At 29.2% G+C, this 128,209-nt stretch overlaps 4 protein-coding genes across 11 annotated transcripts; all 4 read left to right on the plus strand.

Annotated features, from left to right (window-relative positions):
- The first annotated feature begins 449 nt into the window (after nucleotides 1-449).
- LOC132939754 (multidrug resistance-associated protein 1-like) lies at nucleotides 450-25,864 on the plus strand. Of its 3 annotated transcripts, none has more exons than XM_061007104.1 (29): nucleotides 450-1,162; nucleotides 1,267-1,443; nucleotides 4,986-5,111; nucleotides 5,342-5,479; nucleotides 5,572-5,694; nucleotides 5,761-5,951; nucleotides 6,641-6,862; nucleotides 6,924-7,101; nucleotides 7,163-7,483; nucleotides 7,543-7,680; nucleotides 7,812-7,958; nucleotides 8,035-8,119; nucleotides 8,199-8,395; nucleotides 8,472-8,648; nucleotides 8,729-8,896; nucleotides 8,975-9,158; nucleotides 9,230-9,323; nucleotides 10,348-10,441; nucleotides 10,547-10,766; nucleotides 17,413-17,633; nucleotides 21,588-21,677; nucleotides 21,736-21,935; nucleotides 22,008-22,134; nucleotides 22,200-22,298; nucleotides 22,361-22,510; nucleotides 22,577-22,735; nucleotides 22,802-22,968; nucleotides 25,088-25,282; nucleotides 25,351-25,864. In XM_061007104.1, the coding sequence occupies exons 1-29, from the start codon at nucleotides 1,118-1,120 to the stop codon at nucleotides 25,463-25,465; spliced, it is 4,548 nt and encodes a 1,515-aa protein (XP_060863087.1). In that variant the 5' UTR covers nucleotides 450-1,117; the 3' UTR covers nucleotides 25,466-25,864. The 3 variants fall into 3 exon arrangements, with proteins under 3 accessions (XP_060863087.1, XP_060863086.1, XP_060863085.1); XM_061007103.1 differs by lacking the exon at nucleotides 17,413-17,633 and adding an exon at nucleotides 20,779-20,996 and having other exon boundaries at nucleotides 453-1,162; XM_061007102.1 differs by lacking the exon at nucleotides 17,413-17,633 and adding an exon at nucleotides 13,395-13,615 and having other exon boundaries at nucleotides 455-1,162.
- Nucleotides 25,865-26,999: 1,135 nt separating this feature from the next.
- On the plus strand, nucleotides 27,000-70,008 carry LOC132939756 (multidrug resistance-associated protein 1-like). 3 transcript variants are annotated; one of them, XM_061007106.1, is made up of 35 exons: nucleotides 27,000-27,692; nucleotides 27,787-28,067; nucleotides 32,144-32,227; nucleotides 33,512-33,639; nucleotides 34,735-34,897; nucleotides 35,320-35,445; nucleotides 51,044-52,104; nucleotides 54,167-54,343; nucleotides 56,070-56,195; nucleotides 57,575-57,712; nucleotides 57,796-57,918; nucleotides 57,992-58,182; nucleotides 58,388-58,588; nucleotides 58,656-58,833; nucleotides 59,419-59,739; nucleotides 59,793-59,930; nucleotides 60,531-60,677; nucleotides 60,754-60,838; nucleotides 60,936-61,132; nucleotides 61,192-61,368; nucleotides 63,080-63,247; nucleotides 63,320-63,503; nucleotides 63,593-63,668; nucleotides 63,748-63,841; nucleotides 63,914-64,133; nucleotides 66,608-66,828; nucleotides 67,117-67,206; nucleotides 67,290-67,489; nucleotides 67,565-67,691; nucleotides 67,762-67,860; nucleotides 67,939-68,088; nucleotides 68,154-68,312; nucleotides 68,376-68,542; nucleotides 69,263-69,457; nucleotides 69,537-70,008. In XM_061007106.1, exons 7-35 carry the CDS (start codon nucleotides 52,057-52,059, stop codon nucleotides 69,649-69,651), a joined length of 4,512 nt encoding a protein of 1,503 aa, XP_060863089.1. In that variant the 5' UTR covers nucleotides 27,000-27,692; nucleotides 27,787-28,067; nucleotides 32,144-32,227; nucleotides 33,512-33,639; nucleotides 34,735-34,897; nucleotides 35,320-35,445; nucleotides 51,044-52,056; the 3' UTR covers nucleotides 69,652-70,008. The 3 variants fall into 3 exon arrangements, with proteins under 3 accessions (XP_060863089.1, XP_060863090.1, XP_060863091.1); XM_061007107.1 differs by lacking the exons at nucleotides 27,000-27,692; nucleotides 27,787-28,067; nucleotides 32,144-32,227; ... (5 more) ...; nucleotides 56,070-56,195; nucleotides 57,575-57,712 and having other exon boundaries at nucleotides 57,802-57,918; nucleotides 57,977-58,182; XM_061007108.1 differs by lacking the exons at nucleotides 27,000-27,692; nucleotides 27,787-28,067; nucleotides 32,144-32,227; ... (7 more) ...; nucleotides 57,796-57,918; nucleotides 57,992-58,182 and adding an exon at nucleotides 58,222-58,316.
- Nucleotides 70,009-80,504: 10,496 nt separating this feature from the next.
- On the plus strand, nucleotides 80,505-94,560 carry LOC132939755 (multidrug resistance-associated protein 1-like). Its single transcript, XM_061007105.1, is given in 29 exon segments — nucleotides 80,505-80,812; nucleotides 81,007-81,183; nucleotides 82,394-82,519; nucleotides 82,856-82,993; nucleotides 83,081-83,203; nucleotides 83,277-83,467; nucleotides 83,677-83,877; nucleotides 83,935-84,112; nucleotides 85,687-86,007; nucleotides 86,097-86,234; nucleotides 86,808-86,954; nucleotides 87,031-87,115; nucleotides 87,201-87,397; nucleotides 87,457-87,633; nucleotides 88,148-88,315; nucleotides 88,391-88,574; nucleotides 88,646-88,739; nucleotides 88,812-88,905; nucleotides 88,983-89,202; nucleotides 89,881-90,101; nucleotides 91,251-91,340; nucleotides 91,424-91,623; nucleotides 91,695-91,821; nucleotides 91,889-91,987; nucleotides 92,066-92,215; nucleotides 92,285-92,443; nucleotides 92,507-92,673; nucleotides 93,458-93,652; nucleotides 93,732-94,560. Coding segments are annotated over 29 exon segments (4,527 nt in total). The 5' UTR covers nucleotides 80,505-80,767; the 3' UTR covers nucleotides 93,847-94,560.
- Nucleotides 94,561-96,373: 1,813 nt separating this feature from the next.
- LOC132939296 (multidrug resistance-associated protein 1-like) lies at nucleotides 96,374-109,498 on the plus strand. Of its 4 annotated transcripts, XM_061006387.1 has the most exons (11): nucleotides 96,374-96,595; nucleotides 96,739-96,917; nucleotides 97,281-97,487; nucleotides 97,662-97,808; nucleotides 98,909-99,019; nucleotides 101,818-102,015; nucleotides 102,073-102,419; nucleotides 107,080-107,425; nucleotides 107,490-107,656; nucleotides 108,267-108,461; nucleotides 108,539-109,498. In XM_061006387.1, the coding sequence occupies exons 8-11, from the start codon at nucleotides 107,339-107,341 to the stop codon at nucleotides 108,651-108,653; spliced, it is 564 nt and encodes a 187-aa protein (XP_060862370.1). In that variant the 5' UTR covers nucleotides 96,374-96,595; nucleotides 96,739-96,917; nucleotides 97,281-97,487; nucleotides 97,662-97,808; nucleotides 98,909-99,019; nucleotides 101,818-102,015; nucleotides 102,073-102,419; nucleotides 107,080-107,338; the 3' UTR covers nucleotides 108,654-109,498. The 4 variants fall into 4 exon arrangements, 3 of the variants coding, with proteins under 3 accessions (XP_060862370.1, XP_060862368.1, XP_060862367.1); XR_009663967.1 differs by lacking the exons at nucleotides 102,073-102,419; nucleotides 107,080-107,425; nucleotides 107,490-107,656; nucleotides 108,539-109,498 and having other exon boundaries at nucleotides 96,375-96,595; nucleotides 101,305-102,015; nucleotides 108,267-108,397; XM_061006384.1 differs by lacking the exons at nucleotides 96,374-96,595; nucleotides 96,739-96,917; nucleotides 97,281-97,487; nucleotides 97,662-97,808; nucleotides 98,909-99,019 and having other exon boundaries at nucleotides 101,889-102,015; nucleotides 102,073-102,267.
- The last annotated feature ends 18,711 nt before the right edge of the window (nucleotides 109,499-128,209 follow it).

The raw sequence follows: 128,209 nt of genomic DNA on the forward strand, positions 1-128,209 counted from the left end.
ATAAAGGTGGTTGGATATTTGGATTTTGGACTCGATATCGCGGTTGTACATTTATGTTCTATAGTGATGTTTCGCGATTACTTTTTATCCGGTACGCAGCGACACTGTTCGCAGAATTTTGTGGCGCGCGTTACGTAACGGCTGCCGTAAAAACTCAATCATCGCTGGCCGAAAATATGTCGAATTAAGCCGTAATAATTGTATAGTACCAAGTACCAACGAGAGTTGTAGTGTTGTACATTCTACGGAGTGCGTGTACGCATAGTACGCACGCAACACGCACAGACGCACAGTACATTTCCGATGACCATTGCCATTTGCCGCGAGAGTTGGCACAAATAATCAAAATAATAATAATAATAGTAATATAGTAGTGTACCCATAATAGTATAGCGGGCGGATTGTGCGCACGCGCAATCATCGCCGCGGCCGAAAAACGCAACCGAGTCCGACGTCCGGACTCGTCTCCAATCTCTTTCCAATTTCCAATGCACGTCTCAGTCAGTGTTCGCGTTTCGTTCCGTCCACACCACTGGCGCCCGCACGTTGTCGCCGTTGCGTACGCATTCGTTCGCGCACGCCGATTCTAATTGTTGAATTCCCGGAATTCCCGGACTCCGGCCAGTACCGATAGGCGATATAGTGTATTTATACACTTTATTACGACACGGCACACCCGTGTCAAGGACCAAGGTACACCGATTAATAATAATAATATTGTTCGCCGGCACATTATTATATAGGACATAGGTAGTATAATAACAAAGCATTTCAACCATAACTGCCGTCACGGTATCCGTCATTCTCCGATTCTCGTTGGACATCGCGAGTTTTTCGATCGTCGGAAAAGTCGAACATTCAACATCAGCTGCCGTAGTTGTCACGACTGTTCGATACCGGGCACACGCCGGATAACACGCGCGGCACTACGGACGGACGGGCGGTAGGCACCACCGTACTATTGCACGCGCGGCACTACGGACGGACGGGCGGTAGGCACCACCGTACTATTGCACGCGCGACGCCGGTAACCTCGCCGGTAACGTTTGTTTGAATTACCCGCACGACAAGTCAACCGAGCTCGTCGCTCGAAACTCGTCATCCGCGACGTTCATTTATGGAGTTGGCCGATTTGGATGGTTTTTGCGGTTCGCCTTTTTGGGTAAGCGGCGCACGAGCTACTCGCATTAACACTTACCTCAAGCGCTAAACACTAATTTTCGCGATTTTCGCACCGTCACGGGCCATTTTGGTTTTTATTTTTAGGATTGGAATACGTCGTGGAATACCACTGATCCCGATGTCACGCTTTGTTTCGAGAAGACCGCCCTGGTCTGGTCGCCCTGCCTGTTCCTGTGGCTGTTCTGTCCGCTAGAAGTCTACTACCTGGTGCACAGCAGGTACAGGGACATACCGTGGAATTGGCTCAACTTGACCAAACTGGTGAGAGTTTCGATATATTTCAATTTGTTGTTGATATTATTAATTCATTGTTGTGTGCTTAAATAATGTAATCTAATGTGCACCGTAATGTAATCCTAGTGGCCTGGTGCATACTATGAGTTATCGAGTTATGATATAACATAATATTGAGTAACGCACAATACGGCTCTATGACATAATGTATTTATGACTCTTGCAAGAGAGGGGATAATTTATTATGTTTAACAGATAAGAGTATTATGAATAACAGACTATCAGAGATTATTCATGCAATCATATTTTATGCCTAGGTATGTGTCTCAAATTGACTATTTTGCTCGGTAGATTACAAGATGTACGGTTAAAATCTGGAACAATCAAATCTATTGTTGTGTTATCCGAGAATTGTATATTATTATGTTACACCCAACAATTACTGATTAGTGATTGCTATATTTTCTACACTATTATATATATATATATATACCTGTGTAGAGGTACCTACTATAAATTAATTATGTCTTTATCTTATATGAGATTTTAAAAATTTTATTTATTTAGGTATTGTTCAATTAATAATATAGCATTTATAAAATGTATCTTAAGTCATATAGGTACCTACTTGTATTCAGAGTAGACCTATCTTAAATTTAGGTAGGTAATTATATTTAATTAAGAATCATTAAACTGAAGTAAATAAATATTTAAATTTCAAAAAATAAAAGATATCAGATTGATAGTACAACTAAAAGTTTAACTAACTAGTAGGTACCTATGTATTTATTACCTGATTTAAACCTATCTACATAAGTAATTTTTTTATTAAGATTATCATTTTTCAGGTAATTATTTCATATATTATGTTCTTTCTAAAAGTTGCATTACGGGGTGCCACCATTGAGTGACTTCCCTTCCCGCTAATCAACCCACATCCCATTTACTTATTGTAACCTACATGTAAATACAGATTGTAAATATACATTTTTGTTCAATAAAAAAAAAAGTTGCATTGCCACATCACAATTTTTCTATAATGTATTTATTTATTTAATGTATCATCACATGGCCAATTTAAATAAATATGATATGTTGGGGATAAACAAAAATATGTATCTAAATCAAATTATCTAAATTTTCTATTATAACTGAACCATGATTTATAATATCTAAATTTTAATTCACAACAAAATATTTACATTGTTGTATTAATTGGTAATACACATTAGGTTGTTATGTCGATAGTAAAATATTTAATATTAAATCTGTCATTTAGCATTTTTAACTGATACTATTTATAATAATATTACTTTATTGGTATGTATTTATCACCCATTAAAAAGAATGTAAATAAACAATTCATTTTTGTGTTTTGGTCACGGCTATCTGCTGCTTGTAATATTATAACTGTGGTTTTGATTATATTGTCAATGACAGAATTAAAAATTATTATATTATTGGTTCTGTACATTCTTAAATTGGTCTGATAGTTAATCGGATGGTATGGTAGGGTATTGTATTGTGACAGCAAGTAGTTCAATTAGATGTAGCAATTGTTCACCAACTTTTTGACATATAAATTTAGGAACATAATAACATAGATATATCACTTCATAATTTATGTAATAGGTACTTAAGCACCTACTTAATTAATGAAAGTGTTATATAATATTTTTTTGATAAAAGTACATGGTTATTATTTATTTTTGATCCATGGTTAACATGCCTGTTAGGATTTTAGTGAATAATTTAGAATTAAGTCTTCTTAAATCATAACTAAAATAAATAATTTAATTCAAATTTCTATTATATTAAAACATGGTCATATGTTTAATTTTTATTCAAAATATGATTATTGACGTTTAAATCTGATATCTCTAATGTCAACTAAATGTCTAGTGCCATATCAATTTAATTTAATTTTAAACAATAATTTATGTATATAAGCAGTTTAGATAATTACCTACTTGATATACATTTGTATTTATCCAATTATTTAAATAAGTAGGTACATAGGTAGGTATTATGTTGTATTAATATAGATATTAAAAAAAAAAATTATATAGGTATTATATTATAATAAGTATATTATAATACTCTCAATCCAAACTAATATATGTTTAATGAATAGTTATCAGTAATAACAAAGAAAAATATGATATAATATTCTTTTATAAACCCAAGTAATTATAAATAGGTATATGAAATTTAAATTGTAAATAAAGTTGCCTACTTGCAGATAAGTTATACTGTAAACAATAAACTTTATCTCATTTAAATAATATTTTATAATGTACTATTCAATTTATATACATACCTATTTATTAATGTACTAAAAAATATGCAGAAAAATATATTTCCAATAATTAGTATATTTTACTAAAATTGATGAATTCTTATTGAACACCTTCATTTTTTTAAACTTAATTTATAATTTATTAACACATACACTTATCTATTACAATTAATGTTTCATTCTTTTTATAAATATTATATTATATTTAATGCCTAATCATGTACCTATAGTACAGTTAGGTAAATAGGTCAATGACTTTAAATGTCCTTGGTAATTTTCTACAACTGTACTTATTACACTAATATTAATTATATGACAACCTAAGTCTATTATTTTTATTTGTTATCCCATAAACTAATTTCTAGGTTTACTTATAAAAATATATTTTTATTTATGTAATAATAAACTATTTTTACCTACCTTTATAAATTTATTTTATTGCCTTAATTTGTACATGAATATGTTACGGGCAATTTTGAATATCCAAGAATTCTATACATTACCCTGAAGTTTTGGGCCAAGTTATTCAGACATTTTATGTATTGTCCATGCAATGTTTAGAATGACCGATTTGTAGTGGAAAATTAACTTTAAAAATAATATTCATATATTATGTACAATATTACCTATCTATTACCTATTTATACCTATATTCATGCAAATAAGTGATGTAGTGTTGAGCAACTATTTAAAAACTATTTAAACTACAATTCTTATTTACCATAGTTTTTATAAGTATTGTTAAATGTGTACCTTACATTTAATAAAAGACGTTAGCCCAGGGGGCATATCCTCCACCTTATTTAGTTAGGAAATATATATATTTTTTGAATATTTGTAAAAAAAAAAATGTTATGATCTATTACCCTTATCGTATTACCCATATTTTAAACTTTGTTCTTACTCCTGTTTTATATTTCTATGATTGCTATTGCATTTAATATATATAAAACAATAGATCACATTGGTAGTTGTAAATATTTAGTTACTAGATTATAACCAAACCTTTTTTTATATTCAAATAATATGTTTGTTGAATTAGGCTTTAGTCCACAAATTATATTTATGATTGATAAGTTATTATCAAATTATTATAATATATTAGGTGATTATATTACTGAAGTCTAAAAGTCTGAAGCTTATATTACTTTGTATAAGGCGTGTAATTTAACTTACAAAATAAAAAGGTTTAAGTCTCTAGTTGTATAATATCTTTATCCATCAATAATATTTTAGAAATTTACAATTTTGGTTTTATGTTACTTTATAGGGTGGTGCAGCTATACTATGTCTTCTTTCAATAATCGATATAGCATATGCAATAATTCAATACTCATCGGGGATGCCTATATATTCCGTGGATTTTTACACACCACTTGTAAAATTAATCACATTTGTAAGTATTCAATTCCAAAATATTTTTATATGTTTAAGATCTTTGATCAAACCTATTTTTTTGGTTTATAACAAAAGATTTTTTTTTATAATTATCTTAAGATTAAAATATGACTTAGTCTCATATATAGAAATTAAATTAACTTGTACACTATTTTACTATTTTACTTTTTGTTTGTACCTAAATATGTCTACATGTTAATAGTGTTTTAATTGTCTTTTAATTTACAGGGGTTTATAATGGTTTTAATCAGTGCCAATCGTGCAAGAGGATTAAGGTCATCTGGGTTAATATTTTTGTTTTGGTTATCCTTGGCATTTTGTGGGATGATTCAATATCGAACAGAGATCCGATTAGCATTTTCTGATGTAAGATAATATACTATAAATATAAACTAAATGTATTAATAATAATACTCAAAATACAATATTTATTAAAATATATTTTTATTTATATTTAGGTACCATTACAAAAATACCAATTAATTAGTTACATGGTGTATTACCCTCTTGTTCTAATACAGTTTGTTTTAAACTTTTTTGCCGATGCTGATCCACGACTATCAGATTATCCCCCCGTTGAGGTAAATTTTCCAAAGTATTTTTATAATTATTTAAGTTCTTATTTCATAACATTGAATAATTTCTAGAAACCATGTCCTGAGATGAAAGCATCATACCCGTCACGGATATTATTCACGTGGTTTGACGCTTTAGCATGGACTGGTTATAATCGTCCTTTAGAAACTAAAGATTTGTGGAATATGAACTATGATGATAGTTCACGAGAAGTAGTTCCTATCTTTGATAAACATTGGGAACGTTCATTAATTAAAGCAAAGTGAGTAAACGATGTGTTAATAAGGAGCAATATTTAGGTAATATGCAATTTCGTTGTCTCTTCCCATGTAATTTGTGTTAGTCGTCAATAGTAATTAGTGTGATTGTGATTGTATGCAGGTACCGGGCCATCTACGCACACACTGCATGCGTTCACATGTCAAACCGCACCGTTGACTAAAAATAAAAAGTGTGTTTTTTCTCAAAACAAACATAATAAAAATAACAAAAGCTTTTGAAAATTGGTCATATTCAAAATCGTATTATATGGTTAAGAAATAGAATTTTGAAAATCCAAGTCCACTGCGCCCTGTAAAAAGTGTTTCTCTTCACAAAAATAAAAAAATTATCATAAATCGAATCACTACAAGGCATGAAAGTTTTTCCTGTGAAACATGTTTTTGACCGATAATACAGGTCACGTGCTGGCTCTTTAACTATTAAAATAATAATTTTGATATACCTTAATACATGGTTTATGTATTTGATAGGTGAAGATAGGTATTTTATACATTATCTCTAAAAATGTTATTAATGAAACAATGTATCATAAATTAGTTACTGAATAATGTGAATAATAATTGAGTAATGAAATTGCTTAAAAATAGTAATATTAAAAATTCTTGTCGTACTATGTGTTATTATGATAATTATGCATCTAAAATAAATTTAAAAAAATTATACTTACAGGTTATTAGATAATGCAAAAGCATCTTATATAAAACATAAATCAGATGGAAGTATTGAAGTATCACCTACTGAATATACAAGAATAACTCGTGGTACTAAAAGTCAAAATGAAGCATCCATTCTTCCTGCTTTATGTAAATCATTTGGTCGTACGTTTATGTTTGGAACATTTTTAAAAGTAATTGAAGATTGTTTAGTTTTTGTCAGCCCTCAAGTTCTTAAGTAAGTTTCACTTAAACAACTTATACAGCCAATTACAAGTATTTATATATATTTTTTTCAGGTATTTGATAGCGTTTGTAGGAAATTCAAATGAACCGTTATGGAGAGGATATTTCTATGTTTTCCTTATGATGTTAACAGCAACATTACAGACATTAATATTATCTCAGTATTTTCATCGTATGTATCTCGTTGGTATGCGTGTACGAACTGCACTTACTTCTGCTATATATCGAAAGGTAAAAACGTCCATATAAAGTTAATAAGATGAATATTAAATTAATGACATTTATTTTTAAGGCTTTGAGAATTTCAAATACAGCTAGAAAAACTTTTACTGTTGGTGAAATAGTTAATTTGATGGCTGTTGATGCTCATAGATTTGTTGATCTGACAACTTATCTGAATATGATTTGGTCTGCTCCATTTCAAATTGCTCTTGCAATATACTTTTTGTGGCAATCACTTGGGCCCAGTGTACTTGCTGGTCTATTTGTAATGATAGTTTTAATCCCAATAAATGGTGTTGTGGCTGCTAAAGCAAGAAATCTTCAGATCAAACAAATGAAAAATAAAGATCAAAGGGTTAAATTAATGAATGAAATTTTGTCGGGAATTAAAGTAATATTATTTTTCACACAATTATAAACATAATTCATTTTTACATATTTATTTTTCAGGTCTTAAAACTATATGCTTGGGAACCAAGTTTTGAACAAAAAGTGTTGGATATACGAGGAAAAGAAATTAAAGTACTTCGTACTGCAGCTTATTTGAATGCAGCTACCTCATTTATTTGGGCTTGTGCACCATTTCTGGTATGAAAATGTTTTATTAACCTTTTTAATTTAAATTAAAAAAAATTGTAGAATTTTATATTTAATATATATAATAATTTTTCGTTATTTGTCTGTCCTTAATTAAATAAATTGTACTTTATTATATTTAGGTATCATTAGTAACTTTTGCAGTTTATGTACTATCTGACGATAGCCATGTATTGGATGCACAAACAGCTTTTGTTTCATTATCATTATTTAATATTTTACGTTTCCCATTATCTATGTTACCAATGTTTGTGTCAAATGTAGTTCAAGTAAGTTTTCTGTTTAGCATCGTAATAAGTGTATAAATAACTATTGTTTACTTTAAGTCTTATTAAAATTTTATAGTCAAGTGTATCTGTAAAAAGAATAAATAAGTTTATGAACTCTGAAGAGTTGGATCCAGATTCAGTTACTCATGATTCTGATGAAAGTATGTAACATTTTTTATGTATTTAATATGAAAGATTTTTTATTTTGTTGTAATTTTACTAATTAATTTCTGTTTTTAGAGGATCCTCTTGTTATTGAAAATGGTACATTCACTTGGGGTGAACCAACCGATGCACCAACATTATCAAACATAAATTTAAGAGTTTCGTCTGGACAATTGGTTGCTGTAGTGGGTACTGTTGGTTCTGGGAAGAGTTCTTTAGTGTCAGCTTTTCTTGGTGAAATGGAAAAGGTTTCTGGTAGAGCTAATACTAAAGTAAGTGTACAATTATTTATTATTTAAATTATTGTAATTTGTATAACTTGAATATTATTAATACATTAATTTGTAGGGGTCTATAGCATATGTTCCTCAGCAAGCCTGGATCCAGAATACTTCTCTTAAGGATAATATATTATTTGGTCAGACATTAAGTGATAGAGTTTATAATAAGGTCATTGATGCATGTGCCTTGAGAGCTGACTTTCAAATGCTTCCAGCAGGCGATGACACAGAAATTGGTGAAAAGGTTATACTTATAATTGCTTATTTTTACATTTAAAAATTATAATTTGTATAGATGCCTATATCAAATTGATAATTTTATAGGGAATAAATTTAAGTGGAGGCCAAAAACAAAGAGTAAGTTTAGCAAGAGCAGTTTATAAAGAGAGTGACATCTATTTTTTGGACGATCCATTAAGTGCAGTTGATTCACATGTTGGTAAACATATTTTTGAACACGTTATTGGACCTACAGGATTGTTGCGAAAAAAAGTAACTATATATTTACTAGTAACTATGTCATTAAATTAGCTTAATCTTGATTTCTTAACATGATTTTTTATTTTAAAGACACGAATTTTGGTGACTCATAGTATTACTTATCTCAGAGAAGTCGATTTAATTGTGGTAATGAAAGATGGTCAAGTATCAGAGTCTGGCACATATAAAGAATTGCTGGACAAAAAAGGAGATTTTGCTGATTTTTTAATTTTGCACATGCAGGAACAAAATGAATATAAAGTTGATGAAATAGGTAATATAAATGTAGCTTTGGTAATTGTTAAATTTTCTAGAAAAAGTACTAATTGAAATTAATTTGTTTAGAAATTGATAAGTTATTAGAAGACGCACCGGCAGATTTAAAAGAAAAATATGTTCGCCAGAGAAGTGAATCCAATTCAAATTCTTCAATGCAAAGGTATATATTGATTCTTAAGAGTATGCTATACCCGCATTAGTGGTTTGACATGTATTTTTATATAAGGCAACCAAGTATTAAGTACTCAATTACTCAAACACAGTCTTACCATGTATAATATTTTTAAGTATTCTTTAAATGGTAATGTGATATGGATAATGGGAGACAGATTAGCCAGTTTCCAGTTATGATAAGATTACAAACAGATGATAGACTGCTGTAGGCCCATGTATCAGTGACAAAAGTACCCAGGCCCAGCTGTGTGACAAAAGTCCCCCACCTAGCGAGTAATTTATAATGTAATAGCAATGTGCCGCCAACCTCACGTTTCATGCAAGTTCTGTAAAAAAAAATAATTAAATGTTCCAAAAATTTTTGGCGGCATTGAACTTCAATATTTTAATCTCAAACTTTATAATATGTCTATAAATAAGACAATTTTAATCTTTTTCTACAAATTATTTTATACTATTATGTAAAATAAATAAAATAAAAAATTTGAGTTCAATGCAGCTTGTAGAATGTCTTCTTCTTTCAGTTAAAAAAGTAGTTATCAAAATCTGAAAATTCTACAAGGCTTGAGAATTTTTCCTGTAAAGTAATTTTTGTTGATATAATAGTATGTAACAACCCCCTCCCCCTCCCCCTAAAAGGTATTGGGCATTAAATTTGTGGAAAAGTATTATAACTATGATGGCAACTAAAATATCAAATATAATTTTTAAATTTTATAGAATTGCTGAAACAAAATTATACATGGTAAGAAAGACAGCAATAACTGTGTCGTAGCAATTAAATTTTTTGTGATATCATGTATACACAAATATTTAATGATATCAAATAAATAAGACACCATGACATAGAAAATATTGACTTATATATTGTGTATACATTTGGTTTCTCAACTGTGACTGTAACCTGAGTGGTTCTTTTTTTGCATGAAACAGTTTTCTCAAACTATTTAGTGTGTTAGCCTAGTATTGATTATATTTAATCTGATTTATTATTTAATTTTATATTTTAGGCAAAGGTCTATTGATTCTGATAAAAACATTCCTCTACCTATAGTTGAACAGCAAGCTAAATTGATTGAAGTGGAGAAAGCTGAAACAGGCAGTGTATGTGTAGTATATTTTAATATTTTTATCAACATTTTAATTTTCAAATATTTATTTAAATCAAAATATTAACTGTAATTTAATTATCTTAATTCCGATTTCAAGGTTAAATGGGAAGTTTATGTACATTATCTGAAGTCAATTGGACCTTTTTTGTGTATATCTACAGTTGTTCTAAGTATTATATTCCAAGGATTTTCTATTTCATCTAATATTTGGCTTTCTGTATGGTCTAATGATGATAGTTCTCATGTCCATGGAACAGAAAATATAAGCAAAAGGAATTTATATTTAACTGTTTATGGTCTTCTTGGATTTGGTCAAGGTAAGATTGAAAACTTTTTAAGTACAAATATAACAATTTTATTGAAAATGTATCTTTTAGATAGTAAATCCAACATAATTGAAGTGAGAGCTATATTATATTTTTATATATAATATAAATATTATATTAATGAATTTTTCTTCCAAATCTATTATAAACATTATTAGTCATTGTAATTAATAAATTTATCATGACAAATATAACTTATAAGTATAGTGGCTGAATATAGTGACCCCAAAGAGTTGGTCTAGTTTCTAGAAAAGTTCATTATAATTATCTTGTTGGCTAAATTATTTTATAGAATTAATTTAATTTATGGTGAAACAATTTTAATGGTAAATTCACAAGATTGTATCATGTATTGTGACTTAAGCACTTGGTGGATATTTGTTGTGCTTTACGAGTCTTATGGGAGGTATTTAATTGTAAAGCATGGCGTTAATTTTTACTCGTAAAGTCACTCGTGGTTTCCCGTCGGTTGTCAGTAAAAGCAGCACGAGTCAAAGGAAAATTGGTAAATATACGAGTCGTATAGGAACATCATAATTGTAAAGTCAAAATACATGCAAACTTCGGCGATTACGATGCTCGCCGAGTACATGAGTCATATGCAACTGGCTTGATATTGAATTATTACATATCATTATGATTAACATATAAAATATTGTAGGCTTGGGTATTGTTAACATTTTTTTTGTCACTTCCCATTTGATTGACTCTTATTTCCATGTAAAATGATAGTTGATATTTGTTATACATAATATGTTTGTATAAATGTTGTTGATATTTAAAATGATTGGATATTTATTTAATTAAAATGTAGTTATTTAACTTGTAAATCTTAAAAGCAGTGATGTCATTTCCTGATTGGTTGTTGCCGAACAATTATTTTGAATCTCAATACATAATCTAAACTGTTTTACAATTTCAAACATTCAACTAAAATAATAAAATACTTTATACAATTAAAATCAAACTTGGAAGAAAATATGTTTATAATTTAAAAAAAAAAATATGTTGAGCTATCCAAATAAATTAAATTAAATTTTAATAATAGTCATATATATTGATCCTTAAGTAAAATGGAATGTGTCAATTTTGGCAATTTTTTTGACATAAACATATTATTTTTTGGTCATGAATTTATCTATAATTTGTGATACTTGTCATCAGTTGCTATGGTAATGTAATTGTTACTATTATACAAGTTTGGATATCTCGCCAAGTCATTATCTTCTTATCACTTATCAAAATTTGACTCTAAAAATGTGCAAATGTTTTATACATTTTTGTATCTAATTATGCTTTCTCAGATAAAATATATGGAAAAAGTTGTTTGCGGGATCTTAAGTAAACATATTAAGATGTTAAAATATCAAATCTGTTTTCAATAACAAAATTCATAAAATGTTTAATTTTAATACCTAAGGCATGAAATTTTAATTCAAGGTTCCTCTTAAGTTTAACTCTTCTGCAACTAAAAAAAATAATTATACAGTAAAGCAGCAAATTGCTTATATATATTGGATTGAAATTGTTCTTAACACCAATGGGTGAGAATTAACCTAGATTCACTTATTTTATGATATAATTTTGGGCTTTTACAATAATTTACCAATTTTTTAATCTTCTGGATTGATAGTGTATAAGGGGTATGAATACCGACTATTTTTAGGGAGTTCAATATAGGCAATTTTCTATTTGTGTGCATGCGGGTTGTGTAAATGTGTGCTAGTAAGTGACCATTAGTGTGAGTGGCACTGTCTGTGTATAAAATAATTAATGGAGCCCACATGTACGCACATGTCAGTAACTCAGTATTTTACACACTAATTACAAATGTGAATTTTAGTGAAACACTGAAACTTAGTTTCGTATTTCTTACAATATAGCTGACTGAGTGACATTATAGTATGAACACCTATTATACAAATTGAAGAGAAGAAGTTTCTAGGTTTGTATAGTAGTCAATTTTTGATATTTTATTTTCAATGTCCAATATTTAGCTCAAAGACTTGTGATATTTTACTTTTTGAGTTTTAGTTATTGAGTTTAGTAATTAAAATATCGTAAATTGACATGTATACAAGCATAGATTAACTTATTTTCTATAATATTGATAATAGGTGTATTTACTCAAACCGCTCAATAAACAATATTGGAAATACAAAAATATATTTTCATAGAATTGTTCAATACTATTCATACCCCTTAAGGAATGTTTTGTTATAATTATATGTAATACATAATAGTTCAAATTAATAACTTAGTTTTTTATAGTGAAGTAAACAGTTTCTTATTGTACAGAAAATATATTCCGTTATAAGTTTATTTTCTTATTTTTATTTTCGAACTGATTTATTGTGTTAAGTTTGGTTTGAAGATTAAATAATTGTCCATTTCACTATTAAAATCTTTACAAGTTATTCAATATGAATAGTTAATGTTTTTGTAAATACACAAACACATACATTTGCTAAATATTGATGTATATTTATGTATGATTTAATCTTTAATTGTGTTAATAAGGTAATATAAAGGAGCTATCAACCCAAAACAATTATGTTGCTTTATTTGAACTAATCTGTTATATTTTAGTTTATTTTATATATTTTTGATTTGGTGTAGTTGTATCGACGGTGACAGCGGCAATAGCTTTATCGTTAGGCACAGTAGTAGCTGCTGAAAAATTATATGAATTGATCAATGCACGGATTTTCAAGAATCCATTGAGCCTGTTTGATACAACACCTATTGGTCGTATCTTGAACAGAGTATCGAAGGACATTGATACTATTGATAATGTATTGCCGTTCATATTAAGATCAACCATCCAAACTGTATTTTCGGTAAATTCGAATTAAAATATAAGTTTTTTGTATATAGTATATACTTTAGCTTGGTGTGTCCAATATTTTTCTACATCTTGCACATTATACATTTTATTTTAATACATTATTTTTAACGTATTTATTAATTTATTATAACCAGCACTAGGATTTTGTTTCTAGTTTATTATACAACTTTTTTAAAAATAGAAAGATTATAATTTATCTATTGAATTCCCTAAAATCCCTCCACATTCCTTTCTAAACATTTTAAATTGTGTTTCTATCTAAATAAAGATACAATTTTTAATCAGCAGTTTACATTAAAGCCAAAAATACAATTTTAAATGCAACAAATTATAGTAAAATACATTTTATATTATTTTATGCTCTATGAAAAACTTGTTAATTAACAATTTTCATTTTTATGTTTGTTATAATATAAAAACTTAGTTCTGGTTGAAAATTAATTTTTAATTATTGTATATGTGTGGATGTAGTTTGAGAAGCATATATTTTAATTAGATAAGCTTTTCATTGTAGTGTTTTAGTTCAAGCTTAACTGTAGTTTTTCATAAATATTTTTGCTTTAGTTACATTGCTTTTTAAATGTATCAATTATAACCTAACCATAGGCATAATTTGAGTTTTTTTAATTGGTTGTTAAATTTTTGGAAATAATCTAATTAGTTATTATTGTTACGGTTAAATTTTTAAAACCAATGTTGGCAAATAAAATGCTTAAATTATGGTTTTTGATAGTTGAAATATTCAATATCTCAGTGTATAGTTGATTTGTCAGTTTTATCTGGAATTTATTTGTTTATCTATTTATCATAATATTTGTAAATGTTTTTTTTTTTATTATTAAATTTAGTTTTGCACATGCACAGTAAATGTTATTATTTTTAAATGGCAACCACCCATTTTCATTACCAATTATTTTTTATACATTTTAGTTGTTGAACCAGCTTCTTAAGCTTAAATTTGGCATTTTAAATTTTAGATATTATTTGCATGTGTAATGTAAAATAATTTCCATCAATAAGTCATTTTTGATCTGGGTTTTCCTATATATATATAAATACATATATATATTTAAAGAAAATTATTCTATAATGTAAGTCCTTATCTTTATTATCTAATAAACTATTAACAAACAAAATATTACCTTATTTATATTTTCATATTGTTATTTATAATCATAGGCCTTATAATAATTAACCAATAGCGTATATACTAGTATCATGATGAACGAAAGAATCTTGGATAAACAACTCTATGCTGAGATATTAGGTTCCAAGTTTTTTCTTATCTTAATTTTAAATTACTATTGTTTAAAAAAAAAAAATCAAATTTGGTAGATGTATAACATTATTTCACCATTTTTGTATTGTTGAAAAGTAATTGATTGTTTAAAGGAAACAAAATCGGCTACGTAAAAAGAAACTAAAATAGTGCTTATGTATGAGTATAATAATTAAAAATACTATTTAAATCATCAAATACTTGTGGTTTATTGCTTTATTTCATTTTTTTTAAAAATTTAAACAACCTTTTGGATGCTGTTGGATTTTGATACTTAAAGCTATTATTTCATTACATGTATAACTGCCATTTACTGTTTTGTGTATTACTATATTTAACATATTGTGGGAATTTGTATGTTAGGCAAAAAAAAATTCCATGCTTATAAATATTTAATTATTTATATTTAGGATTTTTGGATTTTTACTAGAGCAAAGAATATTGTATTGGTTTAATAATAAATGTTTGTCTGTTTTGGAGCGTAAGATTTTGTCTAAACTCAACAGGTTTTTGACAAAATATATTTATTTTTTGTATCTCATTCAATTAGGAATTACTGACAAATTCATAAAATATTTGTATTAGCGCTTATGCTATACGTGTTATGATATAAAATATTTTGAATCTTTTTGAATTATTTAAAAAAAGTTAGTTTAATGCACAATAATTTCTTATGAGCAATTTGAAGTGTCTTAAATTTAGATGATTAAAAGTTTTTAAATAACATTCAGAGTATTAATTGTGGAAATATGAAACACTTCACTGTTCCTTAAATTATTAATTTCTATAATCAATAAAATTTGCAAAATATTTAGTCTAATTTTAAACTATTTTTAGAAATTTAAAAATTTTTTTGTGTTGATACAAATTCTAAAAATATCAAGCCTAAAGCTCAGTCAAATAGTTTGAAAATATAATACAAAATCCCACATAAGTTGCTTTTATAGTAATTTAAAATACACGTGCTCAATTATTTTTTATAAGCAATTCAAGTTCAAATGTTGACTAAATTCGTCAAAATCACATATATATCATATATGTACAAATTATTTTAGTTTGAAAATTACTGAAACCTAAGAATCTAAAAAATATGTTCTCACAATTTTTTTTTGTATATTTATTCAAATTGGGATAACATTTGATATTTAAACAAAGAATAACGATTTTAGTTATTTTTTTGTAATTTAACAATATTTGTGGGTACTACAAACTTTCATATACATCACTTTATTTTATTATACACAATGACATTTTCAAAATATTTAGTTTAATTTATTTTCTGCCATTGCCTATTATAATAGTTCATTTTATACTATACCATACCATACCATATTATATCTTCTGTATCACCAATAGTAAAATAAATTACTATAATAGCAATATAAATAATGCTTAGTAATAGAGGCTAAAGTATAAGTCTTCGCTGACAATCGGTTTTTGTGTGTATTAATTTATCATTGAATTTAAATTTAACACATCTATTACAAAAATTACTAAGTACTCAAACTCCTACTGTACACCAGAGCTGTTACTAATTTTATAACTTTTAACAAATTTGGATATTTGAACAAAAAATATTGATTTTATTGTAATTAAAAAATATATTCTTTGTAGGGACTTGAAACTTTTTGTCATTGTGTGTATAGTGTATCTATTATTATTTACCAATACTATACACAATAACAATTTTAAAACTTATTATAAAGCTATCATTTTTTAAATACAATAAACGTCTTCACACTATTCTATGGTACATTGGCGATTGGCTTATAAGTTAATAATAATAATTATATGATATAATATAATAATAATAATTTTTTTAGGCAAAAATTAGCCAATCTACAGTATTACTAATAATATATATTCTTAGAAATAGAGATTAACACCACGCTTCCGCTCAAAGTTTTTGGATCAAATAATTTATAATTGAGTTCAAATTTAACACATGTAATGGACAGTGCCTCATCAATAATGAGTTACTATTAAAATCTATTATACAGCAGAGTTCCTAGATTTTTCAAGTTTGAAGTTTAATTTTAGGATTGCCCGTAACAAATATTTTAAAAACTTCCCATGTAATGATTACCATCATTCCTAATACATCTAAACATAAAATTAATTTTTATAAACATTTAATATTTTAAAATATTTTATTTCTTTTGATGGTAATTTTAATTCTGAGTATTTTGACTTGGGGTGTTCATACCAAGTTCCATTATTAAATACATTTACATTTACAATTGCATTAAATTTACATGTCATATTATTAAGTATAATTACTTCTAGGTTATATTGCACTTAAATGCTTAATAAAATGGCTCAAAAATTGTTAATTGCTTATGAGTATTTATATCTTATAATTTGGCTTAAGCTTTTATACTTGAACAATTTAGTTATTGTAATTGCTATGAAGATTATTAGAACTGCTTTAAAACTTAAATTTGATTTGGGTTTTCCATTTTTATACTTTCTTTTGCTTTTATTAATACATTTTACCTACAATTTTGCAGTTTTAACCGTAGTACTTGGCACCACCACATTATATGTCGGTTGTCTAATAGCTTCTCGAGTTTTGCATGACAGCATGCTTAAGAATATAATGCACGCCAAAATGAGCTTCTTTAATGTTACGCCCAGTGGGCGTATATTAAATAGAGTTGCAAAAGATGTTGACATTATTGACATAACATTGCCTCCAATATTGCTGTCATGGAATAGATGTCTGATCATGGTAAGTGCATAGGATAATATCTATCATTTGCCACTAGTACATGATTTGAGTTATAATAAACTTAGTACAACAGAAATGCATTATTCTTGACTAAAATAAAGTTAAATTAAGTATGTTAGTTTTGTTTAAAATATTTATTTTTCTGTAAATATCCATTTTGTAGATTGTGTATACAATTTATGTATCTTCTACAATCTGATAAATTTTAATTTTGATCGCTTATGCATGGTTCAAATTGTTTTGAATGTATTTTTAAATTCTATTCTTAAGATAAATGTGTATCACTAATCTTATTTGTTTTATTCAAAGTGGAGGGTTATTTCTATAAAATTAATGCTTAAATTTGCTTTACATGTGGATAATATTAATTTTTCTGGTTCCTAACAGATTTGAAATGTAGTTCTAAATATCAATATCTAAATATCTTATCGTCCAAGATTGATATCTGTTAAAAATTGGCTACCTATATTTCACTTATGCCTGCATTTGAAATTTAGTATTTGTTTTGATTATAATATTTATGTAATATATAATATTATATTCAGTGTATCTGGGTATTGAATGTACCACTTAATATCTTGGTCAGACAACCTTGAATTTGAGTGGTGCTTTTTAGGATAGCTAAGGAACTATCCAAATATAATTGGTAAATATTCCCATTTTAACTCATTTGGTACACACATGCTCAGTTCAACTTGCTTTGTTTTAAATTACAATCTATTTTTAGACATTGGATTCAGATTTTTCAAAAAATTAAAATGCTCGTCCTCAGTCATTTGCTTATTAACTTACAGTTTAAGTTAGTAGACAACAAAATTCAAAATTTACATCTTATCGTTTAGGATCTAACATCCTAACTACCTTGTTGTACTTCACGCATTATGGTATATAGATTCCAAAAATTAAGAAACTTACTCTTTGGAAACGTTGAAGTAACATTTTTTTTTTTTTTTTTTTTTTTTATTCAAAAACCATCATAAATTATATAGGATACAAAAATATTACGTTAGGTTACATGGTTATCTATCTCTTTTAAGCTTTTAGCTTGTGTTAGAGATAGAGAGTAATAATATTTAATTAATTAAGAACTATATACATTAAATTATATGAGTAGCACAGTAAGTGATGAATGAACAATAGAAGTACCTAATGAGAAAAAATAAAAATAAAAAAAAGATTAATACAGATAAATAAATATTTTTAACAATAGAAAAATTGTATGAATGAGAGATGATATTAAATATTACATATTATAACATATTAAATATAGAATATAAAAAAAAAGAAAAAATGATAAAATAAAATAACAAAATATATAAAATATAAAATATAGCAAAGGATATGAGAAAGTTAGGTTAATTGAGAAAATAGCCAATGATACATACCTTACAACATTTAAATATGATACTCTAGTATAAAATTAAAATCTCAAATTATCATAATTTGTTTCAGGATAGTTAACATCTATCATAATATATTGTACAAAAAGATATTTGAAATTATTGCACGTATATGGTACAGTTTAAAATTTTTGAACAATTGCAAAGAATAACATTTTTAGAACAAAAATAATTGAATCAAATGGTAGTTCCTTAGCTATCCCATAAAATGCCATTTAAATTCATGGTCGTCCAACTGAAATGTAGTGGTACATTCATTAAAAACCGCCAACCGTACATAATGTATATTCTATATATTATATTATTTATTCTCATCAGTTTTTTTATTTTTAATTTAGGCTTTGACAACTGAGGTCACTAGCCTAGTACTGTGGGGGAAGGGATGGAGGGTGCGGTTAGTTTCGATACGCATATATGTAGCAAAGGGTTTGTCACTGAAAACTTGGGTGGTCACCCATCTAGGAACTATGACTCCGGCAGGTGCGAACACAGAACATATTTTGTGCCACACCAAGCCATATACATGATTTATGTATCAAAAAATGTGTGGTGTTAAATACATTTGTTCCTTACCGTACAGCATAATAATAACTACTTTGAAAGGGCTTAAAATATTTTATGTTAAACAATAATTACTATCCAAGTATTACCGAACTAAAACATTTAAATTGTTAATTAATACAGTCAAATCTTGATAAGTCAACAATCTCAATAACTCAAATTCTTTCCTTGCCCCTTGAAGTATTTGTGTTTAAGGTATACAATTTGAAAAATACATAAGTCAAATTTATATTTATTCTCCTTGAGATTCGAGTTATTGTGACTTGACTGTATAATGTTCAATAATATCCAAGTATGTATAGAATAGTTATAGTATAATAATTTAAAAAATACCCAATCGATTAGAAAATGATATTTTTGATTTATTTTGATATTTGGTGAACAAAAAAAAAAAATCTAAAATAGTGTCATGTATAATTTTTTATTTATTGAAATTAAATAAATTGTTTTAAATCAATTTATATATTATGATAACTATCAGATATTAACAGAGTTATAGAATATACTGCGTTATTACATACCTACTGTGTAATTTTTGTGTAAATTATTCAAAATAACTTAAAAATGAAATAGATATATTATTTATTTTTAAACATACAATCTGAAGTGTTTTTCCTAAGATATACTAAAAGAAATTGTATTAGTGTATATGAAAATCAGATTTTTTATGGTAATGCCTCAGTTCAGAATTGTTTTTAATAATTGAGAAGTTACTAAATCATAGCCACCTATGAAATTGCAAGGACTCATTGTATTCAAATATTGCACCGGTAAACAAGACAATGGTCTGAGGCCTCCATTTTCTTTTTAGAGGATGCACATTTTAGAGAAATATATATTTTTAAATATAACTTCTATGATATGTATATCTACAAAAAGAAACATATATTGGTACATGTTATATTATGAAGTTTAAATTAGGTTAGAGCTTAGTATGGCTGTTTATCTTAATCCCATCACATACCCGGCTCAATTCACACAGCATGTATTTTTACAACATTGTAACAAAATACAAATAAGTAAATCATTTGTGTATTGGTATTTATTAAATATTCATGAGGTGTGTAGGACCTTGGATAGTTTTTAGCTCTAGAAATTTTGTATTATCGAAATATTATATCCTATGGTTTCAAGGGTATTACCGCGTCCCAATAGAAATGATAGATTTTTATCGATATTTACAGGATTATTTGAATTTTTGGCTGACCTATGTTTGTGTTTGGGCGCATGGATGGCGTCTGTCTTTTTGCATAATTACATGGCAGCAAATGTTTTTCGAAATCCAATGAAATTTTTTGATGCTACTCCAACTGGTCGAATTTTGTCCCGTTTCTCAGCAGACGTTGAAGTCGTTGATACACTTTCTCAACAGCTATCTGATACAGTTTATTGTTTCATGGATGTACGTGTCATTTTTTTTATTGTATAATTTTTGCGACTAGAATATTGATTTATTAATTGCTTTGTAAAAAATTTGTATCTGTTATAGGCTTATAGCATTGATGATTTAATACTAATTTACCTTGATATATGCATTGCCCAAGGATAATGTATTTCGTTGTAAACTATGAGTGTTAATAGTACTTATTTGTTTACTATTTTATGATTTATGGGTTTGCTGTAAATAATAAACACTCTCTTTCTCAGTATTTCAATAGTTTTGATTGTATTAGTCTAATAAAAAAAAAAATTTATTGGACTATAAATAAATTAAATTTATGTAAAGCAAACCTATCAAACATGAAATTATATATTAAAAACTAAGTGGTGGTGTAAGATCTTAAAAAAAATTTAAAAATAATATCAGAAAATTTGTTTTTGAATTAAAAACATATTATAATGTCTTCATTCTTTCCATGCTTTGCTTTTTCACATCATACTACAATCTAAAATGCTTGTGTATGGACTTTGTATTGCTAACTCACTAAAAAAAAAATAGCTTATACAATTTGAAAACTAAAAAAATATATTAATTATATTTTTCACTTAATAGGTTGTTGGTACTTTGGTTGTAATCAGTTACAGTACTCCCGTGTTCACAGCTGTGATAATTCCTATTGGTATTCTTTATTACTTCATACAGGTAATTATACTTTTAATCCATAAATATAATTTTTATTTAAATTTCATTTTTATTACAGAGATTTTATGTTGCAACATCACGTCAGCTCAAAAGACTTGAATCTGTATCTCGTTCACCAATTTATTCACATTTTAGTGAAACAGTTACAGGGGCATCATCAATTCGTGCTTATGGTGCAGAATCCAAATTTATAATTCAATCCGAACAAAAAGTAGATTTTAATCAAACTTGTTACTATCCAAGTACAGTAGCTAATAGGTACAACTTATTTTGATTGGTATGTGATATAAATATATAATAGTATATTAATTGATTTTTATTTTATCTTAGATGGCTAGCTGTAAGGTTAGAAACAATTGGTAATTTTATTATTTTCTTTTCGTCGGTGTTCTCAGTATTGGGAAGAGATACATTAAGCCCAGGGATTGTTGGTTTGTCTGTCAGTTATGCTCTACAGGTATGCAATAAATTTTATTTAAAATAGAGAATAAGTATTCTTAAATATAATTTTGTTTTATTAAGATCACACAAACGCTAAATTGGTTGGTTAGAATGACTTCTGAAGTTGAAACTAATATTGTAGCAGTTGAACGTATTAAAGAATATGGAGAAACACCTCAAGTAATTTGATAAATATAATTTATTTATTTGATCATATACAAATAATTATTTTTACTTTATAGGAAGCACCATGGGATGTACCATCAAATTTGCCAGCCAAAGATTGGCCAACAAGTGGAGAAGTTCAATTTAAAAATCTTAAAGTTCGTTATCGTGAAGGCTTAGACTTAGCATTGAAAGGCCTAGATATTTTAGTAGAAGGGGGCCAAAAGGTATTTATCTAAATATAAAATATGTAGATACCAATTAAATTTTGTTTCTACTTGAAAAAAATCTAGGTAGGTATTGTTGGACGTACCGGAGCTGGAAAATCTTCTTTGACTCTAAGTTTGTTCCGTATTGTTGAAGCTGCGGAAGGATCAATTCTTGTTGATGGTGTTGACATATCTAATATTGGTTTGCATACATTACGTAGCCGTCTCACAATTATTCCACAGGTAACATATAAATTTGATCTGATTGAAAAAAAAAAAAAAACTAAGCCGTGTATTTATTATTGATAGGATCCAGTATTATTTTCTGGTACATTAAGAATGAATTTAGATCCAACTAATAGTAATACAGATGAGCAGCTTTGGAACGCCTTAAAACTAGCCCATTTAAAAGCACATGTCAAAGGACTAATAGGTGGTTTGGATTATGAAGTATCTGAAGGAGGAGACAATCTTAGGTATTTATTAATATGACAGTGCTAAAGGAAGTCATTCACTTACTTTTAGGGGCTGAAGTTTTAAATTTATTTAAATATAGTTTTAATAGTAATGCAATTCAGAACATGCCATTGCAAGTACCACTACAAGGTTGTTATTTTGTGGCATAACTTTAAAAGTATAAATAATAATAGTTTTGCTTAATCTAACACCACTTTCTTATTCATAATATGACCAATTGTTTTTAGTAAATATAAGAGAATTAACTCTGTATACTCTTATGTATGTTTATTTAATATTTATTATTACTGTATGAGTTGCAGTCCAACAATAAGTGCATAATATATCAATTGTATGTACTAATTTATCTAATAACTTAAAAATGAAATAACAATTTATGCTTGAACAAAATAAACATGGTTAAAAATAAAAATATTAAAAAATTTTTTTTAAATTAAAAATTATTGCATTACCACGAAAGTTCTCTTCTATATTTTGCTAAACGTTTGGTCATTTTATTTATTATTAACACGTACTGGGTAATAAAGCTGTTCTATTAACAAAATATAATACAATTTATAAACCTATCCCAAGTTGGATAGACATGGGATCATGAAAATGTATTTTGAAAATTAAAAAAATAATATTATGTGCGTTACATTCTCACATACATCATACTAATGAATTACTTCACCATAGCAACTAATAGGGAAGTGTAACTAAAGTTTTAAAATTTCAGATAGACTGGGGTTCCAAGAGGGCCCTAGGGGCCATGGTCCCACATCCCAAGCCTGTATAAAAGAAATCGTATATTGTTAAAAACAAAATTACAAAAATAAAAAACATACTATTGATTACAAGTGTGTAATTAGGCCAGGAGTCTCCGGGTTTTGTGGCTCTCGCCTACCGCCGTCCGTCCGTGCCTTAGCGCTGGGCGCTACTAACGGGCGGAGGTGGAGCTAGGACGTCGACGGCTAACTGCCTACGACCTAGGGTCGTCTGTGGACCACCAGCACCGGGCCCCGGGGGCCCGTACCTTTTCTGAGGGCCGGGATGACTCAGTTAAGTGCCACCTTGGGTACCGGACCTCCCACTAGGTGTTGTGGTTTATATACTACTATCTGGCGCCTGTCCCACAGCCACCACGTTTCAGCCGAGGTAGGCTCCTCAACCTTGAGGGGCACCACGCACAGCTCCGGCTAGCCGTATCTGAGCGCAGTGGGGCTCCCCTCTCCCGTGGTACTGACTTAAGTTTTTAGTTGATGTCAGTGGATCAACCCGGGGCGTAGCCCCTACCACTATTTTGGCTCCCCAGCTGGCTAGTGGTGGGCCTTTGTGTAATTAGGCCAGTAGGAGGGGTATGTATTTACTTATATAAACTATTTATACTGTGAAGTATAAATAAACTATAATAATTTAAAATATACTATGTTATGATATTATTCAAAACATTAATTGCGTAGCTCACATTTCTGTACGAACTACGGAAATACCATGACAAAATAATGTGTATTCCACATCCAGTGATGAATAAACTCGAACTCCTCTTGTCTCTAGCAGATAGAAGAGTTATAGCTAATTTGGTGTTTTTGCACAAACTAATTGATAGACGTGTGGATGTTCCCTCTCTTCTTTCTCTAATACATTTTAAAGTTCCTTCTCACTCAACTAGGTCTAATTCTTCCTTTGTTGTTTCATTCCACAACACCAACTGTGGTAGAAATAATCCCATTCACCGTATGATGCACATTGGTAATGAGCACCTAAGCTTCTCTTAAAATGTTTTTATTAATAATAGTACTGCAATCTGTTTAAGAATATTCTCTTGACAAGAATTTTTATAATCTTACTCTATAAATAATGTTAGTCCGTCGCGTCGTTGCCCAATGCCCACCGTCTAGTGGTTTACAGGCTACTGACTCTATTACAGTAAAAATTGTTATACAGTTTTCTGAAAATTTTGATTTAGCCCTCCCTCATCTGCAAGACTGCAACCATGTCTCTGGAGCTGCCCCTCTGGGGGTCTATCTAAAATTTGTAAAACTTTAGTTACACTTTTTATCAGTTGATATGGTGAAATTGTCAATATTAAGTATTGACAATAGGTGAACTATTTTAACATTAATTGTTGTATTTCAGTGTGGGCCAAAGACAATTGGTATGTTTAGCTAGAGCATTGTTAAGAAAGACAAAATTATTAGTGTTGGATGAAGCAACAGCGGCAATAGATTTGGAAACAGATGATCTAATACAAACAACCATACGATCAGAATTCAAAGACTGCACAGTATTGACAATTGCTCATCGTCTAAACACAATCATGGATTCTGACAAGTAAGCTTTACAATGTTGTATAGGTATATGTTGTTAGCTAAATTATTAACATATGTTTTCTTCCATAGGGTAATAGTTTTGGATAATGGTTTCATGGTCGAATACGACTCGCCTGCTAATTTACTGCAAGAAAAGTCATCAGTTTTCTACTTGATGGCAAAGGATGCAGGTCTAGTTCAATAAATGTGTTCAACCTATATTATGATGAATCTCATGTGCCGTATCAGCCTGAATAAATTTGTTCATTTTGCGGTTAAATAATCATGATTTTGTTTTTATAATTTTTTGTCACAGATTGATAATCAAACTATTACATAGTATACTTATAACAGTAAGATGATGTTTTATGAATGAATTTTTTTATTTTAAATTTTGTTTTTAATATTAAGCCGTCCGTGTTATATCAAATACTTGCCATTTGATTAGGGTTTTTCAATGTTAATTTTTATATCTATGTACACAAGTGGCATACATATGTTACTGTTATAAATTGTTCAGTGTATATTTTATTCAAAATAACAGTGATTTTTTTCTATAAACAAACAAATTATCAAATTAAATATATGTAAATGTATATTTTTACACTGTCCATTATTTTATTTTTTATTTGTGTTTAAAAGAGTCCAGTATATACTTGACAAGCAGGGCTCGTAACTTCATGCACTAAAAAATGCCTAAATAAGCTGCATTCATGCACTAAAAATTATCAAAATATGTATTTATATGCCCTAACATTTTTAAATTATGCACTCAAAATATGCATAGTGTAAAGAAATCATGAGCAAAATTTAAAATAATAAGAATAAATCCATGAATTTATAAAATTACTAATTCCGCCAAAAAATTTTGCAAACAGCCCGCAACAGTTTGTTTTTCTTTTGGCACTGACACACTCTCACACGAAAACACTAAAACAAGAAATTGAACGGACGAACTCATACGAGTATACGACTAATATGAGTAAACTCATCGGCGAGTGCAAGAAAACTATACTGTTATTACTGTACCTATGTACAAAATTATAAATGATGATTGGTGAGAAGCTGAAACGTTAACAATCAACCAGCGGTGCCTAAATATTAAAATTGAGAAAGGGGTAACTTATATAAAATTCATAACTGTCTGTTCATATTCTGTCTCCACCAAAATATTATATAAAAATTAGACACCTATTGTTAGGTAGCAGAAATCATTATTAAATATTGATGATTAATGAGTTATGAGTAATTACTATGTAAATTCTAATGAGTAATGACAATATGACTGGAAAGTGGTTAAGGTCCCTGCAAACCCTATACATTTTTGATCAAAACGACCTTGGCGACTAACAACAATTAAGGTAGTTCTACTGGTTTGATTTAAAATATTATGTAAAGATTTTTGGTTTGATAATGAAGTTAACTTTGCATCGTTTGGGGCATATATTCAATATTTTGAATTGTTTTTAATATATTTAATATAAAAAATATATATTCATACGACACACTGACTGTTGTTGTACTGATGTTTTTTTATGATAATAGATCGATATTGTTATATAGAAATTAAAAAACGAAAAAAGACGTGTTTCTTTATATTTAACTGGTAATTTCTTTATTACAATTTCAATATTGTAAAGCACGGAGTTTTACCAATATATATTTTTTGATGGTTTCTGGTAGAGCTTATTTTTCTGAAAATGTTGATAGTCAAATATTAAAAATATTCGTACGGCATAGTTTATTAACTACGGCATAGGCACAATTTTAAGTTTAGACTTAGAGGAGCTTACATATTTAAATGAAACGGACACGTGGGAGAAAAACGTTTTGCAGGTACTATTATAACAAACAAAACACTGTTCAGATGAGGGTATTAAAAGTCAAGTCAATAATTATATAGAAAATAATATGATATCGGTACAGGCACGTATACATTAGGGCCTAACCGAAATATTTTCAAACAATATTATTTTTTGACATGCAGCTATAATCTATGTAAAATACAATTTTGAATTTATTTTAAATATTATTTTGTTAAACTATTCGACTATATTTATTGACGTTCACGCGTTCTACACAATACATATAGTTTTCAATCCTTGTATAGTTTATATACCTATCCTTGCCGTATCCGCCGGTGTTATGCGCTATTTTATGATTTATTTAACAATTTTCATCGCATTTAATGTAATATGATAGTTTAAATATTACTTGGAACATAATATTATATTTGTGTAGCGTTAATGCTAACGGTCAGTATATACTATTATACTAACGATAATATCGACCAACGAGTAACGAGTTTATTGTTTAATATATATAATTTAACGATGTTTTAGTTGTTAAATCCGGATCCATTGATTTATACACTCAAATATATGAAAAAAAAGAAACAATAATTTTTGTGACAACAAAAATATTTTGAAAAGGTAAAAAATAATGTTCAAAAAAGGAAACAATTTTTTGTTTAAAAACATTAGCGCAATGGTTATTATTAATATTTTATATTATGTTCATAAAAAGGGTAGAACAAAGAAGAAAAAAGCGAAATTTGCAGAGTGAAAAATTTTAAATTATTTATGGAAATTTAAGGAAAAACAAATACATCTGTCAGGAGACACAATTAACCAGGAGGGGAGGATATGAGACTGCGAATCGGTGCTGATATGCAAAGTGTGAGGCCACTGGTCACCTCTGCAACGTTCTCGCAACCACCGGTTCCGCGGGTTGACGAGTACTTCGGAAGCGTTTGCTCGGGCGCGTCGGCAAGGCCAGACCGACCTGACCTATTATAAAATTTAAAGGTAAGGATGTAACGTTATTACTTAGGGCATCTCATAGGCGTTTTACTATATTATTTTAATTTTAAAGTTAGTTATGAGCATTTTAAGATGAACAAACAATTTACAATTGTAAAATACTCATAACTCGTTTTAAAATTAAAATATAATAAATAGCCTATGAAATTCCCTAGATCAGCTAACCTCGGGGTTGCATCGGTGATCGGTCAGAAATAATTAAACGCTGATGTAGAAAAACAACCTTTTATTTACGTTAAAAATAAAATGTATGCAAACCGCACCTAGCTAAGGACATGCTTGGGGGACTTGTATAAGACAAGTTTAAAATGTGCTCCCCCTCAAAAAATAAAGGACTCCATTATATTTTGATCAATTTGAAGTAAAAATTATCAATAAATACAAAAATGTTGTACTATATACCTATATATTGTATATTGAGGAATAAAATATGTTGATAAGTACTTCGCTATTATGTCCCCTGCAGTTATAACATAATATTATGAAATAATCCTTAGCTGCTTATTTAATGTGTTGTACAGAATAGGTCACAGATACGTAGTTATTACTTATTTGTGTAACAATAGCCATAATATTATTATATTATCAGTTGACGAAATAACTTCGAACAGAGGATAATGATATTTTTCTCTTTATCTTTGGCAGGATGAAAGACTGCCTATGAATGTGAGCGCCAGTGCCGCCCTATATGCCTACATTTTTTTCAGAATTATTGTGGTTTTCCCCTGTAAGCCTAATCCGCATCGCAAGCGAGACGACGCGAATACCGGTCGACTACAATAATATCTGAGCGCACGGCAGTGCGCCAGGCCAAGTTACAGCAATGCCAGTGTATCTTTACACGAACCAATTCGCCCTTTTTTTCTAACCCATATATCTCTGTTTCCTCTTAAGATAAACTTTTGAAATTTAAAACACAGATTAACCTCTAGTAGCATAGGACGCTGTAAGAAAATGAGCCCTTAATATTGTGCCATTTCAAAATGGCAGGATTTCAAAATTTGCAATATTGTTACTGACTCACTGACTGATCATCAAAATTATAAGACACTTCCCGTATAGGTAGAAACGTGAAATTTGGCACAAAGGTAGATTTTACAGTGTAACTAAAGGGAAAAATCTAAAAATTGAATTTTTTTCAAAATGAATGCCTCTCCAGAGTGTGTATTTCTAAACGTATGAAGTGGCGCGCTTAGCACGCATAAACGTTTACTTTCAAACAGCGTTACAATATGGTAATAAGAAATTGTTTGTAGTTGACTTATATATATATATATATATAAAACATAATCATGTTTTCGTACATTTATTTTATTCAAATACAAAATATAATATACTCATACAAATACAGAATAAGGGATGATAATAATGGATGTCAGGGATTAAGTTTACCAAATGCTTTGTTAGATGTTGGCAACTTAACTTTCTCGTGCGGTCAAGCGTACGTGGCCCTCTCCAGGGTGACGAGCCTCCAGGGAGTTCACTTAATTAATTTTGATCCCTGTCAGGCGAAAGCCAAGAATAGTGCCATTGTTGAATATAACCGTCTAAGAACTTTGTATAGGCCAGACTTAACAGACATTCCATCTAAAAAGTCTCGACGACGAAAAATAAAAGACCGTACTTGGGTATCTTTACCTGATATTGACAACGCTCAAGAGTCCAATTTCTCAGCTCCTCAACAGAAACCCAAACGGCCTAACAAGAGAAAATCTACGACGTATTAAAAAATAAATTTAAAAAAAAATGAAAAAATAAATAATAACAACACGTCGTCCACGACGCTGAATCCCGCAAAAATAAATGATATCCCCAACAAAAACATAACAGTGAAAAAAGGCCAAGTTCCAAACTCCCTCCCAAAAAAGTCGGCCTATCAAAGTAGTGAAATCTACATTGTGGCCAAGTCTGCTATTTTTTAATTCATAACCTCAATGCACTCCTACATTAAAGAGCAACACTTCTCTTTTATTTGTATTGTTTAACACTTGGTCAGTTTCTGAATGAGGAATAAAATATCATTATCGAATGTGCTCACTTATGACTTACGAGGGTGATGGGGAGAAGAAAATTCAGAAAAAATTAAAAGGTTTAGATTTCTTCTCAAAAAATACAGCGAATCATAGTAAGTAGTGATATCTACATTGCGGCCAAGTCTAGTTTATTCCTTTTTTCACTGTTATTTTTTTGTTGGGGATTGTAATTTACATAGATCGAAAACTGCATTTCTCTCGTATTCGTATAACATTTTTCGTTTATTTATATTTTATACATCAATTAATATATAAAAAATAAAAACATTAACATTATTATAAACATATTTTAACATAAATAAATATTGAATTTAACGTTGAATAGGTTTTAATTTTGTCACGGAACGGCATTCGCACATTTTCGGCTTACTATATATAGCGTTGAATTGCCCGTTAAATGTATCAACTCTATATGACTCAAACTTTGTTCAATTCTTTATTTAATATAATATTCGGTGTATGGTGTTCAAAATGTATCTTAAAAAAAATTGCACAGTTGTCGTAGCAGTCAGTTGCTAGATCAACCCGTGTGACATCAAATAGGAATTATTCTTGTTTTTTTAAATAGTTTTTTCGAAAAATATATGTAACATGTATAGCTCATACAATTATGAATTTATAGTTAATGGAAATGCGGATGTTTATACTTCATAGATATTTTTTTGTTAATAATCGTGTAAATAATTTGATTAAACAATAAGGTATACTTACCTACTCATCACTAGTATCAATTTTATTATATTACGTGTAAAATCACCAACACAAGGTGCAGACTTCGTTTAAAAAATTAAAAACATAAAATAAAATATAAAATAATGTTGTAGTAGAAGCTGGAAACTGTAGTTTATTTTAATTTATAATCCAATTAATGTAACCGAGAATGTAACTATTAAATTCATCATTGAATGATTATTCAGAGATCACTTTGGGATAAATGTAAATTAAATTAAAAATAATTAAAAAACATTTTGTGAAATGAACAAGATTACTGCTAATATTTAAGTCTTAATTATTATTAACAAATAAATACAAATAATAGATATTTTAATAGCTTTTTACTATTAACATTCAGTGTAAATATAGTTTCTGATCGACTTACCAATATGTAATAAACCTATATGTAATAAAATAATTATTCATATCAAATAATCCTAACAATTTAATGCAAGGATTCTCATAAATTGATCTTACAGCAGCCTTAAAACACCAAAAATACATTTGTACATCATTTACAAAATTTTAGTTCTCTATTATGGTGTAGGTATTAATACAAATAATAAATTGCTATTCGAAAACACAATTTCGTATACCTATTATTATTTACTAAATACCTACAATTAAATTAAGCTAAAAATAAACATATGATTACATACTGAGTGCCTATAATATAATATTATATATGAAAATTGAATCTTTATTACAAATACTTATCGTTTACACAGACCACAAGAAAAAATAATTAAAAATATTAATAAAAAAAAACACACATCGTTGTAAAAATATAGTTGGTATTATAGTATTTGATGAATTTACTGTATACGTTTATGGCTTTATGTTAACTCTAAAATCCAGTTATCACATTTTTATTTAATAATTCATAAAATACAATATGCTCTTATAAAAATATTCTTGTGCTTCTGATATCTATTCACCACCTTAATCAATAATTAAATTGATAAACGAAAATAATAATTTAAATAATACCTATATCAAATTATTATAATTCAAATTCGAAATTATAAACTATTTTGGTTTATTGTCATATCAAATTTCAATGAACAAATTGGTCCTTAACACAGAACTCTTTGATATAAAAAGTTGCATTGTATTAAATCCGTGGATTCATCATATTGACGTACCTAGTATAATAGCTATCATTTATTTATTTAATCTATGGCAAATCTCAAAGTCGTTGCAGAAGACACAGTCGATTAAAAATTCTAAAATTTCAATAAGCAAAGAAAATATGAGCAAAAAACTTACTGCGTTTCGTATAATTTTATTTTTCATAAATCACAATATTCTAAGTTCTGGCTGTATTCTGGAGCGTTTCCTCATGGGCGTCGCAATTCACACACGTCACGGATTCCGCCGAAGGAGTCGATAATTAAAGTAAGTTTGTTTTTATATTCTTTTGGGGCTTAAATTTACTTTTAAGACTTAAAACAAATATTTAATGTCACGAAAAATGTGCTATCCAAGTGTTGTAGGCGCATATTTTAGTTCCGGACTAGAAATGTATAAAATACGCGAGATATAAACGCCGTCGTCGTTTTTCATACCATGACGCGTGTGTGAAAAATTGTTTATATTAAGTGTTTAAGATGTTAGATTTCGGTTCGACTGATTGTCCACCCCCTCACTCTTCCGCATCAATGCATCAGAAATTATTATTTATAATATTTAAATATAAATCGAATTTTCTGAATTTTCTAAAACATTGCTTTCCAAGCAAAGAATTCGTTTCATATATTATCAACGAATTGAAAAATGAAATTAGAACATTTATATGGAATAAAGTCAATTTTATAAAAACTTATTAGAAAAAAATTAAATACAATTAAATAAAGGTAATTTTTTTTCTTATATTTCTATTTTTTTACGTACCCATTATGTTCGTTTTATAATTACACAATAAAAAATATAATATTATTGATGGGTTAATAGGTTGATAACTATTATGTAGGTAGGCATAGTTTTGTACGTTCAATGTATCGTTCTTAATTCATAAAGTAGCTAAATGAGTCAAATGATTTTGTCAAGAGGTGGGGGGGGGGGGTGGGGAGGATATGGCTGATTTTTTAACATGCACTATTTCAAGGGCTCATAACCTAAGGGGCGCACCACTCTAAGGAGGAGTGACACAATTTCGTAAGGGGGCGGGGCGTGAAAATGTTTAAAAAAAACACGAATTTATTTAGTTATTTTGTTATTTAGGTAATACATATTAATTAATAGGTATTTCTTAAATTTTTTTTATTATTTTATTTGAAACATTATTTTTAAATATTGGGATCAATAAAACTATTTTTATATAATTACTATTTTATATCAATTAGAATTTGTTTATAAACCAAGTAATAAATAAATGGTAACCAAGTAAAAAAACCGTTATCTATATTATAAATTTGAATTCAATTTACTGCATTTGCGTCTAGTAGAAACAAATAAATGTTTTTTTGAAGATAATGTAAAAATATCCATAATTCATCGGTTAGGACCATATATATATTTTCTATGATTAGGACGGTGAGGTTATAATTATAAATAATCTATGGCAAATGACAATCGTCTGAGACGAACAGCGATTCCAAACGTACTCACATATTTCGTTCCATTCTGGTTATTAACCTAGGTGCCTATTTTTATAAATGTCATTAATCTCAATACTTCCAGACTGAACTTTTGGATCGGAGATATGAAGACGCGCGCTGCATTTTCCTTGACGGAGACGCACAGCTCTGACACTAGACAATATTATACTCTCAAAGGGACCGCGTTTCGCCGGAAGAATAAATAATTACGTAAGTTTTGTTCTACTACTCTGTTGACGCGGTAGACCTAATGTAAATATTTATTGTCAGACAAACTTATATACCCGCTAGACGTAGAGTAGTTTTTAAAATCCAGTTGTTATAGGTGTACAAAAATTAGGATATTATGAAAAATACCTTAAATTATAATACTTTGCCTACAACTGTTAATTTATTGTTATAGTAGAATAATTTTTAAAATTTTAAATCAATGATTAGGTAATGCTTTTATAAGTAGGAAGATAGGTTTTTATACCTACCTAACAAAATAAGAAAATACATAATGATTAATGTTATTTAATATGATTTGTAAGTACATAGCAGATTATACCTATCACTTGGTGACGATTATTTTTGTTTTATACGTTCTTCGTAATTCAGTTCCGTCACGATAGTTTTAGTTTTCGTTAAATGTGAAACATACATTTTCTATGCATACGGGATACGGGCATTAAATATTTGGGTTTTAAGAGATCACCTCAAACGTACGTTTTATTTTGGGGGTTTTATGGGATATATCTATAGGAAATTTTCTTCAAATTTTCACATTTCACTATTTGATATTGTGATATTATTTGTACCTAGGTTAAGTTTCTGTTTTAGAATCGATCGATATGTTACCTAGGTATATCACATTCTTTAATTTAAATTCTGGTAGTCGAGTATTGGACAAGTACCTACGTAACTTATAATTCGTATCGTAATTTAATTACTAAAGAAATGTAATTTCCCCCACAGTGTCTAGGGCCACCGGCAGCAGAATGCATTATAGAATGTCTATAAACTTGTGGTCTAGTATATGGTTAAAATTGGCATGCGACCAACAACTGGGGGCTTGTTCTGGAAAATGTAAATGATCTAATAAGGTTCATCTCATTATTTGAATTAAATTAATTTTTAAGCGATTGTTGTGTTAATCAATTTTTAAATTTATTTCATTCAACACACTCGTCTCAGTTTTCTAGTACCTCTAGATTTCTCACAAAATTCTATCGATCATCTCACATCTTTCATATTCAAAACCAAAAAAATATGTATTTTTATCTTATTTAAATCTTTTTCATCGGACACCAGAATATATTACAGATCATAAAGGTACTAGTATTGTATACTAGATAAGTTTCAATTAGCGAGATGTAGAGAGAGATGGAGATGGAGCGAGATGTAGACGGATGAAGATAGCTGTTTCTTCGACGACAGCGTGTGCTGCAGTACAGCTAGGTTTCACTGGAAGAGTCGATGTTTATGCGTAAGTTTGTTTTTATATTATTTTGGTCTTACATTTACTTTTTAGACTTGAATTATCAAATATTTATTGTCGCGGAAAATCTGTTAACTAAGTAACGTAGAAGCATATACGTTTACTACTGCCTACCAAAGGCGCAATGTATAATAATAATAAATTATACGCCAGTCCGAACAATCCAAACGCTGTCTTACTCGTAGTCGAGTTCTAGTTGATAACTGACTTGTGAATAAATGTAATTTTTGTTAGGTATAAAAATAAAACTAATAAATCCTTGAATATAACATTTAAAAATACAAACTCTGTGTAATAAAAATTAATATTAGGTATTTATTGGTAGGTTTATATAATATCTGTAGACTGTAACGCATAGGTCATTAGAATATTGTAGAACATTTTACTGCATAAGATGCGTGTTATTTCAGAAATGGTATTCGTCAGTGAACATTTTCAAACTGGGAATAATATTATATCATAAGCAGATTGAAATGTGTGAACGTTTCAGTGCTTCGAAGACTAAGTTTCGTAGCAGATTTTGATTCCGTCACGGGGTATGTATTTTCTTATTTCTCAGTAGGTTTTTTTTTTATTATTGTTAATTGATCAAAGGATGTATTGCCCGAAATTTTTCAATATTTGTATTGTAATTATACTGGTATAACACTATTCGGGCTATCAATAAAGTCGTGTTCAAAATTAGAAAATTGGTGAGGTATGATATTTTTTTAAGCAATTCTTTCGAGTAGGGAATTCGCTCAATGATATTTAAATATTTTCACCGATAATCAAGTACGATGACTTGTAGGTAACTAGAGACTGATTGAATAGGAATTAGGAAGTGTGTGATATGGCGAAGATAAGGAAATGGGTCAACAGGACTTCAGAATGTTTGGTGTATGAAAGGGAAAGATGAAAAAGAAATGTAAGGTTAGGGTAGGTAAGTGGAGTGAGAGTAGCAGATATGAGAATAATAAGTAAGGTGTTAAGGTACAAAAGAGGATAGAATAAGAAATTAAATAATTAAGGGTAGTGTAGGGTAGTGTACATATTGTAGTGAAAACAAGAGAGAATAGGTTTAGGTGGTTCGGTCACTGTATGATAAGAGATAGTGAGAGTGGCTATAGAAGTTAATTTAGGGGAGAAATGACGGACAAGAAGACTGAAGAAGAGATGGATAGACAGAATACCGATCATATGGAGGTGTGGAATGAGAGTGGCTGAACCTGTATATAGCTGTGATAGACGGGGGACGAAAAAGTGTACAGTTAGAATAGTTATGTTAACAATGCCGACTACGTAGGAAAAGATCTTGAATTGCAAAGGCCCTATTGACTCTTTGGCTTCAACTAACCATAGGTTTACCTAACTAACCTTCTTATGACTCATTAGGACACTTTGAATAAAAAGATCCTGAGTTGCAGGTTGCCGAACTTAAGTGTTTGATTATCAAGTTGATCCTTTGATTGTTGACACCTTAATCCATGCTATGGATGAAGCCCATAGATAATAAAGATATGGATAGTCCACGCCTATGTCAAATACATTTGAGGCCGCGTTCCCGGAGGGGAAGGCAATTGAGGCTCCTTTATATTGATAGTCGATAGTCGATACTCGATATAAGTATTATTTATTTGGCCTCAATTTATTGTTCCGCTCGAAGACCGCTGATAAGACCATTATGTCCTATCCATATCTTTATTATCTATGATGGAGCCATACCCAGCTCACTCGTGTAAACTTGTTGCCGTTTGGGATGTCAGCGCACTATTTGTTTTCCATATTTGACCCACGCTTAGCATACCAAATGTACGATTAAGAAAACACTAAAATTATTGGGTCAGAGAGAGAAATAAATGGTGCGCTAAAAATCTGACATCCTCTTAGTGTTATCAAGTTGAAGAAGCAGTTGATTGTTGACAATTTCATATTTAACATTATCTGTGGTAGGTATTATGATTGGAAGTAAAAGTAATTAGCAGGGCTGTTAATTTAATGCAATGAAAAAGTGTTAAATATTTGCCTGCATGTATGCACTAAAAACAGGCAAATATATGAACTGAAATATTCAAAAATATGCACTTAAAATTCAAAAAAATACTGAATGAAAACGTTTTTATTAAAAATTTTTTAATTAATAAATTATAATTCAAATTGGTTTACAAAAAAAATTCTTTATTTACATACTTGGTAGGTAGGTATGTAGGCAGGTAACGGATGAACCGAAAATATAAAAACATTTTAAGAAAATAAGCATAAATACAAAGAAATCATGAAAACATGCAATTATATTAACTAACCAAAAAAAAAAAACGCATATTGGTAACGGTGTTGTAATAATAGGGAGATAATTGGAAGACTTGATTAAGTATTTTATCATTTATCTAAAAGAGATGTGCCGGGTCACCACATTACTATATCGAAGGACCCTGGTGCAAGTGTCGTCCATAAATATCATGACATATATTATATTAGAAATACAAACTTTTTTTTTTTCTGTTTGAACCGACAGCAGAGGAGGATCTGTGTGAACACTACTACTCCTATGCTGCCATCGTCTATTAATGTTAAATAAAAACGTTAATACATGCACATTCTTAACACATAACTTATTATGGTTGCTTCACCTTGAAAATAAACATTAATACAATAGGTACAATACAATGCAGTACAATGCGATACAATAAATAATAAAGTCAGTCATTTGGAGCGGCTGCCACTGCATTCGCTCTTCGTGCGTTCTCAGCTATCCTTTCATCATGCTCCTTGCAGCTTAAAATGTTGTCAACCATGTCATAAAAGGACTGAGTAGCACGTTGGGAGGCAGCCCGTAGCCTCCAGCCCTCGCTGAACGGGACATCAGAGGGGCCGCACAACAAATCCTGGACGTCTCCCGGGGTTATATTTCGGTTACCAACAAACATCTTCACTGGCAGCCGAAGCGGATCCCAGTAAGCACAATCAAATATCGTGTGTTCCGCAGTGTCCTCATGGTGTTGGCAGTACAGGCAAGCCGCATCAGGGGCACGCTTCATCCTGTGTAGGTAGTACCTGAAACACCCGTTCCCCGTAAGGGCCTGCGTTACATGAAACGTGAGGTCTTTGGGGCATCTTTTCGTCCATCTTATCAGGTCCAGAAGAATCATGCGCGTCCAGGCTCCTCTAACGCCCCGACTCCATCTGTTCGACCAGGCAGCAAGCAAGATGTCTCGCTCTGCTCTCCGGATCTCATCCTTTGAATCTGCTCTGTCCGGATCGTCAAGTTTACTTCGGACTCTTTTGCGTTCCAAAGGAAGAAGATCACCCGGAGGAGTTCCCGCCAGGAATAAGGCTGCCTCAGCAGAGACTGTGCGGTACGCCCTCGTGACTCTGAGAGCCGCAATCCTCTGTGCCCGGATCATAAGGTTTTGACAGATAGCGTACTTGCATGCTCTTTCCGAGAAATACAAACTTAATATTTCACTAACTGTAAATATTATAAAAAAATATTACGAAATGTACTATACTCATATTATATTATGATTGTATTAGTTACAAACTCTTAAATTAAGAGTTATGTTTGAGGATTTAATTAATTTCCTTAAAGGAAATGCCTCAAGGTTGCCTCAGTAAGTTGAGGGACCGTAGTTAAAGTGCCGTCCACCAATAAAGTAGATAGCTTTTATGTGCTTCAAATTGTTTACACGAGTGAGCTGGGTATAGCTCCATCATAGATAATAAAGATATAACATAATGGATAGGACATAATAGTCTTATCAGCGGTCTGATCTTCGAGGGGAACAATTGAGGCCAACTCGAGTATCGACTATCAATATAAAGGAGCCTCAATTTCCTTCCCCTCTGGGAACGCTGCCTGAAATGTACTTAAAATAGGCGTGGAATATCCATATCTTTATTATCTATGGGCTTCATCCATAGCATGGATTAAGGTTGTCAACAATCTAAGGATCAACTTGATAATCAAACACTTAAGTTCAGCAACCTGCAAATCAGGATCTTTTTATTCAAAGTGTCCTAATAAGTCATAAGAAGGTTAGTTAGGTAAACGTATGGTTAGTTGAAGCTATGGTAATGATAGACGACTACCATCACCGGTCGTGAGCTTGGCGATGATCTTTTCCTACTAACTATCAAGGTATTCGATATTGTAAACATAACAATGAAAGAAAATATTTAAATATTATTAATTTGGTTAGGTTAGGTTAAGTTAGGATAGGGCAGAAAATTAGATGTTAACTAATTATCATAGTTTTTAACACGGTCTTAAAGACTGTCAGCAAGAGTTGTTCCAGTATAGTTATTAAAAACTTAAATACAGCCCACTTTAAATAATGATTTTTTTACCACAACAAATTATAAAATGTATTTAAAAATATAACAAAATAATATTTTATTAGGGTTTTATAAGGTTTTCGATACTTATGACTTATGACTTTTTGTAAATAGAAAATGTATAAAATCAATAGTTTTAATTTAATATAGGTATGGTTTTGTGTTTTAATATCCTATTGTCAAAGAATTCTCAGGGTTTCCTTTCCACATTTTTTTACATTGTACTAAATCTAACTTTTATCCGTACATATTTACAAAGACTAAAACAGATATCTGACTGTTTTTATTTGCATTTAGACTTTATAGTTTGTAATTTAATATTGACTGTAGACCCACCAAACACAATATTATTTTAAATTAAACATTTTATGTCCTTTATAAATTACAATCACATAGTAGAGTCCGTGCAGAACCTTTTATCATTTAATTTCTTTACATTCATTTTTATACATTTTCTAATACATATATTACCGTGATACACCTCTGATCATAATAACTGTTCGCATTATTATAATGTAAGCAACACCTAGTTTTTGGATTGTAGTTAATATGTATTGCAGTATTTAGCTTCCAGCGTATTCTTTTGTTTAGTGTTATTTCACCCAGATTTCTCAAAAAATATTTTTTTCACTTCATTGAACTCTAGTAGAATTTTTTGTATAAAAATGTTTCAAGATTAACCGGCTATACCTGGGAGTACGCTGAGTACCTGTGTACATAATATATAATTTGAAAAGAGACTGGCTAGGTTCTCTCACGTTCCCCGTTCAATTTATTTTTTTTATATATTTAACTCTTTTTGATTCTTTTATATATATCTTTTTTTAAAACATTAACAACTTGGTGCCATATGATATTTTTAAAATTTTTTATCTGCTTCCTAAAATGCGTTTGCCTGCGGTAGCCCACGATCCCCTTTCAATTTTTTTCATAAATTTAATTCAATTGGTTTTTAATATGAATATTTTCAAATTTGTGAGTCTTCAAAGAATTTTTTTCTGTTATTTAATTCCTATCTAGATCTTTCTATATAGATTTTTTAAACACTGACAAGCCGGCTCCAACACCCTCCATCATATTTTTTTTTTGTAATGTAACTCTACTTGAAAATTTAGTATTGACGTGAAAATTGATAACTTGGTGCCTGTAAATAATCATTCTTTAATGAACTAAATATTTCAAATAGTTTTTTCTGTTTAAGATTCTGGGCATTTTCGTTTGAAATTTGTAATGTGTATTCCTACAGTAAATTTTTTCGAAATTTTTTTTTTTGTTTTCTAAAATGCATTTGCCTGCAGGCGCCAATACCCTTCTTCAATTTTTTTTTTTTAGTAATGTAACTTTAGTTGAATATTTTGTATTGACTTGAAAATTGATAACTTGATGCCCTATGAATAATAATTCTTTAATGAACTAAGTATTTTGAATAGTTTTTTTTGTTTAAGAATCTGGGCATTTTAGTTTGTACTTTGTAATGTGTATTCCTACAGTTACATTTTTTTAAAAATTTTTTTTTTCGGTTTCCTAAAATGCATTTGCCTGCGGTCGCCAACACCCTCCTTCAATTTTTTTTTTAGGATTTAACCTATACCCAAATTTTTTAAACATTGACTATCGAGTACCCTTGAATAATCCTTATCTTTAATGAACTAAATATTTTAAATGGTTTTTTCTGTTTAATATTCTGGGCATTTTAGATTGTATTTTGTAATATGTAATCATACAGTTAAATTCATTCAAAATTTTTTTTTGGTTTCCTAAAATGCATTTGCCTGCGGGCGCCAACAGCCTCCTTCAATTTTTTTTTAGGATTTAACCTATACCCAAATTTTTTAAACATTGACTATCGAGTACCCTTGAATAATCCTTATCTTTAATGAACTGAATATTTTAAATAGTTTTTTTTGTTTAAGAATCTGGGCATTTTAGTTTGTACTTTGTAATGTGTTATCATACAGTTAAATGTATTAAAATTTTTTTTTGGTTTCCTAAAATGCATTTGCCTGCGGGCGCCAATACCCTCCTTCAATTTTTTTTTTATGATTTAAACTCTAGCCAAATTTTTTAAACTGACAATCTGGTACCCTTTGAATAATCTTTGTTTAATGAAATAAATATTTTAAATGGTTTTTTCTGTTTAATATTCTGGGCATTTTAGTTTGAACTTTGAAATGTATTTTTCTTCTGTAAACTTTTTTCCAAATTTTTTTTTTGTTTTCTAAAATGCATTTGCATGCAGGCGCCAACACCCTCCTTCAATTTTTTTTTTTTAGTAAAGTTACTCTAGTTGAATATTTTGTATTGACTTGAAAATTGATAACTTGGTGTCCTATGAATAATCATTCTTTAATGAACTAAATATTTTGAATAGTTTTTTTTGTTTAAGAATCTGGGCATTTTAGTTTGTACTTTGTAATGTGTAATCATACAGTTAAATTTTTTCAAAACTTTTTTTGGGTTTCCTAAACTGCATTTGCCTGCGGGCGCCAACACCCTCCTTCAATTTTTTTTTTAGGATTTAACCTCTAGCCAAATCTTTTAAACATTGACAATCTGGTACCTTTTGAATAATCCATGTTTAATGAAATAAATATTTTAAATAGTTTTTTCTGTTTAAGATTCTGGGCATTTTAGTTTGTACTTTGTAATGTGTATTCCTACAGTTTAATTTTTTCAAAATTTTTTTTGGGTTTCCTAAACTGCATTTGCCTGCGGGCGCCAACACCCTCCTTTAATTTTTTTTTTAGGATTTAACCTCTAGCCAAATTTTTTAAACATTGATTATCGGGTACCCTTGAATAATCCTTATCTTTAATGAACTAAATATTTTAAATAGTTTTTTCTGTTTAATATTCTGGGAATTTTAGTTTGAACTTTGAAATGTATTTTTCTTCTGTAAAATTAGGAAACCAAAATTTTTTTTTGGTTTCCTAAAATGCATTTGCCTGCGGGCGCCAATACCCTCCTCCAATTTTTTTTTTATGATTTTAACTCTAGCCAAATTTTTTAAACTGACAATCTGGTACCCTTTGAATAATCTTTGTTTAATGAAATAAATATTTTAAATGGTTTTTTCTGTTTAATATTCTGGGCATTTTAGTTTGAACTTTGAAATGTATTTTTCTTCTGTAAACTTTTTTCCAAATTTTTTTTTTGTTTTCTAAAATGCATTTGCATGCAGGCGCCAACACCCTCCTTCAATTTTTTTTTTTTAGTAAAGTTACTCTAGTTGAATATTTTGTATTGACTTGAAAATTGATAACTTGGTGTCCTATGAATAATCATTCTTTAATGAACTAAATATTTTGAATAGTTTTTTTTGTTTAAGAATCTGGGCATTTTAGTTTGTACTTTGTAATGTGTATTCCTACAGTTAAATTTTTTTAAAAATTTTTTTTTCGGTTTCCTAAAATGCATTTGCCTGCGGTCGTCAACACCCTCCTTCAATTTTTTTTTTAGGATTTAACCTATACCCAAATTTTTTAAACATTGACTATCGAGTACCCTTGAATAATCCTTATCTTTAATGAACTGAATTTTAAATAGTTTTTTTTGTTTAAGAATCTGGGCATTTTAGTTTGTACTTTGTAATGTGTTATCATACAGTTAAATGTATTCAAAATTTTTTTTTGGTTTCCTAAAATGCATTTGCCTGCGGGCGCCAACACCCTCCTTTAATTTTTTTTTTTAGGATTTAACCTCTAGCCAAATTTTTTAAACATTGACTATCGGGTACCCTTGATTAATCCTTATCTTTAATGAACTAAATATTTTAAATAGTTTTTTCTGTTTAAGATTCTGGGCATTTTAGTTTGTACTTTGTAATGTGTATTCCTACAGTTAAATTTTTTCAAAATTTTTTTTTCGGTTTCCTAAAATGCATTTGCCTGCGGTCGCCAACACCCTCCTTCAATTTTTTTTTTTAGGATTTAACCTCTAGCCAAATATTTTAAACATTGACGATCTGGTACCTCTTGAATAATCCTTGTTTAACTTTTCCGTTGCCCGTAATAAAAATTCTGATTCACAGCAGTTTATCATCAGGTAGGCAATCTACCTGCTGTTGATCGCGGACACCGTGCTGTTTGTGCGTAAGTGTATGATTATAGTGTATAACTCTAAAGTATTAAAGTTACACCAAGTTTGTCGTTTTTACTTAGTTCCACTTACAGTGGATCAATATAATCTATTTATACAAAATCCTATTTTAACCTAACCGTACTAAAATCCGATGAATAAAAAGAAAACAAATTTAACCCTTTGTAAATTAACCTATATTCTTCCCAGGTATCCAATCTACCCACAAACATTAATTTATATATAGATCTAACTATATAAATACACAGACTATAACTATACAGACTAAACTCTGGAACTACTTATCAGATCTTCTTGTGTATATTATAAATGTCTTGATTTTTTTTTTAAACGAAAGAGTATTTCACGGAGAAGGTTTATATAATATATTGGTTGCTATTGGTTATTCGTGCATATTTATTACATTATATTATTGTCTTTGTCAATATACATATAAGATCTGATAAGTAGTTCCAGAGTTTAGTCTGTATAGTTTTAGTCTGTGTATTTATATAGTTAGTTGGTAGATTTGACCTCTTGGAAGAAGATAGGTTAATATTTACAAAGGGTTAAATTTGTTTTTTATTTCATTCATCGGATTTTAGTACGGTTAGGTTATGAAAGGATTTTGTATACATTGATTATATTAAGTAAAAATGACAAACTTGGTAAAACTTAAATACTTTAGAGTTGTACACTATAAACATACACAAACATCATAATAAAACAGCACGGGGTCCGCTATCTACCGCAGGTAGATTGCCTACCTGATAATGTACTGCTACGTATTAGAATTTTTATTCCGGAAACGGAAAAGTTAAGATAAATTTTGAATACTATACACCGAATATTAAATAACGAATTGAACAAAGTTTGAGTCATATAGAGTTGATACATTTAACGGGCAACGAAGTGCTCGGGATCAGCTAGTCTATACTATTATATTACCATTGTTGAGGGTAATCTCTGGAACTACTAAACCGATTTTGAAAATTCTTTCACCAATAGAAAGCCACATTCGTTGTGAGTGTCATAGACCAATTTAAAAAGGGAATTGATCACCCCTGGTAGGTTCTCAAACAGGAATTTTGAGATTTACGATAAAAATTGTTGTTTATTAATGGTTGCTATGGGTTTTTTAGGAGTTGAAAATAATACTGATTTATTATTATTATTTATTATTACGTAAAACATGCCATTATTTATAATAATTGATAACTCCTTTGTTTATTTAGAGAATCAATCAAATGCCATAAACCTTCTCCGCAATAAGCTCTTCAATTTAAAAAAAAATAATAATGATCGGTTCAGTAGTTTCCGAGTCCATAGGCCTCAAAGGTTTTCATTTTCACATTTATATATAAATATATTATATTTTATTTATTATTATTTAGAGATTACCAAAGTCATATTTCGAAGTCTCCTACCATTCGCCATTCCTATTGGACCTCTTTATTCAACCTGTTTTAAATGTCGTGAAACTCATTCATAAACATTTTTTTACGGTCCTGGAACAAATAATGTCTGTTTTGTGTGTGACCCCGGGGGGCGATGTGTTTGGTATAGAGATGAAATGGTGAGGGGAAGACAATATTAAATAAATACATTTTATAAAATACTTAAAATCATCTTACTTTGTTTAGGCATCTATAGTTGACAGCATACTATATTGAGCCAACATATCTATTATTTATTATAATATTAAATATGAATAACTTGTTTGTGTACCTACGTTTGTTTATATTGTGTTTGTGGCCAACACACGATACTAAAAATTAATACCAAGTAAGTATAGCTCATCTCCACTAATGCTGCCCCTATTTACGTCCATAGTAGGTACATGTTAAAAAAAAAACAAAACTGGGTACTTTACAAGAAACAAACGATCTAAGTCTTCCAGTTTAAATCTATTATAATTCTAGTTCAAATAAACTACTCTACTAGTCTACTTAAGAAGTACCTACTTAACGGAATAAAAATAATTGTAATGACATTATTGATTAGGATAAAATTGAGAGAGGAGAGATGGACCACGTTGTCCAGCAGTCTGAACTAGTAGTAATTTAAATAAATATAATTTACTGGCCGAAAAATCATGTAGTAGTCACAATTTACTGTTACTGTTTCACAAAAATATTAAAAATATAGTACATGCCTAATACATTTAAAATTATTGTTAATAGATATTATATAGTGTTAAGAGAAAATTACACAGGAAATATTTACAATTTGACATATGTGCACCCCTAAAAATATCGGTCTAGTTGTGCCTATGGCTGAAATCAGCAATAATATACACACTCTACAAAAACATTAAAAATTATTCAAGTTTGGGATAAATGCCTACAAAATAATTGGAAAACTTAGTTCATTATTTTTATTTAAATATACTATCATAAAATAAGTAATATTATTGTACCTATAATCAATAATCACAATTAATTGGTTACTTAACATTTTTTCTCTACAGAGAAGAAGTGTATTCTCCAAACTGACGATATTAGTTTGACCCTAATCCCCATGTAATTGAAAAGGAATGCGTAATAGACTTATAGTATGATATAGGCATAAATACATAGGTACAACATCTAACTTATAAGACGTTTTTTATAATTATTGATAATTAATGGTTAGTAGTCAATGGGTTAATAAGTTGAGGTTAGGTAACCAACACTTTACGGACACTTTAACCGGACATTGTAAGAACGGGCCTTAATCTAATAATATAGCGGTTACCTATTGCATATTTGTATAAGATATAAGTTTATTTCGTTGTTAATTTTGAGAACCCGATTTGAGTCGAAACGCGTCGAAAGAGAATATTATGTTATATTCAATTTGAAATACGAGTACCTACTTATATCAACTTCTTATATGCGATTCCTTGATGTCAATAAAAATGTCAGGGTCGAAGACGTTGAAATACATAGGTACTAATCAATAAGTCTAGGGATAACAAGTAAAACAATTATTGTTTATGGGTGCATTAAGGTAGGCATACCTAACCAATATTTAAAAAAAAGTTAAAATTCTAAAAGATCACCGATTAAAACTCGATGGTTTTCAAGCTCTTGAGAAATGATTGTTTCAAACTGTTTGCATTCACAATTATATGATTTACAAAACTTTTACAAAATAAAAACAAAATGTGGTCAGAGTAAATTTATTGTGAAAAAATTCCCATTTACGTTACGAGATGCTGTATGAAAATTTTTCTTTAAACAGTTTAACGCAAATGCGAGTGCCACGTGGTAAAGATTTAACTAACATAATATCACAAATAAATAAGTCATTCGATAAACTGATAGGTATTCATCGCTCCACACCGAATTTCAGGGTGAAGGCCTTCCCGGAATCGGTTTCGAAAGAAGTCTCTGCACTGAATTATCTATAATAATAAGTTGTCTGTACTTTCGAATTCTGAACGAGGAGGAGGTAAATTGTGCGTATATGGTAAAATAATATTTTATTTTGAAATTTGTTCTATATCTATAGTAGGGATAATAAATTCAATCAAATGATGACAATATTATATTACAAAAAACCATGTTATGTTAACGTTAACGTTTAGGCCCACTATCAAATCCGCTGTACTTACTATAACGTATGATGACTGTTCATTAAATCTGTCAATAAATATCCATTTTATGATTTTTGAACAATATTCTTATAAAGTATTTTTAATTTTTCTAAGGCCATAGATATTGCTGCTAATAAAAACTTCCCATATAATTGTGAACATCATGGTTTTGATCAATTAAAACAAAGATAAAATGTTTTTAATTATTTATTATTGCTTTTAAATTTACAATTAACTATATGATATTGTTAATGTTAATAAAATGTTAAGCATAATACTGCAGACTTGCGCATAGGCGAAGAAAGTCAAATTTTATGAGGTGGGGGAGACATAATTTTTAATTTTTTTATAAAGATTACATTTAAGCAGATGAAGCAATAATTCAAATTAACAATATAAACTAATATGACGTTTCATATTATTTTAATTATCATGATAATTCTGCCCTTTACAGTATCAACAATTTTAAATATTGCCCTTACAACCGTTGTGCAATAAAAAACAGTGCATTAAAATTGACAGCGAGACATGCTAGAAAAATATTGCTCAATGGACCTTGGGTTTAAGAAATATGCGATTTTTAAAGTTCATACTTAGTACAAATTATCACTTGAAGTCATATAATTTATTATAGTTGTTGACACTTGTTGTTTAAAAATTTAAAACATTGTTTTCATCCGTTATGAACTTATATATACAAGGTGGGGCACTGAAACAGCCGATTTTGAAAATAGATTTTCTGAGTAGTAATTAAGATAAGAATTCTCAATAATATTATTAATAGTTCTAAGACAACATGCCATTTAGTAAACATGGAACGGCGGAGTGGTAAACAACGAGTTTATGCGATAAAATTGTTTTACAAAAATAATGACAGTTATACGTAGCCACACAGCGTGCATTTCGTCTTCATTTTAATCTTAAACGCCATGATTCGGTACCATCGGCTAAGGCTATTCAAATATGGATAACCAACTTTGAAGAAACGGGTTCAGCATTAAAAAAGAAGCCTGTACGACAAAAAACCATTCGCACACCTGAAAACGTCACTGCTGTCAGAGCCGCTCTCATAAAGAGTCCGAAACGTTCTGCACGAAAACATGCGTTATCATTAAATTTATCCAGTAGAAGTCTACTAATAAATGGCAAGTTATGTACTTTATTATAATAAATAATAATTAATTTTTATTCGTTTTTTATTTTATAATTTGTCTTAGAAATTCGGCCGTTATAGTGCCCCACCCTGTATTTTGTTCTTTATGGTATTGATAATATATTCTAAAAATGGCCATAAGTAAATGTGACGATGGTAAAAAATATACAAGTGGAAAATTTGATTAAATCATAATACCAGATACCTATATGGAGTTATTTAGTGGGTTAATGTTATAAAATACTCTATAAGAGTCTTGGAGGATTTCTTGAAATGAAATAGTTAGGATGGTAAGGTAGATTTTATAGAAGTATTTTTCTTCGTCACGTAGGTACTATAATTATTCAGAGAGCATTTATGGACTGTATGTTTAGAAATGTTGTGAGAAGTATTAATTCGTTTTCTAGACGTATAATATTTTGAAAGGTTTGAATTTTTTTTGCACATATCCAATTATGCTGAAATGCATAGGTCCAATAAACTTAGTTCAATTAAAAAAATAAATTATAGCCTTAAAACGTTTGTAACCTTGTGTCCGTTATCCATCGTGGTTATTAGACATTAGTAAAACAGACAATCAGCAAAATAAAAAAAAAGGTAAAATTAAAATATGTAATATTTTATTCACGCTAACGGCACTTTATACTAAACAGCTAGTAAATTTACATTATACAGATTAATTGTAATTAAAAAAATATCATTCATCCGTTTATTTCCTTTGTCTTGTTGACATATTAATTGATTTTAATTAACATTTGATCTTTAAGTTTAAACAACTAAAAAAAAATGTATATAATGTAATTTCGATTTTTCAATGATGTCTGTAAGTATATCTAAAGAATTATGAGGAACATCGAATTAAATGTTGGAGCTTTTTGACGGACAAAACAAACATTTTATCATACATAAAACAAAAAAGTCAAATTTTCAAATTTCTTTAAAAAAAAAAGCCAAAATATTTTTAAAATGTAATTTTTTTTTTATTATTATAAATAAGGCTTCAACATCACCGGTGATTAGCCTAGTGTAAAAGAGATAAACAGGCGCACATTAAGGGTTCATATATGGAAGGGGGGGGGGGCAAAATTATCTTGCGCCCCTGGTGTATTTTATGAATATAATATATGAAAGTATAAAATGCTTAAAAAAAAAGGTGGATAAGTGGATGTCGCTCTGCTGTACAGTAGGTTACAAGTGGGTCACTGTAATGGATGGTGTTAAATTTGAATTCAATGATATAATATCATTGTATAAGAAAAACGATTCTGAGCGAAAACGGTCAGTCAGCCTATGATATTACCAAGTATATTTGATGATATTATTGTGAATAAAGTAATTTATATATAACCTATTTACGCGGAGCCTTGTTTTAAATTTTCAATCCTTAGCCATAAACATTTTATTTGTTGGGTAAAAAAGCGTAAAACAGCTTAAAAAGAGTCAAAATATTTTCAAAATTTTAAAGTGTATAGAAAATGCTAATATAAACATTCAGTGAAATTTTCATGTATCTACAGTCATTCGTTTTTTAATTACAATAAAATAAGAAAATTGTTATATGAGAAATCAAGTGAATATCAAATGTTGTAAAAATATAAATTTCAGACGCTCATAAAAATTTAATTTAAGTTTCTTGTAGACATTTTTTTTTTTATAAAGGTAGACAAACTTATGAGTAATCTTATATTACATTTTCAAATCTTAGATTTTAAAAGAAAAATTTTTATGAATTCTCATCAAAATAATTTGCTATTTTTCGTGTTTTTCCCGTATTTTGTCAAAATTTGAACTTTAAATGCTTATAATTAAAAACTGTGACTAAGGATTTTTAATTTTTTTCATCTGCCTTTGAAACAATAAACTAGGAGCCTTCTATTAAATTTTCAAGCTTTTTTACTCAACAGATAAAATTTTATTGATATTTATAGAAAAAAAAACTAATAAAATTGAAAACTGACAATGGCCGTAAACAGCTCAAAAAGAGTCAAAATATTTTCAAAATTTTATGGTATATAGAAAATGCTAATATAAACATTCAGTGAAATCTTCAAGTATCTACAGTCATTCGTTTTTTAATTACAATAAAATAAGAAAATTGTTTCATTGTATTTAATATAGCCAATATAGGTTAGGTACCAGAGGTACCTATACTGCCTACATATATATTTAAACTTTGAACATAGATTTGTTTTTAATTTAATTTTTCTTTAATCTCTACCTACTTGATTTTATCAATGATATACAATATGTATAGTTTAAACCTATACTATAACTTATAAGTATATATTTATAATTGAATATTATTAGTGTAATATTTACACTAATTATAGCATTTAAAAAATCTTTTCTCAATCATTTTCATGGCGTGTTTGTGAGGAATATAAACTAATATTGTAGTCCGGTGATTTTTTTTTTATTACCACAGATATAGTATAATATCATTGTGAAAAATTAAATTTGAGTTAATAAATATTTTTTTTGTATGATTTTTTATATTCTTATGTGAATATATATCTATGGGGGTGTGGGCCCCCACGGGTTACTTTTCATGTAATATCAGGGGGGGCTACAGCAAATTTTAGCCCTAGTTGCGCCACTGAGGAACGGTATCCCAAAAATGTTGCCATTTAGAATATATTTTGAGTTTGATGGATGATTGGATGTCGTTGGTCGGTAGATCGGAAATTGTTGGGTGGAGGATAATTCTGGTAGCAAGGTTAGCTTTGTCGACCATAAAATGTTATTATGTATAGAAAATCAAATTTAAATGTTCAGTGAAAATGTCAAGGCTTTAACTGTTATTTATTTTTGAACTACAGCAGAGACATAATCGATTTGTCGAAAACTGGTATTGAATTAATATTACTGTTTTTACGTATTTTTTCTTTGTATTTATTTAAAAAATTAGATACTGGAAGCTACCTATTTACTTTTTACTTCCCAAAGTTCCAACCAAATCAAATTTACAACTAGAAATTATCCTCAATGTTGATAATTGAAACATTTTTAGTGCTCCAAAAGGCGGTAAGAGACATACAAATAATCACACATCATTATAAAACAACAAACGAAAAATACGACGTGGGCGCTTCAAGTAGTATTATACACTATAGAGGTGGTAAGTTTATTTATTATGGATTCAATTGTGTGTCCGTTAGATGAGCCCCCGACTTTGTCCCAATCGATTCAAAAAATCATCCAATTTTTGCAAGAAGACTGCAAATTTGTATTTAGAATTTGTAAATTTGTTAGGTCAGTTATAGGTATCCGCTAATAACAATCTTGTAAAATTCGACAAATACAATATAGGTACCTAATGATTTAAAAATTCTAAAAACCAATTAACAATTTTTATAAAAAATTATATCACATTTTCGAATTGATTGTCCAAGTCAGGAGTTGTGTGAAGTTAGATCTCCGTAATCGTTTTCAGCTTATACATCAAATGGCTCATTTGCATATTAAAAAATCGATTTGCAATACAATGGTGAGTTATTATAAGATCCCAAGCCATTGGACTGGGAACTAAGGAAGATTATTTTTAACTTTAAGTCCCACGAATTCCCACTCGTCATGAATCTCAATTGCGTTCTATACTTCTATCTCATGTGTAGGAAGTGGGCTGTCCCAAAAACGGAAAAAAATCACCCGTCGAAAAACGCAAGCAGTATTATATCAGCTTAAAGACAGACCGTATATTAAGCTATACTGTGACAGTAGTAGAACTACAGTTGCACTCATCTCGTCACTAATCATCACGGTTATCGCGACCGTTTGCAACGTCATGGGGCTGCGGCTTGGTCGGTCCCGTAGATTAATTATCACTGTTTATAGTATTTACTATTGATGATCAGTCCCGCCAAAGCGTGTAAGCGACGAGCACGCGATTCCGTTTACCGATTTTACTATCTAATCTTTGCACTATAACCATTGAGTGTCTTCGTGTATATTATAAACAACGATATACATTGCAAATGGTAGGTACTATACATAATACAGTCGTTCACTCACACACCCGATCAAATGGAATCATCCGGCACGATGGACAGATTTTGCGGATCGACTTTTTGGGTAAGCCTCAGATTTTTGTGCAGACTCTGTAAATGTTGTCATCAGCCATTCGAACAACCTTGAAGTCCATAACATAATGTATATACAGGGTGTTCCAAATTTCAAGTGACAGCAGATTTCAGCATGATCTACTTAAATTAGAAAAAAATGACCTATGTGAAAACCTCTTTGAATCATATACTCTAATTTGATATTAATTATTTTTTTATTAATTAAAAAGGGGAGATTTTAGGGCTAACTTTTAAAATTCAAATGGGAACCTATATTTTAGAAATATGATTAATATAGGATTTTTTTAAATTTATTTTGACGTATCATTCATAATTATGGGTTGATAATTAAAGAAGCTGTTTACATTCGAATTTTGTATTTATTTTTTAAAAATGCCATCTATGAATAATAATAATAATATACTTTGGTCTACTGTTATACGCCGATGCATTGTTGTACCTACAACCTTTGTAATCTGTACGCTATCTAACTACCAATTTACTAGTAATAAAACGTGTATTTGGTATTTTTATTTCATTTTTTATTACATAGGTTAAATCACATGATTCTATTGATAATAAAAAAAAAAAACAACGCATTAGATAATAATATACCGTCTACATAATATTATTATGTATATTGGATATTGTACTATTTATAATCAATGCTATGGAACGGGTTTTGTCTCCTCAATAATTTTACATAATATTTATTATTTATAATATAAAATTAGAAATAAATATCATTCAGTTGACAAATAGGTAATAGCTAATTATACCAAATTGTTGTATAAATGTTATTATACAGCATAAAATTATTTAAAATGTATACAAATAGGTTATAGGTACCTATCTGTATTTTTGACTAATGTAGGTGCCTATTCATATTTTATAAATTTAAATAATAAATAATAACCAAGGCTAGGAACTTAAAAATATGCAGTAAACATTTGGAAAATATGCATAAACATGCAATTCATTGAATAAAATACATTTTACATACAAAATTTAAAAATTTAAATTAGGTAGGTGTCTGAAAAAAATATTAAAAGAAATTAAAAAAAAATTAATATTGAATACTTATGTATTTAATTACCTACGATTATACAATTTATTTTTATCATGGTACAAAATATTAATCCAGTGGTAAATTTGAATAAAAATAAATACGGGCCGGTCAGCGGTCACTATTACAAGTTCTCAGTACCTACTATAGATATTATAATATTATTTTTGGGAGCAATAGTAATAGCCGTTGATGAATTAATTTATTTTGTCAAACAATATAAAAGTATAAATTTAAAAAAATTGTTTACGTTAAATCTATGATATTATATGCATATAATTAATGTTCTTAAACCTATAATATGTGAATTTGTACAAAAAAATCGCAAAATATTCAAAATTATGCAACAAACATTTTTGTATTTGTAATATACTTAGGTACTATGAATCAAATTTATATCGAATCAGATTTTCAATATGCACTTTTTAAATAAATATGCAAATGCTTCAAGTTCCGAGCCTTGGTAATAACTAATAACATAGGTACTTACATACCTATACTTTCATATTTTGTTTGAATCAACTTAATATTAAATATAACATTTCTAAACACTGCAAAATGACAACATTGATTTCAAAAACTTGTATGATTAAACCTCGCGTTCAACTTAATGTTGAATGATGCATATAAAATCAAATAGATTTTGAAAGAACATCACCTTTTCACAACATAAAGATATTATGATCAATCTAATATTAAATTATAACAACTAGGACTTGGATGTTGTTACATTAATTAAAAGTTGACCCTCGAACACCCTATTCTAATTAATAAAAACAATATTTAATATCAAATTAATTTTGATTATATGACTCAAAAAGGTTATCACATAGGTCATTTTTCCCTAATTTAAATATATCATGGTGAAATCTACTGTCACATGAAATTTGGAACACTGTATATATTATTAACCGTGACGTGTTAAAAATACATGTATAATGTATATAGATACCGATGTGTAGACGTCGATACCGATATTATTAAATCATTGTTTTCGTATATTTAGGACTGGAACTTATCCTGGAACACCACCGATCCGGATGTTACACCGTGTTTTGAAAAGACCTTTCTAGTCTGGGTACCTTGCCTGTTTTTGTGGCTTTTTTCTCCACTAGAGATCTATTACTTGGTGAATAGTAAATACAGGGACATACCATGGAACTGGCTGAATATGGTGAAAGTGGTAAGGTTTTTTTTCGTTGGCCCTTTTAAGTTTTTTTAATCGGGTTTAAGCGTTTCATTTGGATGTACTAACAAATGTGAATATTATGATTATTCATACTTAATTACCATTGTAGGTTTTGGTTAAATTCTTCGTTTATCCCAAAATAGTTTAATAATTCTACTCAATATACCTAATATTATATAATTAAATATTAAAATATACAATTTACTCAGGATTATTATTCTTTGGAAATAATATATTGTTTTTTCTATTATTGATATTTCTCAATGTTCAAGGGAAGAAAATCGAAAATGATGTAAAAGACCCATTTCAAAGTACCCTCCTCTAAGTGCAAAGTTATAACTTATAAGTATTAACTTATTAAATAGGTGCTTAAAAAAAAGCACATTCAGAAAACAAAAATATACCAATCTCTTTTGCTTTGTTTAGAGAAATAATTTAAATTGTTAATTTATTAGGTACCTATCATTGAAAATTTTAAGTTTCCCAACTCTTAAAGTTTGTAAATGAAAGTTTTTGAAGTAATTTAAATATCATGACAAATAAACTTATTTTTTTTTGTGAAAGCGAAATATTATTGTATCACGTACATATTGACGACTGTCCCGAAGGCTACAAAGTTCCTCGCCGTTATGAATTCTGATTATACTTAGATGAATTTTAGTATGACATTTTTCATATTTGTTTAGTATGAAACACACCTATAGTTTTTGAAGTTATCTAAGTTGTAACATCGTGTGAATAATATTTATAATTGGAAACATTTTTAACTTAATTTTGTGAATATATAAAAACTATAAATTCTGAAACTACAATAAAATGATTTATTTAAACCCAAGAAGCTTACATTTTTCTAACCAGTAATAATGCAGTTAATAATTATTGGTCTATATACCTACGTTAAAATCACATAACTTCGATATTTTTATTACTAAATATAAAGTATTAAGTGGCTTGGTGTAGAGCAGCACTGTACACTCAACTGCGGAAACGCACTGAGTGTACGTAACGGACGGCGTTGCTAGTTCTCGGATGGGTGACCATGCGGGATTTTTAGCACATACAAAACGTGTTTTCAACCGTTTTCCCCCTACTATAGGCTACTAATACCTATAAACAAGCAAACAAAAAAAAAAAATAATTATTTTATTTCAACTACAAATTACTTAAACTCACTGAAAAGTTTTAACTAGATATTTATGTAATGTTCATTAGTTCCCAAGTTTTACAATTTTAATTTTAATTTGTTGTCATTCATTTTATGTTAGTTTCTTTAATACATTCAAGTAGTTACTTACAAAAATACTTACTGTTTATATTGACCACAGATTAATGTATTATTATTATTATTAATAATTTAATTATTTATTAAAATTATTTATAATCATGTTTTATTTTTAATTTGAATACTAGTAAACATTAATTATTGTTCTTTATTAAAACTATAAGTATGATTATACAATTGAAATATAATATTTAATCCTAAAATTATATTCTCTATTTTTCTAATAATAAATTGTATAATAACACACGAAAACTACACTCATACATTAATCAATTGATAGACGGTAGAATAGTGTATTGTTATGAAATGAGTATTGTTATTAAACTAACTTGTTATCTGAAGTGTATAAGTATGTACACTTGTTTTTGGTTTGTAATTTATTTTATAAACATCAAATATTTTTTTGATATAATATTTATCCGTTTATGTATTTTATAGGCTGGTTTATCTATATTATGTATAATATCAACACTCGATTTTGTATATGCAATAGTCCGATATTCATCAGGGATGGCGGTATTTAGTGTAGATATCTACACACCACTTGTAAAACTAATAACATTTGTAAGTATTCTGATTCTAAGATATTTTTGTACCAAGATCATATCCGATCATTAAAAATAATATTTTAGTGGACATCAATGTTTTCTTTAGAGTTAAATAAAACCAAACTTGGTTAGAAATCATCAACATACGTTTAAGTCGTTAATATTAATTCACACACATGTGAAGGTATATAGGTACCTATGTGCATAGGCGCAAATAGCGTTTGAGATTTGGGGGGGGGGGGCTGAAGCCCTAGCTACTAAATGAAGCATTGAAGCATTTATACAAGTAATTAACACCAAAAAAAATTTTTAATACAACATATAGGTATATTGTATACTGCTTACTTAATTACAATATTGACAGAAAATAACACTTACTAAACATTTTTTTTTTAAATGTGCTATTTCATGTAGGTACTTATAATAGTTGTCAAAATTATATTTATAATATATAATATACATTATACACCACATAACTTTTAGGAAAACAATAGGAATTATTACTGTAAGTAATGGCTTTAGAGTTTAGAGCAACAATTAACAACAAAATAATATAATTATAGAATACATTTTTAGAGCTTAGATTTAGCAAACGTGTTTAATATTGTTTCAGTATCTACTTTAATATCTTTTTCGATATTCAATATTGCTAAGTTACTAAATCGGCGAAAATATGTGGTACATCATTGCCATGTGCGGTTTATTTGGACTCCCCGGATATTCTATTTTTAACAAAGGTGCGTTTAACGCATAAATGCACGTCCCCGCGGCCCGCAGCTCACCACAGTGAATAGTGATACTGTCTATAGTCTATTAGTGATAACTGATAACCTATTAGTTATTACTTATTATAGTATAGCCCGTATAGGCGTATAAAATATTACGTATAAGTATAACAGCCAAATGGTATATCAATATGAGCTGCAACAACAGACTCCGTAATCAGAAATAAGAATGCTTATTAGTTATTCCTTAGTACTTATTATCCTTTGTTCTTGGTAGGTATTATGGTTTATTATGGCTACAAGTCTTCAATGTACAATAATAATAAAAATAATAACACGATAAATAAAATTTGTTCATTTACGAGGTGCATAATCTTAAAAATACGAACACGAATTTTGCATCATAATCCATGATAAAGCTTAAAAAAATGTAGGAAATGTTTGGGAGGGCTATTGAAGTGTTTGGGGGGGGGGGCTTAGCCCCTAAAGCCCCCCCCCCCCTATTTGCGCCTATGGGTATGTGATATGACAGATACTGATTGTTTTGTAGTTTTTAATATTTAATATTTTGGTGTATGATTGTAATATAGCATAGTCCATCATCAGAGATTATACCTCTTTATATTTTTTTATACACTTGTACCTATTGAATTGAAAATTTGATTTACAGGGATTTGTCACTGTTTTAATCATTGCCAATCGAATAAGAGGATTAAGGTCATCTGGGTTAATATTTATGTTTTGGTTATCCATGGCATCTTGTGGGATGGTTCAATATCGTACGGAACTCCGATCAGCATTTAATGACGTAAGAAAACTTATAATCAATACCTGTCGATTGATTAAACCACAGAAGATTGTCTAAATTAGAATATTTTTCCTACTGTTTAGGTGTCATTACATAACTACCCACTTATAAGTTACATGGTGTACTACCCAATTATTTTAATAGAGTTTATTCTAAGTTTCTTTGCTGATGCTAAACCTAGGTTATCTGACTATGACTCTGTCCAGGTGAATTTTTTAAAACATACTCGTATTAATAAATTGTTTTGTTAATATTTCTAAACAGTTGATCAATTTCTAGGTGCCATGCCCTGAGATGAAAGCATCATTCCCATCAAAGGTACTATTTTCATGGTTTGACTCGTTTGCTTGGTCTGGTTATAAACGCTCCATAGAATCCAAAGAATTATGGAATATGATGTATGACGATAGTTCACAAGAAGTAGTTTCGGTGTTTGATAAACATTGGAAATGTTCATTAATTAAAGCGAAGTGAGTACTTAGTACATACCTATAAGGAATGATTATAATGCAGAATGCAGATCGTTGATTCGTATATCTCATGGTACCAATTCCAAAACCTCGTAATGTTTACTAAAATATTAAATCAATGTCACGTAAAAATTGTATGTTTATTATTATAATTAATAGGTATCTACTTATTGTTGTAATAAATAAAATGAAAAATAATTTACAGATTACAAGATAGTAAAAAAGTACATTCCATTAAAAATAAACCTAATGTTAGTGTAATAGATTCAAAATACACACACAAAAAGCAATACAAAATATCGATTCTTCCTGTTTTATGTAAATCATTCGGCAGTACATTTTTATTTGGTTCATTTTTAAAATTAATAAGAGACTGCTTAATTTTTGTTAGTCCTCAAGTACTCAAGTAAGTATTAAATTTATATTATGTTCTTTACGGCATGTTATAAATAACTAAATAAGTATTTTTTTAGGCAATTGATAAGTTTTGTTGAAAATCCAACCGAGCCTATATGGAGAGGATATTTTTATATTTTTCTCATGACGGTGACAGCTATGTTGCAAACATTAATATTATATCAGTACTATCATCGTATGTATCTCGTTGGTATGCGTGTTCGTACTTCACTTACTTCTGCCATTTATCGAAAGGTATAGATTTAAGCAACCATTTGTATTTACCAAAGGTAAAACTTGTTAAAAAGTTAATTTTTTTTAAACTTTTTAACTTAACTAGTTAATTATTTTTGTTCTTACCTTATGAACTTCTTCAGTTAAACGTTTTATGGTTGTAACTTAACTTTTTATGTTAATTATCATTGTCGTGCAGTTGAGTTATTTTTCTTTTCATGTCATGCGAAACCAACTAGATAATACTGAATCGATGACTCTTTTTCGATTTTTGTAATTTTTTTTCTAATCATATATTATAATAATCTAATTTTTACACAGAGTTAAACGTCTTAACAAATGTTTGTGTAACTCAAAATACTAAGGAAGTTTATGATTTAAAAATACTGAGTTAAGTTAAGTGTATTTACTATCTCAACTTTAAACTATTCTAATTAAATTTATTTTGTTAACTTATCTTAATTGGCAATTTAATTGAATTAATTTAACTTTCCACAGTTATTTATTTTCTTTAACTTGCCCACCTTTGGTATTTACAGTTAGTATAATTCATAATAATTGCGTTCTATTTATTTGTTTATATATTTCTTAACTAATTTTTTTAAGGCTTTAAGAATTTCAAATACTGCAAAAAAATCATTCACAACTGGTGAAATAGTTAATTTAATGGCAGTGGATGCATATAGATTTATTGATCTGATAATGTATTTAAATAGTATTTGGTCCGCACCATTACAAATTGCTCTTGCAGTATACTTTTTATGGCAGCTATTAGGATCAAGTGTACTTGCTGGTCTATTTGTGATGATTGTATTAATTCCAATAAACGCTGCTGTGGCTAATAAATCAATGAAACTTCAGGTCAAACAAATGGCAAACAAAGATGAAAGAGTTAAATTAATGAATGAAATACTGTCCGGAATAAAAGTATGTTATTTTAAAAATAATTATAAATAATAAACATAATATTTATTTATCAGGTCTTAAAATTATATGCTTGGGAACCAAGTTTTGAACAAAAAGTATTGGATATTCGAGGAAAAGAAATTAAGATTCTTCGCAGTGCAGCGTATTTGAGTGCAGCTAATTCATTTATTTGGGGTTGTGCACCATTCCTGGTATGTAAATTTATCATAATTTTTCATAAATTTTATTTAATAACTAATAATTTATCAACACTTGTGGAGCAACGATTAAAGTTAAAATTTTTTTATTCAGCTTTGTTAATAATTACTAATTAGTTTCAGTGTTTTAAAGAATGAGAATTACTTCAAAAAAATCCATATTGTACATTATATGACTATTAAAATAACTTAAAATATGATATTTATTTTTACATTGTTTGATAAAGTACATTTTTTGTGAAACATAGGCAATGTGTTTGAATTGTTTCAATTTAATTAATCAGAACTAATTTATTTTTGATTTCTTAAAACCAATTCTATAATAGCGTTGACTAAGGAAATATATAGCGTTATTTGCCGTTTAGAGTCCCAGTAATATATTATGTTTGTTTAATTAAATATAATATTATAAAATGTCTTTGAACAAATAGTATAATTATTGGATGATATGCCAAATATTATAATCCCTAACCCTATGTATACCCAATACATTAAAAATAATTAAACTATGATATATTTGTATATAGGTATGTATATTTGTCATTTATCCGTCTAATAATTATTTAATAATATATGGTATTTTATTATATTTAGGTATCATTAGTAACTTTTGTAGTTTATGTATTATCAGGTGATAGCCTTATATTGGATGTACAAACAGCTTTTGTTTCATTATCTTTATTCAATATTTTACGTTTTCCATTAACCCTCTTACCAATGGTTGTGTCGAGCATTGTTCAAGTATGTTATCCGTTGACAGTCATCATAAATGTATAAACAAATATTGTTGTCTTCATGAATTTATTAATTGCAATAGGCTAGTGTATCTGCAGAGAGAATAAATACATTTTTGAACTCTAAAGAGTTAGATCCAGATTCCGTCACTCATGATTCTAATGAAAGTAATTAACACATTATATTTTTATTTATATAAATATTTATTAAATAACAGTTATTGCATATTATATTGATTTCGTTTTATTGATTAACTTTGAATAGATGATCCAATTGTAATTGAAAATGGTACATTTACTTGGGGGAAACCAACTGAAGCACCAACATTATCTAACATAAATTTACGAGTTTCATCTGGACAATTAGTTGCTGTGGTAGGAACTGTCGGTTCTGGAAAGAGTTCTTTAGTATCTTCTTTACTTGGTGAAATGGATAAAGTTTCTGGCAGAGCTAATACTAAAGTATGAAAATTAAATATAATATGTGTAATATGAGTAATAATAATGGATTTTCTTTTTAGGGATCAATTTCATATGTACCACAACAAGCCTGGATTCAAAATAAATCACTTAAAGATAATATATTGTTCGGTCAGCCCTTTAATGATAGAGCTTATAATAAAGTTATCAATGCATGTGCATTAAAAACTGACTTCCAAATGCTTCCAGCAGGCGATGACACAGAAATTGGTGAAAAGGTATTTATCAAATTTAAAAATTAGTGTTTGTGCTGTACGTGGTCGTTCCCCCGACCAGTTAAATATAAGATATCCAGGGAGAATCGTAGCATCCTATAGATATAAATACCGTAGCCAGGGGCAGATATATAGATATCAGGATCTTAAACATATTTAAATTACTAGGATTCCTTTTCAGTTATAATTATGTTTTATTGTCTACTAAACACTTACAAATATTAATACTCACAAAATTATCAACTATGTTCTATTATACTATGTAACTGTATCGTAGTCATGCGGAGTCCGGTAATCGTAGTGTGTATTGAGGTCTAAGGTGCACAGCGAACTAACTTACTAATAAATTGTGTGTGTTGGCCAGCCGCGGATCTAGAACATATTTACGGGGGGGGGGGGGGGGGGGCATCTTAAATAAATTTTCGGCCTAAGTCTGATAAAAACATTGTACATACCATGTAAGCTAATAGACAAATATTATTATTTAAATCCCAGTTTATCAGTACAATAAAATATATAAAATTATTAGATAATTAATAATAAATGATCACAGAACAAAATCCTTTCGTCTTTTAAATAATTAGATAAGTAATATAAATTGTTTAATTAATAATGATACGTAATATATAATAAATAATAATTAATAATAAAATATAATAAATATTAAAAAATGATCACAGAACAAAATCCATTCGTCTTTTAGATTTGGCAAATTCGTCAATTACTTCTTCACAGTCAATAGTCAATACTAATATTTCTATAACAATTAAGTAATGCAAGTCGGGCGCCAAGTCCATTTAAGCGTTCTTCGGATATTCTTGATCGCATCCAAGTTTTTAGTCGGCGAAGAGAAGAAAAATTTCGTTCCGCAGTTGCTGAAGTGGCTGGTAATGTCAGGAGTATAAGAAAACAATTATAAATAATTGGAAAGGTTTTGGAATCACATCTTTCAAAAGCTTCTAATGATGTTTTTGGAATTTCTTTTTCATTTGTCCAGTATGTATGCCATAATTGAAGCTCTCCTTCTACAGTACCTTTGTTTTGATTTGATGTTGGATCAATGTCTACATTTTTCATAGGTTGATTTGACGAAATGGGAGCTGGGTCGTCTACCATTTCATTGTTTTCAATGACACATTTTTTTTTAAGAAAATTTTGCATAAAATCGGCACTACGCTTTGACATTTTAATAAAATAATAATAACTATACACGTGTCACGTTTGATGTTGATTATCGACATTTACAGCGGCTGTGTGCGTATTGTATCGTAACTATGTGTCAACTAACAAATTATCATTACACAATAAATATCGTCAATAATAAAATAGATAGGTACTACAAACAGCCAGACATTTTATTGCATCAAACAAGTTTAAATATTCGATTAGATTAGATTAGCTTTTTGACGGCGAACGATGAAAACGGACACGACCGAAACGCTATAGGCAAAACAATATATTTTATCGGCTGCCGAAAATAGATATAATAGAAAATCCACCAGTTTACGGGGGGGGGGGGGGCATGGCCCCTTGGCTCCCCTCTTGGATCCGCGCCTTGTGTCAACCTTACAATCATGTGTGTGTTTTAATATTAATGTATCGGTCAGCAGTTAATCGTACATACGGTAGAGTTCGTATTATACACATAGGTGTCATGTGACATATTTATATTTATAATTGTTACAGTACCTAAATAATATTGATAATGTTATAGGGAATTAATTTAAGTGGAGGCCAAAAACAAAGAGTAAGTTTGGCAAGAGCAGTTTATAAAGAGAGTGACATCTATTTTTTGGACGATCCGTTAAGTGCTGTTGATTCACATGTCGGCAAACATATTTTTGAACACGTTATAGGATCTACAGGGTTGTTGCAAAATAAAGTAACAATATATTATTTTATAGTACATTATCTTGATTTATTTAACATATATTATTTTTTTTTTTTTTCAAAGACACGAATTTTGGTTACTCATGGTATAATTTATCTTAAAGTAGTTGATTTAATTGTGGTTATGAAAGATGGTCAAGTATCAGAGTCTGGCACATATAAAGAATTGCTAGATAAAAAGGGAGATTTTGCTGATTTTTTGTTATTGCATATGCAAGAACCAAATGAATATGAAGTTGAGGAAACAGGTAATATTAATGTAGCTTTGGTAATTATATAATTTTCAAGTAAAAGTACGTAATTAAATAAATTTAATGAGAAATTGATAAATTATTAGAAGACGCACCTGCAGATTTAAAAGAAAAATATGATCACCAGAGAAGTGAATCAAATTCGATTTCTTCAATGCAAAGGTAATAAAAATAACTATAATAATGAAGTTCCTAATAACTAGTATAAACTCATTCTTGGCAATTAATTAAAAATATTCAGGCCAATATCTATTGATTCAAATAAACCAATTTTTCAAACTGCTGTTGAAGAGAAAGCCAAACTTATTGAATTAGAGAAAGCAGAAATTGGCAATGTATGTGTGCAGGGCTTTTAAATAAATATACAAACAAAAAATGTTATTTCCAATGATTTTTTTTACTTTTAGGTTAAATGGGATGTTTTCTCTCAGTATATAAAGTCCATTGGACCTATCTTTTGCATAACTTCAGTTTTACTAACTTTTCTATTTCAAGGATTTTCTATTTCATCGAACATTTGGCTGACTGTATGGTCTAATGATGATAGTTCGCTTAATCGTAAAACAGAAAATGATAGCAAAAAGTGTATGCACTTAACAGTTTACGGATTACTTGGTTTTGGTCAAGGTAAGTGAAACATTACATTTTTTTTAGATTCTGAGGGAAGCGATGAATGTCTTGATTTTACAATGATGTCTGTTTTTTTTTTATTTTTTATTTTAATTTTTTTATTATTTTTGTGTCTGTTATCACCTTTTAGGACAGTAAAAGTGCTTGGATTTTCTTCAACAGTAATTTTTCTAATAGGAAAAGTGAATCTAGTTGGTACTTTGGCGGGCCAAAAGTAAAAATTTCCTAGTAGTTTTCAAAATCGATTTGGTTTTTGGTGTAACTCTAAAACAAATGACCGTAAGGACATGACATTTTGACTGAATGTTTATAATTGCATTTCCTATACCTACACCATAACATTTTCCAAATATTTTGAACTGTTTACGGACATTGTCAATTTCCATTTTTTTTTAGTTTTTTTTTCTATAAATATCAATAAAACTTTATCTGTTGAGTAAAAAAGCTTGAAAATTTAATAGAAGGTTTCTAGGTTATTGTTTCAAAGGCAGATGAAAAAAATTAAAAATCCTTAGTCACAGTTTTTATTTATAAGCATTTAAAGTTCAAATTTTGACAAAATACGTAAAAATCACGAAAATTAGCAAATTATTTTGAGTTGAAAATTCATAAAAATTGTTCTTTTTAAATCTAAGATTTGAAAATATAATATAAGATTACTCATAAGTTTGTCTATCTTTATCAAAAAAAAAAAAAATGTCTACAAGAAACTTAAATTAAATTTTTATGAGCGTCTGAAATTTATATTTTTACAACATTTGATATTCACTTGATTTCTCATATAACAATTTTCTTATTTTATTGTAATTAAAAAACGAATGACGGTAGATACTTGAAAATTTCACTGAATGTTTATATTAGCATTTTCTATACACTTTAAAATTTTGAAAATATTTTGACTCTTTTTAAGCTGTTTTACGCTTTTTTACCCAACAAATAAAATGTTTATGGCTAAGGATTGAAAATTTAAAACAAGGCTCCGCGTAAATAGGTTATATATAAATTACTTTATTCACAATAATATCATCAAATATACTTGGTAATATCATAGGCTGACTGACAGTTTTCGCGCAGAATCGTTTTTTTTTATACAATGGCATTATATCATTGAATTAAAATTTAACACCATCCATTACAGTAACCCACTTCTAACCTACTGTACAGCAGAGCGACATCCACTTATCCACTTTTTTTTTTATTTGTTTTTGTGTAGTGTGTACATTATATTATTATAAGTAGTCGAAAGAATACTTTGATTTTCAACTTCAGTATCTTTGAAATGTGAATCTAGACATCTAGTGGATACATTGGGGAGGTCAAAATGTAAAACTTCCAGTAGTAAAACGCCGGAAAAAAAACGGTAATTTCAATAAAAAATCAGTTTTTGACAATATCGATTTTTGTTTTTGGTGGAACTCTAAAACAAATTAATGAAAATACATGCATTATTCCCTGATATTTATATTAGCATTTCTATAATATTTCTATAGGTACTATCAATTTCTATACTTGATAAAATGTTCAACATTTTTTGACTTGTTTTAAATTGTTAACGAACATTTTCAGTTTCCAACAGTGACCCACTTGTAACCTACTGTACAGCAGAGCGATATCCACTTACCCACCTTTTTTTTTTTTTTTTTCACATTCGCACATACACAATCTATACAATTTTGTACAATAAGCATATATAGGATAAGGGTTAAAAAAAAACATGGATTTCTTGAGTAAGATGCCACCTAGTAGTGACACTTAGCTTGTTGTTAAACATAACAAATCAAAAAATAAAAAGTACATTATTAAACTATGGATTTAATTTAGATTTTCTAAACTATTTAAATTTATTTATTCCTTTTCTGTTTTTTTAGCATAATATATGGGTCTGACATTTATTTAATTTTATCATTTTGATACTGAAAAAGTTATAGGTTATACAATGTATATATTTTATTTATTTTGTATAATGTGTATAATTGAACATAATATACGTGATGTAATTATGATTTATGGCACAGTTGTCTGGTAATAGAATTCCTTTGTATATTCTTTGAGCATTTCTTCAATAGGATTATGGTAACACAGCGTCCTGGATATGCAATTTAGCTACACTTGAACCTTATATTTTTCAACAATTTCAAAATACGAATGTTTTTTTTGGAATTAAAGAAAAATCGAATCCATGAACAGTTTGAACAGTTTCGGAGGTAGGTCAATTTGGTTTTAGAGTCAGGATTAAAAAATATTGATTAATTGACGCTTCTGAACCCTAAACAGCCCAAAAAATGTGTGCAAAAAATATTATTTGTCTATAATTTAAATATTTTCAATTTTACGTAGAATATATTTATTGTGAAATTGTAGCATGTTTATTTTGTATTTAATTATTACTCATTAACATTATTATTCAAACAAAATGTGTTACTATTTTTTTTTAAGTTTTTGTATTTACGTTAATTTATATTTTTTTTTAGTTTTTTCGTCGATAGCATCATCAATAACTTTATTGCTGGGCACAATACTTGCTTCAGAAAAGTTATACAAATTGGTCAATGCACGCATTTTTAAGAATCCTTTAAGTCTGTTTGATACAACACCTATTGGACGTATATTGAACAGAGTATCTAAAGACATAGATACCATTGATAATATATTGCCAGAGATGATTGAATCATTTAAACATATTCTAGTTTCGGTAAATTTAGATTTTTGTGAGGTGTACATTTAATGAAATTATATTAATTGATTTAAATGTCATAGTGAAAAATTATACTTGGAATATAAATATAACGTCTTAAATTGTGAGCTACTACTTGCCTTGCATTTTTATTTTTATATAAATTAACACTAAAATATGATAAGCTTATATGTACATTGATTTCGTGACATACTAAATACACTAGATTATTTATTTAATTTAATAATATATAAAAATTACAAATCTACAAAGGAAATGATTGTGTTTTTTAATTCTTCTTTTTAGATCATTGGTACTTTAATCGTTATAAGTTATAGTACACCCATATTTACAGCAGTGATTATTCCTATTGCTATAATTTATTGCATAATACAGGTAATTTATATTTATAATAATATTTTTCAAAATTGATGACAATTATTTTAAGATTTACCCATTATTTTTATTTTTATTCACAGAGATTTTACATTGCGACATCGCGTCAACTGAAGAGACTCGAGTCTGTGTCTCGTACCCCGATTTATTCGCATTTTAGGGAAACAGTTACAGGAGCTTCATCGATTCGTGCTTATGGTGTAGAATCCAAATTCATATTTGAATCCGAACAAAAAGTAGATATTAATCAGTCAAGTTACTATCCAAATATCGTGGCCAATAGGTATAATAATAATAGTATTTTCAATCAATTTATGTACGTGCTTTGAGTTTATTAATATTCTTGGAATAATTTTAGTTGGGTAGCTGTAAGGTTGGAAACTATTGGTAATTTTATTATTTTCTTCTCTGCATTCTTTTCGGTTATGGAAAGAGATACGTTAAGTCCTGGTATTGTTGGTTTGTCCATCGGGTATGCTCTACAGGTGTGAATTTGTTTTATTTTAAAAAAGAGAACAATTATTAGAATTTTTAATATAATTTTATCTTATTTAGATCACACAATCACTCAATTGGTTAATTCTTATTACTTCTGAAATCGAAACTAATATTGTGTCAGTAGAACGTATTAAAGAGTACGAGAAAACACCACAAGTAATATATTTAAATAATGTTTGTTTAAACTTATAAACTCCATTAGTTGTACACATATAAACACAAATATAATTTTAGGAAGCTGCGTGGGAAGTACCGTCAACTCAGCCACCCAGAGAATGGCCAACTAACGGAGAAGTTCAATTTAAGAATCTTAAAGTTCGTTATCGTGAAGGTTTAGATTTAGTATTGAAAGGTTTAGATTTATTAGTGGAAGGAGGCCAAAAGGTGATTATAGAGGAAGTATAAGAAATATGCCTGTAAAATAACGTTCCTAAATTAAAACAATTTAGGTGGGCATTGTCGGACGTACCGGAGCCGGAAAATCGTCTTTGACTCTTAGTTTGTTCCGTATCGTCGAAGCTGCCGAAGGATCAATTCTTATCGACGGCGTTGACATATCTAAAATTGGATTGCATACGTTACGCAAACGTCTTACAATTATTCCACAGGCAATTATTCAGACATAATTTATTGGTTGAAAAAATACCTAATAAATTAAATTTATTTGATAGGATCCAGTATTGTTTTCTGGTACATTGAGAATGAATTTGGATCCAACTAATAGTAGTACGGACGCACAGCTGTGGAGTGCTCTAACACTTGCCCATTTAAAAGCTTATGTTGTAGGGCTGGACGGTGGTTTGGATTATGAAGTGTCTGAAGGAGGAGATAATCTAAGGTGATTATGAACAATAGTCAAAATAATTATTTATTTTTATTTCCAATATTTTTCGTTGCGCGAGGCTTTATATGAACAAATTATTATAATAATTTCTCGTGAGTGTCTTTGGATGGTTGGAATCTTTTTCCTTAAATGAATGGAAGTGTTTTTTAAACAGTAAAATATAGCCGCTTAAATGCTGAGTAAAATATCTACATATTTTAGATACTTTCTCAGATTATCTGTAATTAAAATTAAATACTAATTCACAAGTACTTAATTTTTATTTTTATTTTAATTTTAATCACTTAAAATAAAAAAATTTAATTTATCATTGATTGAATTTTTAAAAATATATACTTATTTATTGTGAATTATACTCGACTGAAAATTCAAATATTTCTACTACTTTAATACGGTGTAAAATGATCTATAATAATACCGTGGGATATTAAAATCTGTTCAGTTAATTTTCAAGATAAAAACAATTTGAAAGTATCTACAAATATGTTTTTATTGAGTATTCAAATATTAAATGCTTTTAGACACAAGTATTATACAAAGTTCCTTTTACGATACTCTTAAGCCGACATAATCTGTTATACTGTATGCCCGATAATAATGCTATGAACTGTAAACAATTAGGCAAAAATATAGTTGATTATATTCATGTAACTATTAATAAAAATTAATAATACATTATCATGCTCTATTTTATTATTAACCATTGTGTTTCAGCGTGGGCCAAAGGCAATTGGTGTGTTTGGCAAGAGCATTGCTAAAGAAGACAAAAATATTAGTGTTGGACGAAGCGACGGCGTCAATAGATTTGGAAACAGACGATCTCATACAAACAACCATACGAACGGAATTCAGAGACTGCACAGTGTTGACGATCGCTCATCGTCTGAACACCATTATGGATTCTGACAAGTACTTAAACTAAACAAAATAACGTCGAACGGAGTTTTTGGGATATAATCAATATATTTAATTCGTTGTTTCCGTGTAGGGTAATTGTTTTGGACAATGGTTTCATGATCGAATACGACTCCCCTGCCAATTTGCTTCAAGACAAATCGTCGGTTTTCCATTCGATGGCAAAGGACGCAGGTCTAGCGCAATAACTGCAATTATAGGACAATGGCGCAGCACTTAGGTTTATATTTCATTTACGTTATTTTACAAAACAATTTCTTAATATTTCGACGGATAATAATTTATTCAAATGTCACACATAATTTTTTCGAATTATCGTAAATAATATTTTTTTCGAACGTCGTTTGCCCTTAACCAGCACTAGGTGAGGTGTCCGGTATAGTCGTCAAATTCGGTCTGTGATAGGTATACCAATCTCGCGTAACACGTAAGCCCGTCATTATTGTTTGTTTTACAATGGTTATATATTTATATGATTTCGTTGTATTTTTTCTCTGGTTCATAATAATATTGAACAGAATAAATTGTATTATATGTGATTGGTACGTGCCACGTTCTATTTTTTGTGAACCTATTGTTGTCCTGATTTAATTGTTGTTTGTTATAAATTATAATTTTCCACAATAGCCGTCTCCGTCGGATTGCGAATACTTACTGTTGTTCGCGGTATTTTATAATTAGATTATGTTTACTATGTATTAATTTATTGTTAATTATTTCTTTGTACACTTGTTACGAAATAGTCCGGGACCTACCTATTTTACTGTACAACATAATATTGTGTGCAGTGTTTTAAGTTTTATACTCAACCACTGATATGTTTCGACCATCAAACAAAATACAGATCATATTTTGTGTAAATAAGCTCATCAAATATTTACTAGATGTGACCATCAAATATATTGATAATTTAAGCACTTTTACTGCTCCAAAAGGCGGTAACAGACTTACAAATAATTACACATCGTAATAAATCTATAAACAATGATTCATCAACGCTACGCTCTGATTTAAAAAACGTATACAAGTATAAAACCTTTTACCTTACTTAAATAACTTGGTTAAAATAAATGTATCTAAAAAAATTGACAATGGTTATAATTATTGTAAATGATCTAATTTAGATTCGATGATAAGTGAATATCTTTTTTACAAAAACCCACTGCAGTATTAATTAGAAATAAGGAGCCAAAATAAATAAATATAAAATAACTACCAATATTTATTTTTTTGCCTAAGCCTGTTAACGAAGACAGTAAATTTCGGCGTCCTCTTAATCATTAGCTTATTATTTTTATTATTATGTATATGATAGGTTTAACTGTGTATGCGTTTATTATATATTACAACATTGTTAATTTGAAGTACCTGCCTATTTTTAATATTTTTTAAATACAAAATAAAAAAAGTGTTTGAACATTACACATAATATTAAAAAAAAGGTGGGTAAATGAATGTCGCTTTGCTGTACAGTAGGTTACAAGTGGGTCACTGTTGTGGATGGTGTTAAATTTGAATTCAATGGTATAATATCATTGTATAAGAAAAACGATTTTGAGTGAAAACGGTCCGTCAGCCTATGATGTTACCACAGATTATATGAAAATAATATATTTTTTCATATAATCTGTGATATTACCAAGTATATTTGATGATATTATTGTAAATAAAGTAATTTATATATAACCTATTTACGTGGAACCTTGTTTTAAATTTTTAATCCTTAGCTACAAAAGTTGAACATTTTATAAATTTTTAACTACGAAATAATTATTAAATATTAAATTTAATACATTTTGTTGAAATTCGAACTTTAAAGCTTATAAAAAAAAATTCCGTAAACAGCTCAAAAAGAGTCAAAATATTTTCAAAATTTTATGGTGTATAGAAAATGCTAATATAAACATTCATCCAAAATTTAATTTTTCCCCGGTCCACCTATTTTCCCCTGTGGTTTATTTTCAATCGCCATTGCACATACTTCACGTAAGTAATTATTCCAGTCAATAACTGTATTTTCACTTATATTAAGTTCTTGTTCACACCACTTAATACTAGACATTTCATTTGACCACCCATATATAAATCGCACAGCAGTCGTAAACGATATTCGTGATTTCGCAAACTAATTACCATTACGTATATTTATATACCTTTTTTTGACATTTTTTAATATTACATTTCCAAAAGATTTCTTTTCCAAAATACAATTTTGCCAAGTGATTGTTCGGACAAATCCGTGCACTTGGCAACACTCCGCGTTCTTGGAGAAAATTAACAGCCTCCTTCTCGGACGATGGCAAATTAAAAAAATTCATATTAACTAAACGATGTATTTAACTAGACGTAGCGCTAATACGGAAAATAGGACGATTGTCGAATGACTAACGAAATAAAAACCATTGTACATCGAAGACAAAATTAAATATTGTACATTACAACACGGGAATATATATTTATTAATAAATTACGGTCTACGGAGGTAGTCGAGATAACCCGGATGATTCCAACAGGTAGTCTTGGGAATATTTGGGTAGTCGGTATAACAGGGAAGTACCCCCCAATAAATAACATTTTATAGAAAAAAAAACTAAAAAAAATGGAAATTGACAATGTCCGTAAACAGTTCAAAATAAGTCAAATTATTTTCAAAATTTATCGTGTATAGAAAATGCTAATATAAACATTCAGTGAAATTTTGAAGTATCTACAGTCATTCATTTTTTAATTACAACAAAATAAGAAAATCGTTACATGAGAAATCGAGGGAATATCAAATGTTGTAAAAATATGAATTTCAAACGCTCATAAAAATTTAATTTGACTTTCTTGTAGACATTTTTTTTTTTTGATAAACATAGACAATCTTATGAGGAATCTTGTATTACATTTTAAAATCTTAGATTTAAAAAGAAAAATTTTTATAAATTTTCAACTCAAAATAATTTGCTAATTTTCGTCATTTTTACGTATTTTGTCAATATTTGAACTTTAGATGCTTATAAAAAAAAATTGTGACTATGGATTTTTAATTTTTTCATCTGCCTTTATAACAATTTTTTAACCAACAAATAACATTTTAATGATATTTATAAAAAAAAAACTACAAAAAATGGAAACTGAAAATGTCCGTCTTTCCTTAATTTTTCTTTTGTCTTTCACTGCGCTTTTGAAAATAACTGGATTTTTACTTTTGACCCCCTAAAGTACCAACTAGATTCACTTTCCTATTGGAAAAGATACTGTTGAAGTAAATCCAAGCATTTTTACTGTCCCGAAAGATGATGACAGATACAAAAAAAAAACACATATCGTTGTAAAATCAATTCATTCATCGATCCGATCAGAATCTAAAATTATAAGTGCACCAGATTCGTTACATAATATGAGTCTCCAAATGACATATAATAATATTTAGTGTAATTGTAATTGGAAACGGTAATATCTAAGTATAAAGTAATAGATAGTTTATCGAATCATGCACACTTATAATTCTTAATTGACTACAAATCTTACTATTTTTTTCTAAATTTTATTTATTTAAAGGTAATACAATATGTTAAATAATAGTTATTACGATTTCGGCGTCTAAGAAATATTTCAATTCATATAAAACCTATACAGTAAACCTACCTACAATAGGTACATACAGGGTTTAACAGAAAGATCTGAAATTATATCTGTATATGAGAGTTGAATGTATATTATAATTGTAGCTATTATAATTATTATAATATTTAAATATAGATTTTTATTCAACTAGGCTTTTTTTCTAATAAGATTTTTTCTTAAATATAGACTTTGTATAATCAATTAGATTTTTTTATTCGTTTTAAATGTTTTTGTCCAAATTAGATTTTTAATAAATTATTGTAATTTTTAAATTGCTATTACTTAAAATAATTTATTTTATTAAACACTGTTGTAAACGAACTATGTACAAATTAAATAAAAATCTTTACAAACTTTTACAAACAACTTACAAACATATGGAAGAAACGAAATTTCAAAATTTTTATTTACAGGGGCTGGGGAAATAGATTTATAATAATAGGTAATCTATTCTAAATTTAAAATATATGAAATAATTTCCAAACTCATACAGCATACTTATAATAAATGGCCTTAGTTATTATAGTAAATATTCTTAAATAATGAAAGCCTGAAGGTATATTAAAAGTTTTTTTCAATATATTATAATGAATAACTAATAAAATGTTAATTCACGGGTATAGTATATAATGACTACACAGTTTTGTTTGAGCCTAAAGAAAAATTAATTAAATAATAATTAATTAAAGTATTGAAAATAATAAACATTACCGCATTTTGATCAGAAATTATCCATCTTCTTGTCTACTCGATACACAATGACCATAATAATATGAATGGATGGTATACATGCGAAATATTTTGTAGGTATTTTTTTTAAAATCGTTATCTAAATAATATAATTAATATTTTTTTTCAAATAAATATAGCTTATACCAATTGTTTAAAATGGTGGCACATATATAGTGCCGTTTCTATAGTTTTTATAATTAATGATAATATAATAATATATCTTTAGCTAATATACAATTATAATATAATAAAATATATAAATTGTATTGGCGACCATAACAGTTTTTTTCAAATTTGCAACATAAAGGTATTACACTAATATTGTTTTATCTAGTTGATATGTATTATAGTATCTATTAGAATATTATGTAGATGTAGATACTATAAAAAAAAATCATTCGAAATATCTCCATTTATTAATAATAATATCACATCGATTAGCCAAACTTTCCTAATGTAAAAAAATCTATTCTGTGACATACCTAGTTAATATTAAGACTAAATAGTAACAATGTGCCTATTTATTTGGTGCATAATATGATAGATGACCATGGACCATCTTCAACACAGAGAAGCCGACAGAAATGTATTATATTATATTATATTATATTATATTATATTATATTATATTATATTACTACACGGCTACACCATAAACATAACATAACATTTATCATGTTTAATATTACCCATTGGTACTATCTTGTAAATTTTTTTATTTGTTATTAATTAATTATTTAAAACTATATATAATATATTTATGTAAATGTTATTATTGTAATTTGTAATGTACTTTATCATTGGGCTACCGCCTACAGGCTCGCACTACAAATAAAACAAATATAAGAAATGTTTTGATTAACAATTTACAGTAAATAACGAAGTTAGTTTTTGCCTTAAATGGTATAAAAATATAAGTATTTTAAAATATTGTCATTAAGTATAGGTACCTAAATATTCCAGAATTCAAATTTTGAAAAAAATTATTATTTAAATAAAAATTGGGGTGACCATGGTCACACAATCACCCTGTCTAGTGCGGTAGTAGGTTTAAGGTTTTGTTGTTACCATGTGATGATTAAATGTATTTTAATATACAGGTGTCCCGTGAGGATTTACCCATTGCGATATCTCCTGAGATAATAAATATATCATAAATTTGTTTTTTTATTTGTTAGACTAACAGAGACAAGAACTATACATGTTTTTTTTTTTTTTTTAATTTATCATTAATCCAGGCAACTATGGCCATTAGCTGTTTGTTTGTTTGTATAGGAGAGGATACTATTGGTTGGTCAACACGTGTGTGTAGTTTTGGCAGATTTTAAAGGGGGCACCCGTAGGTATCTGCCATGCCCGGGTGTGGGATAGCGGCACTTGTTAATACATATTTTGTTTTTAAATTAAATTAAATTTTTTTAGTAAAAAGTCAAAAGAAATATTTTTTATTTTATTATTTTTAAAACAATTGAAGCCACTTTATAGAGTTTATTTTTATGAAAATTTTGATTTTTCAACATTTTATTTTCATTAATTTTATGATTTTAAATCACTTTTTTAGTTCATATGTAAAACGGCAAAAAACCGGGTTTTGTCCGGGCGGCGAGTCCTCTACCGCTAATGGGCTAATCCTCACGGGACAACCTGTATAATTTATGATGTATGTAAACATTTACTAAATTCAAATACCATGGTTGGTAGATTGAAAATTATATTTGATGGAAACTCAATAAAAGGGGATACTACATTGGAACCCGATGAATAATTTAAGTCTGGTTTTAAACCTGAATTAGATAAAAAGCGACTGATCATTTGCAATTGTATTTTATTAGATAATGTATGACCTAAATTAATTCGATTAGATACAGCATTTGCAATTGCTTTTACTGTTTTACGTTTTGCTTCAAATCTAATTGAAGAAGTTAAAATAAGTGGTCCATTTTTAAGAAGCAGTTGGCCATAATGTACCAGAAAATGATATTTGGGTTTAAGGGTACCTTTAGATATTGACAAATATAATCGATTATGTTCAGCTACTAATGTTTGTAACTGAACTGAACACTCTGGTTGTATTTGTCGAGCAGTACACATATTATCTACTATTTTACGTAGTAAAATATATAAACGCCAGACTTCAGTCTTTTTAGGCACTAACTCACCAATAATAAGACCAAAGTACCTCACTAAACACAGCATTTCTGAAGAAGACATGATTATACATCTGTTGGTTATGTTAGTAGAACTTATTTTTGGTGGAGAATTTTTATTTTCAGTTACATCATAATTAAAAAATTCTATTCGACTATTCATAATCTCAAGAGTTATATATTTTAAATCAATTAGATTTTTTATGATGAAAGCTATATTATAACGAGCGACCCCTTCTGTGATATCATGCATAAAATCACTATATTCAAAATAACATTTATACAGTCCGACCCACGACAGTCCATACTACTAGAGTCCCACTATTCGGCAACATGCCGATGCGCAGCGACGGACGCGTTTTTACGTATGGACTATGGACTCTCGTGGCCCGGAGTATACATGAGTGTATTTTTAATCGTATCACCATATTATCTTGGCGAATAAATGTAAAAATAGTTAAATTACGCCTCTTACCTTCTTTTAGTTCTTTTATGAGTTTTAACGTAGATATGAGTAATAAATTATGTTTTCAATAAAGCTTATAATTATTTTTAATTTAAAACACCAAAATCGTACCTATTTAATTAGTCTAAATAAAGAAATGATAAATAGGCTATTATAATAATAGACAATAAACGCAAGCATGAATATTAGATAAATTAAAATATTTAATGTTGTGATTAGATATACCTCTTACGGCTAGAAAATCAAATCATTATATTATATTTAAGTACTACATTAATTGTTTTAAATCGTGTTTATTGATTGTTAGCTATTTTACATTCTTAACAATGTAAGGGATTAATTGAGTTTACAAATTGCTTTTTTTTATATGTACAGTAGAACCTCGATTATCCGAACTAATTGGGACCGCACCTAGTTCGGATACGCAAAAGTTCGGATATTGGAAATATAAAATAAAAAATGTTTATAATATTATGTATTAATTATTTATTATTTTTATAATTAAATATTTATTATTATTATAAATATTTTATTAGAATTGCATTACATATTACATTACATTATCAGAAATACATTAAATTATTAGAAATACATTAGGTACATACATACATTATTAGAAATAAATAAATACATAATTAAATACATGACATTTATTATATTTTTTTGACATAATTATCAAAACCTGCCGGATACAAGTTTTCATGTTCGGATAACAGAACGTTCGTATACGCTAATTATAGTTCGGATAATTGAGGTTTCGTATAACGGAGGTTCGGATAATCGAGGTTCTACTGTACCTATGTTACGATAATATAGGTACTGTACTTATATAATTATGAAGTGTATCGGGTAAGATTTTTGGCGATCGATATATTGGTAATTTGTACATAGATCAAATGATACCTAAGAAGATGTCAGTACACTATTTGTTTTCTCTCTCTAGCCCACGCACAGTTTGGACCTAAACGCATTTACGCAGAATCGTATTTTTTATGTTTTTAAGTAGGTAATTTTAGAACAAAACACCTATCAGAAAAAAACGATAGAGAAATAATATTTTTGAGGCAATGACATATTGATTTACAACATTTTTTTGTTTATTTTGAAAGTCAAATACAAAGTCAAATAACAATAAAATATAAAAATCGATATGTCATATACCTACCTTCAAAAATATTATCCTATATCATTTTTGTAATAGTTGATTTTACTATAAGATTACTCAAAAATCATAAAAAAAACGATTTTAGGTGAAATCGTTTTATCTATGTTGCGCGTGGGTCTGAGACAGAAAACAAATATCGCGCTGACATCCTCTTAACAATTTCAACTAAATAATATATCAAACAATATGTGCAAAATCAATACAATTAAGTAATAATTGTGCTGTATAGTTACAGCTGACGTGTGCTTCAAATATATCGATGATGTAATGAATTATAAGTCATTATTCTAGCCTTAAACCAGGGAGTAAAAACGTGTTTCGGGTTTCGGATTTCGTGTTTGAAAACCGTTCGATTTTTTTCGGGTTTTGGGCCTGAAAAACGGTTTTGAATTACGTACGTATACTGATATACTTTTGTTTATAATTATTATAATATGACAACTGATTTTTATTAATTATTTTCTAGAAATATAACTATTAAAATTAACTTGATTGATAAATGATTAAAAATACAATATGTTAATGTGGAAAAAAACTGTTTAGTTATTTTAATGTGGTGCAAATTACAATTTCAGTAACGCGAATAATGGTGAAAATTAAAATGTTTGAAGGTATACAATGGCGCAGATTACATAATGCCCTTATAGTTAGTTTTATGTGGCGCAAATTACCAAAATTTTTGGGTCTAGAGTTTCGTGTTTGAAAACAGTTTCGATTTTTTTCGGGTGACCAGGTTTTTTAAACCGGTTTCAAAACCGTTTTTACTCTCTGCTTAAATTACACAGCTTTAAATAAAGCATATTCTTGAAGATAAGCTGTGTGAACGCATAGCGCATTCTTATGGCCATGAGTACTCTTGAGAATACAATTGTACTTAATATTTGTTTTGGTAAAGTTAACCAAAACATGAAACTGCTTGTGAATCGGTTAAATTATACTAATCCAATCGAATAACAATCAATAACACAGAAATGAAGATTAATTGTGGACCAGTTTTATTTTGTTATAACCAAAAATGAACTGAAATGACGTTGTATCAATCCTTTGGTTCAACGAAATATTTTTATCAAACAGGTTACCTATAACGAGTAAAAAGTATTTAAAACTGAGAGAGTTTTTTTTATCAGTATTCAAGTACCTATCACTCTATTTGTATTATCTCTGTATGTATATATAAAGATGTCACTACAGTTTATAGCATACACTTATACAATTAGATAAATGAAACCGGTTTGAGCAATAAAAATAGATTAAAAGCTTTATAAAACTTCAGGTTTCATCATGGTTTAAATTTGTCTATGAATAATACCTGCGGGCCATGGAAAATGTTTATGCCAAGACGCAAATCGTGAAATTAATGGGTACAAATCTTCCATTAAAATCTTTTATTAACTTATCATCTTATCCAATCGAACAAAATCTTGTTATAATATGATAACAAACATTGTCGTTCAGTTGTCTGGGTCGAAATCAAAACACGGTATAACATAAGTAAATAAGTTACTCACCATTTTTTTCACAACAACAGACACAACTACTCTAATTCTTAGAATATCAAATAATGTTAACTATGATATAAATATTAAAAATTATACATTTATACTACTTGAATGATCATAATATTATTGTACTAGTATTTTAATACATTTTTAATGAATTTGGTTTTTAGCTTTTAATGCTCTGTTTTATAATGATTATTCGTATTTTATATAATGGGCGAAATTTTTTTCAAAATATTTTCGTGATTTCTAGAGTGAATTTAAGAGATTGTCTTTTACAATAAACGACTAAATTGTCACGAAAATACGACATGCGCTTGTATAGATTCTAATTCTGGATAATTTAAGTAGGCATATCTCATTATTTTGATTTAAACATTTTTATTACCCTCTGCCCAGCATTGGTGATCGAAATAACCATATTATTATTATATATTAGGAACAATAAATTATTATTGTTTCACATTGACAACTACTATCGGTTACAGGGCTTAAAGTGGGAAATAATAATGTATAGGTATACCTATAGTAAATAAAATATGATTTTCAAATGTTTTCCTTGTCATTAGTGTCTTTATCATCGTATAAACATAGAGCTTATAGGTGTTCAGTGTTGTTATGTACATACTAGTACAATACATATTATTATTATATGTAGTAACTTGTTGTGAATCTATTTATTTGCAAAAATTTATAGCTGGGCTATATTAAGTACTTATATTATTTTGGATTGGCCTATTTAAACGAACATAGAATACAACGTGGGCGCTTGAAGTAGTATTATACACTATTGAGGTTTTTTTTTATGGTTACGAGCAGTGTCCGTTAGGTTAGCCTCCGACTTCGTCAAATCGATTAGCAAAATGATCCAATTTTTGCAAGTGGACTGAAAATTTGTTTTTTAGAATTTGCAAATTGATATTTTTTTTAGCTACCTAATAAAATGTAGATTTTTTTGGTATCCACCAAAAAAATTCTTAAAATTCTGTCAAATACAATATACCGATTTACTTTTAAAAACAAATTCGTCATTATTTTGCAAGATAATATCACATTTTTGAATCGATCGGCAAAGTCGGGGTGTGTGTGGATAGTTGGACCCCCGCAATCGTTTCGTTTAAGTATTTGCACATTCTAAAAATCGATTTGCAATACATTCTCAATATAATGGTGTATTTTTTTAAAAATCCAAGAAATCGTCGGCGGGTTGAGGCAGAACTCTTTAAAACCTTAATTTTTGCGAATTTCCACTCGTCAGGAATCTCAATTGCGTGATATTATCTCACACGTAGGAAGTGAGTCGTCCCAAAAACGGAAAGAAAACACACGTCTCATATCTTGAGCAGTATTATATTATCATCTTACGAATAGACCATATATTGATATATATATAATGAGATACTACAAGTACAGTTGCACTCATTTCGTTACTGATCAACACGGTTATTGCGATCGGTTGCAAAGTCGTGCGGCTACGGCTCGGTCGGATTAATATTGCTGTTGTTCATCAGTCTCGCCAAAGCGAGTACGCGACGAGCACGCAATTCTGTTTACGCACACTTACCGATTTCACTACCTAATCTTTGGACTATACTCATTGCATGTCTTCGTGTTTACAAAACAGTGATATATATTGCAAGTGTACTAAACTTATCGTCGTTCACCACTCACATACCGATTCAAATGGAGTTATCCGGCATGGACAGATTTTGTGGATCCACTTTTTGGGTAAGTCTCAGGTTTTCGTGCAGACTTTTTGTGCATTTTGTCTTTGGCCATTCGAACAACCATAAAAAAATATGCTTTTATAGTAATTAGTATATATTGTATTGTTATTTATGTGTTGAAAATACAATGCCGACGTGTCGATGTGTAGACGTTGATACCGATATTATTGAATCACTGTTTTCGTATATATTTAGGACTGGAACTTATCCTGGAACACCACCGATCCGGATGTTACGCCGTGTTTTGAAAAGACCTTTCTAGTCTGGGCGCCTTGCCTGTTTTTGTGGCTTTTTTCTCCACTAGAGATCTATTACTTGGTGAATAGTAAATACAGGGACATACCATGGAACTGGCTGAATATGGTGAAAGTGGTAAGGTTTTTTTTCTTTGGCCCATTTACATTTTTATAACCGGGTTTAAGCGTTTAATTTGGATGTACTAACAAATGTGAATATTATGATTATTCATACTTAATTACCATTGTAGGTTTTGGTTAAATTCTACATTCATCCCCAAAATAGTTAATTAATTCTACTCATTATACCTAATATTATATAATTAAAATATAATTATACAATTTACCCAGGATTATTATTCTTTGAAATAATCAATACAGATTATGTTAAACACAAGCGTAGGTATTGTAATATTTTCTGTTGTTGCAATTTATCAATTTTCAGGGGAAACTAATATAGAAATGAGGTACATCTTATTAAATAGGTACTTTAAAAAGGCAACATTAAGAACAAACATAATAATATAACAATCTTCTTTTGACTTGCTTAGAATCTAAAACTATAACATTTTTAGAAATAATTTAAATTGTAATTTCGTTGAAAATTTGAAAATTCTCAACTCTCAGAGTTTGAAAATTAAAGTTTTTGCAGTAATTTAAATATCATGACAAATATACTTTTTATTTTTTTTGTGAATACGAAATATCCATATACCAAGTACATAATATATTGACGACACTGCTGATTTCCTCTCTATGACATTGTAAATTCTAATTCTACTAAGGCATTTTTTTTTCACAATTATTTAATATGAACATGAGGAAACACAGTTAAAACGAAATTTTCATGTTATAGTTCTTGAAGTTTTTAGTAATTATGACCTTTTTGACGTTTTGTAAATAATATTTATATTTGGAAACAATGTAAACTTAATGTGGTGAATAAGTAATAATCATAAAATGTAAATTCTAAAAATAGATTAAGATTATTTATTTAAAACAAAAGTTTCAAATTTTTATATCCGGTAGTAATGTTATTACATTTCTGGTCTATCTACTGCCTACAATAAAATCGCACAAATATTACTGACTATAAAATATTATTTACCAGTATAATAAATAATAATATTACACACACACACACACACACACACACACGTAAACTACACGCATAAATCAATCAATCGATAGACGGTAGTGTAGGTGTATTGTTATGAAATAAGTTACCTTAACTTGTTATCTGAACTGTACGTATGTACACTTATTTTTGATTTTTAATTAATTTTATAAACATTAAATATTTTTTTACGTTTTTATATAATATTATCCGTTTATATATTTTATAGGCTGGTGTATCTATATTATGTGTAATATCAACACTCGATTTTGTCTATGTAATAATCCGATATTCATCAGGGATGGCGGTATTTAGTGTAGATATTTATACACCACTTGTAAAACTAATAACATTTGTAAGTATTCTGATTCTAAGATATTTTTGTACCAAGATCATATCTGATCATTAAAAATAATATTTTAGTGGACATCAATGTTTTCTTTAGAGTTAAATAAAACCAAACTTGATTATAAATCATCAACATACGTTTAAGTCATTAATATTAATTCACACACATGTGAAGGTGTATAGGTATGTGATATGACAGATACTGATTGTTTTGTAGTTTTTAATATTTAATACTTTGGTGTATGATTGTAATATAGCATAGTCCATCATCAGAGATTATACCTCTCTATGTTTTTTATACACTTATGTCTTATACCTATTGAATTGAAAAATTGATTTACAGGGATTTGTCACAGTTTTAATCATTGCCAATCGAATAAGAGGATTAAGGTCATCTGGGTTAATATTTCTGTTTTGGTTATCCATGGGATTTTGTGGGATGGTTCAATACCGTACGGAACTCCGATCAGCATTTAATGATGTATAATAACTTAATACCAATCTTTTTCAATTTATTAAACTACAGAAATTTGTACCTATAATTTATAATATATTTCCTTATGTTTAGGTTCCATTACATAACTACCAATTTACAAGTTACATGGTATACTACCCTATTATCTTAATAGAGTTTGTTTTAAGTTTCTTTGCCGATATCGAACCTAGGAAATCTGACTATTACTCCGTCCAGGTAAATTTTCCAACACATTCTCGTATTTATAAATTATTTAATACACATTTCTGTATGGTTAATCAATTTCTAGGTACCATGTCCTGAGATCAAAGCATCATTTCCATCTAAGGTATTATATTTATGGTTCGATTCGTTTGCTTGGTCTGGTTATAAACGCCCCATAGAGTCCAAAGATTTATGGAATATGAACTATGACGATAGTTCACAAGAAGTAGTTCCAGTTTTTGATAAACATTGGGAAAATTATTTAATTAAAGCGAAGTAAGTACTAAGTATAATATACCTATTAGGAATGACGATGATGCAGATCATTGATTCGTAACTCATTAGTACCAAAAGTCCAAAACCTCTTAATGTTTACTAAAATCTTAAACCAATGTCACGTAAAAACTGTATGTTTATTATTAATTATTATAATTGGAAGGTATCTACTTATTGTTGTAAAAAATAAAATAAAAAATACTTTACAGATTGCATGATAGTAAAAAAGTGCATTCCATTAAAAATAAACCTAATATGAGACCAATTGATACAAAATACACACATAAAAATCGATACAAAGTATCAATTCTTCCTGTTTTGTGTAAATCATTCGGCAGTACATTTTTATTTGGTTCATTTTTAAAATTAATTGACGATTGCTTAATTTTTGTTAGTCCTCAAGTTCTCAAGTAAGTATTCAATTTATATTATGGTCTTCACAGGAAGTTATAATTACATTTTTTTAGGTACTTGATAAGTTTTGTTGAAAATCCAACCGAGCCTATATGGAGAGGATATTTTTATATTTTTCTCTTGATGGTGACAGCGATGTTACAAACGTTATTATTATCTCAGTACTATCATCGTATGTATCTCGTTGGTATGCGTGTTCGTACTTCACTTACTTCTGCCATTTATCGAAAGGTATAGATTTATACAACCATTTGTATTTAACAAAGGTAAAATTTGTTAAAAAGTTATATTTTTTAAAACTTTTTAACATAACTAGTTAATTATTTTTGTTTTTACCTTATGAACTTCTTCAGTTACACGTTTTATGGTTGTAACTTAACTTTTTATGTTAATTATCATTGTCGTGCAGTTGAGTTATTTTTCTTTTCATGTCATGCGGAACCAACTAGATAATACAGATTTGATGAATCTTTTTAGATTTTTGTGATTATAATCTATATATATATAAAACTGAAATCAAGCAAAAGAGGAAATCTTTGTTACGGGTTGGCTTCGAAACTTCTTATCCAATTGTCATGTAGTTTTTTTTTAAATGAAAGAGGATATCATGGAGCAGGTTTTAGGCATAAATAAAGTCCGATAATGTTGGTCAATAATTAGTTATCTATACATATAAAATCCAAATACCACTGACTCACTGATCGCTGTATATCTCAAAAACTACTCAACGTACGGACTTGAAATTTGGAATAGAGGCTCTTCTCATATTTTCACCGTGCAATAAGAAAGGATTTTCAAAAATGTTGCGTTTTAGTGGAGTAATTAACGATTATAATTATTCTCTGCCAATACGTGATAAAATTTCTATCGTAAATCTTAAAATTCCTGTTTGAGCACCTACCGGGGGTGATCACTTCCCTTTTTAAATTAGCCTATGACACTCACAAAGAATGTGGCTTTGTATTGGTGAAATAATTTTCGAAATCGGTTCAGTAGTTTCGGAGTTTATCCCGAACATACAAACAAACGCTATCATTTTATAGTAGAGATAAAAATGAATATTTGTGTGTAGATTAGACCTCTGGGAAGAAGATAGGCTAATTTAAAAAGTGTTAAATTTGGTTTTTTTTTTTTCATCGGATTTTAGTACGGTTGCGTTAGGCTTTTGTATTGATTGATCATATTAATCCTCCGAAGGTGGAATTAAGTAAAAATAACAAACTTTGTACAATTTTGATACTTTAGAGTTAAATCATACACTTACGTACAAACAGCACGGGGTCCGCGATCTACCGCAGGTAGATTGCCTACCTGATAATATACTGCTGCGAATCTGAATTTTTATCCCGGGCAACAGAAAAGTTAAGATAAATTTTGAACACCATACACCATACACCGAATATTAAATAACGAATTGAACAAAGTTTGAGTCATATAGAATTGGTACATTTAACGGGCAACGAAGTGCCAGCGGGATCAGCTAGTATATTATAATAATCTAATCTTTACACGGTGTTAAACGTCTCAAAAAGTTTTTGTGTTAATCAAAATACTAGGGAAGTTTACGACTTAAAAATACTGAGTTAAGTTAAGTTTATTTACTATCTCAACTTTAAACTTATCTAATTAAATTTTTTTTGTTAACTTTTAACTTAGCTGAATTGGCAATTTAATTTAATTATTTTAATTTGCCACAGTTATTTATTTTCTTTAACTTGCCCACCTTTGGTATTTACAGTTAGTATAATTCATAATGATTGCGTTATATTTATTTGTTTATATATTTCTTAACAAATTTTTTTAAGGCTTTAAGAATTTCAAACACTGCAAAAAAATCATTCACAACTGGTGAAATAGTTAATTTAATGGCAGTGGATGCATATAGATTTATCGACCTGATAACTTATTTAAATATGATTTGGTCTGCGCCATTACAAATTGCTCTTGCAGTATACTTTTTGTGGCAGCTATTAGGACCCAGTGTACTTGCCGGATTATTTGCGATTATTATATTAATACCAATAAACGCTGCTGTGGCTAATAAATCAATGAAACTTCAGTTCAAACAAATGGAAAACAAAGATGAAAGAGTTAAATTAATGAATGAAATACTGTCCGGAATAAAAGTAATGTTATTTTAATAATACTTTTAAACAATAACCATAATACATTTTTGTATAAATATAGTACTTATGAATAATAGTTTATAAAACAGGTCTTAAAATTATATGTTTGGGAACCAAGTTTTGAACAAAAAGTGTTGGATATTCGAGGAAAAGAAATTAAAATTCTTCGCAGTACAGCTTATTTGAGTGCGACTACTTCGTTTGTTTGGTCTTGTACACCATTCCTGGTATGGACATTTTAACTAATCATAATTGTCCTAAAATTAATTAATTTATAACACTTAAAATACAATTTGTATGTAAATATTTGTTTGTATAGTTTTAAGAGACATTTTTTAGGTACCTACGTGTGTTCCGTTGCGGAACTAAAAATTTAATATTGCTTAAAAGTTCAGAACATTTTTTTTATTTACAGAATTTGGTTGATGTAAAAAATTTTATTTCAAGCATAGAAATTGTTTTAAATCTTTAAATGTTATCAATCAAAACTATTTGTGAACTAAATTCTACAATAGAGTAGAATAATGAAGAAAAAATTAAATTAAAATCCCTATTTTGGCATATTATGTTTATTTAATTAGGTGTGAATGATTCATAAATTCGTTAGCACAAATGATTATTTAATGAAATTTCAAATGCTATAATTATATTGAAATCTTTAAATATATAGTGTACTGGTTTACCTTATTGGTATACATTTAAAATAATTATACTGTGGTATATTTATATCTAGGTATATATTAATTGTTATTATCTATCCAATAATTATTTAATAATGTAAGGTAATTTATTATACTTAGGTTTCATTAGTAACTTTTGTAGTATATGTATTATCAGACGATAGCCATACATTGGATGCACAAACAGCTTTTGTTTCTTTATCTTTATTCAACACTTTACGTTTTCCATTATCACTTTTACCAATGGTTGTGTCAAGTATTGTTCAAGTGAGTTGTCCGTATATAGTAATCGTAAATGTATAGTTAAATGTTGTCATCTTAATGAATTTATTAATTTTAATAGACGAGTGTATCATCAAAGAGAATAAATACATTTTTGAACTCTAAAGAGTTGGATCCAGATTCCGTCACTCATGATTCTAATGAAAGTAATTAACACATTATATTTTTATTTATTAAATAACAGTTATTGCATATTATATTGATTTCGTTTTGTTGATTAACTTTGAATAGATGATCCAATTGTAATTGAAAATGGTACATTTACTTATGGGAAACCAACTGAAGCACCAACATTATCTAACATAAATTTACGAGTTTCATCTGGACAATTAGTTGCTGTGGTAGGAACTGTCGGTTCTGGAAAGAGTTCTTTAGTATCTTCTTTACTTGGTGAAATGGATAAAGTTTCTGGCAGAGCTAATACTAAAGTATGGGAATTAAATATAATATGTGTAATATGAGTAATAATAATGGATTTTCTTTTTAGGGATCAATTTCATATGTACCACAACAAGCCTGGATTCAAAATAAATCCCTTAAAGATAATATATTGTTCGGTCAGCCCTTTAATGATAGAGCTTATAATAAAGTTATCGATGCATGTGCATTAAAAACTGACTTCCAAATGCTTCCAGCAGGTGATGACACAGAAATTGGTGAAAAGGTATTTATCAAATTTAAAAATTAGTGTTTGTGCTGTACGTGGTCGTTCCCCCGACCAGTTAAATATAAGATATCCAGGGAGAATCGTAGCATCCTATAGATATAAATACCGTAGCCAGGGGCAGATATATAGATATCAGGATCTTAAACATATTTAAATTACTAGGATTCCTTTTCAGTTATAATTATGTTTTATTGTCTACTAAACACTTACAAATATTAATACTCACAAAATTATCAACTATGTTCTATTATACTATGTAACTGTATCGTAGTCATACGGAGTCCGGTAATTGTAGTGTTTATTGAGGTGTAAGGTGCACAGCGAACTAACTTACTAATACATTGTGTGTGTTGGCCATAGGCCTTACAATCATGTGTGTGTTTTAATATTAATGTATCGGTCAGCAGTTAATCGTACATACGGTAGAGTTCATATTATACACATAGGTGTCATGCGACATATTTATATTTATAATTGTTACAGTACCTATATAATATTGATAATGTTATAGGGGATTAATTTAAGTGGAGGCCAAAAACAAAGAGTAAGTTTGGCAAGAGCAGTTTATAAAGAGAGTGACGTCTATTTTTTGGACGATCCGTTAAGTGCTGTTGATTCACATGTCGGCAAACATATTTTTGAACACGTTATAGGATCTACAGGGTTGTTGAGAAAAAAAGTAACAATTATATTTTATATAACATTTTCGTAATTTTGATTTTTAACATATTCAATTTTATTTTTTATATCAAAGACACGAATTTTGGTCACTCATGGTATTACTTATCTCAGAGATGTTGATTTAATTGTGGTAATGAAAGATGGTCAAATATCAGAGACTGGAACCTATAAAGAATTGATTGATAAAAAAGGAGATTTTGCCGATTTCTTACTATTGCACATGCAAGAACAAAATGAATATGAAATTGATGAAACAGGTAATATAAATGTAGCTTTGGTAATTGAAATATTTTGAATTTAAAGTATTTATTAAAACAAATGTGTTTAGAAATTAATAAGTTATTAGAAGATGCACCTGCAGATTTAAAAGAAAAATATGTACACCAAAGAAGTGAATCCAATTCGATTTCTTCAATGCAAAGGTAATAAAAATAACAATAATAATAAAGTCCCTTATATCAAACTTATACGAGATGATTAATTAAAATATTTAGGCAAATATCTATTGATTCAAATAAACAAATTCCTGGACCTGACGTGGAACATATAGCTAAAATTATTGAATTAGAGAAAGCAGAAATCGGCAATGTATGTGTGATCTTTTTAATAAATATACAAATCAAATATTTAATGATTTATTTTAAATAACTTTTTTATACTTTTAGGTTAAATGGGATGTTTTCACTCAGTATATAATGTCAATTGGACCTATATTTTGCATAACTTCAGTTGTACTAACTATTCTTTTTCAAGGATTTTCTATTTCATCGAACATCTGGCTGTCTGTATGGTCTAATGACGATAGTTCGCTTACTCGTGAAACGGAAAATGATAGCAAAAGGTTTATGCACTTAACAGTTTACGGATTACTTGGCTTTGGTCAGGGTAAGTTTAAAAATTTAAATTTTAAAAATATAAAAGTACAAAAATAAACTATGGATTAAAATTTAGTTGAATATCAAGTTTCTAGATAAGTTTTAATTTTATCTATTAATTACCATTTTTTTGTACATTTTTTTATAGCAGTTTTCAAATTTATCTATTTAGGTAATGACTAAGTTATAGAGAATACATTATTTATGTATATAACTTAACATACATAAGTGATTTAACCATTGATACAGTTGTCTGGTATTATAAATTATAATTCCTTTGTATATTTTTTGAGCTTTCATACAATAAGATTATAGTAACACGGCGTCCTGGTTATGCAATTTAGCTACACCTCAACTACACATATTTTCAACAACTTCAAAGTACAATTTTTTTTTTGCATTTAACTCTACGATCCTACAGTTTCACAGTTAGGTTAGTTTGGTTCAAAAACATTTAACTAATAGTCACTTTTATACCCTAAACAGCTCAAACAAAGTGCACACAAATATTATTCGTCTATTATTTAAATGTTTTTAAGTTAATCTATTTTATACATTTTTTATGCATTTCTAGTATGTTTATTTTCTATATTTTTATAACTCATCAATACATATCCAAAAAGTTGTTTCTTTTTTTTTATGTTTTTGTTTCATTTGTGTATTTATAGTAATTAAATATTTTTTATAGTTGTTTCTACTGTATCATCATCAATAATTTTATCGCTGGGCTCTGTTCTTGCTGCTGAAAAGTTATACAAATTAATTAACGCACGAATTTTTAAGAATCCTTTAAGCTTGTTTGATACAACACCTATAGGGCGTATATTGAATAGAGTATCTAAAGACATTGATACCATTGACAATAAATTGCCTCTGATGATTGGATCTTTTATACAAATTCTATTTGCGGTAAGTTTAAGTTTTTGTTTTAGATACTTAATATGAATTATGTAAAATGTAGATCTTACATCGTTTCGAATCTAAAATATTTAAAAATACGTTGTTAATGAATAAAGGTATAATATATGTTATAGGAATATATTTTATCAAAATGAAAGCTACGTAATATAATTATTAATTAATGGCCTATAATGTTAACATAATGTGTATAGATTAAATTATAAAAATATGCCGATGTGTGTAAATATAAATTATTCCAACTTGATTAAAAAATGTATATAAAATATAAAATATACATATTTACCGGTATATTTATAAATTATGTTATAATTTCAATTCATTTTTAGAAAAATTATTCATTAAACATTTTACATATGAAAGGGGGGGGGAGGGTCATCTGAAAAATAGAACTTTCTATTTCCTAAGGACTCTTCTTAAGTAGTACGAAAATTCTCAAAAATTTGGAAATGCGGTCTTTAAGTAAATAAGGGTAAATCATCCTGTATACATAGGATCTCTGTATGTCAGATACGGGCTTAGCTCAGTTGGTATACGTAGAAGCTCTTATTACTATAATTTACATTGAGTAAATATGTTATTGAGTTATGCTAAAATAAGTAACTCATTGATTGTATACACTTACGTGGATAAACCATATTTTGTATACGGTTTTTTTAAAGAGATACAATTATATAAATAAATAAGTATGTATATCTTTAATGATATGATATTATATTGCGAAATTTCATTTAATCATAAAAATAATTTACGAGAATATATTACTATAGGAAAATATATTGAACATAGGGATTTAGTTATGATGTTTTAATAATAAATTCGTTAAATTAATCAACTTTTTCACATATTTTACCTACATTAAAATAACACACATACGAGGTATAATATTTAATGAAAAATAAATTTATTGAAATAGAATATTGCAATATTGTATTTGGAATATAAACATAAAATCATAATTTATGACTCACTACTTGATTTGTATTTTTATATTTTTATGAATTAACAATGAAATTTGATAAGCTTGTGTGTGCATTACATAACGCAGCATACTGCTTATTTATTTAATTTAATAATTAAAAAAAAAAAGTAGAAATCTACAAAGATATTATCGTGTTAGTAAAAAGTGTTCTATTTCAGGTCATTACTACAATGATCGTTATCAGTTACAGTACACCCATATTTATAGCGGTGATTATTCCTATTGTAATAATGTATTGCATCTTACAGGTAACTAATTAACGTTAATAATATGTTTCAAATAGCTGAAAATTATTTTAAGATTTATACAGTATTTGGAATTTTACTTACAGAGATTTTTCATTGCAACATCGCGTCAACTGAAAAGACTCGAGTCTGTATCTCGTTCTCCAATTTATTCACATTTTAGCGAAACAGTTACAGGAGCTACATCGATTCGTGCTTACAGTGTAGAAACCAAATTCATACTTGAGTCCGAACAAAAAGTAGATTTCAATCAGTCAAGTTACTATCCAAATATTATGGCCAATAGGTATACTTCATACTTTATAATCATTTTACGTACGTGCTTTGAGTTTATTAATTTTCTTGAAAATATTTTAGGTGACTAGCTGTAAGGTTGGAAACTATTGGTAATTTTATTATTTTCTTCTCGGCATTGTTTTCGGTTATGGAAAGAGATACGTTAAGTCCTGGTATTGTTGGTTTGTCCGTCAGTTATGCTCTACGGGTATGCATTTATTTTATTTAAAAAAAAGAAAAATTAGTAATCTTCAATATAATGTTTTTCTATCAAGATCACACAATCACTCAATTGGTTGGTTCTTATTACTTCTGAAATCGAAACTAATATTGTGTCAGTAGAACGTATTAAAGAGTACGAGAAAACACCACAAGTAATATATTTAAATAATGTTTGTTTAAACTTATAAACTCCATTAGTGGTACACATATAAACACAAATATAATTTTAGGAAGCTGCGTGGGAAGTACCGTCAACTCAGCCACCCAGAGAATGGCCAACTAGCGGAGAAGTTCAATTTAAGAACCTTAAAGTTCGTTATCGCGAAGGTTTAGATTTAGTATTAAAAGGTTTAGATTTATTGGTGGAAGGAGGTCAAAAGGTGATTATAGAGGAAATATAAGAAATGCACCTGTAAAATAACGTTACCTACTAAATTGAAACAATTTAGGTGGGAATTGTCGGACGTACCGGAGCCGGAAAATCGTCTTTGACTCTTAGTTTGTTCCGTATCGTCGAAGCTGCCGAAGGATCAATTCTTATCGACGGCGTTGACATATCTAACATTGGATTGCATATGTTACGCAAACGTCTTACAATTATTCCACAGGCAATTATTCAGACATAATTTATTGGTTGAAAAAATACCTAATAAATTAAATTTATTTGATAGGATCCAGTATTATTTTCTGGTACATTGAGAATGAATTTGGATCCAACTAATAGTAGTACGGATGCACAGCTGTGGAGTGCTCTAACACTTGCCCATTTAAAAGCTTATGTTGTAGGGCTGGACGGTGGTTTGGATTATGAAGTGTCTGAAGGAGGAGATAATCTAAGGTGATTATAAACAATAGGGAATAAACTTATTTATTTTAAATGACAACATTTATTATTGCTAGTTACTTTTTAACAAATAATTATAATAAAACAATTATAATTAATTCTTGTGAAGTGTGTTCAGAGGGTTTGAGACTTCTTTCTTAAATTACATGACACGCTATTAGCCATATAACGTACTTGAGTATTCAAATACTTTTAAAGTACTCAAATTTGTATTTTAAATACTGTCTCAGATCATCCGTGTTTAAATTTTAATACTGATTTCCAAATACCACAATATTATTGTCTATATTCATTTTAATTTTCATCACATTAAATAGAAAAATAATATTGAGAATTTATAATTATATTTAATAAATTTCTGTGAATTATGATCAAATGAAAATTCAAATACTTGAAAAAAAAATTAAAGAGTAAATTGTAGGTAAACCAAATGATATAGCGTAAAATGCTTTATTATAACAAACATAAAATTTGAAAATTAAACTAGTTTATTTATAAGATAGAGATTAAAGTATCTCTTTTTTTTCGAGTATTCTAATAAAAAAAATAAATACTATTGGAAATAAGTATCTATAAATATGTATATGGACATTGTTAAAATGTTCTTATGTCTAATAACTTTTAACACATTATTATTAGGCATACGGTTGAAATAGTTGTAAATAAACAGTGAATAAAATTGGCAAGAATATAAATATTGTATACTATATTCATGTCAATATTAAGAGTTATGAATATATTACTATGCTCTATTTCATTATTAACCATTGTATTTCAGTGTGGGCCAAAGACAATTGGTGTGTTTGGCAAGAGCATTGCTAAAAAAGACAAAAATATTAGTGTTGGACGAAGCGACGGCGGCAATCGATTTGGAAACGGATGATCTCATACAGACGACTATACGAACGGAATTCAGAGACTGCACAGTGTTGACGATCGCTCATCGTCTGAACACCATTATGGATTCTGACAAGTACTTAAACTAAACAAAATAACGTCGAACGGAGTTTTTTGGATATAATCAATAAATTGAATTCGTTGTTTCCGTGTAGGGTAATTGTTTTGGACAATGGTTTCATGATCGAATACGACTCACCTGCCAATTTGCTTCAAGACAAATCGTCGGTTTTCCATTCGATGGCAAAGGACGCCGGTTTAGCGCCATAACGATGCCCGGACAATGGTGCAGCACTGAGGTTTTTATTCACTTAATATAATTTTACTAACAATGTCGTAATATCTTGTCAGATAGTTTATTTAAATGTGACATATTATATAATTGTTGTCGAGTAATCGAAAATTAAAGGCTCGAAGTTTTCGCCTCACCCGTACGTGTACCCTGTAAGCGCGGCGCGTGCCATCGAAATCGGTCTGGGTGATATCAATCTCACTTAACGCGACGGTCCGTAATTTTTGTTTGTTTTACATTGATCACACGATTGCGTTTAATTTTTTCCAGCGTGGCGATCGTTATAATATCGCATAGAATAATTAATATTATAAGTGATTTTACATGCCACGTTCTCCTTTTCGTGAATTAATTGTTTTCCTGCTTTAATTTTTATCTGTATTAATTTTCCGCAATAGGCCGTCCGCGTCGCTTAGCTAATACTTACTGTTGTTCATGGTATTTTATAAGTATATGTATATCATGTATTAATTCATTGTTAATTATTTATTGTACTCACGGTTTATTATACCGTTAATTATTTATTATTATAGAATTACGTACCTACCTATTTTATACGTAAAACGTAATATTATGTTCGGTGTCTTAAGTATTATACACAATGGCTGATATTTCTGAGCTGATCTTCAAATAAAATACAGATTGTATGATTTTATTATATTTTGTGTAAATAAATACATTTTTGAAAGTAATGTTTTTGTTTATTTTAGGCACCTTATTATTTTGAAAAGTGGGTACTGTGAAACTGTTATAAACTGTATAACTTAATTGTCTGTATGCGACACGAAACCAGTAAATATTGGTGTCTTCTTAGTCAGCGGTTTATGATTTCTATTAGGTATAAGACATATATAATATAATTCGTATTTTTTTGTTTTATTTACATACTACGTATTTACGTTAAAGGTTAACTGTTGATTTGAAGTACTTTTAACATTTTTATTAAAAATTAAGAAATTTTTTTGAACAATAAACATAATATTATAATGTAATTGTTATTTTGAATGGTAATGTCTAAGTTTAGAATAATAGATAATTCGTATCATACACATTTATCTATATATCGTAATTAACTTTAAATAATATTATTTACATTTCAATTTATTGAAAATTATGTTACGTAATACAATATGTTAAAGAAATATTAAAATATTCATATAAAACTTATGTATGGTATACCTAGAAAATGTACTAAAATAAATTACAAACTATTAACAATTAAACATTTATTAAAAATAAGTGCTTGATTATAATTTGTATTACTAATGCACAACGTTTTAGGGCGATTCGCCAGGGATAACCATAACATTTTTTCTTTTAATAATTATTAATTTGTTAAAATTCTGAATTTTAGAGTATTTAACTATACTTTTTGTATGAACCATTTTTCCAAATATCTAGTGGAGATACTAACTTTTTTTATCTAATGATTTTTTGAGTTCTTGTTCGAAAAACAAAGTTTGCTTTGCTAACAGCCAATTCTCAAATAATATAGAAGTATATGAATAATACAGCTGTATTATATTAATTGTTATAATTCGTGTTTAATTATTGCTTGTTATTTTAGATTCTGAGCAACGCAAGGGATTTATTGAGCTTACAAATTGTTTTATTTTTATTTGTACTTAAGTCACCTATGTATTACAGTGTATATTATAATAAATTATTAAGTAAGTATATTAGGACGATTTTTGGTAGTCGATTTATTTTAAATGTGTGCAAAGATCTAATGATACTTAACAAGTTTATCCACAAAATATGTTCAAAAATACGTGCAAAATCTGACTATGCTATTATTGAAAGTGTGCTCATAAAATATATCGAATATACGGATTAAAAGTTTTGTAGACCTTTCAGTTTCATCACGGTTTAATTATCTCTATCCTATAAATAAATTGATAAAGTTAGTCTTTTAAATTATACTTTTAAAATTGTATTTAAATACAGATACAAATACCTACATCCATTCAGAAAGTATATTTTAAACAGCCTTAAGAAATAGTATTAAAGAACAAATACAAATAATTGTCATGTATTTAAATACATTTGAAATACTTTTTTAATTTAGGTACTTATAATAAGTTCTAGATGAAATGATAACCCTCTTTGTAAGGCTTGAAACACCAATTTAAATTGGTAGCGCTATTGAACAACTAACTAACAATGTTATTAAAGCAGGGAAATTGGCAACGCCTGGAATACCAAATTTCAAATTTTAAAATTTCAGTATTATAAAATAAAAATATATTTTTATGTTATACGTGTAATGGGAGAGAATATAAATTATGTATAAAAAAAAATATTAAAAATATTGATTAGAACAAAAGTTATTTCATCTGTCAGGTCCTCCTGTTACACTCTGTATATATATATGAATAAATATATTATACCTATACCTATAGTTGAACTCATTTGATGAACACAACGTCACTGATAATCATCGTTATCGCGACCGTGTGGCTAGGTCGGTGCCATAGATTAATTACTGTTGAATTGAGTGTTGATACTTGATGCTCAGTCCCGTCAAAGCGTGTTCGCCACGAGCACGTGTTTACGTTTACGCTCATTCACCGATTTTACCGGATAATCATAATAATTGCTCTATTATCATTGAATGTCTTCGTGTCTAATAAACATCAATATATTGCAACAGTATCATCGTTCGTTCACTCGCTGATTTGAATGGAATTATCTGTTATAAAAATATTTTGCGGTTCAACTTTTTGGGTAAGTCTCAGCTTTTTGTGCTGATTTCTGTAGTCGACTTCGGCCATTTTCCCATTATAATGAATTAATGTTTATGTTTAAAATACAATATTACCGATGTGTAAACGTGGACACAAAATATTATTGAATCATTGATTTCGTAGGCCTGAAACTTGTCTTGGAACACTACCGTTCCTGATATGTCACGCCATGATTTAAAAAGACCTTTCTAGTATGAGCACCGTGCCTGTTTTTGTGGCTTTTCTCTTCACTAGAGATCTATTACTTAAGGAATAGCAAATACAAGGAAATACTATGGAATAGGCTCAATATGATAAAAGTGGTATGTTTTTTTATTCGGCTCTTTTAAGTTGTTCTTACATAGCTTGAACTTTTAACTTGAATATTATACTGATAAACATGAATATTAAGACTATTCATACTATGATTATCATATCCATAATAATCCATATTCATAGTACGATTAGTACCACAATATGTTTGTGTAGTTGTATGGGTAAAATTGTAATGAACGCATTAGCACAAATTGTATGATTATTGAATAATTGTAAATTGATATAATTATTCTTAAATATTTAACTATCTTTATACCTACAACGATTGATTGACTTTATTGGCATACTTGATAATAATTATAATATTATGATATATTTATGTTGTAATATCGATGCAACAATCAATTTAGCATAATATTACAATAATTGATAAACAACAGTAAATTGAGGACTTCACAACCAGCACAAATAAGTAGTGAGTCGACAGTATGAAGATCAGAATAACTATCAAATCGATTCACTATACTTATGGGCATGCTAGAACACACTAGAGACCTATCTCTTGGACCTGAGTGGCGAGTGTATACGAATTCCAGGAGAAAGCCGTCTTGTGTGAAGTGAGCATATACATAAGCATTATATCTTTATTTATTTATTTACTATACCATTCAATACATATTAAAATCTTAGGGATCAATTATTATTTTATAAATTATATATTATTTAGGTATATATTTGTATTTATCTGTCTATTCCTTGTTATTAAATATGTGGTATTTTATTATATTTAGGTAGCATTGGTAACTTTTGCAGTTTATGTACTATTTGACGATAACCATGTATTGGATGCACAGACAGATATTGTTTCTTTATCTTTATTCAACATTTTACGTTTTCCATTATCCATGTTACCAATGTTGATGTCAAATGTAGTACAAGTAAGTTTTCTGTTTAGCATTATAATAAGTGAATAAATAACTATTGTTTCCTTTGAAGCCTTATTAACATTTTATAATCAAATGAATCTGTAAAGCGAATAAATAAGTTTATGAACTCCGAAGAGTTGGATCCAGATTCCGTCACCTAGGGCTGGCGGTATTTAAAATGTTGATACCCTGTATCCGGTATTTGGTTACTACCGATATCTACGGAATTACCGAAAATACCGAGGTGCGGCAATTACCGAAAATACCACCAGCCCTAGATTAGGCTATCGTTTCCACACTTCCAGACCATTCTATCTAAGTCATAAATATTATAAGAATGGATAGGACATCAGGCTTATTACTGAGAATAAAGTGATACATTTTTTGAGGTTATAAGGGTTCCTTTATAATTGATAATTATTGTAACCTCACCTCAAAAAAGGCCTCTCATACAGTCTATCTCTCTCCTAGATATTGAACTTTCTCTCTTCCGCAAAAAAGACCGCAACCTCTTGCGAAGCCCGTACAGGCGTTTCCTGTCCTTATAATCTTAATCCGTGATATATGATATCAGATAACAGATAACGAAAATTACTATATTAAATTATGTCATTATGATATATAAAAATAATAAATGCTGGTATATGTCATATGGTATTTTCGGTAATTACCGGAGTACGGTATTTTCGGTAATAACGGTAATTACCGAATCATGGTATACCGGTATTCTGAAATACCGAAAATACCACCAGCTCTACCGTCACCTATCATTCTGATAAAAGTATGTAACATTTTTAATTTATTTAATATGAATGATTTTTTGTTATATTTATAAATTTTGGCTTGTAGAGGATCCTCTTGCAATTTAAAACGGTACATTTACTTGGGGTGACCCAACTGATACATCACATTATAAATCTACGTATTAATCTGGTTGCTGTAAAGTGTAAGGGGTACTGTTGATTCTGGGAAGAGTTCTTTAGTATCAACTTTTCTCAGTGAAATGGAACAAGTTTCTAGTAGGGCTAACACTAATATTAGCGTACAATTATTAATAAATTTAATTTGTTTAACTTGAATATAAATAATAATACTAATAAACTATTTTTTAGGGATTTATAGCCTAATATGTACCACAGCAAACTTGGATACAGAATACATCACTTATAAAAACGTCATTGATGCATGTGCATTGAAAGCTGACTTCCAAACGCTTCCAACAGGTGATAACATAGAAATTGGTGAAAAGATACCTATAAACCACATTTAAAAATTATTTTTATATGTATGTGGCGATACCGAAGTCTTATCACCACTCGCGCACCGCGCATTGGCATTACGCGACGCTCGCCTTATTTTGTATTATATTCATTTTGTATTATTGTCATTGCGACTTCTATGTTTTTCTATTTATGTTCTCTGTGTTTTATAATCGAACTTGCCCCCGCCTCAGTCGCCGGCAGCAACGCACGTTTTAACGGCTACGGCGTCGTTGGCCACCGTAGACTCGCTCTCTTTTCTGCACAGCGCTTGAACGCAACGCGCCGCGTCGTAACCGCCGCTCAGAAACCGCGACTCGGCCTTACGTTTTTTGTACCGCATTCGTTCCGCGCTCACACACGCATTTTTGTATACTCCGCACTGCGTGCGACATTTTATTATTTTAACTTATTTATTTATTTTAATTTCTTAAAACTGTTAAATATCTTTACCTTAGAATATCCAACACAACGTACTTTGGTATGGAAGTTTACATAAAAAACACTTCTATAATTTAAAATCAAAAAAATGACACTTCATTCATTTGTAAGTTAAATAATTATCTGATTTAATGAAATGAATTGTTTTAAAACTATCCTAGTCATTATAGTAAATCATAAAATATTGTGATAGTATGGAATTTTAATGTACTTACCTTTTCTTACCTATCAGCAAAGGTTGGTAAGTTAAACTTAAGCTGTACAACTGGATAATTTTTATATTATAAATTTATAAATATTAAATCATTTTTTACAATCTATTTTTATCCACCACTAAGTGAAATATTCGTATATCAGAATATATAGCAATAACTCGAGAGTGACTAACAAAATAAATCCTCCCCCAGAACACCGATTGACCATTTATTTATTTATTTATAGCCAAAACTAGATGGTTATCATTAAAATTGTTGAAATATACAATTAATATTATTTAGTATCTAGTTATACGAGTATACGACTCACTCTCTATACGGATGTAACATGACCTCCGTTGTGGATATATATAGGGCCTTTTGATGTATGTAATTACTCACTTGCACAGGCACCGTTATACAGTGCGTATACGGTGTGTGTGTACTGTCACAGTTAATTGTCCAGTTGTACGTTTTTGTATATATTACACTTATAATAATCATATAGTCGTGTTATTATTCATTTATACTAATACCAAAAGTCATTAGGTCTATCAAGCTTCACTTTCAACAGAAATTACTATCACGATTATAAAAATATTCAGGGGGGTTAAGCCCCCTTAGTTTATGCACCTTTAATTAGTCTTAACTGCAGTTGAATACTTTAAACTTATCATATGATAACGTTTTTAAAATAAGCGCATTTGTCAATGAGAATAATATTCTTAAATCGTAATACTATTATAATAATATGTAGTCAAATTTGTTTTGTCACTACCATACATTCCAATTATAAATTATTGTCTTAAGATATGTATACATTCAACAGTTTTTTTTGGAAAAGAAACTACCACAACGTTATGCTCTTTAGAAAAGCCCAAATATCCAATGCTTATTCGAAACTATAGTACGACATTGCCTAGAAATACGGTCGCCGATTCAAGCATGGAAAATATTATACAATGTACAATCTTTAAAATTAAATGAATGTTATAGTTTTCAATAAAACAATCTCGAGTCTGACCTATTGTGTGAAATAAAACAAAGTAATATACATAAATTTATTTATTTATTTAATATAAACAGCCGTGAGTCCTAAGATATAATAATACAAACATTGTGTGTGGAAAATACAAACATAATACAATAAATTATATTTTTTACTTAATTATAGATTGTATTTAATGAGGAAATTTAGAAGTAATAATATTTATATATAATATATTTATTATTTATTTAAAGTAATATTATACATTCAAAAATCGGAATATTGTTTCTAAAATTTTCCTCTGTATTTCTGAAAAGTTTTCTTGACTAGACTGATTTTTTCAGGTTTCGGCAAAAATCGTTTTCCATCTAATGCCTCTACTATATTTTCCGGCAGTGTGAAATATTTTCTGACAATCTTTTTGAATTGATATTCCGTCATTTCGAACATCGAGTCGGACGTTATTTGTTCTTCCATAATTACTTTTATAGCATCCATCGTCTCTTCGGTCAATTCCTTGCCAGTAGGTCCTTTGAACTTTTTTGCGACCTTAGTTAGCACCGTGTTAAAAATCTTTACGGGCTTGACTAATTTTAATATCATATGTTCGCCACCTTTTACCGCAGGGCCCATAAGGCCGCGTCGTTGTCGAGAAATTGCGACATCATCGTCGTTGTCAATGTCCAACAAATATTCGTACTCGTCAGGATCAACGCCACGTAAGTGTTCGTACAACTGTACTCGACTCTCGAACCATTCACCACATGCAATCTGCAGTGGCATCGTGCCCAAATCAAAGGCTATGGGGGGTGAACAACGATCCAACGTCTAAACCCATGCACGCGGCAAAAAAAGGTATTTCAGTGTCTTCAAATGTCCGAAAATTGAATGCATGTATGTTGCATACCGCTTTTGTAGAAAACAAAGAGTCGGTCAGCCGTTCCGGACATTTATTTTCGCCCAATAGTTGGCCGACTTTTCGCAAAATGTCTGTATTTGTTTCGTAAACAAATTTATCGGTATTTTTTGTACCTACCACGGTAACCACAGAGTTAGCGACTGGATTTATAGACAGCACTTCGTGGGGCTTAATTGATTGTCCATCGACTAATTTGTACACGACGTTTCCCATGTTGTAGATTGGAATCAGTCTCAGCGGATTTTCGGTAATGGTGCTCCATATATCACCAAAAAAATCACACCATACGTACGATGGTGAAAGAAACAGTGCGAACAAAACGGCTAAGTGGTTAAAAAGTTGCATGATCCTCTTTGCGCGTGGTGACGAAAAAAATTTAACTTGACTGTTATGTTAGACACTCGGCAGAAAACTAAACGTAAGTACGAGAGTAGTACGGTAGTACCGCCGTTTTATTTTAATATTATTATGGTAGGGTGCAGTAGAATGGATGTGTCAGAGATATGAGCGCTTTGCTGTGCCAACCACCACTTCCAATAATTGCGCTATAGATTTGCCTGGCACGCTCGCTCATCCAAACGAACCAATTCCGCGGGCTCGTGATCAAATTTCTCCCACTTGGTGGCGTCTGGAGCGGCTACTTGTTATACTATAATTTTCCCACTATAGGGTAGGCCACAATGTTTAAATTTCAAGCCTCTGTCAGCAATGTACATTTTACGAGCATTCAGCAGTATAATATGCGTACTATTTACCATTCAACCATAAGTTTAAAACGGTTATAACTTAAGAGTTGTATAGGAAAAAAACTAAAAAAAGCGGGTAAGTAGATGTCGCTTTGCTGTACAGTAGATTACAAGTGGATTGATCCAATTTACTTAAAGATAAGATACTATATGTTGAAATCAAAGCACTCTTTCTGGTAGAAATTTTGTATACACGATACAAAAAAAAAAAATAAAAACCATGTAAAACCACTAGATCCCTCACTCCGCTCAGAATCTAAAATTAAAAATTTTAAATGTCCTCAAACAACTTGAAACTAGGCAAAAAATTTTGAAAATTGTATCAATTATAGAAAATAATAAAATAAACGTATAGTGTACATTTCAATTGTCTACGGTTATTTGTTTTTAAATTACAATAAAATAAGAAAGTCGCACATGAATTTGAGTGAATACCTATCCAATATTGTAAAAATTTGAACTTTAAACGCTCATATAAATTTAATTTTACGTTTTTTTTTTGATAAAGGTAGGGAAGCTTATGAGGAATCTTGTATTAAATATTCAAATCTTAGATTTAAAAATAATGAATTTTTTACTTAAAACAATTTGCGTGGTTTTTACGTATTTTGTTAAGATTCAAACTTTAAATGATTAAAAAAAAAAAAATTGTGACTATGTATTATTAATATATTAGAAAATTTGTACTAAACATTCAAGCTTTCTGATTTAACGTATAAAATTGTATTAATATTTGGAGAAAAAAAAAAAATTGGAAACTGAAAATGTTCATTAACAATTTAAAACAAGTCAAAATATTTTGAACATTTTATCAAGTATAGAAATTGATAGTACCTATAGAAATATTATAGAAATGCTAATATAAATATTCAGTGAATAATGCATGTATTTTCATTAATTTGTTTTAGAGTTCCACCAAAAACAAAAATCGATATTGTCCAAAACTGATTTTTTATTGAAATTACCGTTTTTTTTCCGGCGTTTTACTACTGGAAGTTTTACATTTTGACCTCCCCAATGTATCCACTAGATTCACATTTCAAAGATACTGAAGTTGAAAATCAAAGTATACTTTCGACTACTTATAATAATATAATGTACACACTACACAAAAACAAATAATAAAAAAAGGTGGGTAAATGGATGTCGCTCTGCTGTACAGTAGGTTACAAGTGTGTCACTGTAATGGATGGTGTTAAATTTGAATTCAATGATATAATATCATTGTATAAGAAAAACGATTCTGAGCGAAAACGGTCAGTCAGCCTATGATATTACCAAGTATATTTGATGATATTATTGTGAATCAAGTAATTTATATATAACCTATTTACGTGGAGCCTTGTTTTAAATTTTCAATCCTTAGTCACAAAAGTTAAACATTTTATACATTTTTAACTACAAAATAATTAATAAATTATAAATTTGATAAATGTTGTCAAAATTTGAACTTTAAATGCTTATAAAAAAAAATTGTGCCTATGTATTTTTAATATTTTTCAACTGCTATTAGAACGAAATATCAGGAGCCTTATATTAAATTTCCACGCTTTTTTACTCAACAAAAATTTTTTTATTGATATTTATAGAAAAAAAAACTATAAAATTGAAAACTGACAATGTCCGTAAACCGCTCAAAAAGAGTCAAAATATTTGGAAAATGTTATGGTGTATAGGAAATGCAATTATAAACATTCAGTCAAAATGTCATGTCCCTATAGTCATTTGTTTTAGAGTTACATCAAAAACCAAAATCGATTTTCTCGAAAACAGATTTTGCGTAAAAATTCCCGTTTTTCCTTAATTTTTTTTTTGTTTTTCACGTCGCTTTTGAGAACTACTGGGAAATTTTTACTTTTGACCCCCCAAAGTACCAATTAGATTCACTTTCCTATCATAAAAGCTACTGTCTTGAAAATCCAAGCACTTTTACTGTACTAAAAGGTGATGTTAGACACAAAAATAAAAAAAAAAATTTTAAAATAAAAAAAAATTTAAAAAAAAACACACAATATCATTGTAAAATCAATACATTCATCGCTACGCTCAGAATCTAAAACATTTTGTTAACAAAAAACCCAAAGTTTATTATTTATTGCTGGGTTTTGTTTATCGCTTTATAGTTCAGTATAATACAATATTATTTTTACATTATTTATGCGAATCCGATAACCTTTATGTAGACCTTTATTTATATTACCTAATATTTTCATAACATTTTGTTCCTATTTTCTATCACTTCGTTCGGTTTCGTCCATTTCCTACTAAACGCATTACGTTTATTATGTTCTTTAATTAGGACTTTGTCCTCTACGTGTAAAATAATCGTATGCGGGTTTTTCTCACAATAATTCTTATTTAGACGCTACAGAACATTAGGAATCTCAAAGAGTGAAGGGCGGTATTGTTGAAATCCCCAAAAGTATTGAGCGCACATATCCTCTGCACAACCAGACACTAACATCTATAGGACGGTCATTACAAAACTAAAACTTTTGGTTACATCTTATATTAATATTAAAACCTCCTTGCATGACGAGTAAACATTTTTCATTCATTATTATATTAATAAAAAAAAAAATGTAATCATGGCAAAGGTAACAACACTATTCTAAATAACGATAAACGCAAAACTTGTATAACGTTTTAATTCTAAATAACGATAAACACAAAACTTGTTTAATATTTGATTGAGAATAACAATAAACACAAAACTTGTATAACGTTTTAATTTAAAATAACGATAAACGCAAAAATTGTGTAACATTTTAATTAAAAATAACATAAATCGGAATTTTTTTTTCAAATGCAAGCCCTGGTCATCATTATCTTTTGAGACTGTAAAAATGCTTCGATTTTCTACAACATCATTTTTTCTGGTAAAAAAATGAATCTAGTTGGTATTTTTTTTTGATATGGGGGGGGGGGGTCAAAAGTAAAAAGAGCACTATAGCTTTGTAAAGCATCAGGAAAAACAAACAAAAAAAAAGAAAAACCTGAGATTTTTACGCAAAACCAGTTTTTGAAAAACTCGATATTGTTAGTGTAACTTCAAAAAAAATAATAGTAGATATACATAACATTTTCACATTTCACTGAATGTTTTTACTAATGATTTCTGTGTGCCATACAATTTTTGAAATAATGAGATTCTTTTTCAGATTAGGTTAGATTAGGTTTAATATTTTTAGAATCTGAGTGGAACGATGAATGTATTGATTTTACAACGACGTGTGTTTTATTTTTATTTTAGATACAGTTTGTGGTCACAGTCAGGGGGGGGGGGGATGAGGCGTACATAATAATATAGTGAATTTACCATTCAAAATAACGACGACAATTAAAATTTAAAAAACTAAAAAACATAAAAAGCAACCATGATAAACTCAACCTGACAAAGAAAGCTTAAAAAATATATATTTAAAAACTTAATAAAAAACCAAAAAATAATTTTAAACACAACCTAATTTGAAAGGAAAAAATTAATTCAATAACTTACTAAAAAATCACAAAATAAAAATTTAAACCTATCTAAAAAAACTAAAAAGTGTAAAATAACGACGACAATTAAAATTTAAAAACTAAAAAACATACAAAGCCACCATTTCAAACTCAAACTGACCATGAAAACTTAAAAAATAAGCATAACAATTTGAAAAATTTAAATGAAGTAAATCATTAATAAACGCAAAATAACAAAGATAGTTTAAATATAAAAATGTTTTGTCAACAATAATTTAAAAAAGGTGGGTATGTGGATGTCGCTCTGCTGTACAGTAGGTTACAAGTGGATCACTGTAATGGATGGTGTTAAATTTGAATTCAATGATATAATATTATTGTATAAGAAAAACGATTCTTTTTAGCGAAAACAGTCAGTCAGCCAATTATATTAATAAGTATATTTGATGATATTATTGTGAATAAAGTAATTTATATATAACCTATTTACGTGGAGCCTTGTTTTAAATTTTCAATCCTTAGCCACAAAAGTTAAACATTTTATACATTTTTAACTACAAAATAATTAATAAATTATAAATTTGATAAATGTTGTCAAAGTTTGAACTTTAAATGCTTATAAAAAAAAATTGTGCCTATGTATTTTTAATATTTTTCAACTGCTATTAGAACGATATATAAGGAGCCTTATATTAAATTTTCACGCTTTTTTACCCAACAAATGAAATTTTATAGAAAAAAAAAACTAAAAAAATTGAAAACTGAAAATGTCCGTAAACAGCTCAAAAAGAGCCAAAATATTTTCAAAATTTTATGGTGTATAGAAAATGCTAATGTAAACATTCAGTAAAATTGTCAAGTATCTACAGTCATTCGTTTTTTAATTACAATAAAATATGAAAATCATTACATGAGAAATCGAGTGAATATCAAATGTTGTAAAAATTAAAATTTCAGACGCATCAGGAAAAACAAACAAAAAAAAAGGTGGATAATTGGATGTCGCTCTGCTGTACAGTAGGTTACAAGTGGGTCACTGTAATGGACGGTGTTAAATTTGAATTCAATGATATAATATCATTGTATAAATTATAATTTTTACTTAATTATAGATTGTATTTAATGAGAAGATTTAGAAGTAATAATATTTATATATACCTAATATATTTATTATTTATTTAAAGTAATATTATACATTCAAAAATCGGAATATTGTTTCTAAAATTTTCCTCTGTATTTCTGAAAAGTTTTCTTGACTAGACTGATTTTTTCAGGTTTCGGCAAAAATCGTTTTCCATCTAATGCCTCTACTATATTTTCCGGCAGAGTGAAATATTTTCTGACAATCTTTTTGAATTGATATTCCGTCATTTCGAACATCGAGTCGGACGTTATTTGTTCTGCCATAATTACTTTTATAGCATCCATCGTCTCTTCGGTCAATTCCTTGCCAGTAGGTCCTTTGAACTTTTTTGCGACCTTAGTTAGCACCGTGTTAAAAATCTTTACGGGCTTGACTAATTTTAATATCATATGTTCGCCACCTTTTACCACAGGGCCCAGAAGGCCGCGTCGTTGTCGAGAAATTACGACATCATCGTTGTTAGCAAGGGGATGCAAGTATTCTGATATTATCTATTCGGTGAAAGAAAAAAAAAGTAATCAATACAATTTTTATTGATAGGATCCAGTATTGTTTTCTGGTACATTAAGAATGAATTTGGATCCAACTAATAGTAATACGGATGCACAGCTGTGGAGTGCCCTGACACTTGTCCATTTAAAAGCATATGTTGTAGGGCTGGCTGGTGTTTTGGATTATGAAGTGTCAGAAGGAGGTGAAAATCTTAGGTAGTTATAAACAATAGTTAATCATTTATTGACATTTATATATCTTATGGCTTATGGGGTCATTCTATAGTTTTGGGCGACAGGGAAAGTGTTACTGAATTCTGCCCGATTACACTTTACAGTTGTCATGACAACCAAACAATAACAAAGATTAAATTAATGTTATAACGTCTCTAGTTTGCCCCTAGCAACCTATGATTAATATATTTAGGTTACCATAGCAATCTAATTATACTTTTTTAGATTCTGAGTATAGCGACATGCCTGATGTATCTGCATACTATATGAAGATACTCCTTTTTTTAATTTCAAAATCTATCGTTGCCCTCGTCTTATTTACAAATACAAGTTGTTGTGAAGCGTCATCCGACGGCTGAAATTTTCTTCGTTAGACTAACATGCGTGATATTTAAACCGATATTATCTGCACTTACATTAATATGTATACTATTATCAGGCATACGGATAAAGTTATTTAAATGAATTACTAAACAGTAAAAAATTGTCAAAAATATTAATATTGTTAATTATATTCATATCAATATTAAGAATTAACAATGTATGATTATTCTCTATTTTATCATTAATAATAACAATTATTGTGTTTCAGCGTAGGCCAAAGACAACTGGTGTGTTTGGCGAGAGCATTGTTGAAGAAGACAAAAATATTAGTGTTGGTCGAAGCGACGGCGGCAATCGATTTGAAAACGGACGATCTCATACAAACGACCATACGATCAGAATTCAAAGACTGTACAGTGTTGACGATCGCTCATCGTCTGAACACCATTATGGATTCTGACAAGTACTTAAACTATGCAAAACAATGTTGAACTGAGTTTTTGGCATAATTAATGTATTGAATTCATTATTTCCGTGTAGGGTAATTGTGTTGGACGATGGTTTCATAATCGAATACGACTCACCGGCCAATTTACTACTAGACAAATCGTCTGATTTCCATTCAATGGAAAAAGACGCAGGTCTAGCGCAATAACGATGTTTGGACAATTGTGCAAGACTTAGGTTTTTTTTTCTTAATGTGATTTTACAAAAAAAATTCTTAATATCTCGACAGATAATATTTTATTCAAATTTCACACGCAATTTTTGTCGAATTATCGTAAATAATAATTATATCGATCGACGTTTACGCCTAACCCGCACTGCAGGGTGAGGCGTGTCCCATTGAATTTGGTACTAATTGTTATACCAATTATACCAATCTCGCGTAACGCGTCAGCCCAACATTTTTTTTTTGTTTTACAATGGTCATTTGATTTCGTTTTATTATTTCTACGGCGTTTACACTACAGGAATTAGTATTACATAGAATACAAAATTGTTATAATTTATCATATGTGATATAGGTGCATGTACCGTTCGAACTTTTCTGAACAAATTGTTTACCCGATTAAACTTTTGCCTGTTTTAATTTTCCTTACCAAGCCGTCCACGTCGTGTACTGAATTCTTACCGTTGTAGGTGTTATGTTATAAGTATATGTGTTCATATTTTCTTGTTATATATTTCTTGTACTATTGCGGTACAATGTGGTTGCGTACCTATATTATGTTTTACGAGAGGTTCAATATATTAATATTGTGTTCAGTGTTTTATGTTTTATTGACAAAGACTGATATTTTTATATCATCAGAATAAAAATAAATTATATATTTCCCTCATATTTTGTGTAAATAAATAAATTTTTTATTGTTTAGATAAATAAACAAAATGTTCCAAAATGTACGTTTTTATAATATATTTTAGATAAATACCCTTTTGCTAAGTTATTTTTTTTTCATACGCTTTTTTTATCACTATTTTTGTGATTTTTCCGTGTTTTGTCAATATTTGAACTTTAGATGCTTATAAATAAAAACTGTGACTAAGGATTTTTATTATTTTTCATATATCATTGTAACAATATAGTTGGAGCCTTCTATTTAATTTATAGCTTTTTTAACCAACAAATAAAATTTTATTGACATTTATAGAAAAAAAATTGAAAATGTCTGTAATGAATGTTTTTCATAACAAAACACACACGCACACACAAAACATACACGCACGTCCCGCATGCGTCTAAATATAAATTTATTCCAACTATCAATTATTAATAAAAAATGTATCATATTGTGACTATAATTTCTTAGTAGGTAGACTGTAAAATATTTTCTGAAAATATTATAAAAATAATCATGTTTTTGCACTAATAAAATATAATAATGGTTAAATGGCAAAAGCTGGACACCGGCCCATTGAGCTACTTTTAAAATCAGACAGGGGCAAATGCCCACCTTGCCCCCCCCCCCTCCCAAATGACGCCACTGGATGCCGTGTGCAAAGTGTGATCTAATGGTTTCCCTGAATAAAAGAGCAATATGCTCTACAAGTAGCAATGATTTTCATACTGCATGTACAAATCTTACAACACAAACTAACTTTAATTATGCAAAAGATAGCTGGAAATGCGAAACTTGTACTTCCAAATTGAAAAATGTTGTAGTATGTAAAAAATTGGACGGTTATCTTAATAATGAATGCAGTGAAAATTACAATCTTGATTCGGTAAAAATTGACCTAAATATTGTAATGAAGAAAATAGAATAACTTTCTAATATTTTAAATCTATTAGTTTTTACTCTGATTCGATTGATGATTTTAACGTTAAGCTAGAAGTGGCTGTTAAAACGATTTCTGATATAGAAAATAAAATGCTAAATACGAACATAAATGTAATAAATTAGAAAAAAAATCACTTTTCTCAAGGCAGTAATCAACAATAATGAACAAATAATTCTCTCTAATAATATAGTATTCCAAAAACTGCCAACGAAAATATTACTGAGGTTGTTAAAACATTAGCACAGTCATTGAAGTGTGATGTTGAAGATTGTGATATCTTTGACGCTTTTAGAGGAAAAGCATACAAGAACATGGACGGCAAATATGAGCGGAATTTTTATGCGAAAAGGAGAAGGAGAACAAGTCATCAAAGTTCCTAACCTTGAAACTTTGCAAAAAATAGATCAAAACAAAACGGTATCTGAGTTATGGGACATGGCAGTGTTGACTTGAAATGATCTTCCATACAACTTATTATAAGTAATTATATTATATTTTTTATATTTATTATCTATGTTTTTCCAACCTGGAATACTTAATGAAATTAATTCTAGTAACAATGTCGCTAGTAAGGTAATTGATAATTTAACTGATATTGTTTTCAATACTAATGACTTATCAATTTTTCATTTTAATATTCGTAGTATTAACTTGAACTTTAATGAATTTTTGGTTTATCTAAATTCAATTCAATTTTTGATTTTATTATTTTAACGGAGACCTGGTTAAGTGTGGATTTAAACTTTAATATTAATGGATATAAAACATATCATTCCTTGGGTTTTTTAAAAAAATCTGATAATGATACTATTTTTATTAGAAATAATATATTTATCATGGACATTAGTACTAATATTATAACTGATAGCAATTATATTGAAATCAATTTTAAATACAATTTACATAATTATAAAATAATAGGAATTTATAGATCACCAAGTTTAGTTAGTAATAATTTCTTACTAGGCATTAATAATAATGATAAAATAATTATCTGTGGTGATATGAATATTAATATCCTTGAAAAATCAAGTAATGTCTCTAAATATTCTGGCATCTTATAATTTTATTTCATGTATTGAATCTTACACTACGGTTACTGATACTAAAATGTCTTGTATTGATCATATTTTTATAAGAAATATTAATATATCTAAAACAAATTATTTTGTTACTAAAACAGATATTACGGATCATTTTAGTTTGACTTTCTTTATTAAAAAAGATTTTATTGACAATATAAAGGATAATGTAAGACAGAATAATTTAAATTTAAATAAGAACCTCCAATAAACTGTCTGAACAGTTTTGTTTCAAATACTACTTTAACTAACAAATCTGAAATATTAAACAAATTCAAATAATTATTGGAAAAAATCGAAAAATGATTTCTCTAAAGTACCACCTTGTTTCAATTTGATAAATGTCAAAGTACTATATGTTGAGATCAAAGCACTCCTTCTGATAGAAATGTCTGTCATCACCTTTTAGGACAGTAAAAGTGCTTGGATTTTCTTCAACAGTATCTTTTCTGATAGAAAAGTGAATCTAGTTGGTACTTTTTTTTTTTTTTTTTGGGGGGGGGGGGGGTCAAAAGTAAAAGTTTTCAAAAGCACGTTCATGAAAAGAAATACTCTACTATAAAATAAATATTACTGAAAATGTGTACGATGTTTAGCTCCACGTATGTTTGTGAATTATTTTTTTCAAAAATGAATTATATAATTAAAAACAAGTTCAGATCCCGGCGCTAACCAACAAACATCTTGAAATGATTATGAAGATAGCATGCACTAACCAGACCCCCAATTTTAAACAGTTAGTCGAGAGCAAGATTTTTCATGAAAAATGCATTTTTCTCACTAAACAAAGTTCTATTTTATTGTATTCATAGTTAATTTTTATTTAAAATGTTTCAAATGTTTGTAATATTAATTATGTTCTTAATGTTTAAAAACAATAGCAAATAATAAATAAAAAAAATAATGTTCTCATTACATCCAATTTTAAAATAATACCTATTGTCCTTTTATATGTTGAAAATATGTACTTAGAATTTTAATGGTCCGCGAAAAATTTTCAGATTCCTAATGTGGCCCTTCAAAAATATTAATTGGTGACCCCTGAGATATACCATATCATACTGCGGAATACAAGCACATTGTAATAATAATAGTTAATAAATACTAATATAAGTAATATGATATTATTTAATTTTATTGATATAGATACAAATCAAAAATGTATACAATACTCAAAAACATATTGTAAAATATTTTCGGCATAAATAGGTTGTTTTTAAATTAAAACTAAATGGGTTATGCTCATGTATATTTATATTTCAAATGTTTATATTTATAAACGGTCAATATTGTTAGTAGACAAAATAGTCATAGCCCACATGGGTTCACTTTTCGTTCTCAGCTCTCTCAGCACGCAAGATTTACAATACCGTGTTTCAGTTTTTGTGCAAAGGTATACGGTTTGTTTCCGCAGTTGACTGCAGCAGTCATACAAAATACCGGTGCTCAGACCAGTCATGTAGTCGACTGTGTTAACGAAACCGCACCTTTACTATGATGTGATTATCAGTGTCCCGTGAAATACGTTTATTTTCATTTTTTTTTTTTGATTAAATTATTAAATTATAGAATTTTTAATTTTTAATTTTCTCTATACATTCAGTCTACACTAACTGAAGACTTGGTCTGTGTAATATGTATAATACTTATCTGTATTAATAAATCAAAAGATTGTATTTGTTTCGGCATTTTCAATTGTGTATGCTTTTCGTACCTACTATATAATTATATTAATTCAGTACCTATGTATAGAAAAGCTATTGGCTATTTCTTGTGTTCAATAACATTTATGATTTTTATTATTTTAAACCATATTACTGGGTATTTATATAAATATTATAAAAAAAAAAATAACTTAACTTAACTTAAGTTAATTGTAAATGTTCATATAACTTTTAACTTAATTGAGTTAAAAAAAAATTAGGTTAACTGTTAACTTTAAATTTTTTAAAATGTTTTCCATAAACTTAACTCAACTCAGTTAAAAATTATCATTAACTTATCCAGGCTTGGATTTAAGTAGAAAAAAAGTAGTAATTATTTTTGATTTTATTAGTATATATGTGCTGCAATATACCGATTTAATTTATTACTTGTTCACTTGCGTCTTCATACGTTCATTTATATGTTGTATAGTTTATATAATCTATATTCTATAATATAATGGATATCAAATCACAGTATATTCAGTTTATTCAGTTATAATAGATAGTACTACTATACAAAGCATTAAGCAATTTTAGCTTTTTTTTTTGTTTTTCTACAAAGCTTACGTGAGTCGCGAACTCGCGAATAATGTAGTCTTAAAAAAGTGGGTCACGATGCCAAAAAGGTTGAAGACCACTGTTGTATACAATACAAATAAAGATAAACTTTACAATATTAGTATATTATACATGAGTAATTAATTATTCTACCATAAGTGACGTCAGAAGAAGTATGTCCAAATATTCATCAGATAACAATTGTTTCGTGTAATAATTTTAATAATTATTATCCAATTCAGATTTTCCTATAAAGTATAAATTATAATATTATATGGAGGGACCCTGGTATAGTGGGTGGCTACGGTCACTAATGTGTGCTGTGATCAAACACCGTTCGGTTTCTATGGCTTCTGGCTGGGTGAACGTGTTCTTGGCGACGAACCTTTATACCTCACATAAAGCACGTGTTTCTCCACCAATCGTGACCCACCGAAAAAAGCTTATTCTCGTAGTTTCTGAAATTCGGAGACTAATAACAAGAAATTAAAACAAATATTAGAAAAAGTTCCAATTTTTAATATTACATAACGTGCATTGACACAACATTCTAAATTATTTTAATATTTATATATTGTCTAGTCAAATAGTCATAAAAAAGTTTGTATTGATTTTTAGGTTTTCAATTTAAATAAACAATAATGTAAAATCTAGTCAAAGTTTAATGAAGCTAATTTTTTCCATCAAATAAGTATTTATAAATATTTATAAATGCATGTGCTATTACCTTTATAAGTATTGCAAGTTTGAATTTTTCAAAGAACAAATTACAATTCCTTTTTAGAGATGAAACAGCATTTAAAATATATGGGTACCAGTAGTTTAATAGGAAATTTTAATTTTGAACACAATATATACATGCCTACCTGATAGATGATACAATATATTAAATTGTCTAAATAAAAGTCTGCAGAGCTTTCAGGTAATATATTTAACTAATGCGAATGAATAAACTTATTCTGACCGTCTGAAATTGTCCACATTTAGAAACGCTTCCGCGGGTGAATAAACACATATAATATAATATAGTATAAGTACCGGGTATCTACCTAATATTTATTAAATTATATTTTTCGACTTAGCCGTTTTTTGTATAATAAACACTGTAGTTTATGAAAAAGTCTCAGGTTTTTGTCGTTGCTTGACGTAAATATTGTTTTTCCGGCGCAATATTATTTGCGTCTTTCGAGTGCACATTATGACAATGACAATATTATGCTAAACCAACGCTTTTGTTTCGCTTAAAATCGCTTGAGAAAAATATTATAATAATATACCATCTCCGTCGTGTACAAAAATACAATGAATCGTATATTTTGTGATTGGGCACTTTCAAAAATCATTGAGCAGTCAATATAAAATAAACAACTACAATAAAAATTTGTGGTCAACTTTGTGTTTCTGATAACATTAAAGTAATTTATTTTATTTTATTCGTGCGGTGGTCTCTTCTCGTTTATAGTTTACCATTTTATTTTGAACAAATAACGAACAGTCTACAGCTACAGGTTTGTAATAATATAATTTATTACAATAAAATATTACTATAGAAGACAATATTATAATTTCCATTGTAATCCACTACAATATTTGATATTATAATAGTATATGCCTTATGTTTATTACATACCCTAATATATATGAATAATTTTAATATATGATATTGCAGATTAAACAATTAAATAATTAAAAAAAAATGAGTTTAATATTAATTGGTCTTAGTACATAAACTATTACGTACCTACTATATATGAATATGTTATGATTTTATGCGACTCTCATCATAATACTAGTGCATTATACTTAATAAACTAAACTAATTTAAACTAATTTTCTTAAGTAATATATTTTTTTTAAACAGATTTTGGAATCTTATAAAATAAGTTTACATTTTGTGTTTTTACGCAATATGACGTGTGTTGTACAAAACATACAATATGATTTGTAGGTATGTCAATAAACATGAAGTATAATTGTTGGATTAGATCTTTACAGTGTATACATTTTTAATATGTTTCACTGATATCGACAGGTATTTCATAAAAACGAAAAAATTATATACTATTATGTATCTATCGTACTATCGTAGTAATAATGGTAGTGAAATATATAAATAATATCATAGTAACCAACACAAATTTTTAAAGCAATTGTAATAAACTAAATAACACGGTGTATTATTTTCTGCCTAGTGCTTGAGAAGAATATCACTTACGTATGCCTGTAAAAATTAGGAAAAAGCAACCTGTGGCTCTATTTACCGCACAAAGTCCATAACTAAATAGTAAATACCTATAGCTGGAATTTAATAATTTTTGGCGCATAGTAATTTAGTACAACGACGTGCCGAATAATCTCCTAACCCAGTGGTGGCCAAACTACGGCCCGCAGGCCAACTCCGGCCCGCCATCATTTAATATCTGGCCCTCGAAAAAACTATAATATTTTACATTTACGAAAAAAAAAAAAAAAATTAAAAATACTGTATACATTCTATAAACATATTATGAATATAGCATTATCGTATCTTATCTTATTTTCGTAGAAACAACAATGTAGGTACCTACAACGAGTAATATTACTGTGCTCGTTGCGCGACCAATTTTATCTACATTGTAGTTTCTACAGCCATCGTGATCAGTCGTGATCAGTCAAATTAATACATTTTAAAATATGTTTTGTAAGTGTAAAACGATATTTTGTATATTTTATATTTATGCCAATTTAATTTTTTTTCATTTGTAGTAATTATTAAGTTAAGTATTAAATAAAGACATTAAAATTATTAAGTACAATAAAAACGTCGTTAAATATGAAATTATATACCTATACCTAAAATTCTGATTACTTAAAAGTAAAAAAAATTTTTATGGCCCGCGGTAAAATTTTTTTTTTTTTCTGGCCCGAGGTAAAAAAAGTTTGGCCACCACTGTCCTAACCTATCAGTATTTACCGTCGATAGATCCATCCGAATTGTGTACGCTGATACCTTTGACGGCCACTCCTCCTTCGATCGGCATTATCGATTACCAGAGGACAATCGCTCACGCGTAACTTTTGGAAATCCATATACGTGGATCTTTCCCAGACGCCGCTGCCACCACTGAATTATTAATCCGTTATCCGAGTAATAAATTATAACAATAATTATAATAATAAAAATATTATTATGATACTGCAGGATGTTAATAACATTAAAACATATATTATAATATAATAATGCGTATTATAATTTATGACGGTGTGTAGCCAGTTGCCCTTCTAATAATTCGGAAAACATAACAAAATTAGCATTATAGCCGCAACAGAAGCTAAACGATTACAACCCTACGAAAACAACCACTTTTGAAATGACCACATCTAAAGACACCTGCAAAATACGCGAGCCATCCATTTCCAAAGGAGCCGACATCAGTGGCGGTTTTCACATTTAATTTTACATGAGGCGGAAAAATATTAAATGGTAAATACATTATTACTCTAACACAGCCCACAGGAACAAAAATGTTTAAATGGTATTGAGTTATCAACATGGAGCGGGAAGATTAGCCAGTTATAATAAAAACTATTCTGTGGCTCTGTGCCATAGAGTAACTTACTCTGTGTTCTGTGCTAAGCACGGGCTAAGATATACCGGGCGCGTAAGTTACGTTACAGCGACGCGCTGCCGTTCTCGCGTTCGTAGGTACAACTGCACAAGTTTTGTACAAAAAAATAATATTCAATATTGTTGTTTATTAAACTTAAATTCTAAAGCATTATACGAGTAGCTATATAAATTAAAATTAAAAATTAAAGTATACGATTAAAATTTTAAAATTCAAAATAGTACAAAATACTGATGTGTGTGTCTACGGCGATCGTATACACACACAAAAAAAAAAAAAAAAAAGACCGATAACTGTTTAATTACAACGCTTTTATTTCACATTCAAACATTACGAACAATCATTCATTCACGTACTAGGACGGCCGACGACTGATTCCGATTTCCGGGTCGTCTATTGTCGCCTATATTATTTACCACAAAAACAGGTTCTAGAATGTTCGCGACCCGGCACGCCACCGCGCGACGGTTCGCGAACATTCGTAAAGCCGATATATAATAATGCTTTAATGTACGTAATACGTACGTTCCCAACAGCTCGGCCTTCCTGACTTTTGTTCGTCCCGAACATAGAACTATTCAGCAAACTGTTATATCTTATTCAAAATGAATATAAAAATACAAAATCATTACACTAATATATCTTACACAAAATAAATATAATAAAAGAAGAAGAGAAAAAAAAAATAACAAACACAATGCATATTACATTAAATGTTTACATAATAAACATAAGTACTGCGTGAGGAAAGAAAGAAAGAAAAAAAAACTGATACGCTATGGTATGTTTGACATTTTTACCCAACTTTTCATTTGGTCAGGACCAATTGTACCTTCATACGGCCTTTGAGTAACTTGGTTACCTTCAATATCTCCGACAACATACCTATCATGATCTAGTACTTTTCTCACGACATATGGTCCTTTAAATTTAGGTATGAGTTTTTTATTTACACCGAGAGTTACATCGACATTCTTTATCATAACATAATCACCAACATTATATTTTACAGGCTCTTTATGACTATCATTATAATATTCTTCGCTTTTCGTCTGTGTCTTAACGATTTGTTCGGACGCTTTTCCTCGGATCTCTAGCAAATTAAATTTATTTTCATTTATTTCCTCTAACACATGTCGCAGTTCATCATTCACGTCCCCTACTTGATTAATACCAAACAACAATCTACTAGGTGTTTGTCCGGTCGACCTATGTACGGTGTTATTTATTGCAAACTCAACTGTATACATAACTCTGTCCCACTCGTCGTTTGGTTCTGCGATTTTTGCTAACATCGGCACTATTGAACGGTTGACGACCTCAACCTGACCATTTGCTCTAGGTGTCCCGGTTGCTATCAACACGTGTTCAACGGATTCCGACATTAAAAATGTTTTAAAGTCATTTGACGTGAAGGCAGTACCTCTGTCGGAAATGAGACGTTTTGGTTTTGAATATGAACAAAAATAACCTTTTAAATGTGAGACCACTTCTTCAGTTTTTGTCGTCTTACTCGGATAACATCGTACGAACTTAGAAAAACTATCGATAACGATCAAAATAAATTAATTATTATTTTTAGTTTTTTCTAACGGTCCTAAGTGATCAACATGAACAGTTAAGAACGGGCGTTCACCTTTCGGAATGCTATGTAAATACCCCTCGCGTTTGCCTGCTATTGGTGAATATTCTATGCACTTCAAACAATTACGTACATAATTACGAACTTTTAATTTCATTTCGGGAAACCAATATATTCGCCTAACATTTTCAATCACTTTTTCTACTCCTACGTGTGCCATGTAGTCATCGTGGCAACTCCGAATTACATTATTTTCCATAGTTTGTGGTACATAAAACAACAACTTATCTTTCTCTTTGCGATAAACTAGACCTTCTCGCAGTTCAAATTTTTTATCGCTTTTAACTTGTAGATTATTTCGAATTTTTACTATACTTTCGTTTATTCCTTGTTTTGTTGCCAATATTTGTTCAAAAGTATTAGCTTCTAAAATTAAAATATTATGACACCTACTCAACGCGTCAACGTGTCCCATTCCCGTTCCAGGTCGGTGAATAATTTCAAAATCATAATTTTGCAATAAAAGAGCCCATCTGGATATTCTGGGATTAATAGTCTGCTTGTTCATCGTTAACCTTAAGCTATTACAATCTGTCACAATTTTAAAATGTATTCCAGCTAAGTAAACATGAAATCGTTTAATTGAATACACTACTGCTAAACATTCTAATTCAAAGCTATGATAACGGGATTCGGCCTCTGTCGTACGTTGACTAAAGTAGAACACTGGGTGAAGTTTCCCGGTCGACTGCCTTTGTAACAGTACTGAGCCATAACCATAGCGTCGCAGTGTAATTCTGTTTCAGCTGACGGGGAATATATACTAAGTATGGGCGTTTCGGACAATTTTTTCTTTAGCGTATCGAACGAGCATTGTTCAGCTTCGCCGAAAACAAATTGAGTGTCTTTCTTCAGTAAATTGAGTAATGGTTTAGCAACTAACGAAAAATTGGATATGAATCGTCGGAAATAACTGGCTAATCCGATAAACTGTCGTAGCTGTTTTTGATTCTTTGGGACATGATAATTTGTAACAGAATCTATATTCCTGGGACTAGGACGTACGCCTGATTCATTTATCACGTATCCTAAGTACTCTATACTATCATACAAAAATGAACATTTATCTAACCGAAACTTCAAATCAAACCTGGCTGCAAGGTTAAACACTTTTTTTAAAATAACGAAATGATCTGGAATAGTTTCCGTCGCGATTAATATGTCGTCCATATACAGTACTAGCTGATCCCGTGCACTTCGTTGCCCGTTAAATGTACAAACTGTTCAATGAGTTATTTAATATTCGATGTATGATATTCTAGATTTATCTTAACTTTTCTGTTGCCCGGAATAAAAATTCTGACTATCAGGTAGGCAATCTACCTGCGGTAGATCGCGGACCCCGTGCTGTTTGTACATAAGTGTATAAATTAACTCTAAAGTATCAAAGTTATACCATGTTTGTCGTTTTTACTTAACTCCACCTACGGTGGATTAATAATATAATCAATTAATACAAAATCCTAACCTAACCTAACCTAACCGTACTAAAATCCGATGAATAAAATAAAACCAAATTTAATCCTTTTTAAATCAGACAATCTTCTTCCCAGAGGTCTAATCTATATACAAACATTAATTTATATATAGCCTTAAAACTTTGGTTCTTCAGTACCGGTGGGTAATAAAGAACCAGCCAAATGATAGACTTGACCTTGAACTTTAAATGTTGGCATGAAATTTCCATGTCTAATTTCTGTTGCACCAAACGATGTCATTTGAAAAGCCGAATTATAAACACGTATCATGTCAAAAAAATGTTTTGAATTATTGTGAGAAAAATTTAAGAGACTTTTTAATGGTTCAGGTGGATCAGCAATGTCTTTCAAAATAACTTTTCCTCCTGAACAACAAAAACCTGCAGGCTCTTTGGACCATTTCAATGCACGACAATAATTACATTTTAAATTCATATTTCCAATGATAACGTGAGAATTATTTTTATAATCTATTAATTTATCATAAGTAAATGCCGACATTTCACGGCGACGCCATGGAACTTGTGGTTCATCTAAATTTTCGTTGTTATTAATATTGTCTGCATTAATACTACCAACACTATTGGTAACAGATATATTATTTATATTATCATCATTATTATCGCTGTTAATATTGCAGTTATCTGGCGAGCCATTGTTATTTTGACTTAATCTAAGTAAACGTTGACGTTTTATTATATTCGATGAACGACCTAAATTAATTTTCCTTTTCATTGTGATAAATTTTAATAATTAAAAGAAACGAATAAAAATTTAAAAATTATAGAAATTAAATTAAATTAAAAGTAAGTTATTATTAGTAATTTACTTATTATTAGTACTGTTTACTATTTAAATGCAGGCATCTTGAATATTCGACAATTCATCGATAGTCGATGCACAAACATTAAGCAGCGTTCCGACTTTTACGAAGCTTCTCTTAAAATGTCGGTCGGTCCGTCATTCGTTCACTATAATGCGGTGAATTTCTATAGAATATGCGAGAAATTGTGTTTTTTTTGTATTAACATAGATTATATTATTTTATGCACTTAGGGCCAGTTGTACCGTCTACGGTTAAACTACGATTAAGCTTAATCAGCTGATAACAGATATTTAACCGTGCTAATTCGGCCGGTTAAACTCTGATTAACTTTAATCATAGACGGTACAACTGGCCCTTAAGTTATTATTGATTAGATAATACTATAGTATGCGAGAAATTGTGTTTTTTTTGTATTAACATAGATTATAATATTTTATATATTTAATCTATGGTATTGATTTAAGTTATAATTATAATTATAGTTTTCCATTAGCAACGAATAACGATATGAACTATCACGTCGCGCAACGGTGATATGGAAGGGGAAGTTTGGGCGGCCACGTCTAGCCGCCGTCCGTTGCCGTACCGCGAACCTCACCCACCCAGTCTACGTAACTGGTCATTATTTATGATAATTGATAACTCCTTTGTTTTTAAAGTTAGAGAATCGATCAAAAGCCTTAAACCTTCTCCGCAATGAGCTTTTCAATTTAAAAAAAAAACCATAACGATCGGTTCAGTAGTTTCCGAGAACATATCACTCAAAGGTTTTCATTTTCACATTTATATATTAGATTATCTCTTCTTTATCAATTAAATCGGCAAAAATCTGTTGTGTAAATCTCGAAAAAACTTTAGGGGCATTTGCTAATCCAAACGGCATTTTTAAATATTCAAACTGCCCTAACGGTGTCACGAAAGAGGTAAACGGGACAGACTTCTCATTCATCCTAACATGGTGGAACCCATTTTTTAAATCTATATGCGAAAAATATTTTTTATTTTTCAATTTATCGATTTGGTCGTCAATAAGAGATGCAGGAAAATTGTCTTTGACGGTGATTTTATTTAACTCACGATAGTCTACGCATAACCTAATATCACCGGTTTTCTTTCGTACAAGTACAATTGGACTGCTGTATGTACTTCTACTTGGTCTGATCACACCCTCTTCCAACAAATCACTTATTATAACTTTTAATTTTTCTCTATCACTATATGATATACGTCGTGCTCTGTAGGAAATAGGTTGATCATGTTTAAGTATTAATTTCATCTCTAAATTCGGGTCAGTACTATCCTGTACACATCGTTTACCCAAAACATACTCACTTTTGTATAACTCAACCAATTTACTTACATACGTAAATTCCATTTCCTGGTTGACATTCAATTTTTCTTTTACACTCTCAAACTCGTGCTCATAATCCACACACAAAATTTGGTATAAACCGTCTGTCATTTTTGTTTGATTAACGTCCTTGATTAAATTTAGCCTTACAACACCATTTTGGAAACACAAACTTACACCCGGTTTAGTAATAAAATCTCTACCTAATATAGCATTCATTACCATAGTGTTATCAGCAGGGTTCGGGACTTATAGCTCTAAAAAGCACTAAAATATGCGCTTATATATGACCCAATAAACTTAAAAATATGCACTAAAAAATTTAAAAAAAAATTAAAAATCATTAACGAAAAAGATTTATTTGATATAATATGTATTAATAAATAGGTATATATAATATATTAATTTTTTTATATTTAAAAAAATAAAAAAAATAAAAAAATTTGTAATTTAAATCTTAGTGCCTTTGTGATTGCATTGAACTTTTAGATGTTTTCGAACATTTTCGAACTGGAAGGCTCTTCTATTATCGGCTAGAATACACTTATATGCCGAAAATGAACGTTCCACGTCGACGGAAGTAATGGGAGCATACTTGAAAAATGACAGATCATTACATGTTAGATCTTCTGCTATTGAACGAAGATAACTTATCAGGTACAATATAAAAACGTAACTTAAATCTATTATCATTAATAACAATTTCGGTTTCAAAAATACCTAACAATTCTAACTTAGTGCCGTTTATACCAGAAAAATTACAATCATTTTCCAATGGTTTAATAACATCATAATTATAAGGTAACAACTCACGTTTTAGTAGACTAATCGGGCTTCCAGTATCAATGATCGCAGCGAACGTAATTCCACACGACGTGTCTTGGTCCACGGGAAAACTGCACTCGTATACAACTTCATACGGCCTCGGGTGATCCTGATATGGTTTCGGTCGTTCTTGATTCTCATTCATCACTCCGGAATCTCCTTCTGTTGTTGTACCACCTTTCAATACATCTTCACATTTCGTCGACGTCGTACGCGTCAGACTCGAGCACTTCGAACGTTGGTGTGTTGTTGACCCGCACTGATAACAAGCGCCTTTCTCAATACACGGTTTCGTACACTACGATGCCATGTGTGACTTTGAGCCACAATTAAAACAAATCTTAACAGGTCCGCCAGCATTTGAGCTCGGAGCAGTGGTCTGTCGAGTTCCTGTAGTACGTGTAAACGTGGGCGTCCTAGGGATTTGTTGTTTTTTCGGCGTTGACGTAAGTTGTCGTATGCGTAACGTGCGTGACGCGTCCAAACGTTCGAAACTAACAACGTCATTTAACAATTCGTCGATATCTGCGTGGTCGCGGCTTAACAAATGCACGCTTAACTCTTTTGAATACAGACCTTCGAGCACTTGCATTTTTGTCTCTTGAAAACTTAATTCGAGTAACGAACACAAATGAACCTTTTCGTGAAAATATTCGAGCACATTTTCACTTTTGCGTTGGACACGACGTACCATTTCTTTCCATCTGTCTCCGACTGAAACTTTTCCGACAAAAGTCCGTTTAAACTGCGTTTCAAAATCGATCCAACTAACGATTTTTCGTGACGAAAACCAATGTTTGGCAGGTCCTTCCAAATTTGTGCGCACCGACTGCAACTTGAAATTGTCAGGCCAACGATTTAAATTAGCTACACTGTTGCCGGTTGTAATAAAAAATAAAGAGGTAGAAAAGTATACCTATATTTTTTAATTACCTTTTCCTATCAGAGGAAGTATTATTGTTGGGGTCGTGAATTCTGTTACAAGCAACTACAAAATTACCTATGAAGAACACAACTATTCTTCTAAGGAACCCAGTTTATTATATATATGAATATAGAATACCTTATAAAACTCACCAATATATATATGATTGAATTTTAGAACCAAATTGCCAATACAGAGAGATTAGGTTTGTAAGTAATATAACCTTTTGCGAAGATGAATGTGTATTTGCTTCGCGCTGCACTGATGATGAAAGTTGACAGAGTTTCAGGGATAAAAGGGAGATAGAATCTGAGTATAATTATAAAGAAAGAAAGAGAACACACTTCTTTGAATTAAAACATAACTACGATGGTGACGATACGTGAAAATAATAACTGCAGCCTTCATGGGCGTCCTTTACACATTTACGCACTGCAAGTGTACGTATGTAAGACGCTAGAAGACTGTCTGACAATGAGCCAGTGGGATGGCGTTTTATGCTACCTTTTTTTTTTCGTCACTATCGTATTTTTATTTTTATTATACTAATTGTTATTGTGAAACAAAGTATGTTTACTGTGATTATAGATTATTTAGAATGTCAATAGTAATTTGATATGTACAATAATTATATCATGACATTTTGTACTTAAACTTTATACATTAGTAAATTATACATAAGTGAATAATAATTACAATAATATGTCATATTAATTGACTATAAAACAAATATTCATTGTGTATGATATATGGATATCATTACACGGTATTCAGCCAATCAAGTGCTTGAAATCCAGGATTTAGTCCGTCAAATACGGGTATAGACTTATGAAAATCCGGTGCGAACGTTATTTCGTCTGTCGACTCTGTCTGTTGCATGTTTAACAACTCCATTAACATACGGTTTTGAACCATCAACGTCTCCAACATTTGCTTCGTGTCTACCGTCGGTTCAACATTCTGAGGCACGGCTACTCCATTTGCACCAGTGTCATTCGACGACGTACTTCCGGTCACCGGTGTCGAAATCGATTCTTCATCCTTTCCTGACATATTCATACTTTCTACTTGTTGATCGTTTACTGAACGACTTGCTGATAACGTACGCGATCTCGTAACTACACCCTTGCTTCCATTCGTCATTAGTCAAACGACGCTTACTGTTTGACACAGACTCAAACTTACGGTTGACTGCGGTATCTTACGGAGGTGCGTAAATTAATGAAATTCATTAAAACGTACCCCACACCTGAACTGATGTGTGTGTCTACGGCGATCGTATACACACACACACAAAAAAAAAAAAAAAAGATCGATAACTGTTTAATTACAACGCTTTTATTTCACATACAAACATTACGAACAATCATTCATTCACGTACTAGGACGGCCGACGACTGATTCCGGGTCGTCTATTGTCGCCTATATTATTTACCACAAAAACAGGTTCTAGAATTTTCACGACCCGGCACGCCACCGCGCGACGGTTCGCGAACATTCGTAAAGCCGATATATAATAATGCTTTAATGTACGTAATACGTACGTTCCCAACAATACTAATATAAAGAAACATATATTTTTTATTTTCCTGAAAATTACAAGTGAGGCGGCCCGGCATCATATATTAGAGGGCCATAAACACAGCATATCAGGGGCGAGTTTAAGGGGGTGGCTAAGGGGGCAATAGCCCCCCCCCCCCCCATTGGGACTAAGCTAACTATTTTACAAAGCCAAGTATTATGATATATTGATATATTAATAATCATTATAAAATATCGTCAATCGTCATTGATGAATATGATTATTTATGGATATTTGAATATTTAGGCTTCAAGCTATTTTTGGATTGTTATACGTTCGACGACTGACGTCTGACATGACGTGTAATATTATTATGAAAATATATATGGCTCCACGTGGAGCCCAGTTTAATAATGTTAGTAATAACTAATAAATATATATATAATATATATCTATGTATATGTATTACTTATAAAGAATTGGTTATCTTCCTTTATTACGAGAATCGAGCAAATGGTACAAAAATAACCCGAATTTCAAACGACAGTCTGCAGAAGTGCAGAATTAATAATGTAATATATCTATTTTATGTATATTTTTTTTATAAATAAATAGCTAATTTTTGTTGTTAATTATATGTGTAAATCTATATTTTTTAAATGGTTTCAGATAAATATTGATACCAATGTAACTATTTAAAATTTGTCACTATTGTGAAAAAAAAGATGATTTATTTATGAGGGACTCAAAAACATAATCTGTAATTTTAAATTTTATATAGATTTAAAAAAACAACTAACTAAATTCTTGAACCTCTATTAGCCCCCCCCCCCCCTTGGTGAGTGATAAAACCCGCCCCTGCAGCATATGCAGATGTATCAGAGCCGTTAAGACCAGAGCAACTTCACACCACACTCAGCCACTTACACTTTTATACGATTACTATAATATGTCTATATGAATTATATTAGGTACTATCTAGGTACTAGAATAAACGAATATATCATTTTACTGCTAAACCGACTTCAAACTTATTTCAATCATCATCATTTGGAATCCCCGAAGGGTCGCACGTTTTCAAAAACAATATTTTTTTACACGCGCGTGGTCGTAGGATTTTTATACAGTAATATTCAATTGACTTTTAACGTATATACTATAAAATATTTAAACTTGGCTTTGAAAATGTGACTGTACCTATTATAAGAATACATTATGTATTTACTAAATACATTTTTTACAATTTTCAGATTATTATACTCAACTTTAGCTAATACCCTACTTCTAGGATGTGACCTCCTTTCAGTGGATGTGATATAATACAGTAATACCACCGTGATATTATATAAGCACCAAAGCAGAGTCAATATGTACTTTGTAGTGATTGGATCTAAGGAGTAAGGATTATAGTCCAATTTAATCAAAATTATAGCACGTGGAAGAAATATTTATTATTCTCTATATAGATATAGAGTGACTCGCAATTGTTATTTTCTTAATGCACGTTATTATATAGGTACCAATAATACATAATATTTAAAATTGAATGGCTCTATTCGTATAAGTTCTAAACTTTCTTTGGTGTTTTCTATTAAAGTTCAAGGTTAATTATTACTAAGTTTTAATAATATTTTTATATAACATAGAAAATATATACAAGGCAAATTATTTAGCTCAATAAGGAGTTAACATTTTCAAATGGTAATAGTTATTAATTGTATTCTAGTGATACATGTCAATTCTTTAATACTTATTTATAAGTTTGTCGGATACTAGTAAATAGCTATTTATGATATAATATAATAATAAAGTACCAAAATAGTTCTTGTAATTTGGTATTTGGATGATAATCGTATTATCTAGTTTGTTATTAAACGGAAGTGCCTATTACATAATACGTTAGATTATTATACCATATAATAGAGTATCATCGTTCAAATGTCGTCGTCATAATAGTATTATGATTATCTACTATAAATCCTCTATAAAATCCTCTTATGATATACTTACTTTATTAGCCGTTTAGAAATAAGTTTGACTCCATCCCATTCAACTCCGATACGATTTTCATTGCATAGTGGTTTTTATTGAAAAATCACGTACCCACATTATTTTCCAATAATTTTATACCTATTCGTAGTATAACTAGTATATGGTCTATAGACTATATTATCTAAGCCTACTCGATCTATTTTCATCCTATCTATCGTCAAGGAAGCCATTCCATGACGTGACCGGTGACAAGCCTTTTGAGCTCGAAACTGCTCGTTGTAAACTCGTATCTTACAAAAGCTCCATGGATTATTTATCTAAATATTATATATTATAAAATAGAAGCACCTTTTGTATTTACGCGCATATATCAAAAAGTAATCAACGGATTTTCATAAGGTTTTCCCTAA

The sequence above is a fragment of the Metopolophium dirhodum genome, chromosome 2 (assembly GCF_019925205.1).
Source record: "Metopolophium dirhodum isolate CAU chromosome 2, ASM1992520v1, whole genome shotgun sequence".
NCBI lineage: Eukaryota > Metazoa > Arthropoda > Insecta > Hemiptera > Aphididae > Metopolophium > Metopolophium dirhodum.

Bases quoted from the DNA above. Each gene is read 5' to 3' on its own strand.
- LOC132939754 (XM_061007104.1), top strand. From the start codon at position 1,118: ATGGAGTTGGCCGATTTGGATGGTTTTTGCGGTTCGCCTTTTTGG. The intron at 5,112-5,341 runs GTAAGTATTCAA...TTTAATTTACAG, and splicing joins TTGTAAAATTAATCACATTT to GGGTTTATAATGGTTTTAAT. The intron at 22,511-22,576 runs GTATTTATCTAA...AAAAAAATCTAG, and splicing joins TAGTAGAAGGGGGCCAAAAG to GTAGGTATTGTTGGACGTAC.
- LOC132939756 (XM_061007106.1), top strand. From the start codon at position 52,057: ATGGAATCATCCGGCACGATGGACAGATTTTGCGGATCGACTTTTTGG. The intron at 52,105-54,166 runs GTAAGCCTCAGA...TCGTATATTTAG, and splicing joins TTTGCGGATCGACTTTTTGG to GACTGGAACTTATCCTGGAA. The intron at 61,133-61,191 runs GTATGAAAATTA...TTTTCTTTTTAG, and splicing joins CTGGCAGAGCTAATACTAAA to GGATCAATTTCATATGTACC.
- LOC132939296 (XM_061006387.1), top strand. From the start codon at position 107,339: ATGTTCGCCACCTTTTACCACAGGGCCCAGAAGGCCGCGTCGTTGTCG. The intron at 107,426-107,489 runs GTATTCTGATAT...TTTTATTGATAG, and splicing joins TTGTTAGCAAGGGGATGCAA to GATCCAGTATTGTTTTCTGG. The intron at 108,462-108,538 runs GTACTTAAACTA...ATTTCCGTGTAG, and splicing joins ACCATTATGGATTCTGACAA to GGTAATTGTGTTGGACGATG.